We start from the raw sequence: 121,896 nt of genomic DNA, 5'->3' as shown, positions 1-121,896 counted from the left end.
CTTTCCAAAGTACGTCAGCTTCTTCAACGCCAACATCATCTCATCCAGCAAGTACGTCGCAACAATCCACTGATACGATATCCTCAATCCGCACTTCACATCCATCACCTGTAGCACCTTTAGCATCTTCATCAACATCTTTTTCTTCAACAACAACAAGTGCGGTACCTCAAACTATAGATTCAAGTCCAACAACGACTACAAGTACAGCACTTCCATCAACATCAAGTCTCCTTCCTGAATCAACAACTATCCAAACCATATCAACTACACCACCAAGTACATCAACTGCTCTTACAAGTACTACTCCACCTGCTACCACCACAATAATAACTTCAACTACGTCTACAAATCCTCCATCTATGGAGTTTGAAGCATCTCACACCACAACACAAGCTCCAAGTATGAAAACCACTTTCCAAAGTACATCAACTTCTTCAACACCAACAACAGCTCAACCAGCAAGTACTTCTCAACAATCCACTGATAAGATAGCCGCAATCAGCACTTCACATCCATCACCTGTAGCACCTACAGCATCTCCATCAACACCAACTTTTTCTTCAACAAGAACAAGTGCAGAACCTAAAATTACAGATTCAAGTACAAGAAGTACTACAAGTCCAGGTCTTCCATCAACATCAAGTCTCCTTCCTGACTCAACAACTATCAAAACCATATCAACTGCGACACTAAGTAAATCAACTGCTCTTGAAAGCACTTCTCCACCTGCTACCACCACAAGAATAACTTCAACTATGTCTTCAAATGCTCCATCTATGGAATCTGTAGCATCTCCAGCCACAACACTAGCTCCAAGTATAAAAACCACTTTCCAAAGTACATCAGCTTCGTCAACACCAACAACATCTCAACTAGCAAGTACTTCTCAACAATCCACTGATACGATAACCTCAATCAGCACTTCAGATCCGTCACCTGTAGCACCTACAGGATCTCCATCAACACCAACTTTTTCTTCAACAACAACAAGTGCAGAACCTAAAACCACAGATTCAAGTACAAGAAGTACTACAAATACAGCGCTTCCATCAACAACAACTCTCCTTCCTACTTCAACAACTATGAAAACCACATCAAGTGCGCCACCAAGTACAACAACCGCTATTACAAGTACTACTCCACCTGCTACCACCACAAGTATAACTTCAACTACGTCTACAAATGCTCCATCTATGGAATCTGTAGCATCTCCAACCACAACACAAGGTCCAAGTATGAAAACAACTTTCCAAAGTACATCAGCTTCGTCAACACCAACAACAGCTCAACCAGCAAGTACTTCTCAACAATCCACTGATACGATAACCTCAATCAGCACTTCACATCCATCACCTGTAGCACCTACAGCATCTCCATCAACACCTTCTTTTTCTTCAACAACAACAAGTGCAGTATCTCAAACCACAGATTCAAGTACAAAAGGTACTACAGGTAAAGCGCTTCCATCAACAACAACTCTCCTTCCTACTTCAACAACTATGAAAACCACATCAAATGCGCCACCAAGTATAACAACTGCTATTACAAGTACTACTCCACCTGCTACCACCACAAGAATAACTTCAACTACGTCTACAAATCCTCCATCTATGGAATCTGTAGCATATCCAAGCACAACACAAGCTCCAAGTATTAAAACCACTTTCCAAAGCATATCAGGTTCTTCAACACCAATAACATCTCAACCAGCAAGTCCTTCTGCTTCAACCACTATCCAAACCATATTAGCTGTGCTTCCAAGTACAGTGTCTGCTCTGACAAGTACTACTCCACCTGCTACCACATCCAGAATAAATTCAAACATGAGCCCAAATCCACAATCTACTGAAACTACAACATTTCCATCAACAACCAGATCAATGGTTTTAACCACTCTCCAGACCACATCAGCTGCAGCATCAATTTCTCAACCAGATGGTATTACAATGTCTACAACAATCACATCTTCAAGTACAGCCACTTCTTCAACTACAGCATCTCCATCAAGATCATCTGTCTTCTCCTTATCTTCTTCTGTAACCTCATTACTTGCTACAAGGACACCTGCCTCCATGTTCCAAGCAAGTATCCCCTTCGCAACCACTACTGTCCCACCCACGAGAACCAGAGCAGTGTTGTCTGCTGAAATTACAGCTGTCTCCTCCCATACAAGTTTGTCACCCACAACCACAAGTGCCCTGCCCACAATACCCGGAACTGTGCCATATAGTGTTGCTGTAGTTGCCTCTAACACTAGGACGGTCTCCTCCACACCCACAACTGTCTCACATACAATATCTAGTACAGTACAAGCTGCTGCAAATAGATCTTCCTCCTCCACAGTAGCTGTCCTACCCATGGCAACCAGAACTGTGCCAACTAATGCACCTGTAGCTGCATCGTCCACCACTACTGTGTCACCCACGACAGCCAGAATTGTGCAAGCTACTGCTACAGCTGCCTCCTCCACTGCAATTCTCCCACCCTCAGCCTCAACTCTCCCACATATTCTCACCATTAGAAAATCAGCTCAAAGCACTACAATGGTTCCAACCGAATCTTTCTCCACCACCACAACCAGCAAAGCTCCTTCAACCACAGCTGCAACAATTACAACATTCTTCACCTTTACTGCAACAACTACATCAGGCACAATAACTACAGCTACCCAATTATCAAGTGTTCCAGCAACAAATGCTATGTTTACCACAATCCCCCATAGCACTACATCCATTATGGAACCCAATGGCACTGTGGCCCCAATGACAACAACTGCAACAGTGCACACAGCCAGAAGTACTCCCATTAAAATTTCAACAACAATTCCCACTGCAGCTACCTCTTCCTCAATCACAGCAGCAATCTCCACCACTGCAACTGCACCAACCACCACAGCTGCCCTGACAAGGACAACCACATCAGTTCCCATCACAACAGGAACTGCCATCATAAATACAACTTCACCAACAACCACATTCACACATCTCCCTGTCATTACAGTTCCCCCCACCACTGCAACCTCAGCTTCCCCATCAACCACAGCTACAAATGCTGCTACCACCACACGAACACAGACAATCACAAAATTGCCATCTTCTACAATCACAGGTGTCTCAGCTACTACAACCTTAGCTGCCCCAAACATGAAACCTACAAGCTCTTCAAAAACTACAACTGTACCTACAGTTTCAGCAGTTACACAGTTTACTACCATCAGACCAGTAACAACCACTACTTTTGCAAAACATGCCAATACAACAACAACCACCAATACAACCACAGGTGTCCCACCCAGCACCATCAGCATGGCACCAGCTATCAGTAGCACAAATGTAACACTCTCCAGTACTACGAGCACAGCTGCAGCTCTTACAGGAGAATTTCTTTCCATATCCACTACTGTCCCCACCACTACAACAACAAAAGGACCCACCAATGTGTCCCCCATGGTAGTCCCCACTATTTTAACCCCTACGTCTATACCCACCTTTGCAACCACAAGCACTTCTCACGTAATGAAAACCACCCCTTCCACCACACCCATGACAGCAGCACCTGTGCCCATGGTCACAACAGAAACCTCGACAAGACCCTCCACCACAGTTACGCCAGTTGCCCCCACTACTACAGCTTCTTTGTTTAATATCTCCATGAGTGAACCTTCGACATCAACTCTTCCTCCAACATCTCCGGCTACTTCAGCAAAATTGCTCACGTCTCTTGCTTCCGTTACAATGACCAGGGCTGCTGCTGCCCCCATCACAACAGCTTCTTCAGTTCCCATTAAAGTGTAAGTCCAAGATTCTATTCATGCATCTAACTAGTCTCTTGTAAGTCAAGATACATAAGTGTACTGCATAATGATGAACATGGCTTTCAACTAATTTTCCTTATTTTCAAAAGGAAATACAGGAGTAAAAAACAGAAACACTTTTCTGCCACAACTTCAAAAATGGAAAAAAAAGATTATTGTAAAATGTCCTACCTGTTATACCTGTACCTGTATAACACTGTAGCTCTATAACAGTAGCCTTAAATGTCTCAGTAATAGACACTACAATAGAAAGTGTTAGATTCAGCCTTTTGTGGCTTTAATACCAATCACAAACTTAAACAGTTACCACACAAAACTTCTCTCCGTGTCATTCAAAATAAGTCATTTTATCATCCTTAATTCAAATTAGTGATCTTGAGGTGTGACCCCTGGAGAAAATATTAGCTGTATGTTGTAATCATTCCCATGTGCAACCAGTAGAGATCACAGCTGAGAGATGCTCACATTTTAAATGTATAGTATATACTGTATATGCATATGTGTACCATGAAGAAAATATTGAAAACATTTAATCAATGAAGATGCATAGGTCACAGCTTATTTCTATTTTTAGCAGAAATGGATCACTCATTGCTGTGCTAAGACTTGAGTTCATAACCACACAACATACTCCCAGTGAAGCTGAGGTCATCAAAACTCTGTCTACAGTCCTGGCTCCTTACAAATCTCTGGGAATCTATCTAGTCAACATCTTCAAATTCACTTATGAGAGTAAGTTATGGTTTCTCATGTAAATAAATAAAATAAAGTATTTTTACTATTTTAGTTGTGTTTTCTGCTGGGTTCAATAATTATGTTCACTGTTTACAGACAAAACATCAGATGCCTTTGCTGTCAATATCAGCTTCCTCATCAGCAATCTGACCATTCCAGAAGGAGCTGATTTAACCAATGAAACTTACAACAAAACCCAGGAGACCATCAATGATGTGGTGAGTCAGAACATATAGGAGCATCTACATGATCTAAAATAGAACTAAAAATAGGCAATTGGACAAAGCCATTTTCGGTTATATTGTGTATGTTAGATATTAAGAATTTGTGTTAAACTAGTTTTTGTATTCACAGTATTGTGTAATCTCTGCAAATAAGTTTTAAAACAAGAATGTTTGGTCATGCATCTTTCGCAAACAAAGCAGAACTGTGTCAAATAACACTGACATGTCCAGCAAAATAAATTGCATTTTGTGATGACTAAATGCAGCATATCTGTGATTAATATTTCCATCTAAATAATTTCAGTTAGATGAGATGATTTGGCTTTCATTGTGTCTTTGGTTTTACTTTCTTTCCAGTTTAAGGATATACTTAATAAACATTTGGGTGACAACCAGTCAACGTTCCCTCCAGCTAAATTCAGGTAAATCTGTTCAAAGAATTACAAACCTATTTAATGCAGTACCCACTTGAGTTAATACCATAACACTTGTGACACAATCTCTCTGTTGAGCTTCAAACATATTTTATACTAAAATGTAGACATAGACTCCAACATCAACCAAAAATATTATTTTGTTATATTATTTTATAAGTGTAAGAGTACCCAGCAAGAGAAACAAGGACAAGCACCATTACTCTGTCTTTTTACAGAACTGAGAACAATCAGATCCAGGCCGAAATGATATACAGCTTCAACACTGGAGACATCAAGAGCCCAAGCAAACTACTGAAGGAGCTTCTGAACATCACTGGATCAGTCAAGGACATCACAGCCACTCTGACCATCAGTGGTAGGAACAAGAGCAACCAGACTTATGCAGTATTCAGATTCAGGCATTTAGAATTGTTCCGTAACTTAGAATTGTGTTCCTCTGTATTATTTTTTTCAAATTTTTAGGCATAGTTTGGTTCCATGACTTTCCATAGGTAGTAATTAATTCAGCAAATGGCCTAGGTTTTTGCAAGTCACTGAGCACAACTGACTAATTCCCATTGAAGTTATTGTCTTCAGAGACTGGGTGTTGTAGGCTACTCATGAGACAGTGACTCCTTTTTCCTTTATCAGTGTCGTGATCGTCATCCCTCCTCTTAAGGGTGCTCAATCCCTTTTGTATTTTATTTTATGACGTGCACCTGCCCCCTGTTTTGACCTGTTATTATTTAAGCCTGGCACTCCCACTATTCCTGGCTCAGCATTGGAAGATGGACACCCAGAAGCCCACCTACCAGCAGGTCCAAGAGAGACCCGATGGCATAGGCTTCATCACAGCATCCCGACCATCTGAGTCTGGGGCTCGGAGCACCTGGCCTCGTTATCCTGTTTTTATCTCCCTGGTTCCCTGTTCCTGTTCCGGATCCCATTCTGGATTTTAGCCTTGTCTGTCTTGGATGGATCTCACGGCACCTGGAACTTGGACTGTGCTCCAGTTTTCCTTTTTGGACTCTTTGGACTTGTTCGCCATGCTACCACATTCCTGGGTGTCTGGCATTGCATACTTTGCATGATTATTTCCATTTTCACATTAGATTTCTCCTGGTCCTACAGTTTTCTTACATTACTCAAAGACCTATGGTCTGTGTTTGATTAAATGCTCCAAGTCTTACCTTTCTCAGTGGCTTTGCACTCAACTGACATCGATCTGTGCTCTCAGTTCTGCTTCATGTCCCTTCCCTGCGGCAGATCACACCACAAGCCACAAGATTAAGATGGATTTGACTAAAGATCCAAGGTTTTGAGTAATATTTTGGGGCTCATCAGGACCTTGGGATTTTAGCAGCTCTGGATACTGTTTTTTGTAGATGTAATCAATATTTTATTGCTCTCTTCTCTATACCGATTAGCCTTTGTTCAGGGGAATTATAGACAATTAGAGGGTAATTACAGTGAAGTCTAATTAAGTCAGTATATATTTAGTCTCTATTAAGTCATATTATTATTTTACTTTAAGAATACATGACAGTTCCCAAATGAGAGGAGAAGCATGCTCATTTCTGAGACATTTTACTTCATCCTTTGTCAGTTGCAATACAAAAACATTATTTAGTAATAATCACAGTCTGGAAAAATAAGCATGAGAATAATGTCAAGCAACAACCCTGCATTAAATAATTTAATGTGATCATTAAAAATTGCAGTCCCATTGCAATGTTTGAAAGACTATGGCCGTTCCTCCTTAACTCAATTAATGGATCTGTGCATTATATAGGTGGTGAAATAAGTGCCTTTTCTCTATATATATTATACTAGGGGCTCTTGTAATATAACTACTATAGAAACTGAATGAATTATTATAGCTGTTTTTGTTCTTATTATAGACAACCTTCTGTAAGAAAAACTTGTCCAAACAAGTTTTTCATGTGACTTTTCTTTTCCAATTCAGGTCAGCCAGTGACAACGCTTACAGCTCCCACTACAATACCAACAGTATCACCACCCCTTAAAAGGCAAGTCTCAATATTCGTCCAACATCTCATCTTCAGGTTAATCTTAAGGTTTGATCCATTAATCTTACAAATACGACACAGATGCTTGTGGTAACTCAAAGTAATGTTACTTCAGTAATAATCTAATTATTTGGCCTGAAGCCTAATTGCATGTGCCAATGAAAGGAGATCCCTTCCGGTGGACACGTTGATGATTTCAAAATCCCCAGAAACAAAGTCACTTGATGGTGGCGATAAACCTGTTGTGAGAGTTGTCTTGTGACTGAAGCAGCAGAAGGAGAAGAGTGATTAAGGGAATGATTGTCGTCCCTCCTCAGTGTTGTATTGCCTTAGACAACTAAAATATCTCTTTGGTCTTTTCAGAAATGGCAGGGCACTTCTGTTCATCAGACTGGAGTTCAACACCACAAAGCCAGCTCCTCCTGAGGAAGTGGTTCTGAAAATGGCCAATGAATTGTTTCTGATGCCCTTCAAGTCAGAGAGAACCTATCGAGTGTCAGTCAGAAACATCTCTTATGAGAGTAAGTCAGTTATAACAGTAACCATTCCTTCAGAATACTCTTTTTGACCCAACATACAGGTTGATCCATGACATCCCAGCTGCTTCACAACAAACCCTAGATTGCACTTCACATCTGCTCAATGGAGCACAAAGAAGCACAGCAACACAGTCAGTCAGTAACTGCAGACATCCTTCTCCTCTTCCTTATGCACAGTTGGGACTGAAGTAACTAGCGGCAGCTGTGGTCTCCCTGTTAAACCACAGCTGATGTCCTGTCACAGTGATCATGAGATTAAAAAAGGCACTCAGTAATATTCAGTCAGTACTTCTTGACAACCTTAATGGAAAAAATACAGTGACTCAGGATTTATTCAAGTCAATTTGCACACACACACAAAATCAGGCAACCCAACATCCACTATCCCCATGAATCCATTTCTATAACAAAGAGAAAGTGAAACTCATGTGAGAATGTGACTCTCACCTTTCACCAATTATCTAAGTAAATAGCTGTTTCACCCCTTGTGAATCAATGTACAAGTGACCTGAATAACATCTAGTGGCAGGTTGGCTGAAATTAACATGCTCACTGCTGACTGCCTGCTGCAGTCTGTTATGATCCTAAGATGTTTTCTCTAAGACACTGTGGAAATGTTTGTCTCCTGCTGTAACACTCCTGTTGAGAGAATGTCTGCCTGTGTTTTTCCCCTGTTGCAGTAGCTTATTTTTCTCACTTGTGACCATACTTGTCTAAGATGAAATGTCACCTTGTGATACAGTCCTACTTTAGTTTTAATAATTGAATAATAATTCCTTACACTTACTGTATAGAGCGCTTTTCTGGATACTCAACTCAAAACACTTTACAGGTAATGAGGACTCCCCTCCACCACCACCAATGTGCAGCCCCACCTGGATGATGCAATGGCAGCCATAGTGCTCCAGTACGCACACCACACATCAGTTATCAGTGGGGAGGAGAACACAGTGATGAAGCCAATTCACAGATAGGAATTATTAGGAGACCAAATTGGTTTTTATGCTCCCTCTCCTTTTCTTTCTTTTCAGGGATGAGTGAATATTCATTTGCCATTATTCTGGGCTTCAATTTGAGCAGTCTGCCTGTTACAGAAAGCTTTGAATTCACAAATGGAACGTACACTGAAATTGAAAGCGCTGTCAATTCCTTGGTGAGACTCTTACACTTGGGAACTCAAGAACATCACAAGAACTGTGATAAATGCTGTCCAATGGGCATTTTAGTACTAGAGATTTAATAGATATTGACTAACACTAGTGAATATGATTTTAAATTATCACAAAATGTGTGCTTTTGTACATTAAGGAGGGAAATCAGTAGTTTGATAAATATAGATTTTCCCAAAGTTTATGGGTGAATCCCAATGTTACTGCATGGTATACAGTAAGTCTAGGATTACAGTGAGGTTTGGTCTTGGTGGATCGATTTTGTCTAAGGTCAGATTGAGTTTTACTTTCCAGTCACACCTTTGTTAAATGGATAAAAAGCATGAACTTCATCTGACTCTTTTTATTCTGCATTAATATATATGTACACTGTAGATATACAGAAAAAAAACAAAGATGATTTCATTCCACATTCCTAAAAGTATATACTAAAGGAATATAGCTGTCACTTTTTTCTATTATAGGCCATGCAACATCTTACATTGCCTCTTGTACTTTCTGGCTGCATTTATGTTTGCAATAGGTAGTTCCCATGGTCATTTGGCTCTTTGTTCTATTCTTTTTCAGCTGAGTCAAATCCTTGGAAAACCAGATTCTAGCGTGTTCACATTCCCTCCTACAAAATTCACGTGAGTCAATTTAAAATACTCTTCTCTCCTTCCTTATCCAGCTCCAAATCCAAGTGAACATGCAATGACATCTGTGCAAAACCAAGACTTCATAATTGTTAAAATCATCATCAACCATACTGTAACTTTCAGGAAAATCATTTTTATACACATCTAAAGCTTCAGAGAGCCTCTAGAGAGTCACCTGATCAGACTTCCTCTGTTTCCACAGCAATATGAGTAGTGTGATTTATGCCAATGTGGTGTACAGATTTGAAGAAGGAGACATCAAGATTCCCAGTAATTTCCTGGCCGAGATTCTCAAAATCAGTGGTATGGTCAAATTATTTTACTGTTCACAATTTTATTTTATTTATTATTTTTAAAAGATGTACTGGCACTGATGTGTTGTACTTAGTCCAGTCAGTGACAGAGTCCAGTAAGAATGAATGAACAACTGCACTAAGAGCAGTAAGATCCTCAATACGCTGTTCTTTGTTTTCACATGCAGGCGATCTGACTACAACAGGAGCTCCCAGTACTTCTGTCCTCCTAATCTCATTAGCATCCACCACAGCCAGTAAAGGGGGTTTCCCAGGCTGGGCCCTGGCTATCATCATCCCCTGTGGGATTGCAATCCTCCTCTTGCCCCTCTGGATCCTTCTGTGTGTAAGTAAACTGGGATATGTGAGTGATACAGTGTGTGCTGTGTCAGTGAGCAGTGCTTGTCTCTGTTTTACAGTGTGTGATGTGTCAGTGAGCAGTGTTGTCTCTGTTTTACAATATGTGCTGTGTCAGTGAGCTGTGCTGTCTCTGTTTTACAGTGTGTGCTGTGTCAGTGAGCTGTGCTGTCTCTGTTTTACAGTGTGTGATGTGTCAGTGAGCAGTGTTGTCTCTGTTTTACAGTGTGTGATGTGTCAGTGAGCAGTGTTGTCTCTGTTTTACAGTATGTGCTGTGTCAGTGAGCTGTGCTGTCTCTGTTTTACAGTGTGTGCTGTGTCAGTGAGCAGTGCTTGTCTTTGTTTTACAGTGTGTGCTGTGTCAGTAAGCAGTGTTGTCTCTGTTTTACAGTGTCTGATGTGTCAGTGAGCTGTGCTGTCTCTGTTTTACAGTGTGTGCTGTGTCAGTGAGCAGTGCTTGTCTCTGTATTACAGTGTGTGCTGTGTCAGTGAGAAGTGCTTGTCTCTGTATTCTAAGATCACTTTATTGGCCAAATACAATTTTCTTGCATTAGGAATTAGTCTTTTCGCATACCCCAGCTTGCTCTCCATGAGACACAGACACACGTACAGGGAGAGAAGCTTGGGGTCAGAGCGCAGGGTCAGCTATTGTACACTGCCCCTGGAGCAGCTGGGGTTAAGGGCCTTGCTCAGGAGCCCAACGGAGTAGGATTCCTCTGCTAGCCGGAGGATACGAACCAGCAACCTTCCAGCCACAGGCGCAGATCCTGAGCCACAGAGCCACTGCACCTCCCCTAGACTGTGTGCTGTATCAGTGGGCAGTTCTTGTCTCTGTATTACACTGTGTGCTGTGTCAGTGAACAGTATTTGTCTCTATATTACAGTGTCTGCAATGTCGCTGCTGTGCCGCTTGCAGACGGAGATGGCGTCGAAGACAATCTTACCAAGTGCAGTACCAACAGGAAATGTTCCAAGAGGCAACTTCACTTTTCTAAGAGTGACGTTTAAGCAGTACAAAAAAGCATGTCTTCATTTTCTATATAAAATGGAACACAGTAATTTTCAATCCAATTATACTCACCGCCCAGCCTGTCTGTATTAGGAAAAGAGTATTTTATTTTTTTATATATGTATTTACAGTAGATGTTACTTTTTTTGTGAAGTGATTGAATTTCACTTATTTTGGTTCAACTGATTCTTTGTCAACCCCAGGATTCAGAAGCTGTCCTCTTCTCCCTTCTAGCACAATACTGCAAAACTGCAGCTCCCATTTAAAGGAGAGAAATTGCACCACTCAAAAAAAGGTAAAAAATCAAATCCTAACATAGTGTTACAGTACTAGACGACCCACCGACTTCACAGCCTTAAACAGTTCTGCCATCAGAACTACATTTCCCATAATCCTCTGTTGACAGAGGAGGTGTGTGTCCTGAGGGACTTTACTGTACCTCTCAGAGTCCCATAATCGCTAAAAAAGCCTTTTACAGACTCCTAACACTTGATATAGCAAAACAAATCTGTTGTGAAATGTATGAGCATTGTTACTCATTCTATGTACTGAACAGTGAAATTAAAGAGAGAGAATCTGATAATCACCTAAGAAAATGAATGAATTAACAGTTAGATGTATTTATTTCTAGGCCCAAATGGATTGAGATTTTAATTGAGAATTGATCAGTTGTTTATTAGAGTCTCATGTTCGGCTGTGAGTTTCCAGCAACATGGCTAGACAGCTCGACAGTACGGGTTACTTACAGTATCATTATTGTTTTTTTTTTATTATGCACTGTTCACCTACTTGAATCTCTGAATGGAAAGTGGAAGTGTTTCTCTTTCATAGGGGAAAGTCTTTCATAATGGGCACTTTGTATTTCTATGTAATTAACTTATTCAAAAAATAATTATTTCTTTAAAATGCTGAACCTGTGCGGATGCAAGTTTTTACAGCAGATTGTTTTCTGCTCTTCTCAGGATTGTGCCTGATGTGTGTGTGTGAGAGAATGAGAATCAGGCATACAGAGAGGAGAGGAGAGTTATGAGAGATGTAACTTTGGGCTGTCGGGTCTCTTCGGGACAGGACACTGTTCAACAGGGGCTGGTGTCCCTAGCACTTCCTTCCACTTGGAAACAAAGTCATTAAACAGGTTTTCATGAGGAGTAATGAGATCCAAGAATCAGGTGAATTGCAAATGTGTATTGAGTATTTTAAGCACAGGTTTAGGCTTAACTTACTTGGCTGAGTACCTGGCTCCCTGGCTCCCTGGCTACAGGATGAAGAGACTCGAACCCCTGTTCAGAGAGAGGAGTTAAACAAGATGCATCTGCAAAGCTGAGAGTGTGGAGGAAAGATGCACGAGACAATATGCAAAAAAGAGGAGTTTGCATGATTCATATATAGCTTATGCAGAGAATTAATGTGATTTAGAACAGTTGTGTGAAATTTTCTAATTTGCCGATATGCCTCCTGAACTTCAGTTCAAAGCGTCTGTCTCCTGTGTTGACTCTGCTCCTCATTGTGTCCTGTATTGCGATCACATGAGAAATACTATTCATGGACCTGAAGGGTGGAGCCCAGGAATTTCAGAAGGAAACATCATCCTATGTGTCTGAGAGAGTGTGTGAATTAATCTCGCCTTTGTCTCATTTAGTTTATCCAGCATAATTATAATTTATATAAATATTATATTTTCATAAAGGCAAATTATCTTCAATAAAAAAAATAACTAATGCAATACCACCATGTTCTGTCTTTCTTTTTGCTGCTACAGTAAGACTTAAAAGTTAAATGTATTTAAAAAGAAAAGGAATGGGATGCAATCACTACCCAACAATGACTGAGAGGTTTGATTGAGCAGATGTTACATTAAAGTAGCAGGATGACGTACGATAATTTGAAAGGGAAAAGTCAGAATGTTGATATTACCGCTGGTTAACATTTAATTTCAGTTTAATCTTTCTTAGATTAAAAAAATACTGTACCTCTTGGAATGCAGCACTCTTCTAACTTCATGCTGGAATGCTTCACTCATGAAAATCAAACTAATATAGCCTGAGCCCCGTTTGTGACAGCAGGTGCTATAGGCCACAGACACACAACTTCAGTCCTCGAGAGTGTACTGCATTGGACATCTTTATCCCCACACCTCCCTGTTCACTCACTACATTCGGTTGGTTCTAGCCTCCTCAATGTGTTTCTGTTTCCCAGTGGTCTCTGCTTGCTCTCATAAGTTTTAGATGTAACTGTGGTTTGTGTCTGTTTTCTGAATTATGTCTGTTGCTGAGCTTCAGGAGAAGTTGATTTTTATAGAGCTACCCTTGTCCTGTGCAATATTACTAGCTCCCCCGGTGGTTCTATTGAGAGAGATAGGAGAACTGTTTCGTTCAAACTAAGATTGAAACAACATAACAGGTGAAAGAATATCAATATGATCAGGTCAAGTGTATTGTGACTTAAGAACATGAGATGCTTTAGAAAAGCACTTAGCATGAAAACAAATAATCATAGTAATAACCAGTAAAAACAATCTAAAACAAAATTGTGAGGAAAGCCAAAACATAAAAATAACTACAGTACATGAGGACACACAAGTTATTTTACAACACATCCTGACTTACAGTACATTCAAAAACGCTTTCCACAATAATGAAGACAGGATGCTGCATTAAGTGATATTGGTTGACCAGTAGGTGGCACATTTCACTCTTGACAATAATTTCCAAGCCTGTTCGTCTTTATGGTGACCTAAAAGAGTTGTAAGAGTTGTTGAACTTCAGATGAGAACTTCAGAGAGTCCATTACAGATCTTGGGGCACCGTTTTTAATTGTTACCCCAGTGTACTGACTAAATCCCATTCTGGGCTTTGATAATCTGGTATATCTGAATGTTCCCTTTTATTCCACTGAACTATGGTGCAATGGAATTGCTGCACTAAAGTTGGTGATAAAGTAGGTTTCTTCCTATATGTAATGATGTTTGAAAGACTTTGGAAAGAAAAGAGCTACAGTATATAGTAAATGCCAGGAATCACCATTAACAAATATTGTCAATAGTTATCTGTTAAGGTGAGGCTCAATGGTTGTGCAGTTAGTGCTGTTGCTTTAGAGTCCAATCTGGGGCACCTTCTGTGTGGAGTTTGCATGTACTCTGTGTTCTAGGGCAGCTCCAGTTTTCACCCACAGTTCAATGACACAATGCAGATTTTGTCATTTTGTCATTTGTCAAATGTTACCCCTCCACCCTGTGTATGTGTGCGAGTCCTCTTGTGAGTCCCATCCAGGACACCAAAATGAATGCTAAAAATTGGCAAGTGAAAATGGAAGGGTGGCTTCTGCATTTCAATATAGTGTACAACAAAACATATTTTGCTATGCATGTAACTCTCTTAGTTATGTGCACCTATTTAAAAGTATTGCAGGGCGTAGAAGTGCTTGTGGGTAAGTCATGACCACGAGGTGGCAGTAAAACACCATTTATTAGAGTGCAAACAGCAAACAAGACCATAAAAAAACAGATAATTGATGGAGCTCAAATACTGTAACAACAAAGAAGGCAATCAATATTCTAACCTCTACAGTACTGTATATCCATGCAAGACAGGATACACTCCGTACCAGACACCAGTCCATCGCGAAGCACACACAGACACAAACACACACACTCATACCAGGGCCAGTTTTACCAAGAAACCGGTTAAATTGCCAGAATGTTTTAAGTGTGAGGTAACCGCTTCACCTGGGGGAAACCCAAGCAAACATGGGGAGAACATACAGTACTGTGATTCGAACTCAAACCTGTTCAGTGACCCCGTTTGGATGAGAGGACAGCGGCAGAGAATAGCTGGAGGTGTTATGAAGCAGTTGCTATTTGAGTTGAGCGATGATTGTTCAAAGCCCAAGGGCAGTTCTCACAGCACTCCTTAAGATCTTTGCATAGAAGCAGTGAATGCCTAGATTAGTGAATTAAGAGAAAGAGATAAGTGAGGATCCCAGCCGAAACAGAGTGAGATGAGGATGGCAATAACAAAAATGGTAAGAAAATGATCAGGTAGGAAAAATACATTCAGACCAAAGTGGATTACCTCTGGGTCATTGTTTGGAGAAAACATTGAAAACATTAATACTAGGGGCCTTAAATGATGGAACAACAACACAGATCAGGGTGAACTGTCTTAAATAAGGAGCCTTATATTAGACTGGTTGTAATCTAGATTGGGAGCTTGACTGAAAAAGTGTTGATCTGAGTAGAAGGCGTCTGGTTTGAGTGACAGGTTGAGAGCTCGTGGGATTGTTGCTGTTGCCAGGGGGGACAACAGGGCAAGAGTCAGTCCCAGCCTGGGCGTGACAGGCTGCAAGTTTGCGGCTTCATCAAAGCAGAGGATTTTTTTTTAGTTACAGAAGAAGGTGCTGTTCACCAACGGAGAGATAAGGAGAAAGGGACTGCGGGTTTATGCTGTGAAAAGAGAGTGAGCACTAAGGGGACCCCCTCTAATTCAGGGTACAGTTGGGGAGCTGGAAGCTGCAGCTCAAGGTCATGGGGCAACAGCACAGTCCATAATTCCGGGAGGGAGCAGAACGCTACAATAGAAGCTTCACGCTGATAACAGCCCATGAATCGAACCCAGGCCCCAGCCCACCCTCCCACCCTACACAATGGCAAGGGGCAAGGTAGGGATGCAAATATACTACCTGTCCCTTCTTACCAACCTAAGGCCACAAGGTGCTGCAGTATTTTATGAAAAAAAAAAGTAATTTTACAATAAAAACACATCGGTTGGCTATTAATAGATTATAGCACATCCCGTCATTGTCCCTCTGAAGGAATCAATTGTACCAAATCCTAGTTTCTGTAACACATTTACACGCATCTGTGCACCGGCACAAAAGAAACAGAAGAAAACTGAGAGTTCATTTGAAATTTCAGAATTCAGATTGTTTCACTTTGAACTACCCCGACACTTCTAGGTGCGCCGCACCCAATACTGAACCCAGTAGCTAGAGCCTTGACACATTTTTTACATTCTTTAAGCGCAACTAATAATTGGGATCTTGCATAACTCCAATTCCATTCTTATAACTGCTGTCCTACACAAGGCACCTTGCACAGACACACATATCTGACCCCTTCTCAGTACCCCCTGGGGTTCTGTCCCAGCCCTGACTTCGGTAGCGATCAAAAAGTACAAGGTGGCACAAGCAGAAATGCTGTCCACTGCTCTGACATACTGCCCACTCCCATTTCCATTTTTGTGAAATGCACTGTTGCTGACTAAAGGAGTGTTTCTTCTATAATACATGAACAGAAGTTCGGGAGGAAGTCAGGGTTCTAATCACTTAATTCTAATTTCTGTCAAATTGGTCTCCTGGAGTGAGTGTGTGCTTACTTGTGTTTGTGTGTGCCGTGCAATCAAAGCTGACCCTAGCTTTCTGGGGGACCCTCCCAATCACAGTTTTGCACATATGGTACACTTCTTTTATCAGCTCCCAGCCCCAAACATATTTAACTATTAGAGCAACTGAATTTATTAATTATAGAACTAGAAAACTTTTATTAATTAGCTTTGAAGAGCACATAATAAATGACTTACAAACAAGAACACGAACCACACATTTACAAAGACAACATGTATTTTAACATTGAATGAAATAACATGAAACATGTATCTGTTAACGTCTAGTAAAACACCTCCAGTAGTCTATGTGTTTATCCTGAAAATGTAGCTTGATTACCGTTCGCTAGTTACATGGATATGACAGACTCAACACCAAATAAAGTACCGTATAAAAATGCATTATGACAGTGACTTGACTTGGCATTGAGATCAATTATCCTGTTTTGAGATCACTTGCTCTTCTTTTCTGTGCTTCCTTTTCTCAGGACCAGATGGGTTCTATAGGTTATTTCATGCATTTACAAGTTGCAGCTACGTTATTTTAATTTTAAGCCATTACAACATACTGTAGTTTGCAAAGCAGGTAAAAGGTCACTTGTAATGCTTCACTACATGTTAGATGTAATGAAAGATTAATACAATTGATCATCAGAACATTTACTATTTTCCAAAAACAAAAGAACAGCATGTGTAATCGGTGTAAAAAATGCTTTAAAGGAATATGGGAGCAACAATTTCAAAGCATACAGAAAAAGGTTATTTCAAAAGACCAGCTGCCTGTCAATTGCAATACAAACAAAAGCACATTATATACAATAATTGTATAATACTATCAATAAACATATAATAATAATCATATGCATGAGTACCTAATGATTAAATCCAAATGTAAACATTTTTTGCAGGATTTGCAGGAGACAGTTCAGTGTACAGCATATAAACATACAGTACTACACGCATATACTGTATATATATTTAGGATAACAGTGAACATTTTACAGACTTATAATTGCAAGACAACAACAGAATAGTTATTTATACAATTAGACTAATCACATAATGCAGTATTAAGCCTGGAGTTTGTGTTAAAAGGAGTGGCATGTACTGTACAAGGCAGTACAGCATGTCTGGTATTCTCCTACAGCTTGTGCGTATGGTATGTCTCACTATCTGTCATTAGAGCATTCTGCATTGTCATTTATCCTCTGACTAAATGCGAACACACCTGCTAACAGGTGTGTCAAAAGGTGTTATTCTGAATCCTTTGTAAGTATTCTAGGGAAGGGTCAGTTTTCAGCTCTTTCCAGTTTGTCATGTTTTGATTTTGAAGAGACTGACAGGGCTCTTTGCAGGTTATGCTCAAATAATGCCGAAAAGGCTCTGTGTTCAATGTCATAAAAATTGAATTTAAGGCAAAAGATTTCTTGTCAATGAAGAATTGGGAATAACAAACACTTGCTGTCTATTATAAATGAGATAGTCACAACAAAACTCAACAAAATTTATAATTAAAATGCAGATTCTACCCTAATATCTAGAAAAAAAACACATTATAAACACTATAGAGAGGTTGCAAAAAAGACTAAGATATGTGGCTCACTAGGTAAAGTAGAAGCTTAGCAAAACTTACATTTTGCAGTTCTTGAAGGAGCCCAGGGTTTGTGTTATGATCCTATCCTCTGACCTACGGTACTGTATATGATTTCCCATTTGTTACTCTACCTTGTTTCCTAGTTTTGTGATGGAATTTGAAAGTATTCTCTAGGTTGACACCTGAGGATTTTATACAGGCTTGGATCAATTCTCAATTTCCAATTTCCAGATCTCATGTCCATTCGTCCAATTTAGCCTGTTTGGTAGTTTGATCTTGTCCAGCTGTTTCTTGAAAATAGCCAGGATATCAGCATCAAAAACAGGAGTGGGCAGCTCCATTCTCCCACCACCCTTGGTGTAAAGAACTGCCTCGTGTTCTCAGTATTAAATGGCCTGTCCTGTAGATTCTGTGCAAAGAAAATTACACACTCTAAAATCTAACGTTTTTGTGTTATAAAAACCTTATATTCATTATTGTCTCATTGCTGGTTTTGAAAGATGTAAATTGCTGTCACATGTGCAGACTCGTTCCCAAGATTAGTATGGACAGTAGTTATAAATAACACTATGACTGTCAGTCAGTTACAGTCACAGTTTCACAGCAGTTAACACCCAAACTTAAACAGGAATGATAAAATGTTCGCTCCACACGTCTAATCTAAGTATAACCTTTCAAACTGATCAATTGCCAATCCCTCTGTTTTTGCTGGTTGTTTATAGGTGTGTCTCCAGATTGTGCTGGAGTAAAACAAAGGTAAAACATTGAACTCATTCTCATGACGTGAATCAGGTGCTCGACTGACCTTTGTTGTTGACATCTAATGATGACGATAAAGACAACCTTTAGTAGAGTGATCCTTATCTCAGGGGCCTCTGGTTGAGAATGTAATTTTCTTATTTCCTACCAAGTGCTTAGCTCATAAGTTCATCATTGTGATCTTTGTCAAGACAATGATAAGGTTTGGTTACTAACAAAAGACGTTTTCTGAAATTTGGAGGACTTACTGTATGTTCTTAGAGTCATTCACAGTTTTGGAGAGAAATGCAACAGTGTTGTCTCGTGTCCCCTTTTTGACTAGACTGGGGGTCACAGTTTCTTAGTAAACCATTTTGATTTCTTGCGAGACATTTTTGCATTGCAAACTTGCCATCTTGAGGTTGTGTTGACCTTTTATGAAATATCTGTTCTCTGTGCCAATTAAAATTAAATACATATGTAGCTAAAAAGTAAATCTTTTGTCTTGGAAATGATCTATTTCTTTTTCTCCTGCCATTGTTCTTTAACTTACTGAGAACCTAACAGTTTTCAGGTGATGCAGTTAATCTTAGCAGATAAAGAGGTCAAAATATTTTCATTTTTATTTACTCTAGCAGGATATTAAAAAACTAAATTGACCATTTGTCTTCTTGCCTATTATGTTCAAGATGATAGTTCTGTTTTGTGTAACATGCATGTTATAGTCCTAAAATAAAATAACATGGTAACTCTAACAACCACCTGGAAAAACAATAGAATACATCATAATGTTAGAACCAGTATGAAAGTATCAATTAAAATACATTCTTGTTTTTTGGTTATGTAAATTCAACTTTTGTTTTTCCTGTTTATTCTCTATTACATGCAAGTTTTCTTCATTCTGCATAAAAGTTTTTGCATTAACTTTGTGTTAAAAGTAATTGTTCAACAATCTGATAACAATGTAATGCAAATAGGAGGTCACTGCTCTGCATCACTCTAAGGATGGTGGACTTTTGGGATGCAGTTTGTCATGTATCCCAAAAGGGTGCTCTACTTCTCTCCTGTTCCTAGTTCCCTGTGATTATTCATGTCTTTCTGGTGTGTCTTGTTGTGTAGCCTATTTACTTCCTGCTTCTACTCAGCTCCTTGCTCAGCATTGAGGTTCAGATGTCCTGAGACTCGCCCAGCACCAGGTCACTCCTGTCCATGGCCTGAGGGCATAGGTTTCTATACGCCATTTCCTGAACAACTGAGCCCGGGATAACCCCCGTCTTGCCGCTACACATAGGGTCTATTTTTGCTCTCCTGCCATTCCAAGGTTTGTCCTTTCCAACATCCATGACACAGTTGTACACGAAGAGCTCATTTGTGAGGTTGAGTACCTTGAGTCCAGGATTTTTGCATATTGTCAGGTGAGCACCTGCAATCCAGGAACAGTGAACATTGTGAGATGATCACCAGGAGTCCAGGAACCATGAGCGATGTCATGTGGTTGAGCACCAGGATCTGTAGGGGCTGGTTGTTGGTGATTGATTTCCAGGATATGGGCACTGTCAGATACTAGAGCACTTGAAGACCAGGATCTGTGAGCCATTATCAGGTGAGAACCTCGAGTCCACGACCTGTGATCGGTGTTATGTGGTTGAGCACATGGAGTCGAGGATCAGTGCTGAGCAACTGGAATCCAGGATCTGTGAGCACCGTCAGGTGACTGAGCACCTGGTGTCGAGGATCTGTGTGAGCTACCAAGGTAGTTAAGGTTGTGGGGTAAAGAATCTATGAGCGCTGTCAAGAGGTTGAACACCCAGAGGGAAGAATTTGCAAGATGGGTACATGACGTCCAGGATCTGTGAGCACTGTCAGGTGATTGAGCACCTGTAGTCTTGGATCTTTGAGCACTGTCAAGGCTGAGAACCTAAAGTAAAGTATCTGCAAGCACTGTCAGATAAGCCATGGAGCCCAGGACCTGTGAGCATTGTCAGGTGATCAGATGGAGATCAGTATCTCTGAGAACTGTGAGATGAGCACCTGGAGTCCATTAGCAGTGAACAATGTCAGGTTGTTAAGCATTTGGAATTCACAACTTATCAACTTCTTCAGGTGGATGAGCACCTGGAGTCCAAGATCTGAAAGCACGTTCACGTGAGCACCTAGAATCCAGAATCTGTGGGCCTGAGGTCCAACGTGCTTACCTCTATGAGTTAACAACTCTCAAGAACTAAGTGAATTAAAAAGGTTTCTCAAATTATTAATCCCAGTAAAACTGGCTTTACCACCAAGGCTGAGGGCCAGACCTCTGGCTCTAGGATGAGGCAGTTAGTGCACATCTACATAGGGTGGGGTGAACCAAGAGGCCGTGAACAAGTTGATGGGTTGGTGGAGGACAACAGAAAACCAATGAGAATTAGAGAAAGGACTTATATATATGGTTTATAGGAAATGACTTTAGGAAAGTTTAGGATTTGGGATGGCTGAGGGGAATTAAACTTGGATGCTGGTATCTCTCCCCAACTTTCATTGTGATCTCCATTTAGAAGAATTGCAGGGTCTTGTTGATCCCCTATTGGGAGACTGTACGCATGCCATGAGCAGGCATGACAGGAAGTTCCAGACCAGAGAAGGAGAGAGAAATGTGTGACCACAGCTGTAGAAAAGGGCTTGAATTCCATGTCGAGCTGCTTCCTGGTCACACTGTAGATGACTCTGGGTGCTGACAGGCTGGAAGAAGCTTTGAGGACTGATGGGCAACTAGCAGTTCATCTTCCATGGTTAAAGATTGGTAGTGATAATTAATTAATATTGATTTAGGCAATGTTAGTGTGCAATTGTGATAGAAGATGGCACAGGAAAAGGCATGTTGAAGACAAGACAAATTTGAGGATTTAGCTTGTAAATGCAGGGGCTGATTATCTAACCTGCAACACCCTAAGAGCCTGTCCACTAACTCAAGGAGATCTGCAGGTAATGGAGAAATGGGTACAGGGGCCCCATACATTTCTATGATGGTCTTCTGTGGATATTTAATGGTGTCTGAGGAATCATGAGGATTTAACATGTGGCAGAAAGACTGGAGCAGAAAAAATGATTTTAATGGGACACATTGGTCATATGTCAACAAGACATGCTGCTCTTGAAGTCGAGGACCACTCTGGGGTATTTGAGAAGTGTATGTGTAAAGCAGGTGAGTGTCACGCAGCAGCTGTCTCTTTAAGCCTTCTGGATGTGTTTGTGCTGTATGTGTGTGGCATGGAGACAGCTTAGAAAGAAAATAATCCAACAGACAGTGAAAGTGAGATCTGTGGTGTCCAATTTCGATGAGAGTTCCATTTAAGATGGGAAAGAATACAGAATATTCCATCTAATCATCCAGTTACAGAGTCACACACAGGGTTACACCGGGATCAAGGAAACAGGCATTTTCCCTTTTGGCTGATGGGAGATGTACAGTATCATTTGCTCTCCTATAGATTAGACACAAGGGGAATCAAGTTAGCAAAAAGCAAGTTATGGTCCACGTTGTGATGAGGCAATTTAAATTACACTAGCGTTGTCTCAGCCTCAGACCCAGCAATGCAGTTCCCTATAGTTTATTTGTCATTGTTATAGTAAACAGGGAGCCTAGATTCCATAATAAGGGATCAAGAGTAATGGTCCCCCAGTGCCACAAATCAGTTTAGGGATACCTGCCACAGGGAGGGATATTAAAAATAGAACTAGGGGGCAGGGAGTTCCTGGCTGGATCAGGGAAGCCCTGGATAACATGAAGGATAAGCTTAAGACCAGCGGTAACTATCTACTGTCATTCTCTTAGTACCCATAATGCTCTGCTTGACAGTTACATCAGCAGGTGGACAGTTCAGAAATCACTTGACAGTTCTCAGTTTTAGTTTTGTTTTTTAATACTACATCCAGCATGACAGGTTTTAATCCAGGTGTGATTGACAGGTGTTTAAACAGGTTGTAAAATGGACACAAAAACCACAAAGAAAAGATAAGTAAACAAACGTGAGATTAGGGTTGGAAGATGTAGTCTTTGATTGAAGAGCTAGGCAGCGAGTGAATTTGGCGATCAACCAAAGAGAGAGATGCTATCATGGCAGATTTGATCACACTGGTTTGTTTAGTGCTATTCATCTAGAGTCACAAAGAATCATGTTTCTAGATATCCTGTATTCCACCAGTCACTCAAATGAGATTTTAATCAAATGATTCAATATCACCTGATTCATGTGGAACCTTGTCTTGTTTTATTTATGAAACTTTCTCTAAACACCTGTTCTGACTTGTCTCTGAGGTGTCACAGCTCGCATTGACCTCAACAGCATTGAGAGTGTGCTGTCTGTTTGATACCTTTCACACTCTCGACTGAAACTCTCTCAGCACATGGCCCTTCTTTACATAAAGGATTGCGGGAGTGTGGAACAAGCTAGCCAGCCATGCTGTCAAAGTAATAAGGAATAAGGATAAGGATAAGGAATGTTGGTTTCAATAATCATTTCATAGATGGATGATGCTTTTCTTTTTTGGGGGGGTTAAGAAATACAAAGAGCTCTCCTTCATGTAATAACATCACGAAAAAAGATGTAGCCCAGAGTGCCATCATCTGCCATTGGTACACTGGGTGGGAATTGTATTGAGTGAGCTTCAAAATACAGGAATCAAACAGTTTTCTTTCATTAAATACTGTGACTGTTGTAGAGCTCTTGAGTGATGTTTGGTTGGACAGTTCTGATTGTATCCATGCTACAGTATAATGTTGATAAAAGAAGTGGTGAAAAACATGTTTGACTTGTGTTATTAATACGTGCAGAGCAATTAGTGCTTTTGGTGAACTTGAATTAAAAAAGCTTTGTGACCGGAATTCACACATGGCAGAACTGGTGTAGGTGTGGCATGACTGTGTCATATATAATTTAACTAATTACTCTGGCCCAAAGCCAGGAGCTAAAATCACAACTGCAACCAAAAAGCAAAACTATAGTGGTTCTGTGGACTGTGATCTAGCTAAAGCAGCCACAGATCACCAAGGCTTCTGGACATTTTTTTCTGCCTAAAGAAAACACAGCCCCCACTTATGAGCCAGCCCTCTGTTCACAAAACACTAGGGGGTGACTAGGAGCTAACCTGATCCTGGCATCTCCCCCAGATGCTTGTGGAAACTAGCCAGGGTAAGAGCTCGGTTTATTGCACATACAGTACACTCAACCCCACAGCCTCCTATCTGCAGTTTAATGTGCACATCCATGTCATCTCCTCAGAGGATGAGAAACTTCCTGATGTACTCAGTCAGACATTTTCCACAAGCGCCGACATATACTGTATGTCACAAGAGACATCCACCCTGGCGGTGAGACAGGTTTATGAGGCCCTGGAGGACAGTCTCAAATAACTTGAGCTGCACCTACACTAAATAAAGGAGTTTAGATGACAGACACATAGTGAGGGCATGCCTCCTTCATATTTTTTGTGCCTTTTTTTTACCTACAGTACCTTTGCATGTAATGTACAGGTACATACTGTAGTTGCAGGTATGAGGAAGAATAAAATGAAATAATACAAGGTACTTTTTGGAGGGGCATTAAACAATGTTCAAATGTTTAAAACCATCTTTCGTATAGAAGTCATTTTTCATCTAAGTAGAAAAAGTAAGTCTCTTGTTCTGATCGTTCAGTACATTCTGATAACGTGTCCTTAGAGGAATATACTGTATATTGGGATATATCTAATCCTGTTGTGCTTTAAAAGAGTAAGAAATAATGCACAAATACACATGATATACACATTACTTTTAATTTCAGAGGGTCCATTGCGTATCAAAAGGTCTCAAGCTTAATACTGTCTAAACTCTGATGTGATGTTATGCAAGGAAGGCTAAAGGAAGAAGACATATTTAAAAGCAATAGCATAAAGCTCCACAGTGGCTTCACTGATGAATTGTGTAACAATATTCCAAACACTGCTGGTTTCAATAAAGGTTGTCAATACCAACTGTGACCAACTGCTAGGGCCCCTTATAAACCACCTTCCCAGACCCAAAGGATTCTGTGCTAAAAAAATGACATAAAATACCATAAAGAGCTCATAGAAAAAAAAAATAAGAACATACAGAATAAACTGTAGGGTAATTAGTCAAAGTAAAATGTTTAAAGTATAGATTTGAAGAGAGAAAAATAATGTGTCTCGAAGACTCAGAGTAAGGGCATTTCATAAAAATGAAGCAACAACAACACAAATACCGTCAGCAAAACTTTTAAGATTTAGTCCTCTGTACAGTGAGCACAGGACCAGCCTGAACTGACCAGAGCCTATGTGGGGAGTGTAAACATGGAGGTGTTCAGAGATATATGATGGAGCCAGACTGTTTAGAGCCCTGAAAGACAGTAACAAGATCTAAGATCTTGTATTGAATGCATGCCTTTATAGGCAGCCAGTGTAGAGACTTAAGTGTAAGAGCGATATGGTGCCAGGGTCTGGTGTGAGTCAGTAGTCTAGCTGCAGAGTTTTGAACGTATTGCACCTTACCAAGAAGACTGTTTGAGAGCCCATAGTGCAAAGAGTTCCACAAATCAAGCCTTGATATTATAAATGTAAGAATGAGGCCCTCAGCAAAGGACATTGACAGAAAAGGCCTAATGATGGCAACATTTCTAAGGTGAAAAAGAGGTCTTCATGGAATTTTTCATGTGGGACTCAAAAGACAAGAGCGAATCAAGTGTGACACCCAGATTTTGGTGTAGGGCTGATGCGTGCATGGGCACCCATCCAACATTAACCTATCTGTGAACCTATCCAGATTTCCAGCTAACATTTACTTCTGTCAACAGTTGTAGCCTTCTGGATGACAGCATCTGGAACATTCAGAGGGGGCTTGGCAGGGTGCCCAACAGAGCTTTCTGTCACAGGAGGAATTGACACCACCAACATGGAGGCGACAGGAACATACTGCACATCTTCTGTGATGTTTTCCGTATTGAAACACAGTTTCACAGACCATTTTCACAGCCATTCTCATGAAATTGGTCTTTGCATTTCTTACCATCGTTGGAGGTGAATTTAGGCATATTATATATATATATAAATATAAGATGACATTGATAGGTTTCGATCCCTTTTTCTAGAGTGCTGGAAGAATGCCAGAAATGTCCAAAATACATTCTCAGTGAAATCATCTACCACTGATAAAGCATAATCTCCCCATCTAAGATTTATTCTTTCTTGGCCTGCTGCATATTTGCTTTGCATATTTGAGTACACAGTATTTTATTTTGTGTACTGTAAGACAACATATACTCCTTATATCTCCATTGGGTGTTAAACATTTGAGTAAAAAATACATATGGACAAAATATTACTTGCTAGAGAGATTTACATGTATTGCGGATTGGTGCTCAGTGTTAAGCAGCAACACACTGAATTGTTGAATTCACTGAACTCACAACTGAATGCAATTGGGAATGTTCAACTCTCATTCCAGTTTAGACACTGCAAATATGTTGTGGCAGATTCTCCCTGATGTTCATACTGTAGCTTCTGTTGAAACCCTTGAGATTACTTATTCTTATCACTTCTTCTGAAGTCTTCTTCTTGACTTTCAGGACTCTTTGAAAAATGACACCTTTCCTTAATATGATTCTGTCCGAAATGTGGTCACATTCTTTGAGTCAGTCGTGAAAGGCAATGAGGTCATTGGCTTCAACAACATTCCAGCTTGTGATCTGACTAAATCGAACCGGATGATTTCTTCAGGAGGAAGAGTGAAACATGAACCAGGGGGCAGAAGTAGAAACTGTTAGGAAGTGCATTTAAAACCAAGAACAGGAGCCACTTTTTTACGCAAAGAGTGGTGGGAGCAAAGGACTAGCTGTCCAGCCATTGTCTTGGAGCTTACCCTGGTTTCTGTCATTAGATCCCGGGATCAATTAACTATTAACTACCCAATGAGACAGGTGGACCAAATGGCCTCCTTTCATTTGTAATCTTCTTACTTGATCCATACTGCCACAATCTCTTGGGTAAAAAACAGCAAGAACTCTGGTGGGGTTCAAACCCACAACCTTTGAACGCCTTTGCCCTTCTGCTCTAGAAGCTCGTCTTAGCTGGCCTGTGGAAATACGATTCCAGCTACTCATTTTTTGTCCTCTGTCACCCAGCTGAAAAGTTGCAAGTATATTCAGCAGTGTTTCTTATCAGGTCACATCTCAGAAGCTAAGCAAGGCAGGATCATGATGGGAGACCTCAAAGAATAACCAGGCTGGTCCCACAAATGGTGATATGAACAAATTTGAACACCACTGTTCTAAACATTTTGATGCATTTAATTAGTACTGAATGCATGCACTTGCTGCTTACCAGGTTAGGCTCCGGCTCCCCCGCAACCCTGTATTGGATAAAGAAGTAAGAAAATGGATGGATGAATGAGGATGAGCATTGCTGCCTATCAGCTCTGAGGCCCTGGGCTCAATTCCTGGTGAGCTATCTGTGTGGAGTTTGTACTTTTCTTTTTGGGTTTGCATAGGTTGCCTCCAGGTGCTCAGGTTTCCAACCAACAGGTAGGTTATTTGGTGTGTTGGAATATCGGTCTGCTTGTGTTTGTCTGTCGGCACAGCAATGGACTGGGGTCCTTTCCAATCTATCCTGGTATCTCGCCTTTCACGGCATACGGTAGGGTCCAGCTTCCCCTGTTACCCTGGACTGGATAAAGAGGTCAGAAAATGGCCAATGAATGAATGTGATGTGTGGAGTAGCCAGAGATATTCATATTAAAGGGCACCTGTAGCTAAACCTGTAATTCTAACAGAGGGAGAGAATGGCTAATGTACTTGTAAGGCGGATATGTCATTTAAAAGTACACAAACAACAATAACCTGAAAGAACCGTACATTGAATGACGGGTATGTTCTTTGAAGAATTTGACATTGTCTTGGCTGTACAAAACACAAACGCCTTGGGCAAGGCTATATAAAGATACAAGGATATACAAATAGCAGGTGTTTTCAAAAACACATCTAATTATATTATAAAACAAGCAGCATTAAAACGTACCTTTAACAGCAAAACGCTAAACTCCCTCATTTACAGATTTAGAAGTTTAAAGGGCAAGAAAATCCATAAGCCTACCTCTTTTCCAGAAGTGTCACCAGGTGAGGGATGGTGTTTAGGCTTTAATAACATAATCTACTGTATAATAATTATAATAGTTAAAAAGATTAAATAAATAGTAATTAATGTAGTCATTCCGAGATATAATTAAAATGTACAGAATAACCCCCTGATTGCTCATGCGAATACATCTCTTCTGTTCTCCAGTTCTTTTTAAGCACGCCAGAACTTGTGTCTGAAAACAACAAAATAAATAAATATACATGTATACATTTGGAATTTTCAAAGGTTAAACAAAATATATTTCAGCAGAAACAGTAAAACGCCTGTTCGGGTTTTCAATCGTTTGTTTTATTGCCTCATCTACAAACTTTGGTGTGCATCAAAACCTTTTCCTAAAATTCAGGCTTTTCACTATAATATTTAGCAATGTAGACTGTAAGGAATTACAGTATGCAATGACGCCATCAGCTAATGGCAACGTACGTTGTTTGACGTCACCATTCCACTTATAATTGCACCTACTGCCCGACCTTTTCCAGAACAGCTCAGTCCGTTAATCTGTGCGACGTGTAGATATTGATCGAGTTAAGGGATACAAACGAACAGGTATCCAGCGTATTGAAAGACAGTTCACAGCAGCACTTTAGGTGTGCCAAAACAAGACGACAGACAGAACAAGGTAAGAGATGATTTGCTTTTGTGAAGTTGATTTGCTTTTTTTCTGCCGTGATTTTGTACACAATAAATAACTCCACAGAACTTTGTGTTTTGTAGTTGTTGCGTTGACTAACTCGATGATATTTAAAAGTTTTGAGATGGTAGCAGTATGGTATTAATGGATTAGTTAATATTCATGTATTTGGTTAGTTAATCCCCGAGATGTGTGCTTATTTTTTTAAGATTATATTGGAATCAGAAGCATGTACTGTAGATAACGAAACAAGATAATGAGCCAAAGAATAACAGCGCTACAGTCGTGATGCTAACTCGCTTTCAATTTGTAACTAATTGATCGAATTAACTGTTTCTTGAAGTAAACCAGGGTATCTGCTTCAATTTCAGGGCTGTTCCACACTCCCACAACCCTTTGTGTAAAGAAATTCCTCCTGTTGTCAATCTTAAATTCGCTTCCACAAAGTGTCCACTTAAGTCCTCCGATTTGTGTTGCACTGATGATTTTCTAGGAATCAGATGGTTTGACATTGTCAGATTTTAATTACTTGGATCGGGTCCCCTCGCAGTATTCCTGGTTCGACACTAAAGAATATGTATTTGTAACTTGTGTGTTCTAGTCTCATAATTGTCTGTGTATATTCAGTTGAATTCACTTGTGTATCTGTGAGCGTTGTTCTTTATAAAATGTTTGACTCTTATTCTCACGGCTTTGCCGCAGTGCTGAGCTGAAAGGCGCTTTTTCCCTTTTACAGGGGCAGTACAGTTGCAAGTTTCAGACGTTACAGATGGTGCATATAAGAAGGAATTAAAAAGCATTAATGAAATGACTGTGAGAGATTTTTTGTTTCTAGTTCCGAGTTTCTAGTTTAAGGAGAACTCTTTTTAATCGATGGGATTTCAGTCGTGTTACGCTGACAGCCACAATCTAAAAAAGGTGTAAAACACCAAAAGGTATAGAAAATCAGCAAATTTCTGTAAAACATGAAACAACAAGCAAAGCAGTGATACCGGTGATTTGCCTTGGCTGAAAAACGTCTGACAGACTGTGCCGTCGGTACCCCTGTGTTTGTTATTGCTTCTTGGCAGCGCCTTTTGGGCGTTTACTGAGGTTCAGATAATTGTTTTTATTAGTAAATAGCGTTTTTTTTCAGAACATTCTGAACACACTTTTTAAAATCGAATTCAGAAAATTGCAGCCTGACTGTCCTCCACGAAGTGCTTGCTTTTCTGTTCAGACTTGGCAGAAGCCTAACTAGCTTTGATAAAGACGGGCTATTACTACTAGCCAGGGTGCTGTTGCTCAGGGATAGAAACCGTACATTAGCTTGGGATAGTTACAATCCAGTACTTACTGTACATTTACTATGTTCATTACACGGCGACTCCTGCTTCGCCACAGCCAGCAGAAGTTCATTGCTGTATAAAGAGGTGTCACCCCTCATACAGGGGAGATGGGCGCAAGAATTCGCGTTACCTGTTCTTAAGGTATCGATATAAAAGCAACAGGGATAGCCGATAACACTGTGGGCTGTGAGCCCCATAAACATTCATACTGTACGCCGAGTGTCAGCCACTCTGCAAACCGCTAGCAGAGCCAGGAGATCACGGGATATTCGCCGGATGGTGTAATTCGCAAGCTCCCGCCGACTCACACCTTTTAAACGCCTCACCTACAGTATGCTTTGTTGCCTTTTTTCAGCTTTTCATAGAAGGTACTCTTTTTTTTTGGCAACTCGCGGTTGATTCATACAGTAATCTGCCTAGACTTGGCAGCAGCCTAACTAGTTGAACTTGTTAGAGCCCACGTAAGACTTTCAGAAAGCAGACAAGAGAGGACAAACATCACGCACATTAAAAAAAAGTAGTTTCATTCCTTGGATCTTCGCATTTTTCGATAGTTCACGAACGAGATAATACAACAGGAAGACTAAATCGAGAACCCCCAAATCTAAGGAATCTGGTAGCTTTTTCTTACATTTATTTTAACTTCGAAAGCGGAAAGTAAGAATGGAGGACCCTCTGATAGTGGAAAACAAATGCGATTGGAAAGACGCTGTCAATGATAAGGTGCTTGAAGCAGAGCTCATGGCTCCAAGGTCCTGTGTTTGATTCTAGCTCAGGCTGACCGTCCTGTGGGCTTCGCATGTTCTCCCTGTATTTTAGGTCGTTCTCCCGGGAGCTCCTCTGTGCTCCCACACAGTAAACAGTAAGCACATGCAGGGCAGGGTTGATCGGCTGTCCTAAATTGCCCCTCTTCCCTCAGGAGTTTTTAAGATTTCGTTCTGTAAGGTGGTGGTAAAAAGATAAGATATAACTTTATTATCCATCCAAAACGGTGAAAATGTGTTTTTTTTTTTTGGTATCACCATACATACTGTAACTACAAACAAAAAACACTCGACATACAGTACAATACACATGAGTAAAAGCAAACAACGGTCATAGACATGCAACAGAACGCACAGTTTACACAGATCTTTCTGTCCATATCAAGCTACCATTACACTAATCTGATTGTAGCTCCATGCAGTGAAAAGTCACTTTATTGCGTTCAATATTAGGGGACAACATTAGGGGAGAAGGTTTTCTTGTATCTAATTTTCTTGGTCAAAGGCATACTGTACGCCTCTCAGAAGGTAGTGGTTGAAAATGGGAATGAAGAAGGTGGGAAGAGTCGTCAAATGTGAAGTTCAGCTTTCTTTAAAACTGCATTATAATGCAACTGTCCAATATTTTACTAGCAATATCAACAATTCAGGCCAATTTCCCTTTACTCTAATGACAACGCTAATACTATAGCTCTCAGAACAACAAACAACAAAATGAGCACGTTGGACAGAACGGCGTACTCTCATTAGTGTTTTGATGACCAAACGATTTTATTGAGCTGAAAAGGTACAGTATTGTATGTTTCATTAAGGACTACTGTAAGGCACACTGAAATGAGTATACTGTTTGTCAAAGACATGAGCAAAACTTCTATTTTTCACCACAACTGTGACAAGCATACAGTATTTAGCATTCCTAGTATTTCGTTTAACCAATGAAGACAACATTCAGATTTAAAAAAAGATTGATTATATCGCAAGTTTGTTTATTTGCATTCAGATATTCACTTTGTCGGACTCTATGGATGTAATTCCGGCTCAGAATTCAGTCCAGTTTTAATAACTGTGTACCATTACCATTAGACCAGGCGCGCGGTTCTGGCGCAGGGTAACCACGCAGGCGGTAAAAACTTAACGGCTGAACACACAGTTCTCCGTGCACCTTCTGACCCTAAGTCGGGCGTAAAACGTGATACTTTCTTTACTCCGTGTTACCGTCATTACTGTTTCCTACAAATAGGGTAAGGTGACCTATCTCCAAATTTCATCAGCCTTTACTGGCTTGGCCTCGTCTTTTTCCAGCTCAATCCTAAACGCTTCCCGAAATGCGCAGCGGTTTACTGGCGCTGAATAATGTACTGTATAATGAACATACGGTGGAAGTTTTAGATCTACTTAAATGCTTTCTGCGCTATTAAGTTAAACGATTTGCGTTATCGTACTGTATATACAGTAGTTGAACGTTTCTGTGTCCACTGTTTTCTAGGGAACTACTTATCACTGGTATAGCTATTACTTTACCTTAAAAGCTTACAGAGTAAACTGATACGTAACGAGACACTGCAGGAGCTGCACAATATTTTGCTATATCCTTATTAATATTTCAATTAATAGGCGTATTTTATGTTTTCATCATTGTAATATCATAGCAGAGTTATGCATCTTCCTAATTGATGCCTATAATTGTTTATTGATCAGACACAGTTAAGACATAAATTGCGCTTGATTTCCGGTTGAATGGCTCACCGTATGGTAATGTCAGCAATTAAAAATATTTACTGGTGCTAAACCTGAAGCAATTGTAAGAAGCTATTCTGTTCAGTATTGAAGCCTCTTGACTCAAGATTACAGTCACGGTTGTTTTCGAGTTTAATACACTAACAGGCTTATTAATGCTGTATATAAGCTTGACATATTTGTGCAACATGATTAGGACCTCAAGAAAATAAGAAACTCGTTAGAGAAAAATAATCAAGGTTCAATGTCATAAATAATTTTAATGTTACTGCGTTTCTGAAAATGTGTGATACCATACTTTCAGTGTGGGTCTAACACAATTCAATCATAAAACAATAGGCAAAAATACTGGGATTTCCTAAATACTGAACAAATTGTTGTATTTGTGTCTGTTCACAAGCTGTCTGAACAACACACCCTCCTCATTGCATTAATACATTTCAAGAGAGTGGAGTTTATTCAGTTGACAACTATTTAACTTTTTTTCTTCTGTATTGTTTCTATGATATCATAGCTAATGTTTGTATACCTTGTCAGTAGCTTTGTAGCTCTGGTATCTTTATGTCCAAATGCAGCATAATGAGCTTTCATGATTACTTGTACTTTTTTGTATTTATGTAATTCAGTACAGCGGAGATCAATCAATGCCTGAATGCGTATGGGAATTCATTCAAATTATTTCCAACACTAAAGCTTTTTTAGAGTGAGTGTGTCATGTAGTCTCCCTCCAAGATCAAAGATGTGCTTGAGTCTCTCATGGCCTCACGATCCAAAAAGTCTTATTTGAACTCTTTGTTCAGACATTGTCACAATTATTTCCAGCTCAGTGTGTGGAAACATCCAACCCCATCTCCAGTTGTTCATTTCTTAAATGCATTATTTGGCAATTATTTCTTTTCTCATTTCGTTGAACACCTATTTTGTAATATTGTGCAGGTGTAATGTTCCACTTAAATTGTGAGGCTTCCTGACCTGCTCTATACCAGTGACAGATAGATCAAACTCAGGGCTAGGAGTGTTACTGACGAACAAGTGCCTGGTCTGTCAAGTCACTTAGCCAGAAAAACAATGACAGGGAAGAGACATCAACAGGGGGCAGTCAAAACCTAGCTGAATGTTACTGAGAAAATGCATGAGGGGAAATATCACCAGAATAAAATCATCCCGACATGCAAGGAAAAAGAAATGCAAAGCGCCTTTGAAAACAGTATTTTGGGTAATATTCTCAGGGTTTTAGCCTTGCAGGTGTTTTCTTTTCCCCGTGTTTGTAGTCCTTCATCCCCTCAATGAATAAACTCAACTCTACTGCCCACTCTGTTCATACTCAGATGAGCGTATAATGAAGAGCACTTGAGTGAATTTGCTTAACCTCAGGAAAGTGTCCATGTGTGCAATGTCCAGGTAAGTGCATGCTGACCCCACATTCTCTCCTTGTTTCCAATCAGAAGGTGAGCACCTTCTGCAAGAAGTTGGAGAATGAAACCAAGGGAAGCAACAGGCCTGTTTCTCCTAGTTGGTATGTACCCATTTTTTGACTATATGTATATCACTCTCAATATTCTTGGTTTTGAAAGGCACTCCTCTAGTCTTGTAAACACAGAAATGATCCTCATTATGTACAGGAGATATCAACCCTTTGACATCAACAATTATTGTAGGGCTGTAATATTGTTGTAGAAGGTAATGAAACTCTTGCCTGTCAGGTACTCTGTATTTGTCCTTTATCTTCTTTCCTGCAGCCTGTGTCTGCTGGCAGATCACTGGGACTGAGGGTGCAAACACAACGTAAGTCAACAGCTTTGTTCCTGAGATTCCTCTGTGTGGTGTGATTTGGTCAGCATCTATTCTAGTAAGGCACAATGCCTTGGGACAACATTGTGTTTCACATGTCACATCTAAGTTCAAGAGATGAAGAGGGCATAGACAATCCATACTAACGAGACAATGTATAGTGTGCTACAACTTAGAACATTACCTCCTCTCATTTATATCTTATACTGTGAAAATTCACAATTGAAAATACAATTCAAGATCTTTACTACACTGTTCAAAAGTAATCATATGGGGAGTATTTTGTATATACAAAGCAAACAATGTTTGCATATTGATGTATGTTGCTACTTTGTTTTACATTATAGTTTGATTATTGTTAAAAATTCTAGATAATCATGCTCTGTCTCCAGACATTCAAACGGCCACAATGCAATACAATGTAAAAACATGAAAAATCACAGATGATCTGTTTTTCTTCCAATTCAGGACAATATCTCAACAGACAAATGAGTCTGCAACAGAAAGCACAATGGAACCAACTACACCTGAATCCACCACCACAACAGCTACACCACCGACCACAGCCACAACTGCCCCCATTACAACAACACCTTCTCCATCAACTACAACTCTACCAACAACAACCACTCCTGTCTCTACCTCTACAATTCTCCCACCTACCATAACTACAACTGAATCCACCCCTGAATCCACCACTTCATCAACAATGTCCCCAACAACCACTACTACAATACCTACAACAACAACTAACACACCAACTACAACTGAATCAACAACAACCACACCTCTATCCACCACCACTACAACGACCCCACCAACTACAACTACAATTGAACCAACAACAACCACACCTCTACCCACCACAACAACTAATCCACCAACTACAACTGAATCAACAACAACCACATCTCTGTCCACCACAACAACCCCACCACCTACAGCTACAACTGAACCAACAACAACCACACCTCTGACCACCACGACAAACCCACCAACTACAACTACAAGCGCACCAACAACAACCACACCTCTGACTACCACGACTAACCCACCAACTACAACTACAACTGCACCAACAACAACCATGCCTCTATCCACCACCACTACAACAACCCCACCAACTACAACTACACCTGACCCAACAACCACGCTTGAATCCACCACCACTACAACGACCCCACCAACTACAACTACAACTGTGCCAACAACAACCACACCTCTACCCACCACAACATCTAACCCACCAACTACAACTGAACAAACAACCACACCTGAATCCACCACCACTACAAAGACCTCACCAACTACAACTGAGCCAACGACAACCACACCTCTACCCACCACGTCTAACCCACCAACAACAACTACACTAGAAACAACAACCACAACTGAATCCACCACCACTACAACGACCCCACAAACTACAACTACACCTGAACCAACAACCACACCTGAATCAACCACCACTACAACGACACCACCAACTACAACTACAACTGAGCCAACAACAACCACATCTCTACCCACCACGTCTAACCCACCAACTACAACTACAACTGCACCAACAACAACCACACCTCTATCCACCACCACTACAACAACCCCACCAACTACAACTAAACCTGAACTAACAACAAAACCTGAATCCACCACCACTACAACGACCTTAGCAACTACAACTACAACTGAGCCAACAACAACCACACCTCTACCCACCACCACGACTAACCCACCAACTACAACTACAACTGCACCAACAACAACCACACCTCTATCCACCACCACAACAACCCCACCAACTACAACTATACCTGAACCAACAACCACACCTGATTCCACCACCACTACAACGACCCCACCAACTACAACTACAACTGAACCAACAACCACACCTGAATCCACCACCACTACAACGACCCCACCAACTACAACTACAACTGAACCAACAACCACACCTGAATCCACCACCACTACAACGACCCCACCAACTACAACTACAACCGAGCCAACAACAACCACACCTCTACCCACCACAACGTCTACCCCACTAACTACAACTACAACTGAACGAACAACCACACCTGAACCCACCACCACCACAACGACCCCACCAACTACAACTACAACTGAACCAACAACAACCACACCTCTGACCACAACGACTAACCCACCAACTACAACTACAACTAAACCATCAACCACACCTGAATCCACCACCACTACAACGACCCCACCAACTACAACTACAACTGAACCAACAACCACACCTGAATCCACCACCACTACAACAACCCCACCAACTACATCTACAGTTGAGCCAACAACAACACCTCTGAGAACCACAACATCTAACCCACCAACTACAACTACAACTGAACCAACAACCACACCTGAATCCACCACCACTACAACGACCCCACCAACTACAACTACAACTGAACCAACAACCACACCTGAATCCACCACCACTACAACAACCCCACCAACTACATCTACAACTGAGCCAACAACAACCACACCTCTGACAACCACATCTAACCCACCAACTACAACTACAACTGAACCAACAACCACTACAATGACCCCACCAACTACAACTACAACTGAGCCAACAACAACCACATCTCTACCCACCACGTCTAACCCACCAACAACAACTACACTAGAAACAACAACCACAACTGAATCCACCACCACTACAACGACCCCACAAACTACAACTACACCTGAACCAACAACCACACCTGAATCAACCACCACTACAACGACCCCACCAACTACAACTACAACTGAAATAACAACCACACCAGAATCCACCACCACTACAACGACCCCACCAACTACAACTACAACTGAACCAACAACCACTACAACGACCCCACCAGCTACAACTACAACTGAACAAACAACCACACCTGAATCCACCACAACATCTACTCCACCAACTACAACTACAACTGGACCAACAACCACACCTGAATCCACCACCACTACAACGACCCCACCAACTACAACTACAACTGAACCAACAACCACACCTGAATCCACCACCACTACAACGATCCCACCAACTACAACTACAACTGAACAAACAACCACACCTGAATCCACCACCTCTACAACAACCCCACCAACTACATCTACAACTGAGCCAACAACAACCACACTTCTGACAACCACAACGTCTAAACCACCAACTACAACTACAACTGAACCAACAACCACACCTGAATCCACCACCACTACAACGATCCCACCAACTACAACTACAACTGAACCAACAACCACACCTGAATCCACCACCACTACAACGACCCCACCAACTACAACTACAACCGAGCCAACAACAACCACACCTCTACCCACCACAACGTCTACCCCACTAACTACAACTACAACTGAACGAACAACCACACCTGAACCCACCACCACCACAACGACCCCACCAACTACAACTACAACTGAACCAACAACAACCACACCTCTGACCACAACGACTAACCCACCAACTACAACTACAACTAAACCATCAACCACACCTGAATCCACCACCACTTCAACAACCCCACTAACTACATCTACAGCTGAGCCAACAACAACACCTCTGACAACCACAACGTCTAACCCATCAACTACAACTACAACTGAACCAACAACCACACCTGAATCCACCACCACTACAACGACCCCACCAACTACAACTACAACTGAGCCAACAACAACCACGCCTCTGACAACCACGTCTAACCCACCAACTACAACTACAACTGAACCAACAACCACACCAGAATCCACCACCACTACAACGACCCCACCAACTACAACTACAACTGAACCAACAACCACTACAACGACCCCACCAACTACAACTACAACCGGGCCAACAACAACCACACCTCTACCCACCACAACGTCTACCCCACTAACTACAACTACAACTGAACCAACAACCACTACAACGACCCCACCAACTACAACTACAACTGAACCAAAAACCACTACAACGACCCCACCAACTACAACTACAACTGAACCAACAACCACACCAAAATCCACCACCACTACAACGACCCCACCAACTACAACTACAACTGAACCAACAACCACTACAACGACCCCTCCAACTACAACTACAACTGAACCAACAACCACACCAGAATCCACCACCACTACAACGACCCCACCAGCTACAACTACAACTGAACAAACAACCGCACCTGAATCCACCACCTCTACAACAACCCCACCAACTACATCTACAACTGAAATAACAACCACACCTCTACCCACCACAACGTCTACTCCACCAACTACAACTACAACTGGACCAACAACCACACCTGAATCCACCACCACTACAACAACCCCACCAACTACAACTACAACTGAAATAACAACCACACCTCTACCCACCACAACGTCTACTCCACCAACTACAACTACAACTGGACCAACAACCACACCTGAATCCACCACCACTACAACGACCCCACCAACTACAACTACAACTGAACCAACAACCACTACAACGACCCCACCAACTACAACTACAACTGAACCAACAACAACCACACCTCTACCCACCACGTCTACCCCACCATCTACAACTACAACTGAACCAACAACAACCACACCTGAATCCACCACCACAACGACCCCACCAACTACAACTACAACTGAACCAACAACAACCACACCTCTGACCACAACGACTAACCCACCAACTACAACTACAACTGAACCAACAACCACACCTGAATCCACCACCACTACAACGACCCCACCAACTACAACTACAACTGAGCCAACAACAACCACACCTCTGACAACCACGTCTAACCCACCAACTACAACTACAACTGAACCAACAACCACACCTGAATCCACCACCACTACAACGACCCCACCAACTACAACTACAACTGAACCAACAACCACACCTGAATCCACCACCACTACAACGATCCCACCAACTACAACTACAACTGAACAAACAACCACACCTGAATCCACCACCTCTAGAACAACCCCACCAACTACATCTACAACTGAGCCAACAACAACCACACCTCTGACAACCACAACGTCTAAACCACCAACTACAACTACAACTGAACCAACAACCACACCTGAATCCACCACCACTACAACGACCCCACCAACAACAACTACAACCGAGCCAACAACAACCACACCTCTACCCACCACAACGTCTACCCCACTAACTACAACTACAACTGAACGAACAACCACACCTGAACCCACCACCACAACGACCCCACCAACTACAACTACAACTGAACCAACAACCACACCTGAATCCACCACCACTACAACAACCCCACTAACTACATCTACAGCTGAGCCAACAACAACACCTCTGACAACCACAACGTCTAACCCATCAACTACAACTACAACTGAACCAACAACCACACCTGAATCCACCACCACTACAACGACCCCACCAACTACAACTACAACTGAGCCAACAACAACCACACCTCTGACAACCACGTCTAACCCACCAACTACAACTACAACTGAACCAACAACCACACCAGAATCCACCACCACTACAACGACCCCACCAACTACAACTACAACTGAACCAACAACCACTACAACGACCCCACCAACTACAACTACAACCGAGCCAACAACAACCACACCTTTACCCACCACAACGTCTACCCCACTAACTACAACTACAACTGAACGAACAACCACACCTGAACCCACCACCACCACAACGACCCCACCAACTACAACTACAACTGAACCAACAACCACACCTGAATCCACCACCACTACAACAACCCCACTAACTACATCTACAGCTGAGCCAACAACAACACCTCTGACAACCACAACGTCTAACCCATCAACTACAACTACAACTGAACCAACAACCACACCTGAATCCACCACCACTACAACGACCCCACCAACTACAACTACAACTGAGCCAACAACAACCACACCTCTGAAAACCACGTCTAACCCACCAACTACAACTACAACTGAACCAACAACCACACCAGAATCCACCACCACTACAACGACCCCACCAACTACAACTACAACTGAACCAACAACCACTACAACGACCCCACCAACTACAACTACAACTGAACCAACAACCACACCAAAATCCACCACCACTACAACGACCCCACCAACTACAACTACAACTGAACCAACAACCACTACAACGACCCCACCAACTACAACTACAACTGAACCAACAACCACACCAGAATCCACCACCACTACAACGACCCCATCAACTACAACTACAACTGAACCAACAACCACTTCAACGACCCCACCAACTACAACTACAACTGAACCAACAACCACACCAAAATCCACCACCACTACAACGACCCCACCAACTACAACTACAACTGAACCAACAACCACTACAACGACCCCACCAACTACAACTACAACTGAACCAACAACCACACCAGAATCCACCACCACTACAACGACCCCACCAGCTACAACTACAACTGAACAAACAACCGCACCTGAATCCACCACCTCTACAACAACTCCACCAACTACATCTACAACTGAAATAACAACCACACCTCTACCCACCACAACGTCTACTCCACCAACTACAACTACAACTGGACCAACAACCACACCTGAATCCACCACCACTACAAAGACCCCACCAACTACAACTACAACTGAACCAACAACCACTACAACGACCCCACCAACTACAACTTCAACTGAACCAACAACAACCACACCTCTACCCACCACGTCTACCCCACCATCTACAACTACAACTGAACCAACAACAACCACACCTGAATCCACCACCACAACGACCCCACCAACTACAACTACAACTGAACCAACAACAACCACACCTCTGACCACAACGACTAACCCACCAACTACAACTACAACTGAACCAACAACCACACCTGAATCCACCACCACTACAACGACCCCACCAACTACAACTACAACTGAACCAACAACCACACCTGAATCCACCACCACTACAATGATCCCACCAACTACATCTACAACTGAGCCAACAACAACCACACCTCTGACAACCACAACGTCTAAACCACCAACTACAACTACAACTGAACCAACAACCACACCTGAATCCACCACCACTACAACGACCCTACCAATTACAACTACAACCGAGCCAACAACAACCACACCTCTACCCACCACAACGTCTACCCCACTAACTACAACTACAACTGAACGAACAACCACACCTGAACCCACCACGTCTACCCCACCATCTACAACTACAACTGAACCAACAACAACCACACCTGAATCCACCACCACAACGACCCCACCAACTACAACTACAACTGAACCAACAACAACCACACCTCTGACCACAACGACTAACCCACCAACTACAACTACAACTGAACCAACAACCACACCTGAATCCACCACCACTACAACGACCCCACCAACTACAACTACAACTGAACAAACAACCACACCTGAATCCACCACCTCTACAACAACCCCACCAACTACATCTACAACTGAGCCAACAACAACCACACCTCTGACAACCACAACGTCTAAACCACCAACTACAACTACAACTGAACCAACAACCACACCTGAATCCACCACCACTACAACGACCCTACCAACTACAACTACAACCGAGCCAACAACAACCACACCTCTACCCACCACAACGTCTACCCCACTAACTACAACTACAACTGAACGAACAACCACACCTGAACCCACCACCACCACAACGACCCCACCAACTACAACTAAACCATCAACCACACCTGAATCCACCACCACTACAACAACCCCACTAACTACATCTACAGCTGAGCCAACAACAACACCTCTGACAACCACAACGTCTAAACCACCAACTACAACTACAACTGAACCCACAACCACACCTGAATCCACCACCACTACAACGACCCTACCAACTACAACTACAACCGAGCCAACAACAACCACATCTCTACCCACCACAACGTCTACCCCACTAACTACAACTACAACTGAACGAACAACCACACCTGAACCCACCACCACCACAACGACCCCACCAACTACAACTAAACCATCAACCACACCTGAATCCACCACCTCTACAACAACCCCACCAACTACATCTACAACTGAAATAACAACCACACCTCTACCCACCACAACGTCTACTCCACCAACTACAACTACAACTGGACCAACAACCACACCTGAATCCACCACCACTACAACCACCCCACCAACTACAACTACAACTGAACCAACAACCACTACAACGACCCCACCAACTACAACTTCAACTGAACCAACAACAACCACACCTCTACCCACCACGTCTACCCCACCATCTACAACTACAACTGAGCCAACAACAACCACACCTGAATCCACCACCACAACGACCCCACCAACTACAACTACAACTGAACCAACAACAACCACACCTCTGACCACAACGATTAACCCACCAACTACAACTACAACTGAACCAACAACCACACCTGAATCCACCACCACTACAACGACCCCACCAACTACAACTACAACTGAACCAACAACCACACCTGAATCCACCACCACTACAACGATCCCACCAACTACAACTACAACTGAACAAACAACCACACCTGAATCCACCACCTCTACAACAACCCCACCAACTACATCTACAACTGAGCCAACAACAACCACACCTCTGACAACCACAACATCTAAACCACCAACTACAACTACAACTGAACCAACAACCACACCTGAATCCACCACCACTACAACGACCCTACCAACTACAACTACAACCGAGCCAACAACAACCACACCTCTACCCACCACAACGTCTACCCCACTAACTACAACTACAACTGAACGAACAACCACATCTGAACCCACCACCACCACAACGACCCCACCAACTACAACTAAACCATCAACCACACCTGAATCCACCACCACTACAACAACCCCATCAACTACAACTACAACTGAACCAACAACCACACCTGAATCCACCACCACTACAACGACCCCACCAACTACAACTACAACTGAGCCAACAACAACCACACCTCTGAAAACCACGTCTAACCCACCAACTACAACTACAACTGAACCAACAACCACACCAGAATCCACCACCACTACAACGACCCCACCAACTACAACTACAACTGAACCAACAACCACTACAACGACCCCACCAACTACAACTACAACTGAACCAACCACACCAAAATCCACCACCACTACAACGACCCCACCAACTACAACTACAACTGAACCAACAACCACTACAACGACCCCACCAACTACAACTAAACCATCAACCACACCTGAATCCACCACCACTACAACAACCCCATCAACGACAACTACAACTGAACCAACAACCACACCTGAATCCACCACCACTACAACGACCCCACCAACTACAACTACAACTGAACCAACAACCACTACAACGACCCCACCAACTACAACTACAACTGAACCAACAACCACACCAAAATCCACCACCACTACAACGACCCCACCAACTACAACTACAACTGAACCAACAACCACTACAACGACCCCACCAACTACAACTACAACTGAACCAACAACCACACCAAAATCCACCACCACTACAACGACCCCACCAGCTACAACTACAACTGAACAAACAACCACTACAACGACCCCACCAACTACAACTACAACTGAACCAACAACAACCACACCTCTACCCACCACGTCTACCCCACCATCTACAACTACAACTGAACCAACAACAACCACACCTGAATCCACCACCACAACGACCCCACCAACTACAACTACAACTGAACCAACAACAACCACACCTCTGACCACAACGACTAACCCACCAACTACAACTACAACTGAACCAACAACCACACCTGAATCCACCACCACTACAACGACCCCACCAACTACAACTACAACTGAACAAACAACCACACCTGAATCCACCACCTCTACAACAACCCCACCAACTACATCTACAACTGAGCCAACAACAACCACACCTCTGACAACCACAACGTCTAAACCACCAACTACAACTACAACTGAACCAACAACCACACCTGAATCCACCACCACTACAACGACCCTACCAACTACAACTACAACCGAGCCAACAACAACCACACCTCTACCCACCACAACGTCTACCCCACTAACTACAACTACAACTGAACGAACAACCACACCTGAACCCACCACCACCACAACGACCCCACCAACTACAACTAAACCATCAACCACACCTGAATCCACCACCACTACAACAACCCCACTAACTACATCTACAGCTGAGCCAACAACAACACCTCTGACAACCACAACGTCTAAACCACCAACTACAACTACAACTGAACCCACAACCACACCTGAATCCACCACCACTACAACGACCCTACCAACTACAACTACAACCGAGCCAACAACAACCACATCTCTACCCACCACAACGTCTACCCCACTAACTACAACTACAACTGAACGAACAACCACACCTGAACCCACCACCACCACAACGACCCCACCAACTACAACTAAACCATCAACCACACCTGAATCCACCACCTCTACAACAACCCCACCAACTACATCTACAACTGAAATAACAACCACACCTCTACCCACCACAACGTCTACTCCACCAACTACAACTACAACTGGACCAACAACCACACCTGAATCCACCACCACTACAACCACCCCACCAACTACAACTACAACTGAACCAACAACCACTACAACGACCCCACCAACTACAACTTCAACTGAACCAACAACAACCACACCTCTACCCACCACGTCTACCCCACCATCTACAACTACAACTGAGCCAACAACAACCACACCTGAATCCACCACCACAACGACCCCACCAACTACAACTACAACTGAACCAACAACAACCACACCTCTGACCACAACGATTAACCCACCAACTACAACTACAACTGAACCAACAACCACACCTGAATCCACCACCACTACAACGACCCCACCAACTACAACTACAACTGAACCAACAACCACACCTGAATCCACCACCACTACAACGATCCCACCAACTACAACTACAACTGAACAAACAACCACACCTGAATCCACCACCTCTACAACAACCCCACCAACTACATCTACAACTGAGCCAACAACAACCACACCTCTGACAACCACAACATCTAAACCACCAACTACAACTACAACTGAACCAACAACCACACCTGAATCCACCACCACTACAACGACCCTACCAACTACAACTACAACCGAGCCAACAACAACCACACCTCTACCCACCACAACGTCTACCCCACTAACTACAACTACAACTGAACGAACAACCACATCTGAACCCACCACCACCACAACGACCCCACCAACTACAACTAAACCATCAACCACACCTGAATCCACCACCACTACAACAACCCCATCAACTACAACTACAACTGAACCAACAACCACACCTGAATCCACCACCACTACAACGACCCCACCAACTACAACTACAACTGAGCCAACAACAACCACACCTCTGAAAACCACGTCTAACCCACCAACTACAACTACAACTGAACCAACAACCACACCAGAATCCACCACCACTACAACGACCCCACCAACTACAACTACAACTGAACCAACAACCACTACAACGACCCCACCAACTACAACTACAACTGAACCAACCACACCAAAATCCACCACCACTACAACGACCCCACCAACTACAACTACAACTGAACCAACAACCACTACAACGACCCCACCAACTACAACTAAACCATCAACCACACCTGAATCCACCACCACTACAACAACCCCATCAACGACAACTACAACTGAACCAACAACCACACCTGAATCCACCACCACTACAACGACCCCACCAACTACAACTACAACTGAACCAACAACCACTACAACGACCCCACCAACTACAACTACAACTGAACCAACAACCACACCAAAATCCACCACCACTACAACGACCCCACCAACTACAACTACAACTGAACCAACAACCACTACAACGACCCCACCAACTACAACTACAACTGAACCAACAACCACACCAGAATCCACCACCACTACAACGACCCCACCAGCTACAACTACAACTGAACAAACAACCACTACAACGACCCCACCAACTACAACTACAACTGAACCAACAACAACCACACCTCTACCCACCACGTCTACCCCACCATCTACAACTACAACTGAACCAACAACAACCACACCTGAATCCACCACCACAACGACCCCACCAACTACAACTACAACTGAACCAACAACAACCACACCTCTGACCACAACGACTAACCCACCAACTACAACTACAACTGAACCAACAACCACACCTGAATCCACCACCACTACAACGACCCCACCAACTACAATTACAACTGAGCCAACAACAACCACACCTCTGACAACCACGTCTACCCCACTAACTACAACTACAACTGAACGAACAACCACACCTGAACCCACCACCACCACAACGACAACACCAACTACAACTACAACTGAACCAACAACAACCACACCTCTGACCCCAACGACTAACCCACCAACTACAACTAAACCATCAACCACACCTGAATCCACCACCACTACAACAACCCCACTAACTACATCTACAGCTGAGCCAACAACAACACCTCTGACAACCACAACGTCTAACCCATCAACTACAACTACAACTGAACCAACAACCACACCTGAATCCACCACCACTACAACGACCCCACCAACTACAACTACAACTGAGCCAACAACAACCACACCTCTGAAAACCACGTCTAACCCACCAACTACAACTACAACTGAACCAACAACCACACCAGAATCCACCACCACTACAACGACCCCACCAACTACAACTACAACTGAACCAACAACCACTACAACGACCCCACCAACTACAACTACAACTGAACCAACAACCACACCAAAATCCACCACCACTACAACGACCCCACCAACTACAACTACAACTGAACCAACAACCACACCAGAATCCACCACCACTACAACGACCCCACCAGCTACAACTACAACTGAACAAACAACCACTACAACGACCCCACCAACTACAACTACAACTGAACCAACAACAACCACACCTCTACCCACCACGTCTACCCCACCATCTACAACTACAACTAAACCAATAACAACCACACCTGAATCCACCACCACAACGACCCCACCAACTACAACTACAACTGAACCAACAACAACCAGACCTCTGACCACAACGACTAACCCACCAACTACAACTACAACTGAACCAACAACCACACCTGAATCCACCACCACTACAACGACCCCACCAACTACAATTACAACTGAGCCAACAACAACCACACCTCTGACAACCACGTCTAACCCACCAACTACAACTACAACTGAACCAACAACCACACCAGAATCCACCACCACTACAACGACCCCACCAACTACAACTACAACTGAACCAACAACCACTACAACGACCCCACCAACTACAACTACAACTGAACCAACAACCACACCAAAATCCACCACCACTACAATGACCCCACCAACTACAACTACAACCGAACCAACAACCACTACAATGACCCCACCAACTACAACTACAACTGAACCAACAACCACACCAGAATCCACCACCACTACAACGACCCCACCAACTACATCTACAACTGAAATAACAACCACACCTCTACCCACCACAACGTCTACTCCACCAACTACAACTACAACTGGACCAACAACCACACCTGAATCCACCACCACTACAACGACCCCACCAACTACAACTACAACCGAGCCAACAACAACCACACCTCTACCCACCACAACGTCTACTCCACCAACTACAACTACAACTGAACCAACAACCACACCTGAATCCACCACCACTACAACGACCCCACCAACTACAACTACAACCGAACTAACAACAACCACACCTCTGCCCACCACAACGTCTACTCCACCAACTACAACTACAACTGAACCAACAACCACACCAGAATCCACCACCACTACAACGACCCCACCAACTACAACTACAACTGAACCAACAACCACTACAACGACCCCACCAACTACAACTACAACTACAACTACAACTGAACCAACAACCACACCTGAATCCACCACCACCACAACAACCCCAACAACTACATCTACAACTGAGCCAACAACAACCACACCTCTGACCACCACAACGTCTAACCCACCACCTACAACTACAACTGGACAAACAACCACATCTGAATCCACCACCACTACAACGACCCCACCAACTACAACTACAACTGAACCAACAACAACCACACCTCTACCCACCACGTCTAGCCCACCAACTACAACTACAACTGAACCGACAACCACACCTGAATCCACCACCACTACAAGGACCTCACCAACTACATCGACAACTGAACCAACAACCACACCTGAATCCACCACCACTACAACGACCCCACCAACTACAACTACAACTCAACAAACAACCACATCTGAATCCACCACCACTACAACGACCCCACCAACTACAACTACAACTGAACCAACAACAACCACACCTCTACCCACCACGTCTAACCCACCAACTACAACTACAACTGAACCGACAACCACACCTGAATCCACCACCACTACAAGGACCTCACCAACTACATCGACAACTGAACCAACAACCACACCTGAATCCACCACCACTACAACAACCCCACCAACTACATCTACAACTGAGCCAACATCATCCACACCTCTGACAACCACAACATCTAACCCACCAACTACAACTACAATTGAACTAACAACCACTACATCGACCCAACCAACTACAACTACAACTGAACCAACAACCACACCTGAATCCACCACCACTACATCAACCCCACTAACTACATCTACAACTGAGCCAACAACTACCACACCTCTGACAACCACATCTACTCCACCAACTACAACTACAACTGAACCAACAACCACACTTGAATCCACCACCACTACAACGACCCCACCAACTACAACTACAACTGAGCCAACAACAACCACATCTCTACCCACCACGACTAACCCACCAACTACAACTACACCAACAACAACCACACCTCTATCCACCACCACAACAACCCCACCAACTACAACTACAACTGAACCAACAACCACACCTGAATCCACCACCACTACAACGATCCCACCAACTACAACTACAACTGAACAAACAACCACACCTGAATCCACCACCTCTACAACAACCCCACCAACTACATCTACAACTGAGCCAACAACAACCACACCTCTGACAACCACAACGTCTAAACCACCAACTACAACCACAACTGAACCAACAACCACACCTGAATCCACCACCACTACAACAACCCCACCAACTACATCTACAACTGAGCCGACAACTACCACACCTCTGACAACCACAACGTCTAACCCACCAACTACAACTACAACTGAACCAACAACCACACCTCTGACCACCTCAACGACTAACCCACCAACTACAACTACATCTAAACCATCAACCACACCTGAATCCACCACCACTACAACAACCCCACTAAAAACATCTACAACTGAGCCAACAACAACCACACCTCTGACAACCACGTTTAACCCACCAACTACAACTACAACTGAACCAACAACCACACCTGAATCCACCACCACTACAACGACCCCACCATCTACAACTACAACTGAACCAACAACCACACCTGAATCTATCACCACTACAACGACCCCACCAACTACAACAACAGAACCAACAACCACACCTGAATCCACCACCACTACAACAACCCCACCAACTACATCTACAACTGAGCCAACAACTACCACACCTCTGACAACCACAACGTCTAACCCACCAACTACAACTACAACTGAACCAACAACAACACCTGAATCCACCACCACTACAATGACCACACCAACTACAACTACAACTGAGCCAGCAAAGACCACACCTTTGACCGCCACAACATCTAACCCACTAACTACAACTACAACTGAACCAACAACCACACCTCTGACCACCTCAACGACTAACCCACCAACTACAACTACATCTAAACCATCAACCACACCTGAATCCACCACCACTACAACAACCCCACTAAAAACATCTACAACTGAGCCAACAACAACCACACCTCTGACAACCACAACGTCTAACCCACCAACTACAACTACAACTGAACCAACAACCACACCTGAATCCACCACCACTACAACGACCCCACCAACTACAAGTGAACAAACAACCACACCTGAATCCACCACCACTACAACGACCCCACCAACTACATCTACAACTGAGCCAACAACAACCACACCTCTGACAACCACAATGTCTAACCCACCAATTATAACTACAACTGTATCAACAACCACACCTCTACCCACCATGTCTAACCCACCAACTACAACTACAACTGGACCAACAATCACACCTGAATCCACCACCACTACAACGACCCCACCAACTACAACTACAACTGAACCAACAACCACACCTGAATCCACCACCACCACCACAACGACACCGCCAACTACAACTACAACTGAACCAACAACAACCACACCTCTGACCACAACGACTATCCCACCAACTGCAACTACAACTACACCATCAACCACACCTGAATCCACCACCACTACAACGACCTCACCAACTACAACTACTACTGAACCAACAACCACACCTGAATCTACCACCACTACAACGTCCCAACCAACTACAACTACAACTGAACCAACAGCCACACCTGAATCCACCACCACCAGAACGACCCCACCAACTACATCTACAACTGAGCCAACAACAACCACGCCTCTGACAATCACAACGTCTAACCCACCAACTACAACTACAACTGAACCAACAACAACACCTGAATCCACCACCACTACAACCACCCCACCAACTACAACTACAACTGAACGGACAGCCACACCTGAATCCACCACCACTACAACGACCTCACCAACTACAACTACTACTGAACCAACAACCACACCTGAATCTACCACCACTACAACGACCCCACCAACTACAACTACAACTGAACCAACAACCACACCTGAATCCACCACCACTACAACGACCCCACCAACTACAACTACAACTGCACCAACAACAACCACACCTCTGACCACCACAACGACTAACCCACCAACTACAAATACAACTAAACCATCAACCACGCCTGAATCCACCACCACTACAACGACCCCACCAACTACATCTACAACTGAGCCAACAACAACCACACCTCTGACAACCACAATGTCTAACCCACCAATTATAACTTCAACTGTACCAACAACCACACCTCTACCCACCATGTCTAACCCACCAACTACAACTACAACTGGACCAACAACCACACCTGAATCCACCACCACTACAATGACCCCACCAACTACAACTACAACTGGACCAACAACCACTCCTGAATCCACCACCACTACAATGACCCCACCAACTACAACTACAACTGAACCAACAACAACCACACCTCTGACCACCACAACGACTATCCCACCAACTGCAACTACAACTACACCATCAAGCACACCTGAATCCACCACCACTACAACAACCTCACCAACTACATCTACAACTGAGCCAACAACAACCACACCTCTGACAACCAGAACGTTTAACCCTCCAACTACAAATACAACTGAACCAACAACCACACCTGAATCCACCACCACTACAACGACCCCACCAACTACAACAACAGAACCAACAACCACACCTGAATCCACCACCACTACAATGACCCCACCAACTACAACTAGAACTGAACCAACAACCACACCTGAATCCACCACAACAACTAACCCACCATCTACAACTAACCTACCTACTACAACTGAACCAACATCAAACACAGCTTTGTCCACCACCACTACAACAACCCCACCAACTACAACTACAAGTGAACCAACAACCACACCTCTGTCCACCACAACAACCCCACCAACTACATCTACAACTGAACCAACAACAGCCACACCTCTACCCACCACAACATCTAATCCACCAACTACAACTACAACTGAATCAACAACCACCACATCTCTTTTCACCACATCTAACCCACCAACTACAGCTACAACTGAACCAACAACAACCACACCTCTGTCCACCACAACGTCTAACCCAACAACAACCACACCTGTCCCTACAACTACAAGTGCCCCACCATCCACAACTACAGCCGTACCAGCAACAACCACACTTGTATCCATCAACACTACCCAGGCAACCACAAGTACAACTGTACAAACAACCACAACTGTCCCCATCAGAACAAGTTCTTCATCAACAACAATTGTACCATCAACAACCATCCCTGTGTCTACCTCTACAACAACTACCCTACCACCTACAACTACAATTGTTCCAGCAAGAAACACACCTGAGTCCACCACCACAACAACATCTACCCCACGAACCACGACTACAACTGTCCCCACCACTACAACAACTCCACCAACTGCAAGTACCACTGTGCCAACAACAATCACACCTTCCGCCATCACAATATCTCCCTCAACAAATCCAACTATACCAACAACATTCACACTTGTCCTTACAACTACAACTAACCCACCAACCACAAATTCAACTGTACCAACAATAACCACACCTGAATCCACCACCACAAAAACTACCCCACTAATTACTACTACAATTGTACTGACAACAACCACACCTGTATCCACTACATCAGTAACTAGCTCACCAACCACAACTACAACAACAACCACACCTGAATCCACCACCACAGCAACAACTGTACTAACAAAATCCACCCCTGAATCCACCACCATATCAACAACTAGATTACCAACCACAAGTACAACTGTACCAACAGAAGGCACCTCTGAAACCACCACCCCATCAACAACTTCCCCACCAACCAAAACTACCACTTTTCCATTAAAAACCACACCTGTCCCCACAAGTGAAACAACTACCCCACCCACAACAATCACAACTATTCCCATCACTACAACAACCACTCCTTCTACTACCACTGTGCAGACGCAAAAAACAACCCTAGCCTCTTCTGTAATACCTGTTTCAATTCCTGTAAAAGTCACTGACACAGTACCTAATGCTGTCACAACTATTTCACTTGCAACAAATTCTACAAGCATCATCTCCACTCCAGCTTCTTCTCCCACCTCTTCAAATTCATCCACATCAATCTTCACTACTCTTGCCACTGCTACAGTAACCAGTACTGCAGATCTCAACACCACAGTTAATTCCAGCAAAACGTAAGTAAAGGCTTGTGTGACATGATGTGATATATTTTACAGACAACTTTTCATTAAAAAAACACCTAAAATTATTCTTAAAAGCCAAAAGAATATAAGACAATCTACATGCCTTAAAGAACTTAATAACCAATAAACAGATCCAGGAATCTGTTTTAGATCCATTGTTCAATTACTGTAGGTTTTGTTATAGACAGCACATTATTCAAATTTGCAGATCAAGCTACTATATACCAAAAAGCACAGACATTAAAAAGGAAACAAAAACATGTATTAGTCAGATAATTGACAATTGAAGTTCTGCAATTCAACATCAGTGTGTGTGTGAATTTAATCATGACCTTGAGTTTCTATATGAACTTATATCATATTTTCTCATGTTTCCATGGGAGTTTATTCTGTGCCCTGCTTCCACATAGCATTCACAGACATTTAGAAGCCTTTTCAGTGGATGCTTTTGTTGGATGCAATTTGCTCATTCTTGCTGGTTTGTTCTCGGTATGGTAGGGGAGTGGTTTCATTCTCATTACAGCTAATATAAATAAATGAAAAAAGCGTGAAGACTTCCTCTCAAATATAACATTCTTTTATACAAGAAAACAAATGTTAATATTATTAAACAAATTAATTGAATACATTTTTTAATTTTGTGCAGAATTAAAAATGCGAAAAAACAGTTTCAGGTTCATCATTGTAAATATTTTCTGTTGTAATGTCATAATTTTATTCTACATTCCTCTTTGTCATCACAGAGAGAGGTCAGTGATGGCTGGACTAAGACTGGAGTTCAACACCACAAACCAAACTCTCAGTGCAACTGCGATAGTCAAACAATTCACTGCCTTCCTGGCTCCTTATACATCTCTGGGAGTCTACACAATCAACTTGACCAATATCACTTACTACAGTAAGTTTCTGATTCCAATAAGGATTTACTTTAGCATTCTTTTTAATACAAGGTCTCGGGGTATTTTAACTGTATTCTGTACTAAACTCTTTGTTGTCACTCTTTACAGACACAACAGCGAGCTTCTTTGCTGTCAATATCAACTTCGTCTTCAGCAACCTGACCGTTCCAGAAGGAGCTAATTTAACCAATGAGACCTACAGCACAATCCAGAACAGCATCAATAAGCTGGTGAGACTCTCACACATGATCATCCAAGAACTTTTTGAGAACACCACAGTCTCAGCAGTCAATGTGGAAAACTGTGCACTTACTGTTTCATTTGTTGTGAAAGAACATCGTCATATTTTAGATAACACATGAATATATTTCTCGTTTGTTATATTTGGAATCATGAGATTTAATCACAGGGTGAAAAAAAGTGCAGAATGTCTTCATTACATCTGAACATTGCTGTCTCTTTTTCAGCTCCTTGTAATTCTTGGTGAACCAAACTACACCCAGTTCACCTTCCCTCCTGTAACTATCACGTGAGTCAATATATATCCCTTCTATGTCTTCTCATTGGAATCCATTTAGAGATGAAATGTTAAACAGAAATCAACTCTTCCAAACGTGTGACTGCAAGCTTTCTTCCATGATTGCTTAAAGAAACGTACCATCCTGAATTCATACATCTGCCCAGCAACACTGTATGTTTTAAGTACTGTAAAAGAAGATACAATATTTTCCATAGATGTGTTAGTAAATATGATTGACCATGTTTTCTTTGTTTCCACAGCAGTGAGAACAGTGTGATTCATGCTGACACGGTTTACAGATTTACAGAAGGAGACATCAAGACGCGCAGTGGTTTGCTCAATGCAATCTTCATTTCCAGCGGTATGATCAACATACAGTATAGTCCTGCAGTATTCCAAGAGTATTATTAGATGCAATTGGATATTAATTAACAGAAATGAAATCCTGTTTTGTTTTGGGGGAAATTTTTCTGATGTTTTTCTATATTTAAACACATACAGTCCATTCTTTTTTATAATGTGTTTCATATGAAGGCTGAGACAAATGGCTAAACCTTTCCTCGTTAATTCATGGTCTCATTCATTAAGGTTCAGGGCTGGACTGAGTGATTCAGTATTACTCTCTTGGTGTTAGCACTGAAAAGATGAGCAGAATCAGAAAGTCTCTGACTGTCTTCACTCTTGTTTGTGCACAAATGCAGGTCTTCCAGACACAACAACTGCACCTCCTACGACACTCCCACCAACTTCAGCTCCCGCTGCAACGTAAGTCCCACACAGAGGAAATGAAGCTCTTTTTACATCAGTCGCTGATTTTTCTTTCAGCGAGAGTGGTCATATCTCAGCAATTCTGATGAGAAGTGAAAATGATACATCTAATCTCAGTGTTCTGCATCTGTCTTTGTCATCACAGAAAGAGGTCAGTGATGGCTGGACTAAGACTGGAGTTCAACACCACAAACCAAACTCTCAGTGCAACTGCGATAGTCGAACAATTCACTGCCTTCCTGGCTCCTTATACATCTCTGGGAGTCTACACAATCAACATCACCAATATCACTTACTACAGTAAGTTTCTGTTTCCAATAAGGATTGACTTTAGCATTCTTTTTAATACAAGGTCTCGGGGTATTTTAACTGTATTCTGTACTAAACTCTTTGTTGTCACTTTTTACAGACACAACAGCGAGCTTCTTTGCTGTCAATATCAACTTCGTCTTCAGCAACCTGACCGTTCCAGAAGGAGCTAATTTAACCAATGAGACCTACAGCACAATCCAGAACAGCATCAATAAGCTGGTGAGACTCTCACACATGATCATCCAAGAACTTTTTGAGAACACCACAGTCTCAGCAGTCAATGTGGAAAACTGTGCACTTACTGTTTCATTTGTTGTGAAAGAACATCGTCATATTTTAGATAACACATGAATATATTTCTCGTTTGTTATATTTGGAATCATGAGATTTAATCACAGGGTGAAAAAAAGTGCAGAATGTCTTCATTACATCTGAACATTGCTGTCTCTTTTTCAGCTCCTTGTAATTCTTGGTGAACCAAACTACACCCAGTTCACCTTCCCTCCTGTTACTATCACGTGAGTCAATATATATCCCTTCTATGTCTTCTCATTGGAATCCATTTAGAGATGAAATGTTAAACAGAAATCAACTCTTCCAAAAGTGTGACTGCAAGCTTTCTTCCATGATTGCTTAAAGAAACGTACCATCCTGAATTCATACATCTGCCCAGCAACACTGTATGTTTTAAGTACTGTAAAAGAAGATACAATATTTTCCATAGATGTGTTAGTAAATATGATTGACCGTGTTTTCTTTGTTTCCACAGCAGTGAGAACAGTGTGATTCATGCTGACACGGTTTACAGATTTACAGAAGGAGACATCAAGACGCGCAGTGGTTTGCTCAATGCAATCTTCATTACCAGCGGTATGATCAACATACTGTACAGTATAGTCCTGCAGTATTCCAAGAGTATTATTAGATGCAATTGGATATTAATTAACAGAAATGAAATCCTGTTTTGTTTTGGGGGGAGTTTTTCTGATGTTTTTCTATATTTAAACACATACAGTCCATTCTTTTTTATAATGTGTTTCATATGAAGGCTGAGACAAATGGCTAAACCTTTCCTCGTTAATTCATGGTCTCATTCATTAAGGTTCAGGGCTGGACTGAGTGATTCAGTATAACTCTCTTGGTGTTAGCACTGAAAAGATGAGCAGAATCAGAAAGTCTCTGACTGTCTTCACTCTTGTTTGTGCACAAATGCAGGTCTTCCAGACACAACAACTGCACCTCCTACGACACTCCCACCAACTTCAGCTCCCGCTGCAACGTAAGTCCCACACAGAGGAAATGAAGCTCTTTTTACATCAGTCGCTGATTTTTCTTTCAGCGAGAGTGGTCATATCTCAGCACTTCTGATGAGAAGTGAAAATGATACATCTAATCTCAGTGTTCTGCATCTGTCTTTGTCATCACAGAAAGAGGTCAGTGATGGCTGGACTAAGACTGGAGTTCAACACCACAAACCAAACTCTCAGTGCAACTGCGATAGTCGAACAATTCACTGCCTTCCTGGCTCCTTATACATCTCTGGGAGTCTACACAATCAACATCACCAATATCACTTACTACAGTAAGTTTCTGTTTCCAATAAGGATTGACTTTAGCATTCTTTTTAATACAAGGTCTTGGGGTATTTTAACTGTATTCTGTACTAAACTCTTTGTTGTCACTCTTTACAGACACAACAGCGAGCTTCTTTGCTGTCAATATCAACTTCGTCTTCAGCAACCTGACCGTTCCAGAAGGAGCTAATTTAACCAATGAGACCTACGGCACAATCCAGAACAGCATCAATAAGCTGGTGAGACTCTCACACATGATCATCCAAGAACTTTTTGAGAACACCACAGTCTCAGCAGTCAATGTGGAAAACTGTGCACTTACTGTTTCATTTGTTGTGAAAGAACATCGTCATATTTTAGATAACACATGAATATATTTCTCGTTTGTTATATTTGGAATCATGAGATTTAATCACAGGGTGAAAAAAAGTGCAGAATGTCTTCATTACATCTGAACATTGCTGTCTCTTTTTCAGCTCCTTGTAATTCTTGGTGAACCAAACTACACCCAGTTCACCTTCCCTCCTGTTACTATCACGTGAGTCAATATATATCCCTTCTATGTCTTCTCATTGGAATCCATTTAGAGATGAAATGTTAAACAGAAATCAACTCTTCCAAAAGTGTGACTGCAAGCTTTCTTCCATGATTGCTTAAAGAAACGTACCATCCTGAATTCATACATCTGCCCAGCAACACTGTATGTTTTAAGTACTGTAAAAGAAGATACAATATTTTCCATAGATGTGTTAGTAAATATGATTGACCGTGTTTTCTTTGTTTCCACAGCAGTGAGAACAGTGTGATTCATGCTGACACGGTTTACAGATTTACAGAAGGAGACATCAAGACGCGCAGTGGTTTGCTCAATGCAATCTTCATTACCAGCGGTATGATCAACATACTGTACAGTATAGTCCTGCAGTATTCCAAGAGTATTATTAGATGCAATTGGATATTAATTAACAGAAATGAAATCCTGTTTTGTTTTGGGGGGAGTTTTTCTGATGTTTTTCTATATTTAAACACATACAGTCCATTCTTTTTTATAATGTGTTTCATATGAAGGCTGAGACAAATGGCTAAACCTTTCCTCGTTAATTCATGGTCTCATTCATTAAGGTTCAGGGCTGGACTGAGTGATTCAGTATAACTCTCTTGGTGTTAGCACTGAAAAGATGAGCAGAATCAGAAAGTCTCTGACTGTCTTCACTCTTGTTTGTGCACAAATGCAGGTCTTCCAGACACAACAACTGCACCTCCTACGACACTCCCACCAACTTCAGCTCCCGCTGCAACGTAAGTCCCACACAGAGGAAATGAAGCTCTTTTTACATCAGTCGCTGATTTTTCTTTCAGCGAGAGTGGTCATATCTCAGCAATTCTGATGAGAAGTGAAAATGATACATCTAATCTCAGTGTTCTGCATCTGTCTTTGTCATCACAGAAAGAGGTCAGTGATGGCTGGACTAAGACTGGAGTTCAACACCACAAATCAAACTCTCAGTGCAACTGCGATAGTCGAACAATTCACTGCCTTCCTGGCTCCTTATACATCTCTGGGAGTCTACACAATCAACATCACCAATATCACTTACTACAGTAAGTTTCTGTTTCCAATAAGGATTGACTTTAGCATTCTTTTTAATACAAGGTCTTGGGGTATTTTAACTGTATTCTGTACTAAACTCTTTGTTGTCACTCTTTACAGACACAACAGCGAGCTTCTTTGCTGTCAATATCAACTTCGTCTTCAGCAACCTGACCGTTCCAGAAGGAGCTAATTTAACCAATGAGACCTACAGCACAATCCAGAACAGCATCAATAAGCTGGTGAGACTCTCACACATGATCATCCAAGAACTTTTTGAGAACACCACAGTCTCAGCAGTCAATGTGGAAAACTGTGCACTTACTGTTTCATTTGTTGTGAAAGAACATCGTCATATTTTAGATAACACATGAATATATTTCTCGTTTGTTATATTTGGAATCATGAGATTTAATCACAGGGTGAAAAAAAGTGCAGAATGTCTTCATTACATCTGAACATTGCTGTCTCTTTTTCAGCTCCTTGTAATTCTTGGTGAACCAAACTACACCCAGTTCACCTTCCCTCCTGTAACTATCACGTGAGTCAATATATATCCCTTCTATGTCTTCTCATTGGAATCCATTTAGAGATGAAATGTTAAACAGAAATCAACTCTTCCAAAAGTGTGACTGCAAGCTTTCTTCCATGATTGCTTAAAGAAACGTACCATCCTGAATTCATACATCTGCCCAGCAACACTGTATGTTTTAAGTACTGTAAAAGAAGATACAATATTTTCCATAGATGTGTTAGTAAATATGATTGACCGTGTTTTCTTTGTTTCCACAGCAGTGAGAACAGTGTGATTCATGCTGACACGGTTTACAGATTTACAGAAGGAGACATCAAGACGCGCAGTGGTTTGCTCAATGCAATCTTCATTACCAGCGGTATGATCAACATACAGTATAGTCCTGCAGTATTCCAAGAGTATTATTAGATGCAATTGGATATTAATTAACAGAAATGAAATCCTGTTTTGTTTTGGGGGGAGTTTTTCTGATGTTTTTCTATATTTAAACACATACAGTCCATTCTTTTTTATAATGTGTTTCATATGAAGGCTGAGACAAATGGCTAAACCTTTCCTCGTTAATTCATGGTCTCATTCATTAAGGTTCAGGGCTGGACTGAGTGATTCAGTATAACTCTCTTGGTGTTAGCACTGAAAAGATGAGCAGAATCAGAAAGTCTCTGACTGTCTTCACTCTTGTTTGTGCACAAATGCAGGTCTTCCAGACACAACAACTGCACCTCCTACGACACTCCCACCAACTTCAGCTCCCGCTGCAACGTAAGTCCCACACAGAGGAAATGAAGCTCTTTTTACATCAGTCGCTGATTTTTCTTTCAGCGAGAGTGGTCATATCTCAGCAATTCTGATGAGAAGTGAAAATGATACATCTAATCTCAGTGTTCTGCATCTGTCTTTGTCATCACAGAAAGAGGTCAGTGATGGCTGGACTAAGACTGGAGTTCAACACCACAAACCAAACTCTCAGTGCAACTGCGATAGTCGAACAATTCACTGCCTTCCTGGCTCCTTATACATCTCTGGGAGTCTACACAATCAACATCACCAATATCACTTACTACAGTAAGTTTCTGTTTCCAATAAGGATTGACTTTAGAATTCTTTTTAATACAAGGTCTCGGGGTATTTTAACTGTATTCTGTACTAAACTCTTTGTTGTCACTCTTTACAGACACAACAGCGAGCTTCTTTGCTGTCAATATCAACTTTGTCTTCAGCAACCTGACCGTTCCAGAAGGAGCTAATTTAACCAATGAGACCTACGGCACAATCCAGAACAGCATCAATAAGCTGGTGAGACTCTCACACATGATCATCCAAGAACTTTTTGAGAACACCACAGTCTCAGCAGTCAATGTGGAAAACTGTGCACTTACTGTTTCATTTGTTGTGAAAGAACATCGTCATATTTTAGATAACACATGAATATATTTCTCGTCTGTTATATTTGGAATCATGAGATTTAATCACAGGGTGAAAAAAAGTGCAGAATGTCTTCATTACATCTGAACATTGCTGTCTCTTTTTCAGCTCCTTGTAATTCTTGGTGAACCAAACTACACCCAGTTCACCTTCCCTCCTGTTACTATCACGTGAGTCAATATATATCCCTTCTATGTCTTCTCATTGGAATCCATTTAGAGATGAAATGTTAAACAGAAATCAACTCTTCCAAAAGTGTGACTGCAAGCTTTCTTCCATGATTGCTTAAAGAAACGTACCATCCTGAATTCATACATCTGCCCAGCAACACTGTATGTTTTAAGTACTGTAAAAGAAGATACAATATTTTCCATAGATGTGTTAGTAAATATGATTGACCGTGTTTTCTTTGTTTCCACAGCAGTGAGAACAGTGTGATTCATGCTGACACGGTTTACAGATTTACAGAAGGAGACATCAAGACGCGCAGTGGTTTGCTCAATGCAATCTTCATTACCAGCGGTATGATCAACATACTGTACAGTATAGTCCTGCAGTATTCCAAGAGTATTATTAGATGCAATTGGATATTAATTAACAGAAATGAAATCCTGTTTTGTTTTGGGGGGAGTTTTTCTGATGTTTTTCTATATTTAAACACATACAGTCCATTCTTTTTTATAATGTGTTTCATATGAAGGCAGAGACAAATGGCTAAACCTTTCCTCGTTAATTCATGGTCTCATTCATTAAGGTTCAGGGCTGGACTGAGTGATTCAGTATAACTCTCTTGGTGTTAGCACTGAAAAGATGAGCAGAATCAGAAAGTCTCTGACTGTCTTCACTCTTGTTTGTGCACAAATGCAGGTCTTCCAGACACAACAACTGCACCTCCTACGACACTCCCACCAACTTCAGCTCCCGCTGCAACGTAAGTCCCACACAGAGGAAATGAAGCTCTTTTTACATCAGTCGCTGATTTTTCTTTCAGCGAGAGTGGTCATATCTCAGCAATTCTGATGAGAAGTGAAAATGATACATCTAATCTCAGTGTTCTGCATCTGTCTTTGTCATCACAGAAAGAGGTCAGTGATGGCTGGACTAAGACTGGAGTTCAACACCACAAACCAAACTCTCAGTGCAACTGCGATAGTCGAACAATTCACTGCCTTCCTGGCTCCTTATACATCTCTGGGAGTCTACACAATCAACATCACCAATATCACTTACTACAGTAAGTTTCTGTTTCCAATAAGGATTGACTTTAGCATTCTTTTTAATACAAGGTCTCGGGGTATTTTAACTGTATTCTGTACTAAACTCTTTGTTGTCACTCTTTACAGACACAACAGCGAGCTTCTTTGCTGTCAATATCAACTTTGTCTTCAGCAACCTGTCCGTTCCCGAAGGAGCTAATTTAACCAATGAGACCTACAGCACAATCCAGAACAGCATCAATAAGCTGGTGAGACTCTCACACATGATCATCCAAGAACTTTTTGAGAACACCACAGTCTCAGCAGTCAATGTGGAAAACTGTGCACTTACTGTTTCATTTGTTGTGAAAGAACATCGTCATATTTTAGATAACACATGAATATATTTCTCGTTTGTTATATTTGGAATCATGAGATTTAATCACAGGGTGAAAAAAAGTGCAGAATGTCTTCATTACATCTGAACATTGCTGTCTCTTTTTCAGCTCCTTGTAATTCTTGGTGAACCAAACTACACCCAGTTCACCTTCCCTCCTGTTACTATCACGTGAGTCAATATATATCCCTTCTATGTCTTCTCATTGGAATCCATTTAGAGATGAAATGTTAAACAGAAATCAACTCTTCCAAAAGTGTGACTGCAAGCTTTCTTCCATGATTGCTTAAAGAAACGTACCATCCTGAATTCATACATCTGCCCAGCAACACTGTATGTTTTAAGTACTGTAAAAGAAGATACAATATTTTCCATAGATGTGTTAGTAAATATGATTGACCGTGTTTTCTTTGTTTCCATAGCAGTGAGAACAGTGTGATTCATGCTGACACGGTTTACAGATTTACAGAAGGAGACATCAAGACGCGCAGTGGTTTGCTCAATGCAATCTTCATTACCAGCGGTATGATCAACATACTGTACAGTATAGTCCTGCAGTATTCCAAGAGTATTATTAGATGCAATTGGATATTAATTAACAGAAATGAAATCCTGTTTTGTTTTGGGGGGAGTTTTTCTGATGTTTTTCTATATTTAAACACATACAGTCCATTCTTTTTTATAATGTGTTTCATATGAAGGCTGAGACAAATGGCTAAACCTTTCCTCGTTAATTCATGGTCTCATTCATTAAGGTTCAGGGCTGGACTGAGTGATTCAGTATAACTCTCTTGGTGTTAGCACTGAAAAGATGAGCAGAATCAGAAAGTCTCTGACTGTCTTCACTCTTGTTTGTGCACAAATGCAGGTCTTCCAGACACAACAACTGCACCTCCTACGACACTCCCACCAACTTCAGCTCCCGCTGCAACGTAAGTCCCACACAGAGGAAATGAAGCTCTTTTTACATCAGTCGCTGATTTTTCTTTCAGCGAGAGTGGTCATATCTCAGCAATTCTGATGAGAAGTGAAAATGATACATCTAATCTCAGTGTTCTGCATCTGTCTTTGTCATCACAGAAAGAGGTCAGTGATGGCTGGACTAAGACTGGAGTTCAACACCACAAACCAAACTCTCAGTGCAACTGCGATAGTCGAACAATTCACTGCCTTCCTGGCTCCTTATACATCTCTGGGAGTCTACACAATCAACATCACCAATATCACTTACTACAGTAAGTTTCTGTTTCCAATAAGGATTGACTTTAGCATTCTTTTTAATACAAGGTCTTGGGGTATTTTAACTGTATTCTGTACTAAACTCTTTGTTGTCACTCTTTACAGACACAACAGCGAGCTTCTTTGCTGTCAATATCAACTTCGTCTTCAGCAACCTGACCGTTCCAGAAGGAGCTAATTTAACCAATGAGACCTACGGCACAATCCAGAACAGCATCAATAAGCTGGTGAGACTCTCACACATGATCATCCAAGAACTTTTTGAGAACACCACAGTCTCAGCAGTCAATGTGGAAAACTGTGCACTTACTGTTTCATTTGTTGTGAAAGAACATCGTCATATTTTAGATAACACATGAATATATTTCTCGTTTGTTATATTTGGAATCATGAGATTTAATCACAGGGTGAAAAAAAGTGCAGAATGTCTTCATTACATCTGAACATTGCTGTCTCTTTTTCAGCTCCTTGTAATTCTTGGTGAACCAAACTACACCCAGTTCACCTTCCCTCCTGTTACTATCACGTGAGTCAATATATATCCCTTCTATGTCTTCTCATTGGAATCCATTTAGAGATGAAATGTTAAACAGAAATCAACTCTTCCAAAAGTGTGACTGCAAGCTTTCTTCCATGATTGCTTAAAGAAACGTACCATCCTGAATTCATACATCTGCCCAGCAACACTGTATGTTTTAAGTACTGTAAAAGAAGATACAATATTTTCCATAGATGTGTTAGTAAATATGATTGACCGTGTTTTCTTTGTTTCCACAGCAGTGAGAACAGTGTGATTCATGCTGACACGGTTTACAGATTTACAGAAGGAGACATCAAGACGCGCAGTGGTTTGCTCAATGCAATCTTCATTACCAGCGGTATGATCAACATACAGTATAGTCCTGCAGTATTCCAAGAGTATTATTAGATTCAATTGGATATCAATTAACAGAAATGAAATCTTATTTTGTTTCGGGGGGAGTTTTTCTGATGTTTTTCTATATTTAAACACATACAGTCCATTCTTTTTTAAAATGTGTTTCATAAGAAGGGAAAGACAAATGGCTTAATCTTTCCTCGTTAATTCATGGTCTCATTTATTAAGGTTCAGGGCTGGACTGAGTGGTTCAGTATAACTCTCTTGGTGTTAGCACTGAAAAGATGAGCAGAATCAGAAAGTCTCTGACTGTCTTCACTCTTGTTTGTGCACAAATGCAGGCCTTCCAGACACAACAACTGCACCTCCTACGACACTCCCACCAACTTCAGCTCCCGCTGCACCGTAAGTCCCACACAGAGGAAATGAAGCTCTTTTTACATCAGCCGCTGATATTTTCTTTCAGCGAGAGTGGTCATATCTCAGCAATTCTGATGAGAAGTGAAAATGATACATCTAATCTCAGTGTTCTGCATCTGTCTTTGTCATCACAGAAAGAGGTCAGTGATGGCTGGACTAAGACTGGAGTTCAACACCACAAACCAAACTCTCAGTGCAACTGCGATAGTCAAACAATTCACTGCCTTCCTGGCTCCTTATACATCTCTGGGAGTCTACACAATCAACATCACCAATATCACTTACTACAGTAAGTTTCTGTTTCCAATAAGGATTGACTTTAGCATTCTTTTTAATACAAGGTCTTGGGGTAATTTAACTGTATTTTGTACTAAACTCTTTGTTGTCACACTTTACAGACACAACAGCGAGCTTCTTTGCTGTCAATATCAACTTCGTCTTCAGCAACCTGACCGTTCCAGGAGGAGCTAATTTAACCAATGAGACTTACAGCACAATCCAGAACAGCATGAATGAGCTGGTGAGACTTTCATATCCACAGAATTCAAAGTAGAAATATCAGAAAATACTGCATTATTTATTAATGAATCATCTTTATGAAATAGTGAGAATTATGATGGAATTTATTTCATTGTTATTATATTGGCAATCAAGAGATTTAACAACTTTGTTAAATGAAATCCCATATATCTTCAATATATTAGAATACTCTGTTTTTTAAATGGAGTTTCAGACCCTTATGTGATGTTTTGTTCATTTCTTCTTTTATTCTTTCCAGCTTCTTATAATTCTTGGAACGCCAAACTACAAGCAATTCACCTTCCCCCGTGTCAATGTCATGTGAGTGAATTTATACATCTCTGTGCATTACTATTTCGAAGAATTCTGATATGTAAATTTTAATGCCTATACTCTTGCAAAAAAATCTCTCTTTAAATTCTCTTCCATGAATTCTCAACATGTCTGCTTTTGGTTGCATCCTTAATTTATGTATCTGGTCTGTAACACTGCAAGTTTAAGATGGTACTGTATGTCTTATTGACAAACTTCAGAAATAATTCATTAGTATTTCTTTGTTTCCACAGCAGTATGAGCAGTGTAATTCATGCCAATACGGTGTACAGATTTACAGAAGGCGACATTGAAATGCGCAGTAGTCTGCTGAATGACATTTTCATCACCAGTGGTATGCCAAAAAATATTTTCTCTTGTGTTAGTTAATTGCTATCGAAATTGTCTCCATTCATGTGCATAAATGAACTACTATTTTGTGACTGCTTCTCCCTGAAATGATAGTCAACGTTATTTATTGTTTCCAGCTTTATATCTCATTCATAAGTGTTCTGGGATAAACTGACTGTTTCTGTTGATCTCTCTGTTTTGTGTGCTCTGAATGGATGATATGGAAATTCTATTTTTGACTCTTCTCACTCTTGTTATTGTATATCAACATTTGCACCTCATACTACTATCTTAAGATCTACAGCTTCATATGAACATTCTAAGCAATTTGAGTACATGCAGTGTTACTTTAATTGATGTGGTTTTTAATCTACAGCTTATTAATAAACTTGTCCATCTTGCAGACATGCAGATTCATGCAGACTTGAGTCTAATTACAGTGACAATTTCAGTTTTTCAAAATGCTGCACAAGATGTCTTTTACACATTGTAGACTGAATTCTCTCTTCTCTTTCCCAATGTAGCTCAGCCATCTCCAACTACACTGGCTCCCCTTATAAGGCAAGTCCAAGGTTTCAGAACACATTTTGAGGAGGTGGCACAGCGGTGCAGTGGTTAGCTCTCTTTCCTCACGGTGTTGGGACCCTAGGTTCAGCTCTTGGGTGCCATCTGTATAGTGTTTGTATGTTCTCAGGCTTTTCTTTTGGGTTTCCTCCCACAGTCCAGTGATATACAGTACTGGTAGGTTAATTAGCTTTTGAGAACACTGGCGTGGTGTGAATGTCTGTGTATGCCCTGCAATGGATTGGCATCTTGTCCAGGGTTTACCTTGTGGCTGTTGCTTGTTGGTTTAAGCTCTGACTGCCCCCCACAACCATGTATTGGATAAAGGAGTTAGAAAACAGATGGATGGATAAATGTTGGGGTCCCTTTCTTCATTATCAGCTGAGAATATGTGCTAGAGAATGTTATTCATGCCCCTTTGAGCAAAGATAACCTTTAAGCCGAATTGCGTATCAATGAAAGAAACCCCCTTTCATGAGATCATTGAACCTTTGAACCTCACATTTGGAACTTAGTCCTTTTTGAATTTGACATTTGATCCTCACAATCTCCAGAAACATGTTCACTTGAAAAGGCTGAGAGAAAGATAGAGGTGAATCTGCTGTTGGGGTGGTCTGCAGTGAAGCAGTTGAAAGACACCGAAAACCGAAGGACGTCAGTTGCTTTATTTTAAACTGTGCTTGCAGCATGGTGTAAAAGAATGATTAAATAATTAGATGTTTGTCATTTCAGAAATGGGAGGGCACTTCTGTTCATCAGACTGGAGTTCAACACCACAAAGCCAGCTCCTTCTGAGGCGCAGGTGTTGCAAATAGCTAATCAATTCATTGTCAATGCCTTTAAGTCACGGGAAACATACCAAGTGACATTTGGAAATGTGTCCTATGAGAGTAAGTGAATGATAAGATCTTGACATGTGACATAAACCTTTATCTGATGCAACTCTGATAATTTAGGATGAAATATGACATTACAAATTTTACATCAATGACAATTGTTTATGATAGGACAAGAATGTAGCACAAGGAAGTTCATAGTACAGTTAGTCCACGTGAGTGACGGTACTTGAACACAGAATCTCCTCACTGTTATGTGATCCACTGAGTATCATAGGTTGTTCATTTATAATAATGTCTCTGTTCCTGTTGTGATTCCTCTCTAAGAATGCAAAAACTCTTGTGTCCTCAGAAATGTTCGCAATATGTGATATTAGTATTACCCACACAATACACTCGGTATTACTTAAGCTGCCCATCTTTGATCAAAGGACATATTGTAATAGTGCCCATGTTTTAATTCTCCTTTTGCCTTTCCTTTCAGGGATGAGTGCAAATTCATTTGCCATCATTCTGGGATTCAGTATTGCAAACCTGCCTGTTACAGATACCTTTCAATTTAGAAACGAAACGTACACTGAAGTTGAAAGCGCTGTGAACTCCTTGGTGAGAATTTTACTCATCACTGTTCAAGAAGTGCTTGGATGTGATTTTTGACCCAAATAAGCACTTGTAATCAAACAAGCTAAAGCAGTTCAAGTAGATAGCTGCATCAGCATGCGTAAGCTGCAAAGGAACAAGTAAAGGTTTATTCTTTGCTAGAAAGAGAAGAAAAGAAACACAACATTTTGGGTGTGGAGCCTTCTTCAAGTGTGAAGAAGAAGGCTCCACAACTGAAATGTTGTGTTTCCTCTCTTCTCTTTTCAGCAAGGAATAAACCTTTACTTGTTCCTCATCAAGCAAGCTACTGTAGATGGGGCAAATAGACTGCTCTTGTTTGTAACCTTTCTTATGTTCTTATTTTGATATATATAAGAAACAATTAGAGGTTAACTTCATGCTGAAAAGCAGAAAGAAAAAGGATTTGACTGGTAAACCTTCTTCAGGTGTAAAGAACAATTATACTATATACTTATAGAAGGTAATAAGTTGTGGGTTTGAGACAGGCTTGGGGAGTCATCCTTGTGATGGACCAAACTAGGGCAGATGTCAAATGCTCTGCAGTGCACTTAACACTACAGAAACCAAGATGAGCTCTGGCCCAGTGAGCTGCTATGGTTCTGGTGCGGACTTTACCTTTATATATTTAACTTTATATACTGTATATATTGCATAATATAAAAATTATATTTTTATGTTTTCTTATGAATATAACCTTTCTGTCAACTGAAACTGGTATCAGATACCTGGCTTTGTGTTTTACACTGATACCAATACTCATTTCTGGTGTCATCTGGAATTCATAAGGCTCTTGGCTCTGCTTTGTCTTCCAGTTGAGCAACATCCTCGGGCAACCAAATTCCACCCTGTTCAAGTTCCCTTCCATCGATTTCAGGTGAGTCCCTTTTAGCTGGCTTTCCCCATTTAAGCACTTGGTAAAGACGCTGCCAGGTCATACAGATGACTCAAGGACAAATGTGGCCATCATGAGTGACTAGCTGCATGTCTGCTTTGTTTCCCACAGAAATGTGAGCAGTGTGATTCGTGCCAGTGTGGTGTATCAATTCAAAGATGGAGACATCTCAGGGCCCAGTGGTTTCCTGAATAGTATCCTCATTCTCAGTGGTAGGATCATCCAGTCCTTATTCATTACAACTTTATTTTAGGAGATATGATTGTACTGTTTTCCATCCCTGCTTCAGAATGATTTTTCTAACTGGTGAAAATGAGAAATGAATGAGAAATGAATAATCAATCTGAAGCATTATTAGAAAAACTGTTGGGACATAGTTATAAATGCCTGTTAAGTCATTCAAGCATTTTAATCCAAAATGAAATCTGTAATATGCTTAACAACCTTTGCCTTTTTCTAAACAATTTTACTTTCCAAAACAAACTAGAAAGAGTCAAACTATATGGAAGTGTGTTCAACCAGGCCCCCTGTGTACCTAAAAACTAAAATAATAATAGCACAAAAAAGAAAGAAAGGAGAAAATGCACTGCTGTATTCTGCCGAGTATGTTGATGGATATTCTGTATCGATGATTCCCAGAACATTTCTAGTTATCATTTTCCTGTTTATCTGTGAAACAATTAATAGTGAAATTAATTTTATATTTTGAATTGTTTTCTTAAGCAATTAAAATAATCCAATGTCTTTCTTCATGAATATGTACAGTACGATATATGGAAAAACAATATTGATTAATTCCTGCACAGTTTGAACTCAGCTTCTAACTCTACTATATTGCTGTGTAAAAACATGTCCAAAACATTACAGTACTATGATGCATTCAAATCTACCAAATGACTTTGAATTGACATGCAATTTTGATACACCTCAGTATAAATGTAACTTTTTTGCTGGAAATGGAGAAATAAGATAAATCTCCAATAAAACTCCTTAACAGAAACAACTGTAGCTCTTCTTCAAATTCACACAATTGCTTCAACAATATGGTGTTATTTGATAGACAAAACAATACAGACTTTGGACTTTAGACATCAAGCAACTGCACTAAGAGCACCGAGATCTTTAATGAACTGTTCTCTTCTGCGTGCAGGTGACCTAACTACAACAGTAGCTCCCAGTCCCACTGTCCTCCTGACCTCATTAACAGCCACCACAGCCAGTAAAGGGGGTTTCCCAGGCTGGGCCCTGGCTATCATCATCCCCTGTGGGATTGCAATTATCCTGGTTCCCCTTTGGATCCTTTTGTGTGTAAGTAAAACTCTGAGTTAGATATAGACAGAGCTGTGCTTGTCTCTGTATTACAGTGTGTGCTGTGTCAGTGAGCTGTGCTTGTCTCTGTTTTACAAAGTGTGCTGTGTCAGTGAGCAGTGTTTGTCTCTGTATTACAGTGCGTGGTGTGTCAGTGATCAGTGTTTGTCTCTGTATTACAGTGCGTGGTGTGTCAGTGATCAGTGTTTGTCTCTGTATTACAGTGTGTGCTGTGTCAGTGATCAGTGTTTGTCTCTGTATTACAGTGCGTGGTGTGTCAGTGATCAGTGCTTGTCTCTGTAGTACAGTGTGTACTGAGTCAGTGAGGAGTGTTGTCTCTGTATTACAGTGTGTGGTGTGTCAGTGATCAGTGCTTGTCTCTGTATTACAGTGTGTGCTGAGTCAGTGAGGAGTGTTGTCTCTGTATTACAGTGTGTGGTGTGTCAGTGATCAGTGCTTGTCTCTGTATTACAGTATGTGCCGTGTCAGTGAGGAGTGTTGTCTCTATTACACTGTGTGCTGTGTCAGTGAGCTGGGCGTGTCTCTGTTTTACAGTGTGTGCTGTGTCAGTAAGGAGTGTTGTCTCTATTACAGTGTGTGCTGTATCAGTGATCAGTGCTTGTCTCTGTATAACAGTGTGTGCTGTGTCAGTAAGCAATGCTTATCTCTGTAATACAGTGCATCAGTGAGCAGTGCTTGTCTCTGTATTACAGTGTGTGCTGTGTCAGTGAGAAGTGTTGTCTCTGTTACAGTGTGTGCTGTGTCAGTTAGCAGTGCTTGTCTCTGTAATACAGTGTGTCAGTGAGAAGTGCTTGTCTCTATTACAGTGTGTGCTGTGTCAGTGATCAGAGCTTGTCTCTGTATTACAGTGTCTGCTGTGTGGCTGCTGTGCTGCTTGCAGAAGGAGATGGCACAGAAGACGATCATACCATGTGCAATACACAACAAGAAATGGGCTTTTCTGAGGGGTGAGATTGTGATTATATATACACAAATGTTTTATTCCCAGTGAGATGCTGCCTCACAAACTCACATATCTCTTTAGTATTGAACGGGGGAGCATGTTCATTTTTGTTGAGTTGTGTTTTTGTCATCAGTCTAAAACAAAGACACAATAATATTGTGAGGGTGAAGAGGTGGTTTTGGGAGGGGTGTGAGAGTTATGTGCAGTGAGAAGAGAAGTCAGAGGGTGTATATATACAGTAAGTAGGAGAGCAGAATAGTTGAAATTAGGATCTGACCTTCCTCCTGAACTTCACATTCACAGTAGCCAAAACTCTTTTCATTTTGGGAAATGGCACGACTCTACAGGCTTGTACTATGTGTGTTTGGTTAAGTATATTATCTCCAAGTCTGTAAGAATTTCTTATATATGTGTCTCTTACGTGTTTACAGAGTCCCTTCTAATGTAAAATGTGCAAACGTGCTTTTTGTGACATGTTTACATTTTCCTATTTTTCTTCCATTCAGGTGTTCCAAATGTGTCGCACAAATCTGCCACAGTTACAGTACAACCATTTTCATCTCCAGGAAACACTGGTCAGCCTTTTCTTCCTCACTCTTCAAGCATAACAGCTGAGAACGAAAGTCAATCCACTGCAGGACGGAAGCACCACATTGCCTCTTTAAAGCCATGAAAAACTGCTTCTAGTGCTGACAATAAGAATGGCAGCTCCCGTAATCGAAAATACCAATCTGGAAGATGAATTTTTGGCAAAATTAAAAACATGTTTTTTTGCTGCCAGACACGTATTGGTATATGTTTTTCTCTGTGGACTACAGCCACTAACCACAACCAAAAACTCAGCAAGAAAATGCTTTCAGTTTTGTTCATCTTTCTTAATATTCTAAACATAAAGCCTACACATGACTGTTGTTCCTTCTAGGCACAATGTTTCTCTTCTGAAATCCAAGATGCTTTATTATTACCCTTTTTCTCTGCTGAGCAGTCAGGAAAACATCTGAGTGAAATTGAAGGAAATGGAGTTGATCTCTGAACAAAATGACCAGTGAGCTGTACTCCCTTGGATGCTCTCAGGAAGCAGACTGAAGATCTGAGCTGACTGTTACTCAATTCTTCCACTTGAACTGTGCCACTTCTAATGAGACAGGAAGTCTTTTGCAATTTCTTATCTATCTTACTGCACAGCTGGTCAGTGCAGGTTATTTATTATAAGCAGTAAAAGATATCACAGACTTATTAAGTTACATACCTGTATATGCTTTACTTATTGCTAGCAGTATTGTATTTATTTTATAAAGCTCTGCTGATCACTATCATGAAACTGTTTGACACAGAGTAGACCATGTGAAAGAGCAATATTCTCCTAAGGGAAAGAGGGTTATAAATTCTAAATCAAATTTATTTTTATACTATTTATTAAATCAATGTATTTAATGAATGTATAGACAATCTTATACTACTTATTATTTATTGTTTGGTTGATTATTTTCTTGTTAGATGGATGCAGTGTACTTCAGAGTGAGGATCTGTATTTGCCTGAGTATGAGTGATATGAAAATATTTAGATCATTAAATGCATGCAAAATATTATTTTATGAATCAAATAAAAATCTATAAAATCTACACTCTTTTTCTGGTGCTGTTATTATTTTTTATCTGCCTTTTGTACACAAAACGTCAAAGGATTATACAGAAAAATAACTTAATAAAAAAAGCACTTAAAATATAGAACTCCTAACACATTTTAATCATAAAGCACCATACCCAGCATCACCATATCCTGATCCTGGTCTGAAAGTCCATTCTCCTTTTCTAACAGACGCTCAATATACAGTAGATTGCACAAAAAATGTGTGTAACAAGGTCTAGTGGGTGTGAAGAACTGTAATCTTCACGTTTTCTGCTCTCAAATTAACTACTTTTGATAAATGAACGAGTAAAGGTTTATTCCATGCTGAAAAGAGAAGAGACACAATGTTTCGGAAGAAGGCTCCACATCCAAAATATTGTGTTTCTTTTCTCTTTTCAGCTTGGAACAAACCTTTACTTGCTCCTTTGCAGCCTACACATGCTGACGAGCACTACCAAGATTGTTAGAAAGTTTTCAGCAGGACAACAAGTAAGGCCAATGTTCATATCTTTCTGCTATAAACAGTATACCATATATGAAGTAGTTTCTGTTACATTTTCATCAAAATGAATATACTGTATCTAAAGGTCACTGAATCTCTTCACACATCAAGCATTTCACCATTCCCTAGAACAAATTGGCTCTTACTGCTGATATCACTCATAACTTAGGGTTCCCTTCATTCCTTTCCCCCATGTCTCCAATATCCACAGCACTGTCTATGGTTCCAATATATACTGTTTTCTTAGTTCTCTTTGTTACTGTTATTTTGCCTTCACCTTTTACATCAGTTTGTTCCTAACCTGCAAAACCCTAACCTTCCTAAAACCGTTGTAGTCCTTATTCACCAGTTTTGTCCTACCTAATGTGCTTATAGAACCATCTTTTCTCGATCTCAGTTCTACCTTTTCCTCTTTACAGCAGCTTTTGATGAATTCCATGTGTTGTCAGCCCCAGTTCTTTGCAGTCCCTTCATTTTTCTCACCACCTCTTTTCTGCTGGTGTAATACTGTACATGCCCCAATGTGGCTCATCTGATTCCTAATTCACCACCTCAACTTTCTTGCTCTCCTTGCAGTCACACTGACCTCTGCATTAGTAGGTATTCTAGCCTTGCTCTGGCAACAGGTGTACTATCCCTGGTTTAAGTCCCTCTTTCATCAACTGTTGAGTCTCTGCCTTTAAAAAATAAGGTCCTTGAGAACTGCGATTTTTACAGTAGTCTACCTGTATCACAAATAGAGAAGTGCGCTCAAGATGAGGGACTCTGGACAAATAAGATTAGTTTTCCATATATAATAGATTTTATGTGTAAAACATATATACACATGTATTTCATCCATTTACTTAGAAATAAGAGTTATTGCTTTCAACTGGTGAAATATGTAGGGTATCATTCATGTAGACAGCATGCCAGTTATTTCTCAAGTAATCAATAATTACCTCTCCTTGTTTTTTTGGGCAATTAATAATCTGCATTAGCCTTATTCCTACCCAAAACAAAAAAAACATGGCACTCTACTTTCAGATTTCAGTTTCAAATATGTCATTACTCCCCAATAAGCACCTGCCAATACAAGATGTTCGGAGCGAGCAGGTCTCATTCACAATGTAGGGCGTGTGTTTGCTGTTCTCCTTTTGTAGTACTTCATTTAGGAGCACAACAGGAAAAACAGCAACTCTGCTTGACCTTGACAAACACCCGGTCATTTATTCTTCTCTCAGAAGAGTATTCTCTTTGTTCTGACAGGTGGATAATGTGATGCTATAGTAATAGACACCCTCTTTTTTCAAAGAAGAAAACAATGTCAACAGTTGAAAAATCAAACATTTCTAGTGTCTCTAGTGACTTTTAACTTTCCACCCAGAAGGACAAACATGTGCTCTTTATTGCGACGTGTACATCATAGGAGCAAACATCGAACAAAACAGAGGGTAGGTTATACTGAAGGCTGCTGTCTTTGCGCTGGGTAGTTACATCACTTCCAAATATTTGGGTGTGTGAGCTCATCCCTTTAGAAACAGGTAGGGGTGGAGAAGCATTGCTGCATTCCTCATTCTTATGGGTTCATTTTATTCTTCTTTTCTATTCGGGTCAAGCACCAGAGGCACAACAGTCAAGTAATCATCTTCAAAGACTGCACGCTGGGAAACAATTTAAGGTAATATGCTTCACACTTGAGAACCTGGCCAAAATCCCTTAGAACATGCAAACGTCTCACAGGCACCCAAAGTCAGAATAAGAAGGATGTTAAATGCTATGTACTGTACATAACCATGCTGCTTGTAGGCTTATTTAAATCTCTCCTATCAGTGCACTGAAAGAAGTTATTAAAGTTAGTAGGTTATTTATTGAATTAGTGCAGTATGAGTGTTGTACTTCTTCAGGGGCAGAATGTGTGCTAGCACAAGCAAGTTTACAAGCCAGAGGAGGCCACTCGACTTATCTGCCCCACTTAGTAGTTAGTAATTAATTGTTTCGAGGATCTTATCCAACTGTTTCCTGAAAAAAAACAGTCCATCTACTTCAACAACATGAATGGGTAGCTTGTTCCATACTCCCACTACCCCGGGTGTAAGGAAGTGCCTCCGGTTCTGGCTTGTAAATGCACTTCCACATAGTTTTCTTCAGCGTCCATAAGGATTATGAATACTTCCCCTAGACACATCTCTGCCCCTCCTCACCTGTCCTGTGCTGCAACACAGAGGAGCCCAGAGAGACACTGACAGGGAAACAGGTGGCGACTGAACAGGCTGCACAGCCTTGTTCTTCATGCACACGTCAGGAGATGATGAATCAGGGCAAGTACACTAAAGTCAGACAACTGGAGATGCGTTCTCATGCAGTATGTCAGAGCACCAGTAGAGGGTACACCTGTACTGATCCAATACCTTCAAACAATGAACAGAAAATGCTACGCCTAGACATACATTATGCAACTGTTCAGGCAAAAAAAAACAACTAAAATTTCAGGAAAGGAAATTATCAAAGGTGAGAGAGAACTTAAAAGAAGCAGAATGTGATAGCATATAAAATCAGAAGAACATTTTTTATTACCTGTTATCCTCATCCAGAAGAACGTGCTAAAAGCACTATCACTATTGCACTTTAACAAAAGATCTATTCCAAGAGTACAGAAAAAAGCATGGGCCCAAAAGTTCAAATCAATCAAGGAGAATTTAAGCAGAAAGAAAGCACATAATAAAATGCTTAAAAGAGAAGTGCAGCCAGGTAAAGACGAAATGTAGAATAAACTGAAAGCACATGAAAGGTCAAGAGAGAGAACAGAATATAGCAATGAAAAAATAAAAGGTTTGGAGATCAGTCTAACCAGTTTGGTAGTTAGAAGTTAGCTGATTCAAGGAACACATCCAGCCGTTTCTTGACAGAAGTCGGGGCAATGACTTCAACAACATGACTGGGCAGCTTGTTACCACCTCCCACCACCCTGGGATTCTGCTACAGTAGGTTGACTTCCCTTTGTAGCCTTCTGTGCTCAAGACAAAAGCAATCAAGCTATTGTAGCCTGTCCATGTCAGAGTTTTGTAGTGTAGCCCATATGTAAAGTAAAAATGTAAAGACATGACAACACAGTAGTTTGGTTGAATTTTTGGTGCATTCAGAAAGCCAAAGGGTGCACCTGCAAACTTTCAGCAACGATTGTAAACATGGCAAACTCTGAGACAGCAGACAGCATATGATCAAGAGATGGTATAGAGCACTCTCCACCAGGGAGTACAAATTACTTTACTGTGACGAGAAAGTGCTCGTTCCTTTGTCACCTGTAAAATATCAGCTAGCTTTGTGATCAGGCTTATTATATGTGCTATATTACGGTTCCCGTAATACTGTTGTTTGGATTTGTGAACCCATTTCCAACAATCATGTTCTTACCTTGTGGTGCGTTTGGATTGCATTAAGACCTGCAGACCTTATCATAGAGCAAAGAGCGATCTCAGGTTCTTCAAGGTCTTTTGACATCCATCCATCCAATTTCTAACCACTTTATCCAACACAGCCACTGGAGGGGAGAGCCAAAGCATTCTGGCAAGCAACAGGCACAACACGGGATATACCCTGAACCTCAGTCTTTCTAAAGCCACACACAGGCACAGACAGGCACACACTCATGCCATTTTTTTCTTGAAGCCAATTAAAGTATCAGTATAATTTTAGACTGTGGGAGGATACTGGAGAACCCAGAGGAAACCTGTGTGAACTCCATTATGCATTGCTCCTTGAGTGCCTGGCAACAATATTCTCCCCCTTGCAATGATATCCATTTATCAATACATTTTCTAACATTTTTATCCAAAGTTCAAGGCCATGGGGGAGCCAGGGTGTAACCCAGCAAGCAACAGTCACAAGGCAAGGTGTAACGCCCCACGCTCTCCCACGCAAATGGCATTACATTCCCAAACCCACTGTTTCACAATCTCATTCCTAATTGAACCCATCACATTCCCACATGCACTAGATTCCACAAATTCTCACTCCTGAAGAAATTATCCAACCACATCCCTTTCCCTTCAGTATTTAAAGTTCCCTCACACACCAACTCATGCTCACTATTGAGAAGCCTCCAGTAGAATTCTCTTGTGTGTTTCTAAGCCTTCTGACTGATCTCCTGGTACCAAATCTTTGCTCCTGCCTTTTGGATTTTATTTTTGGATTGTTTTTTGGATTTCTCTCATTGCCTTCCTAATTGACCTAGCCCCTGGATTTTGTCTTTTGGATTGTCCCTGTGCTACTCTGCATTCTGTGGGATTCACAATTAAGTATTAGGGTCCTCCTATTCTATCAGTTGGTTTCCTGACAGCAGGCTTATTCAAAAAGATGTGACCAAAAAACAAACACAAATATTATTACAATCAGGGGTGAGTTTTCCGAAAACGATGAATCTTAGAGACTAACGTGCAACTTTACGATGTACGTACGTAACGTACGAGCTACTTTTTCGTGGGTTTCCCAAACCCCCTCTTAATCGATCATTTAACGAGCGAGTATCAAGTACTTCTTTGTTAACCCCGTCCCTGAAGTCGCTTAGCAAAAAGCATCACAAGTCGATTGACAAACAATCGATTGACAATACTTTCATGGTGTCGGTTTTGGTCCTTCAGTGTGATGAAATAAAGTTGTGAAAAGGAATATGAAGTAAACATGACATCATAATTTAACAACCATTTAAGCGAAAGCGTATAGATAGGCACAAAATGGGAACCTTATTGTTTCTAAGAGAAAATAAAATAAATGACTGACATGCCGTAAAAGAAAACAAAGTTTAACTGTGTGGACAGTGTATGCGTCCTGCACGACGTCTTTGATTTAAAGCAATATTTTTTGTCACGCTGCCATCGTTAAGAATCACAGTGTTTCATGAGAAAATACTGTTGTTATTTAAAGTTGTTGGGTGTGTTGGAACTCCATTTTAATTGGTCTTATTAACATGACATCTGGAGAAATTAACTACTAAGCTTGGCACGTGTCACTCAACAAAAACAGGACCTATAATCAAATTTAAAAACAAGTAGGTCTAAGCTTTACCGTCAACAATCAAAACAGAACATAAAACGGCATTCGAACTTAAAATATTGTATCGACCGCGGGTTTCGGTACGGAATGGAGCAGGCGTGGGAATGGGGTTGAACAACACATTTAATAACTCGAATCGGGAAAGGTACACACACAGGGACAGGGGTTTCAGCGCTGCACCTACACTAACATACACACACACACGAAGGGAAGAGACTATCCCAGCCTCCGTCCCACTATATACAGTCCGGTAGTCCCCAGGTGCTGTTCTCAGCCCGCCCTGCGTGGCGCTACATTGTAATACATGTTACCTGTCTCACGTTCTTTATGGAATTTAAATACAATTTAAACCCCACCCCAAAAGTACTAAAAGAGTGAGTATTATTAAAACATTTGACTTATGGGCATGAAATTTACCCAAGATGATTAATAAATTCATAACTGTATAAATAAATGTTCTTTTTTCGAATTTCCTCTTACATACTGTAGTACAACAAAATATCAAAATCCTTAATATAAACTCTTAGTAGTCTAAATTTCCAGAGAATTCCCATGACGTGAATTGAATGTGCTCTGTCTGGCGATCTCTGTCGCTAAGGTTGGCGCAAGAGGTAGCCAGTTTAAGAAGCACTTAGTGATTAACGAGTGGGTCGGGGAGCACGTAGATTACGAAGGATTTAACGTTCTACTTTAGTTACGACAGGTTTTGGGAAACACTCGTAAATTAACGATCGATTTTAAGTTTACGATGCTTTCTGGAAACTCACCCCAGAACATAATAAGTTACAATTTTTACATACACCAATTGTGTGCTTGCCTTGTTATTTTTCATATTTTCAATGGGGTTTACTGTAATATTGCATTTCCACCTTACTAGGTATTAGAAGAGGGAGCAGTATTATCACTTTGTTTTACGAATGCTAATATCTACACATTATGAATAACAGGTTCATTATAAATAAATGTTCTTTATCCACATTATATCTTGCAAAGTATAACATTATATCATATTCCTTATTGAATTTCAGAATTGTTCGTTTAACAGGATAAAACCTCTGAACAATTGTAAATGTTATTTCTTTAATGTTGTTTGTAAGGCAGTTAACCATACTAACTTCCCATTAATATGTTCAAGCATTCAAGAAGGAGAAATGAAGAGCTTTTACACCTTATTATAGCTTTTTATGTTTTATTTCCACATTATCCAAGAATAGATTAACTGTAACATAGGGAAGGTCAAAACAGACAGTTAAGATTACCTTAAATCAAATTCACCACTTTCCCAGGAACAGAATCAAAGACTATACCATATTTCAGAGGGGAAATATGTAAAGAAATTCAGCAAAAGTAAACAGTCTTGGTTTAGCAATTGTCCCACTAACCAGATCTTATTATCATACCATGTTTGCAAAAAATAAACTGTTATTTTTGTAATGTCCTTGTTATTCCACATGTAGGATGTATGTGGCAAGAAACTATGTTTATATATAAAATTGCAAGATGATAAGGCATGCCTGTGAAAGGTCAGGATTCTACTTACACAATATCAAAATTACACTTTAACAGAAAATCCAGATCACCTGTTTTGTGAAAGACCAATTTAAGAATTAGGTTCCATATATACAGTATGCTTAATAATATAATTCCTAATCTAGTTTATTTTAAGGTTAGATTTGAGGTATACAGTAATAATGTAAAACGTTCAAGTCACCTTCGTTTTTGGATTTAACAATGAGATGTTTCCCTGCGTAATGGACGGATTTAGGAAACTTACAAAACTCCTGTGGTGAGCTTCAGCTATTTCTTCCTACTGTACTTCCGCGTCATTCTTCTCTTCCTCGTACTCGGTTTCCTGCAGCAGAGGCCTTGTCGCGTCTCCCGGATTGTATCTGCTTCTCATTCACTTGCACGTCTAAATGGAGTCGTTCAAACAGGCTCAAGTCTCCATCATATGCTCTGTTCATTCAATCTACGCAACACTCACGTTGTGATCGGCTCTCGCAGAACTTCGCGCTGTACGAGGGTACCTCACATCTGCGTGTTTTAAAACTGTGACGGGGGTTTGGGGATACTTTTTGGTGGCTGGGAAAATGGCCCATGTTTTCTAAGCAATATTTAGGCTGATAACTAGGAAGAAGAAGGTGGGACAAATTTGACCACAATTCTCTGCAGTGCATCCTCTCTGGGGATTCTTGTAACCTGAGGATTCCATGATTATTAATTAGCATTGCTTATTCAATTATAAATAATTGTTATTTTATATGTTTCAATTAGTATGATTTTTAAGAAAAGAGGATGATCTCCCCCTTTGGTAGTAAGAGAAAAAAATAACTTTTGTATTTGAGAGTAAAGGTCTTACTGTGCCTTTGTGTGATCTTCCCAAGATCAAAAGTGGGGAGTCCATGTGGCCCTTAACATAACACCTTTATCATGGTGAACAACCATTCCCTGTATGAACTATTAAATATAAATATAAAATCTTGGTCTGAATTTATGTTCCTTTTAAGTGTACACACCCTTAATAAAGTAGCCACATTTCAGATGAATCGCATTTAATATGGGTCAGAAGAAGGCAACAAAATCTCTGCGAGTCTGTGCAGAGATTTCAGTAGTGTTCTCTGTGATTTATTCCGTTACACCATGAAACCCCACAGTGTCGTTCATCAAAAAGCCTTCCCAGAAACGTTTACATGAAGAACGATTTCACCCTGAGGGAGAGACTTGCTTGACACTGTCGTGTCTGTCTGTAGCCAGGCACAGCCAGCCGCATGTAAGCCGATGAGAACAGCCGTGTGTCACAATCGGATGGAAAGGAATCCCAGCTTCGACGCTAGGAATGGCGAGCTTTGCCAGCGCAGTCATGAGAACTTTGAAACTTTACAAACGAGAGGAGGCCATAAAACTGATCTAACCGGCTCAGCTGTTAGTAACTCATCAATCCGATGATGACATCCAGACGTTTTCTGCAACAAAGACAGGGTATGGCCTTCAACAACATGAGTGAACTCCTCAAATCCTTTGGCAAAGATGCTTTGCTTGGTGTTAAATGCACTTCTGAAGGATTCCTCTCGTTGACTTTGTCTTTGACTTTGAGGATTTCAAATGATTGAATCAAAATGCACTGCGACTCTGGAAGGACTCAAACCCACAACCTTTAAATGACTTAATTCTAATGACAACTAGAAGTCAAATGCGCTCTCCATTGTGGTATAGTGCCAAAATATGCACCAAAATATACTTTACCAGTATAAACACCTGCAGAAAGCTGTTGTCCATGAGGTGAGTTTGATAAATATTAGTTAAAAATAAATATTGCCTGGTATAAACAAAAATATACTGCTGAAATTTAAAATAATAATCTTCTGTTTACTAAACAGTTGCTTTATTCAAGTAAACTATAGCACCAACTCAGTGAGCCCCTTTCCACAACCTCATATACTGTATCTGTGTGAAACACGCAACTTTGCAGTGTTGTGCTTGCTGGCTGAGCAGTTCAAAGTTTAAGACAAAAGCAAAAATTTTCTTTGACAATTCAATCAAAAGTTCCACAAAGGCTGAAAGATTGATGTCTTTAATGTAGAATTCAAGCTCTCATTAGCTAAAAAATCAAATTATTTTTTATTGATATCTTCTCAGCCACAATTTTTGCTGAGCCCTGTGTTTGATTGCTTCTTTTTGTATGCTACATGTATATCTGTATCGTTCAATGTCCTTGTTGATTTTCATGTCTTGTTTTTGTAAAATGGGTAGACCAGCTGTTCAAAATGTCACCTTGCTTTCCTTGGAGACACTCTTTCCTATCCAAAGGCACGGAGAGAGATATTTACAACATATAAAAACCTGTGTGAAACATCATGAGCATCTGTAAAATGTCTCTACCTACCCATTCCCCACAGCAACGTGTGTGAGAAGGATTGAAAATAGACATTTTGAACCGCAGTAACATCTTTTGTTCTGTACTTTTCCATGCAGTTTCCCTTAAATTTCATCTGACAATGGAGTTTTGAATATGTCAAAACTAAAGACACATCTGCACATCTGCAGAACATCACATCTGCATTTATTGACAGTGACATCAGAGCTTGGAAGATAGTAAGATTCAGATATCGTTTATTAAAGGTTCAAGCAAAATGAAATACCTTCGTAACAAACATTTCAGAACCCCAGTCAAATCTAGTACGATTACTGTATACAAATGAATTTGGATGAAATAAATTTCAGATCTGCGGTCTATAGTTACAATGTACGTTATACTGTATGAGATGTACTGTATATACCTTTTGGAATGCATCCTCCTGTAAAAAAGTACACTATATCCAAAGATTTGAAGTCTGTTTGAAAGAAGAGCTGCCAAAAAATTAGAAATTTCACAAAGTGAGAGGAAGTGTCTCAGTGGAGGTGTAATCATTTCCATGTGGTATAATATTACTAGGACTGATGTCAAGATCTGAAGCCAGCAATGTGGGAAACAGTACTGTTTCCCAGCCAGTGGCAATATCTCCCTGCAGCTCACAGCTCACACTGAAGCTCAGCAGGTTGGAGCTTGGGCATTTCTCAAAAAGAGTAGGGGTGTAACCCCGATGTGGTGCCCAGATCTCCCATTGGCCTTTACCAATCATTTCCTCCTCATAATCCCCATCTCTGAATTCGCTTCATCACTCAGTTCTCCTCCCCACTGAGACCTGATGTGTGATGAGTGTACTGGTGCACTATGGCTGCCGTCGCATCATCCAGGTGGGGCTGCACACGGGTGGTGGTGAAGGGTATCCCCATTACCTGTAAAGTGCTTTGAGTGGTCTCCAGAAAAAGCACTATATAAGTGTAAGGGATTATTACAAGTGCTTTTACAGAGTTCCAGTCTTTTTGAGGGCATGTGTTTGGATCCCATCGCTGCCAATATCTCCTGGTTAAAAACCCTTTGTTTTTGGCTTCCTTGTGATTGAACCCAATCTGAGAACAACACAGAGAACAATTGAGAACAAATCCACTGTTCTTATAGCAAGGCACCATTTGGCAAGAAATAACATGACACCACATTTAAAACATACACAGCCGGGAGCAGGAGAACTCGTGCCATTCAGTCTCATCTTCTCTGTCTCTCTGCTGCACAGTAATTTCAACAGCATTCTCCGTTTTCTTATGGCCAGTGGATCCACCCATGCTTCACTGAGGCACGTGCCATCTGGCAGGGGGTAGGAGGTCCATCCCAACAGCAAAACAAAAGAAAACAACCAACGTGTGCCCACTGTGTGCTCCACTTTCTGGGTGTGTTAGCGTTCTTACGTGTGTGTGGCCAGGGAGGAGAGCAGCTGATTGTTTCCGTTTCTTCTTTCTGGATGGTTCCATTCTCACTGAGGTGCTGTGAGGTGTTTCATGGCATTAAAATGAAACAACACAGCAGAAAGCTCTTTGCGTTTAAACCTGAATACTTTCAAGTTGTTAGTTGTTAGTAGGTAGCTACAGTACGTCAGCATGCGTAGGCGGCAACGAAGCAAATAAACGTTTATTCCATCTCTTCTCAGCATGGAAAAAACCTTTACTTGTTCCTTTGAATACTTTTAAATTATGTAGTTTTATTCACTGATTTGCTTCATATTTTCTTCCACCAATTATGTTTGTTCAAATGGCATTATAATTACACTGTTTGGAGTATTGGAAGTTGTTTTTTAGGGTGTTAGCTACCCTATTATGATACAGTTTTGGTCATAATATTATAGAAAAGATTTTGCTCAGTCCAGAGAAGAACAAAAACACACTTTCCAGGGCTTAAGAGAATTAACTACAATGACAGGATGGAGGAACCAAACCTTGTGACTGATACAAAAATTCAATTAACTGCTAACTATCAAACTGGCTATATGGACCAAATAGTCTCTTCTCATTTGTAAACTTTTTTAGATTCTTAAAAACTATTTAATCTCAGATTAAGACCTGCTTCCTGAAAAAACAACAACAAAGCTTTCAATGTTTTCCAATGCTCCTACAGACTAAATGTTATTCCACATGTGGTCTAAATAAGAAATTCTGAACACATGATAATAACCTCCTATGAGTTGTATACTGCTCTTTGGAGATGTATACACCCTCGCGTTGTATGAATGAGTTTGATGTCATATCCGTATCACACTTTCGTGATGTCAGTGTTCAAATGATAGGTTGTTGTGTGTACTGTTTACCTGTTTGGTATTCCTTTTCTGCTTCCAACATATCAGGTTCTGTTTTTAACCTAATTGTCCGAATGACATTTTTCAGTTCAGATGAACAACAAAAAAACAATAACATATATAATATATTCTAGCTCATCCTCAGATGTTGAACAACTTTAGAGGCAAACGAATGATATTTGGTATGTTTGGTATGTCTTATTAACATATTAGTAATTAATATTTACTACACATTGATTTTGATTATATTTTTAATAATGCACATTAATATTGAGTTTTAGCAGTAAAATATTTACTGCTCGTACATCACTTTTTGCTGTGAATGTTATTGCCATGATCTTTGTTGCTGCTGAAGAAAAGGAGCCGTTGGCTCATTGGACATGTTCCCATTACAAGATACAGTTTTTCTGATTGAATTAAGACAGATACATATTCTCTTACGTTTTAAAAAGTGAGCAGATAGGATTGATTGACTGACTCATTCATAGCCTTTAGGCTGATGGGCAGGATGGATCATCTGTAAAGCACATAAAGCACATATGCAAATTAACACATAAGTCGAATACTTAAACACTGGAGAAGAAATGGGAAATTTTGTGGTAAATGATGTGCACAATCTGATTCTGTGAGATCCTTCTACAAAATCCATTTATCCATTTTCTAAGTGCTTTATCAATTCCAGGGTCGCAGTGGAGGCAGAGCCTGTCCTAGCAAACAACAGGGCACAGATAGACACAAACACACAGGGGGCACTTTTTCTCATAAGCCAATTAACATACTGTACTAGTATTTAATTAGACTGTGGGAGGAAAGAGGAGCTCCAGGAGGAAACCCACATGACCATGAGGAACATACAGACTCCGTGCAGATAGCATCATAGGTCCAGAATTTAACACAAAGCCCCACTGTTGTGAGGCAGCAATGATAACCACTGAGAGAATATTTACAATAGAGTTCAGGTGATACATTTTTTGAGCCATTTTTTTAAAGATCTATGCAGTGTTGCAAGGCAGATAGTACATGAACTGGCAAAAGGTAAATAGTAAACACTATGCAATAGTAAAATCTCATTGACAGTATACAGTGATTTTGAATGTCGATCAACACAATACAAGAATAGTATACTGTTTAAAGGAAGTACTTTAGGTATGAAGAAGGCTGCAGAGCAGAAAAGTATCCCATGTTTGTTTCTGTATAGTTTAACGCCCCAGGTAATTTCATGTCTTGGTTTTGTAAGACAGGGAGACCAAAACGTCACCTTGCACTCCTTGAAGCGACTCTTTCCTATCCAAAGGCACAGAGAGAGATAATTCAACATATACTGTAATAGCCCGTGTGAAACACCATGATCATCTGTAAAACATCTTCACCTGCCCGTTCCCCACAGCAACTTATGTGAGAAGGGTTGAAATGGACATTCTGAGCCAGAGAAACATTTTATCATTCCGTACTTTTCCATGCAGTTAGTTCCCCTAACATTTCACCCGACAATGTAGTTCATTTGAATGCGACAAGACTGAAGGCGAATTGCACATCTGCAGAACATCATATCTGGTTTAGTGATGGTTACTTCAGAGCTTGCAAGCTCTTTGGGGGCATGTGAAGAAGGCTCGATTGCCAAAACGTTATGTCTCTTTTCTGTTCCTTTCAGCATGGAAAAACCTTTACCTTCCTTTGCAGAGCATGCATGCTGACATAGCTGCCTACTGTACCTTAATATGCAAGTAATAGGTTTAATAGGTAGAGAAGAAAGAAAACACAACGTTTCGGCTGTGGAGCCTTTTTCGGGTGTAAGAAAGATAGGGCAGTCAGCAAAGATAATAAAGCGTGTGAAAACAAAAGCCAGGAGAGAGGAGGAGGTAGGAGTGGCCAATCAAGTGGTGTGAGGTCAAGAGAGGTGAGGAGAGGTGTGAAATGAAACCTACAAATTAATAGAGAGAATTAGAAGAAAAGAACTCTGTCGTTGAGAGAAGGGGGAAGGTGTGAAGCAAGTTTCAGGATGATTTTAGTTTCTGATGACTTTCTGCTATAGGGGTTAAGAAACCCTACTTTGAGAACGCAGACTGAGAGATCAGTGTGATCATGTCCGTCAGAGGCGAAATTAGAAACTTTGGGCTTGGAGAGATCTTTAATCTTCACAGTCCTAACATGTTCTCTGAAGCGGTCTCCGAGTCTCCTTCCTGTTTCCCCAATGTAGATGGCTGGCCATTTACTGCAAGAGATATAGTAAATAAGGTTGCTGGAGGTATAAGATGTCATCTGGGTGATCCGGAATTGTCCTGAGGGGCCCTGAATGAGTGTGGTGTTAGATATGTACTTGTAGGTGATACAGCGAGCTCTGTTGTAGGGGAAATATTAAAGATAGTGTTGTGGGAGAGTGGAACAAGGTACGCTGCCATGCCCTGTTGAAGCCGATACCCTGATGTCCTTCAAAAAGCATCTGGAGGATATCCTTGGATCAATCACCTAACCATCAGCCCAATGCGGAAGAGGCACCCAGTGTTCAATACTCTATCTGCCACAGCCCACAGCCGTTTGTATCACAGAGGGAGTCAAACCACATTCCTTCATCTGCACCGCACCTTCATATCCACCGCAGTTCCCTGCTGAGCTTTCAATGTCTGTGGAAGAGAACAGATAATTGTATGTTCATCCCATTCTGCAACTGCAAACAGGCTCAACCAGTCATGATATTGTTACTGCAGGTTGATTTATATTGAGCCCAGAGGGGAGATTTGCTTAAATTCACCTGATTGACATTTGGATTATCAACCCAATGTTTAGTTGCTTTATTTTTCTGTTGTCTGTATCTAAGGAAACTTGCATTCAGTACAACTCGTGACTAATCCACGCTCCCATGCTGCAGACGTTCAATAATGTAAAGTGGTAAAACAATCCAGCAGTACAAATTCCTTCATGTGACACATCCCTGGAATACCACCTCCTGAATGAAAAAGGTTGCCACTTGGGAGACTTGCCACTCAAAGGGTTCACCCAGCATGTTCTCTACTTCACCAAGACATTTTTACACTGAGACAAGGGACTGAAATCTTACATTTTCAAATGTACATAACTGGAACTCAAGTATGTTCACTGCAGAGCCAGCCAGAACCACTAACAGCACTCTTCTCCTAATAGTTATCACTGAAACCCCTAGAAAATATCAGTACCGAAAAAATCAGCCCCCACATGCCTGAATGACTACTGCCCTTTTGCACTCACCCCCATCATAATGAAGTGCTTTGAAAAACTACTTATTCCACACATTAAAGCCAGCATTCCAAAAACACTGGATCCTCTCCAGTTTGCTTATCGCACAAACCTCTCCACAGAGGATGCTATCTCTATGGCTTTACACACCACACTAACCACCTGGATAAAAGGAACACCTATACAAGAATGCTGTTCATTGACTTTAGCTCAGCATTTAACACCATCATACCCATAAAACTTTCTACCAAACCCAGGGCTCTAGGTTTAGATACAACCCTCTGCAGCTGGATCCTAGACTTCCTCACCAGCAGACCCCAGACTGTCAGGATTGGCAACCTCACCTCCAACACACTCACCCTTAACACCGGTGCCCCTCAAGGCTGTGTGCTCAGCCCACTGCTTTACTCCCTGTTCACCCACGACTGTACTGCCAAGTTCAGCACAAACACCATCATCAAGTATGCTGATGATACCACAGTCGTGGGCCTGATCACTGACAATGATGAGACTGCCTACAGGGAGGAGATAAAACAACTTGCAGGCTGGTGCCGAACCAACAACCTATGCCTCAACATCAGCAAAATCAAAGAGTTGATTGTTGACTTCAGAAGACAAGGAAAAGTTCACTCCCCCATCTACATAGAAGGGTCTGCGGTGGAGATGGTGAATAACTTCAAATTCCTAGGTGTTCACATCTCTAAGGACCTTACATGGACACTGAACACCTCCAGTCTCATCAAGAAGGCACAACAGCTGTACTTCCTGAGAAGGCTGAAGAAAATACACCTACATCCACAGATCCTCACCAACTTCTACAGATGTACGGTAGAGAGCATACTGACCAGCTGCATCACAGTCTGGTACGGCAACTGCACCGCATCCGACCGTAAGGCACTACAGCGGGTGGTCAAAACTGCCCAACACATCATCGGCAGTGCCTTACCATCCATCCAGGAAATATACAACACCAGGAGTCTGAAAAAAGCCACCAAAATTATGTCTGACCCCACTCACCCCCGTCATAACTTGTTTATTCCCCTACCATCTGGCAGAAGGTTCCGGTCACTCCAGTCGCACACAACTAGACTCCAAAATAGCCTCTTCCCCAGAGTTGTCAAGTTGGTGTCACCCCCACTCCCTCCCACCATACTATGATCTCTCCTACTGTCTTCCTGTACCCACAATGACTGTACTCCTACACCACTACACACACATGTAAGCCGAAATTGTACTGTCCCCTCGATAGCCCAGTAAAACTGTACCGGTCGTAATAATATGTAATATTTATTAATTAACCATACTATTTTTAACCATACTATTTTTGCACTGTTCCAAGAATTACCTTGCACTAGTTTTTGTCCTGTTATATTTTCTCTGTTTGCAGAATTTTCCACAGTTTTGATTACTTGATTACATGTTATTTATGTTATGTTATTACATGTTACTGTTATTGCTATTGTGTAACTGTCTATTGTCTTATCTTCTGTCCTATTTATATACTGCACCTGAATGACTAATGAGAAACACTTTTCATTATACTATGCACCTGTGTACGTTTATTGACAATAAAGTTGAATTGAATTGAAAATAAAACAAACTAGAGAGAGGATTAGGTACTGACAATAAAGCACACCCACACACTTCCTGTCACATGTCTGCTCACTAAAAGACAGACTGGTGGTTTTAAAATAACCTGTATTAACCAATCATGTCACACAATAAAACATTAAAATAGTAATTAGATTACACAATACAAACTTACAAACAAAAGCAAAAAATATAAACAAAACAAAGATTTTGAATCCCCACATCCCCACACCCACATTGTCACACCCCACCAAAAAATTTAGAAAAACATCCAACCTGTGAATCGATTTATTAAACAGCTGTCTAAAGAAAGCCTTTAGACAGAAGAAATCAGTACTTTTATTAAAGACTGCGACAACTTCACCAATATTGTCCTGACCCAAATGGAAATTTGCAATTTGCACATTTTCTTTTTTTTTTACAAAGTTTAACACAGTATCACTGAACAACATGCCCAACCCAGAGAAAAAGTCTTTCAGAACAGAACAGACAGGCTGCAGTCTTGGTCACTATAAGAAATAGTAAAAGACAGTCTTTCTACCTTGACAGAAGAGTCACACATCTATCAAACCAGATGTGAATGATGTACACAAAAGAGTACGTTTCCAGGACAGTATGTCCTGATGAATGATGTATGTAACTATGGAGGATGCACAGAGGGGAGTTGACAGACTAATGTAAAACACTTTGCACTGAAAATCATCCACTCTTATCTGCAGTGGTGGCTTCTACCCATTTCTCCATGTGTGTGCAGAACCCAAAAGTTATTTCCGGTGTGTTGGGCAAATCCTTAAGATTATCATAATATTTAATATTTATACAGAAATCTTTTTTTTTTCTGTGTAGCTGAATTGTGGAAATATAGCTATTTACCATCCATAGAAGGTCCAAAAGAGTCTCACCTGCAGCTCCAACACTAGGGATATAGTCTCAGGACTAAAGCCCTGTAAGAAACCTATAAAAAAGCAAAGCTTCTCCAGACCAGGCAGCTCATATTTGCATATGAAACCTACTAATGAACCTGCCCAATCGCATATTATATTGAGAATCCAGGCATGCAGGTGTTCTCCAGTCTCTTTTACTCATGTCTATCAGGGGAATTAATTTAAAAACCCTCTTCAACAAGAAATTGCTTCCAAGACTGTCATACCCTAAGTGTGAACAAGGAGGCCCAGAATTGAACACCAAAGGTAGAACTAACAACCAAAACAAGCCTAAAGAATTAAAATCACAATGGACTAAAACCTCCTGGTAGAACCATTTCGTTTTCTTTTCTTATTAAACGTAGATCCCTGTCACATTGTAGATTTCTGACTCTGACACATGTCCTGTAAGTGCATCTCTGTTTGTACAATGGGTGAACCTGCTAAGATTATTAACTATAGCAGAACATTACATTATACAATACATCATACCAGCTTGTTGATATTTTATACCCGACTCTAGATTATACTAAATTCAGAAGAGCAGAGGTGCAAATAAATACAGTATCCCTGTGATGCGTTACCAACTATATCACTTTGGTTTGAGCATTCACTCCCTGATCTAGAATCTGTTTTCTACAATTTGAGACTCAGTCTTTCATGAGGAAATGTACCAGTGGTCTACATGTACTTGGTAATTGTATTACTATAAGGTAGGCTGATCTCATCAGATATCAGAAAGTTTAGCTGGACACAGTCAATACTGGGATGGGAGATCTCTGCTAAGTTGATTTCAGTAGTATGGCCCAATTCTAATAATGAGGAGGCAAGCCAATAAATATACTTAATGCTTAAGACAAAACATATGCTATACAGCCTCTTGAGACTAAGAAATTCTGTATATTCCTTTATGGCTCAGATGTAATTCAAGACAAAATGCAACACATATTTCAGTAACTCAGTCAAATTCTGTCACAGCCCCCCACCAGGGAGGTGGCTGCAATGTTGGGGTGAAGGGAGAGTAGTTAGAAAAGATAGGCGCAGGGTCCTGGGCAAGCAGGGAGTAATTCTACATAGGAGAGCAGAAAAGCAAGATTGGAATTTGTCCTCCTCTCCGACCTCTGTGTACTAAAAATATTTGTTGATCAAATGGGTGGTACATTGCCCTGTGGACAAGAATTCCCAAACTGTAGGAGCTGCCATCCTCCACATGAGACAGTAAACCAAAACCTTGGCCACTTGGGCATTCCTTGGTCAAGATCTCATGGTGCCATTGAGGTGTTAACTCTAGTGTTATTAGTTAAATTCTTCACCAGAGGAATGGCTTAACATGACTTTCCTACAGCTCCCTTTAATTCAATTAGTAGAACAATTACTCATTGACAGAGCAGACTAGCCACTATACTATACAGAAGTGGATTATGTTACCCTACTCTATTTTTAAAAGCAATTCAAGTACTATATCAATGTAAAGAATTTTTATAGGTCTTATAATGTACCATTTGTATCCATTACTGCTTGTTCAAAGAATACAGACGTAGTTCTACTTAGAACTCAAAGCCTCTTCCACAGCTAACCGATCCTATTGTGAGAAACCAGACTAAAGTAATTTCCACCTCTGAATTCTGAATACTGCTATTTTGTGGAATGTTTAAGGTGCCACTCTTAAGGGAGTATTCAGTAAACACAGAAATGTGACAATAAACTAGAAGTTTGAAAACAACACTAACACCCTAACAAGTTAATAAGGGTGACATGATGGCACAGTGGTTAGTGTTGCTGTTTCACAATGCTGGGGTCCTGGGTTCTACTCCTGGGCTGCTACTGTATCTGTGTGGAGTTTCGGCGTTCTTCCCATGTTCTTGTGGGTTTCCTCTAGGTACTTCGGTATCCTCCCACAGTCCAGAGATATCCTGATAGGTGAATTGGCTTCTGGAAAATCTGACCCTGGTGTGAATGTGTGTTTGTGTCTGTCTGCACTATGGTAGACTGGTATGTATTCTACTGTACCTTGTGCACATTGCTTGCTGAGACAGGCTCCAACTCTGCTGTTTTGTCTAAAGCGGATAGAAAATGGTTGGATGAAATGATTTAAGGAAGACCTCCATTTCAATTCTAAATATATTGTCCTCAGAGTGTGGAATTATCTCGATATACTTCAGTCCATGTGACTTATAGAGATCCAGGCATGCCAGGCATGCCATAGAAGCAATCTAATTATCTAACAGGCAGGATGGGGTGAACAACACACAAACTACTTTGAGGTACTAAATGTTTTTTATGTATTTACAGTGCGAGAAAGATAATTAAAAGTCAAACAACACAAAACAAAAACCGAGGCTCTTCTTTGAGCTCCGAACTCAACTTCCTCGGTGTCCCTGTCTATCAGTAGATGGGCACCTAAGCTGTTTACCTGCTTTCAAAACTTCTCCAGCATTTACTGTAGGTCTCTCACTGAGGCTCTTCAATTCAAAATAATTTCACTTCTCAAAGTCCATCCCTCAGTCATTCTCTCAGGTCCTGCACCCTGCTGCCATGCAGAAGATTGGATCATGGAGGCTCCCTGGTTTTTTAAGTCATCACCTGGTCAATCGTCTTCTTCCAGCTGGTCGGGTAACTGACGATGGCAGCTTGTTCCCCATAGCATTCTGGGGAATGTAATCCTGACATTAAACACTTTTGGTGTAAACCTGCTGCCTTCTGGTGAGGTAGTTGTTATTCTTACACAGGTCCCGGGATTGTCTCTGTCTCCCTATGGAAATTCTCCTAAAAAAGGAGGTGCAAAAAAATTAAACCCTTCCATATCTGCTTCCAATCCATAATAATCAAGCTACCTGATTTGGAGTTTTCTCCAAAAGCTTGGTTTTCCACAAACGTGTGTTTTATACTTAAAGGCACACACATCTCATCAATGCAAATGAATTTCTCATTTCGTCATTAGATGTTTTATTCAAAGTCTGTTTTTCTTGCAAGTATCACAAGTTATAACCTGCCCTACTATATGTTATTTCAGTTTTAAATCATCTAGGATGAATTGAGCAACTCCACGTAATACAATTCCCTGCACCTGCATTTCTGTGGTTTTTCAAAGCCCCGAAAGCCAGCAATGTAGGAGGTTTGTGTATTGTTATGTTTTTCTGGAAATGAAAAATATTGTGAAGAGCAAAAGCTAACATTAAAACATTCATCTTTACACAACGCTGTTGTCCTCACTCAGATTATGCATTGCTATGTCCCAGCATAATGTAGAGCTCTTACTACCAAACACGATATCGCTGATACAACCAATGGATCAATGTGTGATTGCTGACTTTAAATGGATTAACAGTGTGTGGGAAAAAAATCCTTCCTGAAGCAGGGAATGCCTTTGATGGTTTTGAAGAACCCACAATTTGGAAGGAGTTGGTGATGCTGTCTGTTTTTGTGTTTTATTATTTTTTTGGTTTTAGGAACAGTAAACGTACAGTAAATACTGTACCCATTTCTGAACTGTATATTGGGAATGTATCTCAAGCTAATTAAATTATTCTTTATAGATATGAATTTACCGTTCTAAGTCATTTCACTTCAAGTTGCATTATATATGAACACAACCTTGTTATATAACAGAACCTCTTGTACCCCTTTGCTACAGTAGCTACAAATTAAACACACTTGATCTAACTTTCACTCCCTAACCCAATTCTAGTCTATTCATTTTCTTCAGAGAAAATCCTTCTGTTTCAGGCACATTGGCTGTTAAGTCTCATACAGTCCTGTATCCTATATAATTTAGGTGTTCTTATGGGGAAAATGTGTTGATGTATTATTTCCCTATATGTCATGACTTACATGTCCTTGACCCCGACATACTAAAGTGTATCAGAAAGCCCTGTTTTACCAGTTCTGGCCAGTATTGATCCCAATACAAGACCCCTCAGCACCTCAAATAAAAAAATGCATCACTGACTATATTGGAAGATCGCTGTTGACAGCCAGAAAGACAAATCGACAGGTAGATGTATACAGTGGATAGCTGGATATATAAATACATTTGCAACACTTCACCTGCACTACAAAATGTCAAAGCTACAAAACACAGAGAAGGAACAATGAAAAAGAGAGGAGTGAAGATTATGTGATTGGGAAGGGCACTGAAGATAATTACAGAGCATAGAATGGAACAATTAAATTATGGGTGTCTCATAATTATGATAATAAAAGAATGACGATGTCCTTTTCTTTTAGGTTAGGGTGAGGATGTTTTTATACATATTACAACACACCTATAGGAGGTGAAAACGAAGAAGGGACGAGCCATTGATTCGAGTATGATATTATACAAGTACAGTACCTGACACGTTAGAATCTTCTACAAAGTATTTATTCTGCCATTCCATTTGATAAGATGGCCAAGATGGCAGAGAACAGATGACACAGATGACACATATTAGGATAAGCAACTGATTTCACCCCTGGAAAGTAATATTATTCTTACTAAGTGTCTGACATTTATACTTCACTACTACAGTATCAATGATCATTATTGAAAAAGCAGCCATATTCATTTGACCAAGCATTAGTTTAAACAAGTACTGTAAGTACAGGTTTAAACAAATAATTTTGAAAGGGCTGTCTTGACATTTACATTTCTAGTGAATTAATTATTGCATGGTCTGGTCTTTAGTTTTGTTTTAAAGTCTTTCTTAAATACACTTGCTCTTTAGTATTGTTTTAGAACATTTCAGCATATTGCTTGAAAATTCATTGATAACCACATTTTCTGAAAAATTCTGTGATAGGTCTTGGATTCCATATTCACGTTTTTCTGGATTATTCCAGTCGAGAATGATTGTCTGTGTTGAATTCCTACTCCAAAGATTTACCGAATGCAGAATCCTCACAAATTCTCTCTTAGGTTCAGGAGGTTATTTTTCTCACATGATATCTTCGGGCCCCTAACTCATTCTGACATCTTTGGCTCCTTCCTAGTTATTGTTCCTCCATCAGGTTTGGTCCCAGGAGGTAATATTGTCATTGCATTCTCCCAGAGACTCCGAATGTCTGCGAGAGGGAATACACCTGCACAGGACACCTTTACTGTGGGGAAATTGTCACCCACCAGCTTTCACCCACATCAGAACCAAACTGGATTCACCAAGGAGACTGGAAGACAAAAACAGCTGTTGAGCTTTTCCTATGTACAATTCTAGATGTATAATTTTTACAAAAGCCTCTAATATGAGTAAATAAAGTGAATGCAACAACTATTAAACAACCTTTTTATGTTTAATTCTACTATTTTGATACTCATTTCCCTGTGTGTGTAAAGTATATGGTGTATACAGTATTAATGTACTGTGAGTAGAAATCATTAAACATAAAAACACACAGTATTTAATTAAATTTAATGAACACTTTTAATAATGTAGGGAACATTCCAGCTGTGAATTGAAAGGCGCTACCGTAGTCACTGTAGACGTCACCATCGTCAGAATCATTATTTTATGCATTATTCCTTCGAGTTCGAGACCTTCTGCTGCACCTGTTTCGTGCCACCGCCGCCCCTACATTAAAAGCTTCAACGCCTTCGCGCAGCAGCAGAGTACTGTAGCTACCCGTTATTCACCACGGAGGAGCGCGATTGCGGTCTCCGGATACAGACGCCGAGCACCAGGACCACATCATTAGACAAAACCACAACCACGCGCTTTGCATCGGAAGACGATTCACGTGTTCGTGGGATAGAAGAGAGTAGTAAGTAAATGAGGATCCGCTCTTTTACTGGACTTGATAAAAAATCTCTAAAGATTATTATTATTATTATTATTATTATTATTATTATTATTATTATTATTATTATTATTATTGTTGTTGTTGTTGTTATAATATACAAGTTCACTGTCTTCAATTAACTACTTAAAATGTCTTTAAAATACCTGGACAGTACGTAGTAAACTGATTGAATTAAAAAGTAACACTTTTTACATTTTCACTTTAAAGTTTAGGCAGTTTAAGATTTTTTTTACTATTTTTGATTCAATATTGGAATGTATGTTTCGTTCAGAAAACGATGTACAGCGCACAACAGAGGCGCTTTCATCATTTGTTTCCTTGTTTGCTAATATAGTGGCGCTAGTTGTTAAGATAATCTTGTTATGCTGTCAATCACAGCGTGAGGATATTGCAGAACGTTCACTCACGGTTAAAGGAATTTCAGTGACTTAACCAAGCAAAATGTGTGAACCCAGCGCTGCGAGGCGCTTATCTTTTGAGGAAGAAAATTAAAAACAAAAACTTTCTGCAAGAAATGCTTATATACTGCGAACGAAATGTAATCAAACTTGTTATGATGTCGAAGACGGCTTAAGGGAAAAGCTTTATAACTGATGCTGAGCTCCTTCAGATAGATATTCTAATTACCAAATTTATAGGACAGTAAAAAGAAATCAATATGTCATTGCATACTGTAAGTACATCATGGGAATAGATGTTAATCTATTGATAATTGTTAATCATGATACTACTTATATAGTATACAGTATATACTGTAGAGTATGCCAGTGTACTGTCACTTACTGGTGTCCCTGCGTATACACTATATACCTGGTGCACTGTCACTTACTATATACAGTATGTATACATTTTCACCATATACTATATAATGCATATACTATATAGTGGTGTCCATGTGTATATATTACCTGGTCCTCTGTCACTTACTGGTGTCCCTGTTTGTATATATACCGCGTAAACAGTCACTTACTGGTGTCCCTGTGTATACAGTATATACCCGGTGCACTGTCACTTACTGGTGTCTCTGTGTATATATACAAGTTGCACTGTCACTTACTGGTGTCCCTGTGTATATATACCTGGTGCCCTGTCACTTACTGGTGTCTCTGTGTATATATACATTTTTCTGTGTCACTTACCGATGTCCGTGTGTATATATACCACGTGCATTGTCACTTACCGATGTCTCTCTGTTTATATATTCCTGGTCCTCTGTCACTAACTGGTGTCCCTGTGTATACATACCAGGTACACTGTCACTTACTGGTGTCTCTGTGTGTATATATACCAGGTGCATTGTCACTTACTGGTGTCCCTGTGTGTATACAGTATATACAGTGCCTTGCGAAAGTATTCGGCCCCCTTGAACTTTTCAACCTTTTGCCACATTTCAGGCTTCAAACATAAAGATATAATTTTTTTATTTTATGTGAAGAATCACCAACAAGTGGGACACAATTGTGAAGTGGAACGAAATCTATTGGATTTTTGAAACTTTTTTAACTAATAAAAAAATGAAAAGTGGGGCGTGCAAAATTATTCGGCCCCTTTACTTTCAGTGCAGCAAACTCACTCCAGAAGTTCAGCGAGGATCTCTGAATGATCCAATGTTGTCCTAAATGACTGATGGAGATAAATAGAATCCACCTGTGTGTAATCAAGTCTCTGTATAAATGCACCTGCTCTGTGATAGTCTCAAGGTTCTGTTGAAAGCGCAGAGAGCATCATGAAGACCAAGGAACACACCAGGCAGGTCCGTAATACTGTTGTGGAGAAGTTTAAAGCCGGATTTGGATACAAAAAGATTTCCCAAGCTTCAAACATCCCAAGGAGCACTGTGCAAGCGATCATCTTGAAATGGAAGGAGTATCAGACCACTGCAAATCTACCAAGACCTGGCCGTCCCTCTAAACTTTCAGCTCAGACAAGGAGAAGACTGATCAGAGATGCAGCCAAGAGGCCCATGATCACTCTGGATGAACTGCAGAGAACTACAGCTGAGGTGGGAGAGTCTGTCCATAGGACAACAATCAGTCTTACACTGCACAAATCTGGCCTTTATGGAAGAGTGGCAAGAAGAAAGCCATTTCTCAAAGATATCCATAAAAAGTCTCGTCTAAAGTTTGCCACAAGCCACCTGGGAGACACCCCAAACATGTGGAAGAAGGTGCTCTGGTCAGATGAAACCAAAATCGAACTTTTTGGCCACAATGCAAAACGATATGTTTGGCGTAAAAGCAACACAGCTCATCACCCTCAACACACCATCCCCACTGTCAAACATGGTGGTGGCAGCATCATGGTTTGGGCCTGCTTTTCTTCAGCAGGGACAGGGAAGATGGTTAAAATTGAGGGGAAGATGGATGCAGCCAAATACAGGACCATTCTGGATGAAAACCTGTTGGAGTCTGCAAAAGACCTGAAACTGGGACGGAGATTTATCTTCCAACAAGACAATGATCCCAAACATACAGCAAAATCTACAAAGGAATGGTTCACAAATAAACGTATCCAGGTGTTTGAATGGCCAAGTCAAAGTCCAGACCTGAATCCAATCGAGAATCTGTGGAAAGAGCTGAAAACTGCTGTTCACAAACGCTCTCCATCCAACCTCACTGAGCTCGAGCTGTTTTGCAAGGAAGAATGGGCAAGAATTTCAGTCTCTCGATGTGCAAAACTGATAGAGACATACCCCAAGCGACTTGCAGCTGTAATCGCAGCAAAAGGTGGCTCTACAAAGTATTAACGCAAGGGGGCCGAATAATTTTGCACGCCCCACTTTTCATTTTTTTATTAGTTAAAAAAGTTTCAAAAATCCAATAGATTTCGTTCCACTTCACAATTGTGTCCCACTTGTTGGTGATTCTTCACATAAAATAAAAAATTTATATCTTTATGTTTGAAGCCTGAAATGTGGCAAAAGGTTGAAAAGTTCAAGGGGGCCGAATACTTTCGCAAGGCACTGTACCAGGTACACTGTCACTTACTGGTGTCTGTGTATGTATATATGCCAGATGCAATATTGATTTCTTTTTACTGTCCTATAAATTTGGTAATTAGAATATCTATCTGAAGGAGCTCAGCATCAGTTATAAAGCTTTTCCCTTAAGTCGCTTACTGGTGTCCCTATGTGTATATATACCTGGTCCTCTGTCACTTACTGGTGTCTCTGTGGTTGTATACCTGGTCCTCTGTTACTTACCATTGTCCCAGTATGTATATACTGTATACCTGGTGCTCTGTCACTTACTGTTGTGCATGTATAATGTATATAAACAGTATATACTGTATTTGGTGCACCAGTATATTTTTTTGCACACAAATATGAAAAAACCAACATGACTACCACGTGACTTTCCCAAGTATCTATTCTACAGGCTCTTATAAAAGCTTCTGTATTGAAAGATATTCTGAAGGGATCGTAGGCTGTTTTGTCCTATAGAGATTATATGAACTGGCTTTCAAAACTCCTAGGCTTTTGAAACTAAAATCACGTACATTCTAGGGTGGTCATGAGAAGGAGTCATAGACTACATTTTGAGCTTTGATGGTCTTTCAGCATAATCTGTCAGATCTACTGCTCAGAGGAGCAACTGGGACACCAGATCCTTTCTGGTGTCTGGCAGCATACATACTGTAACACTGTAATTTTCAGTGAGATTTATTGTACACTAATCCAATTATGCTGTCTGATAACAAAAACTAATAATAAGGATTGTACAACATGATGAACAGGTCATATGTTCTCGCATGACTATGCATCTTGCACTACAATACCTTAGTGAAATTAAGGAAACTTGCTATACTTAATGCAGAGTGAAAAAATACATGGGCTATATCAAATATCACAGTTAATTGAGCAGCAGGTTTGGGTGTGATTGTGCTGTATTCAAAGGGATGTGTCTACACCCTGTTAATTGCCTTTCAGTTCCCAGAGTTGTGGGGCTCTGCCCCTGTCAATATTCTACTGGAGGACATCTTTCATCTTTCAAGGATATCTCACAACTTCATATTCTGGATTATATTGGACCTTACAAGACTTTGCCACTCAATCCCTAGCCCAAGGAAAAATACCATTGAATTGCTTTTTTTAAAGTCATGGATCAATATGAAAACCATAAATTATGCCAGAACCATCACTTATCTAAAATGTATACCCAATCCTTGCAATCAAGGTACTTCTGCAGAGGACTTCAAGCACAACTGTGTCTTATAGTACCAGTGAAACATAACAAGACCAGTGTTTCAAGAAGACAGCAGAAAGGCAGATGAGGCAGTTTTGAATGATTTTATTATGGACAGTTGAACAGTGCAACTTCATGGACACTCAAAGATGTAAGAAAGATAAGAAATGATAAAAATGAGAGGAGGCCATTTGTCCCATCCATCCTGTTTGGGAATAAGGAGCTAATTGATCCCAGGATTTCATCTAGCTATAGCTTGAAAGAGGCCGGGATATCAGCTTCAAAAACATGGCTGGGCAGCTTGTTCTACACTCCCACAACCTTTTGTGTGAAGAAGTGCCTTGTGTTCTCAGATATAAATACACTTGCACACATGGGTCCTCTAGTCTATGATTCACCGTTCATTCTGAAGAAATCCATTGGGTTGAATCTTTCAGTAACCTTGTGGATTTTGAACACCCGTCTCAGGTTGCCCTGCTATGAGAAACATATTCTCTTTGAGAGGAGTGGTGCTCATGAGGTCAAAACCATCAACAGGGACCAGTGTGTGTTCAGTAGGAGAGCCTTTTACACCCCCTAGTGGTCACCTGTGGTTGTTAGCGTTCAGGTCAGTCAATAAATGAGCAGTGAAGCACAACAGGCTTAATGTAGAGACAGAAAAAAGAACACCTTGGTGATCAAACGCCCATACTGGGAGGCATAGGCCAAGTGTGTTGCTGAGACACGCCTTGCATGCTTCAGTGACGGTTCTGACAGCTCTAGGCGTGTTGCCCCTGGGGCAGGGTTACACAAATTCACTGGTGTTCCTTCAGGCAAAGCTGACAGAGGCTCAATCAGACCCATCAGACAGAAATATTTTCCGATGGAAAAGAAAAATTAGTTATTCTTTGAGATCTGCAATTCACTGGGTTTTCCAGTTCTGAAAGTTTGACAGCTGAAGACATATAGAGCCTGGCCGAAATAAGATTTGACCTAGAAGTTAATTAGCTCTCCTAGATCAGGGGTGTCCAGTCCCCTGGTCCAGCAGGGTCAGTGTGTCTGCAGGGTGTCTAGTCCAGGTCCTGCAAGGTGCCCAGTCCTGGTCCTGGAGGGTCAGTGTGTCTGCAGGGTATCCAGTCTAGGTCCCTCAGCATCAGTGTGTCTGCAGGGTGTCCAGTCCTAGTCCAGATGGGTCAGCGTGTCTGCAGGGTGTCCATTCCTGGTCCAGAAGGGTCAGTGTGACTGCAGGGTGTCCAGTCCTGGTCCTGGAGGGCTGATTTGTCTAACAGTGTCTATAGTGAGTTTTCTAGGTCTATTTAATGCAACAGCAGCAGACTACCTTTGAGATGCTTGCAGTTATGCCAGTAATGTTTATCTTGTTAAGAGCTGAGTTAGTAGGAAAACTCACAGACACACCGGCTCTCCAAGACCAGGATTGGACACCCTTTCCCTAAATCATGACCCTCGAACACTAGAGAACTTCTGTGATTGATATTTCAAACAGAAGCTGCAAGTTTATTTTTATGAGAACCTGGGAACTTTTTTTGGCCTCTATGGTTACAATACCTATAGTATTTATTATATCCTAAAATATAACACACCTATGTTCTGTCCACCTGCTGTGCAATTGTCCATTTATCCAATGTCCTTAGCCTGCATCCTGCCAACACAACACAACCGCACCTAATCTCTGCTGATGCAGTAAAAATTGTCTAAACTTGTCTTGACTGTTTGAGGTGGGGCCTACCTTCTGCTTTTTAGAGACTGGTCTCTGTTTTGGGTGGAGACTGTGAATTAAAAGGATACAACTAAAATACAATTTAAAAAACACTTCACAGAATATAAAGTTCACTGAGTATATGACAACTACTTAAGAAAGCGTATACTTGAATCTCCAGCATGGCTGTGAACCTGGGTGTGAACAGTAAAATACACAGCAGAAAAGCAACTGCATAAGAAACACCAACTATTCAGGAAAATTCAGTTTAGCTGCACCAAGGACCTGGATTACCTTTATTAAAAATAACAAATAATTAGCATATTATGTGTAGAGCAGTCAAACGTGTCTATTGTATGTAAATTCCATATTAGACCAAATAAATGAATTCATCTAATTATTAAACTCATTCTGGTATTCTTATCTTCCACCAGAGTCTTGTCTACAAAGTCTTCAAAATGAAGACAAGGGAAGCCATGTTTCTCCTTGTTGGTATGTAGCCTTTAATCAATTCTAACACTCTGTGTTTCAACACTGCAGCCCTTTACTCCACTCCTACACACTGTATATCAACACTACAGCCCTTTACTCCACTCCTACACACTGTATATCAACACTGCAGCCCTTTACTCTACTCTTACACACTGTGTATCTACACTGCAACCCTTTTCTCTACTGTTACACACTGTATATCAACACTGCAGCCCCTTACTCCACCCTTACACACTGTATATCAACACTGCAGCCCTTTACTCCACCCTTACACACTGTATATCAACACTGCAGCCCTTTAGTCCCCTGCCATACACTGTAGATCAATATTGATGACCTTTACTCTTCTCTTACCCACTGGATAGCAATATTCATGCCCTTTTCTCTTGTCTTACAGATGTTGTCTCAGCACTGCACCTATTTGCGACAGTTTTATTTTGATCAGTGTTATCTGCTTTGATTTGATATATTACATCACCAAGACACTAAATGGACAACTATGAACTCAGAACATTTATGAAACACTAGATTAACTTAATTCTCCAGTTTCCACTAAAAGTCATAAGTCCCAGATTTTCTTAGTTGTGAAAGATCAAATGCAAGAGGGCCTATTAAGAATGTCCACTCTTATTGTTCACATACTGTACATATGAAACTTCAGAAAGTCTGGTTGGCTTGTTTCTAACCTCAGTTTCCTCCTGTATTTCAGCCTTTATTGTCTGGCAGAAACCTGGGCCTGTGGGAGCAAATATCAAGTAAGTCTGAGAGTGCATGGGCACTCGTGACAAAGCCGAGAGAATACTGATAAATCATTACACAAACTGTGAGATGCCAAAGTCACCAGCACAGTCTGAGCACAGAAAGCACATGAGAATACCCCTTGTACGGAGCACAGCGTTTTTTTTAATAGACAGGCTCTTCTGGAGAGCAAAGCCATGCTCTGATTAGAATCATTCTCAATGACCTTTGCAACCATAAATCTCAAGACGCGAACAAAGAGAGAATACTGTATATACTGCATTTAAACATGTAACAGAGCGCATACTGTATAGCACAGGGTATTTTTCAGCACCAATCAGCGAATTGTGATTCCAAAGTAAGTTAATTTAGTCAAGAACAGGACTGCCTGCCTGATTATTACCTGATTATTATGTCCTTACTGTAACAAAATTCTATCAGGGACTTTCTGGGTTTATTTGGTTTGTGTGTTGGGAAAGCGTGGCTTCTTTCAGTTAATCCACAATGAGTTAATAATAGTCATAATCTGTGTTTCATTTGCTTGTTTAAATTCTAATAATGAAATGAGATGATAAATATAAAGCATGCTTAATACTTTGGTTTTGACTCAGCTTCATTTATGAAGGATGAGCCAGGGAGAAAATTCTGCAACGGTGATTTTGGGGTGGAGGGAGGTGTTCAACCATGGTACATATATTTGCACTGAAGCAGAAGTGCAGGATTAGAATTTGACCTCCTCCCAAACTTTGTTAAAAAAAAAACACCAAGTACAGTATCATAGCTAAAAACTTTTGCCACCGTCAGTGAAGAGACATGGCAAACTGCAAGATTCGCTGAGAACTGAAAGGAAACCAGACTGCAGCAATGAGGGAACTGTTGAGTGCTTGCTAAGCTGACATGTCCAAGCAGTCTCGGGAAACTGTGACCTTCAAGTTTTCCTGCGGTTCAGATGTTGCTTAAAAAAACATTTCCTGCTATGAAACCGGTGCAGCTGTCTCTTCAATTCCTTGTTTGTCAAAGATCTGTGTGAATGGACTCATACAGGTCTTCCATGTTGTTCATCAACCTTTAGCAGAGAAGTTTGTACACTAATGCTTCTGTGTTTTTGCATGTTCGTAGTCCTGTCCTGGAGATAGTACTTGGCACTACAAACCGAGCTCCCAGTGACACTGACGTGGAGGACGCCATTAAAAGTGTGGTGTCACCTTTCCAGATAAGTGGAGGAAATGAAGTGCAAATCAAAAACATCAAGTCTATCAGTAAGTGAACAATGCTGAGTTCCACTAGTGATGGCAAGGCACAGACCTTGCTGATCCCTTGAATTCTCCATACAGTCGCTGTCATTGCCTGGAACTAATGAAAGCATCTCCTGTGTAGTGAGGAAAGAAAACACCATTGTGAAAGGGGCAGATTTAGCTACAAGCAGCTCTTGATGGATAATCAATTAAACAGTTTATAAGAGAGTCAGAGTGACAGCCAGTTAGTTTATTGGTTGTCATATGTCACAGTCGGGTAGCCAGTATGTCAGTCAGGCAGATAACCATTATGTTAGCCAATGTGTCAGTCAGTCAGTTTGACAGGGAGTGTATCATTCATTGCAGTCTAGTGTATCGGTTCATTTTCTCATGTTAGCAAGACAAATACTGAATATGCATATAGTGAAAAGAATATAAATCAGTATATTTCTGCTGTTTTTTCTCCTGACAGACAAAGGACTCAATAGCTTCAATCTGACCATGGATCTACAAATCAGTAATTTCGTCATGCCCAGAATCAGCACTTTAACACATCAGCAATACAGTGAACTTGAAGTCAAGATTAAGAACTGGGTGAGTAAAGCCCACATTATTAAATACTGAAGCATTTCATTGGAGCATAAGGGTGCAAATGTGAAGTAATTTAATATATGCATGAATTTTATTTGTTCTCAAACCCAGAGCTTTAACAACTTGATTTTTTCACTATCACCTTCAATATTGAAGTTGTGTAACCCCTAGAATAATATCATTACTGTATGGTAACAACAAGACACTGAACAGGGGCTTACAACAGTATGTTTAACAACTCTACAGCAAACAATAGGTCTTGAAGTATTTCTAACAAAATATACTGAAAAAAATAGTTTGACCAACTTTTCTTGTATTTTAAAGTACATTACTAAGGTGGTTTAAAAAAGCTATTAGGGGCAACAATAAAAGTGGAATATAACTGGGGTGTGTTTGGTCTCCACAATATCCTAATTGTGTTTTGTGAAAATGCTTGTATGAATAGCTTGTTATTTTTTATTAAGAGTTTGTCTTACAGTTCGAATAGAAAGCTTGTGCGGTGACCTGCCAAGGAATACGTTGAGGGCAATTACATGCTGAAACTCAGATAGAAAGAATTTAAAACACAACGTATCCTCTGAGGAGTCTTCTGAAGCAGGTTCTGAAGAAGAATCATACTTGTTGAAACTCTGCTGTTTGAAAACCTCTACTTGTTACTTAACAAGATGTTACCATGAACTGTATATAATTACCATAAATGAGTTAAATTAGTATAGACATTAGTAATAGACATTTGCAGATTGATAATAATTTGATTTTACTGCTGAGAATAATCATATACAGTAATTAAATTGTTATTCTTAACAGATTGAAGAAATTCTCTTGGTTGTGATTGGAAAAACCATTTCAGGCTACCATGAAACTACATTCTTGTAAGTGATTTATCATTTCTGTTTCTTGGCATGTTGCAAAAATGTTTTCAAACAAACAGGCAAACATCTGAATCCAAAAATAGAAAAAAAGTTTGCACAGCTCAGAAGTGATTGTTTTTTTCCAGTATAAAAAGCTACCCCTTGATAGCTCATCTGTATGTAAATGATCTTAAGCTACAAGCAACATTCTGATTTATTAAAATGAAAATTTGCTTAACAAAACAAAACAAATTTAACAATTATCTTGTCTTTCACAAGGCAACATTTACAAAATGGTGCTTCTATTTAATGTAAAGTAAAAAATACCATTGGAATTAGAGTGAAGCAATAAAGCAATCCACTAGTAGGCTATGTTTTGAATGCACCAGGGGGTTCTGATTGTGATCACAGAATATATTTTGAGATGAACTATATTTTTCTGGAGTTTCCTTAATGGATCTATGCCAATTGGTTGGGTTGAGTTCAGAGATTCATACTATAGGACTAGGAACATAAACCAACCAACAGTGTGAAAGAGTCAGGCCAGCTTTTGCCACAACACAAGGAATATCAAACCATAACTGCCTATAGAACCGCACCACACAACTATCAGTACAATACTGCCATCTACTGACACAAACAGGACAGAAACTGGAGCTGAATCTGACTTAGCTTTTGAAAGGCTGTTAAATAGGAAATTCTGACAAGGCAAGCTACTAAATCTGTTTCATAAACATTAAAGTAATTCGTACCAATTGGATTCTTATTATAACATCCCATTTTCTGGTATTGCATACTGCACTTGTGAAATATGGCCTGGTGTCAGTACTGGACTATTACAAATGTTTTAAAGAAATATTTATCATAGAATGTAAGTCCAATTCAAAACAACTTACTTTATAATTTTTGCTATGTCGCTATTACTTTGTGCTTAAACAATACTCTCTCTTCCCACAGTGAAGTGAATGATGATATCCAGGCTGTGGCAGTAAGCCTTTTTGGTGGGATTGATGTGGTGGCTCCCAGTGCTGTATTTAGCAAAATACAGAAACTGGGAGGGACAATAAACTACGCCGTAGTTCTCCTGACTATTCACTGTAAGTTGTTTTTTACATTTTTATTCTGTAAAATGTTAAGGAAATTTCACTCTGAGGACTTGAAATATAATTACAATATAAACTACAGTTTCAAATGTTTTATGCAACACTGAACTACAGTCCCTAAATATTTTTTTTGCACAATTGTAGCTCATTCTGCGCAAACTACAACGGAAGCTCCGACAGCGCTGACGTCCACTACTCTTCCAACACTTCCCTCCACTACAGATTCAACATCACTGACCTCCACTGCTCCTCCAACACACACCCCCACTGCTCCTCCAACACACACCCCTACTATTAGTCCAACACACACCCCAACTGCTCCTCCAACACACACCCCCACTGCTCCTCCAACACACACCCCTACTATTAGTCCAACACACACCCCCACTGCTCCTCCAACACACACCCCCACTGGTCCTCCAACACACACCCCTACTATTAGTCCAACACACACCCCAACTGCTCCTCCAACACACACCTCCACTGCTCCTCCAACACACACCCCAACTGCTCCTCCAACACACACCCCTACTATTAGTCCAACACACACCCCCACTGCTCCTCCAACACACACCCCTACTATTAGTCCAACACACACCCCAACTGCTCCTCCAACACACACCCCCACTGCTCCTCCAACACACACCCCTACTATTAGTCCAACACACACCCCCACTGCTCCTCCAACACACACCCCCACTGGTCCTCCAACACACACCCCTACTATTAGTCCAACACACACCCCAACTGCTCCTCCAACACACACCTCCACTGCTCCTCCAACACACACCCCAACTGCTCCTCCAACACACACCCCTACTATTAGTCCAACACACACCCCCACTGCTCCTCCAACACACACCCCTACTATTAGTCCAACACACACCCCAACTGCTCCTCCAACACACACCCCCACTGCTCCTCCAACACACACCCCTACTATTAGTCCAACACACACCCCCACTGCTCCTCCAACACACACCTCCACTGCTCCTCCAACACACACCCCAACTGCTCCTCCAACACACACCCCTACTATTAGTCCAACACACACCTCCACTGCTCCTCCAACACACACATCCACAGGATCATCAACACACAGTTCCACTGCTCCTCCAACACACACCTCCACTGCTAGTCCAACACACACCTCCACTGCTAGTCCAACATACACCTCCACTGCTCCTCCAACACCCACCTCCACTGCTCCTCCAACACCCACCTCCACTACTCCTCCAACACACACCTCCACTGCTCCTCCAACACACACCTCCACTGCTCCTCCAACACCCACCTCCACTGCTCCTCCAACACCCACCTCCACTGCTAGTCCAACACACACCTCCACTGCTCCTCCAACATCCACCTCCACTGCTCCTCCAACACCCACCTCCACTGCTCCTCCAACACCCACCTCCACTACTCCTCCAACACCCACCTCCACTGCTCCTCCAACACCCACCTCCACTGCTCCTCCAACACCCACCTCCACTACTCCTCCAACACTCACCTCCACTGCTCCTCCAACACCCACCTCCACTGCTCCTCCAACACCCACCTCCACTGCTCCTCCAACACCCACCTCCACTGCTCCTCCAACACACACCTCCACTGCTCCTCCAACACCCACCTCCACTGCTCCTCCAACACACACCTCCACTGCTCCTCCAACACCCACCTCCACTGCTCCTCCAACACCCACCTCCACTGCTCCTCCAACATACACCTCCACTACTCCTCCAACACCCACCTCCACTGCTCCTCCAACACACACCTCCACTGCTCCTCCAACACCCACCTCCACTGCTCCTCCAACACACACCTCCACTGCTCCTCCAACACCCACCTCCACTGCTAGTCCAACACCCACCTCCACTGCTCCTCCAACACACACCTCCACTGCTCCTCCAACACACACCTCCACTGCTCCTCCAACACCCACCTCCACTGCTAGTCCAACACACACCTCCACTACTCCTCCAACACACACCTCCACTGCTCCTCCAACACCCACCTCCACTGCTCCTCCAACACCCACCTCCACTGCTCCTCCAACACCCACCTCCACTGCTCCTCCAACACACACCTCCACTGCTCCTCCAACACCCACCTCCACTGCTAGTCCAACACCCACCTCCACTGCTCCTCCAACACACACCTCCACTGCTCCTCCAACACACACCTCCACTGCTCCTCCAACACCCACCTCCACTGCTCCTCCAACACACACCTCCACTGCTCCTCCAACACCCACCTCCACTGCTCCTCCAACACACACCTCCACTGCTAGTCCAACACACACCTCCACTGCTTCTCCAACATCCACCTCCACTGCTCCTCCAACACCCACCTCCACTGCTCCTCCAACATCCACCTCCACTGCTCCTCCAACACCCACCTCTACTGCTCCTCCAACACCCACCTCCACTGCTCCTCCAACACACACCTCCACTGCTAGTCCAACACCCACCTCCACTGCTAGTCCAACACCCACCTCCACTGCTCCTCCAACACACACCTCCACTGCTAGTCCAACACACACCTCCACTGCTCCTCCAACATCCACCTCCACTGCTCCTCCAACACCCACCTCCACTGCTCCTCCAACATCCACCTCCACTGCTCCTCCAACACCCACCTCCACTGCTCCTCCAACACACACCTCCACTGCTGCTCCAACACCCACCTCCACTGCTCCTCCAACACCCACCTCCACTGCTCCTCCAACACCCACCTCCACTGCTCCTCCAACACCCACCTCCACTGCTCCTCCAACACCCACCTCCACTACTCCTTCAACATCCACCTCCACTGCTCCTCCAACACACACCCCTACTATTAGTCCAACACAACCCCCAACTGCTCCTCCAACACACACCCCCACTGGTCCTCCAACACACACCCCCACTGCTCCTCCAACACACACCCCTACTATTAGTCCAACACAAACCCCAACTGCTCCTCCAACACACACCTCCACTGCTCCTCCAACACACACCTCCACTGCATCTCCAGCACACAAATCCACTGTTCTTCCTATAATAGCCACCACTTTACGTCCAGTAATGACCAACAATGTATCTCCAACACAGTCCTTTACTACACCTACAATACAGTCCTCCACTGCTCCTCCAACACCCACCTCCACTGCTCCTCCAACAGACACCTCCACTGCTCCTCCAACACACACCTCCACTACTCCTCCAACACCCACCTCCACTGCTCCTCCAACACACACCTCCACTGCTCCTCCAACACCAACCTCCACTGCTCCTCCAACACACACCTCCACTGCTCCTCCAACATCCACCTCCACTGCTCCTCCAACACACACCTCCACTGCTCCTCCAACACACACCTCCACTGCTCCTCCAACACTCACCTCCACTGCTCCTCCAACACACACCTCCACTACTCCTCCAACACCCACCTCCACTGCTCCTCCAACACACACCTCCACTGCTCCTCCAACACCAACCTCCACTGCTCCTCCAACACACACCTCCACTGCTCCTCCAACACACACCTCCACTGCTCCTCCAACACCCACCTCCACTGCTCCTCCAACACCCACCTCCACTACTCCTCCAACACCCACCTCCACTGCTCCTCCAACACCCATCTCCACTGCTCCTCCAACACACACCTCCACTGCTCCTCCAACACCCACCTCCACTGCTCCTCCAACACACACCTCCACTGCTCCTCCAACACACACCCCTACTATTAGTCCAACACACACCCCAACTGCTCCTCCAACACCCACCTCCACTGCTCCTCCAACACCCACCTCCACTACTCCTCCAACACCCACCTCCACTGCTCCTCCAACACCCATCTCCACTGCTCCTCCAACACACACCTCCACTGCTCCTCCAACACCCACCTCCACTACTCCTCCAACACCCACCTCCACTGCTCCTCCAACACCCACCTCCACTACTCCTCCAACACACACCTCCACTGCTCCTCCAACACCCACCTCCACTGCTCCTCCAACACCCACCTCCACTACTCCTTCAACATCCACCTCCACTGCTCCTCCAACACCCACCTCCACTACTCCTTCAACACACACCTCCACTGCTCCTCCAACACCCACCTCCACTGCTAGTCCAACACCCACCTCCACTGCTCCTCCAACACACACCTCCACTGCTCCTCCAACACCCACCTCCACTGCTCCTCCAACACACACCTCCACTGCTCCTCCAACACACACCTCCACTACTCCTCCAACACACACCTCCACTGCTCCTCCAACACCCACCTCCACTGCTCCTCCAACACACACCTCCACTGCTCCTCCAACACCCACCTCCACTGCTAGTCCAACACCCACCTCCACTGCTCCTCCAACACACACCTCCACTGCTCCTCCAACACCCACCTCCACTGCTAGTCCAACACACACCTCCACTACTCCTCCAACACACACCTCCACTGCTCCTCCAACACCCACCTCCACTGCTCCTCCAACACCCACCTCCACTACTCCTCCAACACACACCTCCACTGCTCCTCCAACACCCACCTCCACTGCTCCTCCAACACCCACCTCCACTACTCCTCCAACACCCACCTCCACTGCTAGTCCAACACACACCTCCACTACTCCTCCAACACTCACCTCCACTGCTCCTCCAACACACACCTCCACTGCTCCTCCAACACCCACCTCCACTGCTCCTCCAACACACACCTCCACTGCTCCTCCAACACACACCTCCACTGCTCCTCCAACACCCACCTCCACTACTCCTCCAACACCCACCTCCACTGCTCCTCCAACACACACCTCCACTGCTCCTCCAACACCCACCTCCACTGCTCCTCCAACACCCACCTCCACTACTCCTCCAACACCCACCTCCACTGCTAGTCCAACACCCACCTCCACTGCTCCTCCAACACCCACCTCCACTGCTCCTCCAACATCCACCTCCACTACTAGTCCACTGCACACCTCCACTACTCCTCCAACACACACCTTTACAGCACTTCCAATAATAGCCATTACTGTACCTCCAGTTATGGCCAACAGTGTACCTCCAACACAGTCCTTCATGACACCTACAACACAGTCCTCCACTGCTCCTCTCACACACACCTCCACTGCTCTTCCAACACACACCTCCACTACTACTCCAAGACAAACATCCACAGGATCACCAACACACAACTCCACTTCTTCTCCAGCACATACCTCCACAGCTGCTCCAACATACATCTCCACTGTGGGACCAATACAGTCCTCCCCTGCACCTATAACACACACCTTCACTGCATCTCTGGCTGTAACTGTAAGCAATGATGGTCACAAATTAAGGTAATACTCAAATTTTCTAATTGATCTGTGTTTCTCATAGTCACCAATGCTATGTTTTGAGAAACTATTTCTTATGGTTCACTATTCCTGCAAGAGGCATGGGATCACAGGTGTCTTTGGATTTCGCTCTGAAGATTTGGGGAAATATTTGTGAATAAGCTACCCAGCCATTTTGTTTCAGCCCATATTCTGTTTTATTCAAGGAAGGGCTTAAGGAACTGCTGTGATCAAGGGATTACAAATTTCCAAAAGCGTTTTAATGAGCAGATTTGAGTCCTCTCTTCTGTCACCGATCTTATGTGCTTAAATGTTCTTCTCTCCTTGTACCAAAAGGACGATATTGAGAATCTTCATACATTAATGAAGGAAATGGTTTTGATCACTATGGAGAATGACGTTTCTCAAGAGATATGTGCAAAATGAAACTCTCCTATGAGAATTTTCTAATACGTAATGAAATGAATTGGTGAAGCAGAAAATTATCATTAAAATAACATATTGAAGCACTGATCTTAGGAATGCGCTTCCTAAATGGCTTGATAGGCTGATTTCATTCCTCTGTTTTCTTATATGCTCTTAACTTCATGAAACTAAAGTGCACACAGTTTTGGAAATTTTAAATGCATGAATCAAGGAAATGGTTTTGATTTCTATGGAGCATGATATATTTCATGAGAACAAGTTCTATACAGAACTAAAGTGCTTTCTTAGACTGTATTAATATTTAACTGGATCAGGAAAAGCAAGAAATTCTTATCAAACTAAAATGGTAATGCTGTGATCTTAAGAGTGGTGCTGAGCTCTGAACAGATGCAGTGATGCTTTTTCTGTTGGTGTAATTCTCTGATTTCACAGCCTGGACTCCGTGTTGGCTGTCCTCAACCTGGAGTTTAACACCACAAGCCCACCACCCAGTGAGAGCGACATCCTCACAGTCTTCAATCATTTACTGGCTCCCTTCTTGTCCCTGGGTATCTACCCAGTGACCATCACAGATATCACTGTTAAGAGTAGGTCAACCTCCACACTTACTACACTTCTCCAGGCGTGCTTTCTAAGTGAAAGTCTTTTCTTTCATATTAAATTCATTTGCATGCCAGTGCATGTGATTTACTGTGTGGTGTTCATCCCTATCCGTTCATTCTCTTTACAGACACTACTGGAAAAGGATTTGCCGTCACAGTGGACCTCCGCATCAGCAACCTGACCATTCCTGCGGGCTCTCAGCTGACAAATGAAACGTACAGCAAACTCCAAGACACCATCAACAACGTGGTGAGCATCTTACTTCTTATGAACTCCTGGAAATGAATGTATTGCATTGTCTAGAGGTCATTAGAAAACAACCTTTTCCTGCTTCCTTCTTTGTGTGTCCATTGTGATTAGGGAAAAAGTACTGTGGAAGCAATCTTACAGTAAATAACAGCATCTTGTGAAATATTATCTACATCATTCTAACAATCTACATATTTTCCAGGTTCAAGACATTCTCTCCAAAACCCTGGGTGGCCAGCCGTCTCACTACCCCACTTCTAAATTTCTGTAAGTCACTACACAATATTCGCCATATTTTAATACCTCTTCATAATGCCAGTTCATCCCATCTTTTCTTAGAGACACTAAACCAAAAGTGATTTCTTTGTCTGACAATATGTTGAAAAGTGACAGCTCTTTCTCTGATCCACAGCAATGAGAGTGATCACATTCAGGCTGAAGTGGTGTGTAACTTGCAAAGCAGTGAGGTCCAGAGCCCCAGTGGTGTCCTGACTGAGCTTCTGAACATGACTGGACATGTCAACAGCATCACAGCCACTCTGACCATCAACGGTGAGGACAAGGGCTCCCACACAGCCACTTTGCTGAGTGTTTGGAAATTAAGAATAAGGGACAGACATCATCCCAGAAACCTCTTATATTGCCTGATTGTAGAATATCAAATTTCAGTGTTTGAAGGACCCCTTTTCAGCTCTTTTCAGTGTGATGAACTCACTGCAAATATATTAATGCTTAAATTATTCCCTCTTTATCTTATCATGTTTCAGGTCAGCCAACACCAACAACTCCAGCTCCTTTTACAAATAAAAGTCCAGTTCCCTCTTCCAGGTACATTCCGTTTTACTTTCTGAATTCTCTTTCAGTGTCAGTCATGAAACCTTTTCTCATGTTATGCTTAATTGTCACTCACAGTCTTTAGTTAGTCTTTGATTTTCACACTGCACTACACATTCTCAAAATAACCTCATAGACACAAACATTTGACATGTCATTTTACAGCAGAACTGTTGTAGTATATCTGCAATTGTAATGGGACACATCCTATCTGCTGATTTATGTTTTGTACTCAAACCAATTAAAATGAACAGAATGTATCAGTCATGGGAAGGCACAATATTTCTTTCTTGAAGCTAAGATCCCTAACACTCATCCCTAACGTTCAACGTACATGTGTCTTTCTGTTGTTGACCAGAAACAGACTGGTCCTTGCTCTCCTGACTCTGCAGTTCAACACCTCAAACTCTCCCCCCACTGCCACTGAGATCAAGAGAGCTATGATGGAAACATTCCCTGCGCTGAACTTACAGGAAACTTATGCTGTGGACATCACAAACATCACCTCAGAGAGTAAGCTATCCTTTGTGTTTTAGACACACTGTGTTTTCCAATTCTGGGATGCATACCTGTAGCTAAAAGTCACACTAGAGATTGAGTGCAATTGTGGTGAAGGTACAATCAATTTGGAGTGCTTCAGCTCTTTCTGGTTTGATTGTCACAGATGTGTCGGCAACTGCTTTCGCCATAACTCTGGTATTCCAACTGCGTAATATCACCGTTCCTGTTGGGACTGAATTAACAAATGATAAATCCAACCAAATCCAAACCACTATCAACCACTTGGTGAGTATCACTTTAAAAAAAACTCGGATACTTTATGGGTACAACAAGCTTCTAAGTTTTAGAGTTTTGAGGAGCTTCACTAAGATATCATCCACATTATATATGAGTATCAAAACACAAAATTATTTTTAAAATATTGCTTTGAACAATATTCAGGTAGGGGATAAGAAAAAAAGCCGTTTCTTATGGACATGGAAGAAAATCCTGATGCAATAATGATCTGAGAGTGGAAAACGTACAGAATTTATGCCTGAAACATTTAAGTAAATTGTTTAGGTCTGTAGGCATCTACAGGCACAACCTGCACCGCCGTCTTATTGAAGCAAGAGTCAGGCTTCTTTCAAAAAGATTTTAGGTAAGATCCCTGAGTTAGTTACTGAAAGAAATTAACAAAATATGCCAAATCCCACCCTCTGTCTTGCATCTTTTAAATGTTCCTTCTTTGTTTTAAAATGGTGTCAAAATGCAGTGATAGTCCTTGTCATCTCAGAGTCATTTTTAATTCTTTTTTGGATAAATTTCCAGCTTGAAGACATTATTTCCTCCCCAGAAAGCAACCTGCTCCAGGTCCCCAATGCCACATTCAGGCAAGTTTTTCCAGGTCATTTCCACTTCTTCTCAGTAGTGCTTATTTACCAGAAGTAAAGGACCAACTATACAGTACGTGAACCTAAAGACAACTAGTCCAGCTTTTGAAACATTGTCAGACCTGAGTATTTACTGTAGCAGCCAGTTAATATGTCTGTTACAACTTCAAACAAGATGTCACATTGACTTGTTTTCATGTGTTAATTTGTTTTCTGTTTCATGATGCTTCCACAGCACTGACAGTGATCAGATTGAAGCATCTGTGCAGTACAACCTCCAGAGCAGTGACCTTCAGAGTCCCAGTGACTTTGTGATCCAGATTCTGAAGATCAGAGGTCTGTTCACCAGTTCATATCTTCTCATTTGATTAGGAATATTTGGCACAAAGCCGTTAACGTACAGTCTTCACAATAAAAGTGGATTACATCTATTAAATCTATTCCTTTATTTTATTTCATTAGAAATGGTCGGCAGGTTGCATTAAGAGAAAAATGGAAATGAATATAGAATGTTAAATACCTAAGGAGGGCAATGATCCATTTTGTTCCTGAATTCTGCAACTTTCCTGTCCACATGCAGCTCAAGCAACCACAACACCTGAACCATCTGTTCCAACAACAAGAGTGACTCCCAGTATAAGGTAAGACAGAGTTTTCAGTTTTTGCTCTCTGATGGGTCAGTCACAGGGACCATTCCTGCAAGAGATGTGGAATTACAGGTGTTTTTGGAATTTCCACTGGAGATCTTTGGAAATCTGTAAATAAGCCGCCTAGTCTTTTTGTTCAAGCCCATATCTTGGTTTCTTTCCAGGAAGAGCTTGAGGAAGTGTGGGAATTGGTTGATTATGATCTTCATAAAGGGCTTGATGGGCTGATTTGTCTCCTCTCTTTTGTCAGTGATCTTGTTTTTTCTTATATGCTCTTATCTTCTTGAACCTAAAGTGCACGCAGGTTTGGGAATTTTCACTGCATGAATCAAGGAAATGGTTTTGTTTTCTATGGAGCATGATATCTTACGCGAAAAGAATTTATATATACAACTAAAGTGTTTTCCTAGACTTTATTAATACTTAATTAACTGGATCAGGAAAAGCAAGAAATTCTTATCAAAATAAAATGGTAATGCTGTGATCTTAAGAGTGGTGCTGAGCTCTGAACAGATGCAGTGATGCTTTCTCTGTTGGTGTAATTCTCTGATTTCACAGCCTGGACTCCGTGTTGGCTGTCCTCAACCTGGAGTTTAACACCACAAGCCCACCACCCAGTGAGAGCGACATCCTCACAGTCTTCAATCATTTACTGGCTCCCTTCTTGTCCCTGGGTATCTACCCAGTGACCATCACAGATATCACTGTTAAGAGTAGGTCAACCTCCACACTTACTACACTTCTCCAGGCGTGCTTTCTAAGTGAAAGTCTTTTCTTTCATATTAAATTCATTTGCATGCCAGTGCATGTGATTTACTGTGTGGTGTTCATCCCTATCCGTTCATTCTCTTTACAGACACTACTGGAAAAGGATTTGCCGTCACAGTGGACCTCCGCATCAGCAACCTGACCATTCCTGCGGGCTCTCAGCTGACAAATAAAACGTACAGCAAACTCCAAGACACCATCAACAACGTGGTGAGCATCTTGCTTCTTATGAACGCCTAGAAATGAATGTATTGCATTGTCTAGAGGTCGTTAGAAAACAACCTTTTCCTGCTTCCTTCTTTGTGTGTCCATTGTGATTAGCGAAAAAGTACTGTGGAAGCAATCTTACACTAAATAACAGCATCTTGTGAAATATTATCTATATCATTCTAACAATCTACATATCTTCCAGGTTCAAGACATTCTCTCCAAAACCCTGGGTGGCGAGCCGTCTCACTACCCCACTTCTAAATTTCTGTAAGTCACTACACAATATTCGCCATATTTTAATACCTCTTCATAATGCCATTTCATCCCATCTTCTCTCAGAGACACTAAACCAAAAGTGGTTTCTTTTTCTGACAATATGTTGAAAATTGACAGCTCTTTCTCTGATCCACAGCAATGAGAGTGATCACATTCAGGCTGAAGTGGTGTGTAACTTGCAAAGCGGTGATGTCCAGAGCCCCAGTGGTGTCCTGACTGAGCTTCTGAACATGACTGGACATGTCAACAGCATCACAGCCACTCTGACCATCAACGGTGAGAACAAGGGCTCCCACACAGCCACTTTGCTGAGTGTTTGGAAATTAGGAATACGGGACAGACATCATCCCAGAAACCTCTTATATTGCCTGATTGTAGAAAAACAAATTTCAGTGTTTTAAGGACCCCTTTTCAGCTCTTTTCAGTGTGATGAACTCACTGCAACTATATTAATGCTTAAATTATTCCCTCTTCATCTTATCATGTTTCAGGTCAGCCAACACCAACAACTCCAGCTCCTTTTACAAGTAAAAGTCCAGTTCCCTCTTCCAGGTACATTCTGTTTTACTTTCTTAATTCTCTTTCAGTGTCAGTCATGAAACCTTTTCTCATGTTATGCTTAATTGTCACTCACAGTCTTTAGTTAGTCTTTTATTTTCACACTGCACTACACATTCTCAAAATAACCTCATAGACACAAACATTTGACATGTCATTTTACAGCAGAACTGTTGTAGTATATCTGCAATTGTAATGGGACACATCCTGTCTGCTGATTTATGTTTTGTACTCAAACCAATTAAAATGAACAGAATGTATCAGTCATGGGAAGGCACAATATTTATTTCTTGAAGCTAAGATCCCTAACACTCATCCCTAACGTTCAATGTACATGTGTCTTTCTGTTGTTTACCAGAAACAGACTGGTCCTTGCTCTCCTGACTCTGCAGTTCAACACCTCAAACTCTCCCCCCACTGCCACTGAGATCAAGAGAGCTATGATGGAAACTTTCCCTGCGCTGAACTTACAGGAAACTTATGCTGTGGACATCACAAACATCACCTCAGAGAGTAAGCTATCCTTTGTGTTTTAGACACACTGTGTTTTCCAATTCTGGGATGCATACCTGTCGCTAAAAGTCACACTAGAGATTGAGTACAATTGTGGTGAAGGTACAATCAATTTGGAGTGCTTCAGCTCTTTCTGGTTTGATTGTCACAGATGTGTCGGCAACTGCTTTCGCCATAACTCTGGTATTCCAACTGCGAAATATCACCGTTCCTGTTGGGACTGAATTAACAAATGATAAATCCAACCAAATCCAAGCCACTATCAACCACTTGGTGAGTATCACTTTAAAAAAAACTCGGATACTTTATGGGTACAACAAGCTTCTAAGTTTTAGAGTTTTGAGGAGCTTCACTAAGATATCATCCACATTATATATGAGTATCAAAACACAAAATTATTTTTAAAATATTGCTTTGAACAATATTCAGGTAGGGGATAAGAAAGAAAGCCGTTTCTTATGGACATGGAAGAAAATCCTGATGCAATAATGATCTGAGAGTGGAAAACGTACAGAATTTATGCCTGAAACATTTAAGTAAATTGTTTAGGTCTGTAGGCATCTACAGGCACAACCTGCACCGCCGTCTTATTGAAGCAAGAGTCAGGCTTCTTTCAAAAAGATTTTAGGTAAGATCCCTGAGTTAGTTACTGAAAGAAATTAACAAAATATGCCAAATCCCACCCTCTGTCTTGCATCTTTTAAATGTTCCTTCTTTGTTTTAAAATGGTGTCAAAATGCAGTGATAGTCCTTGTCATCTCAGAGTCATTTTTAATTCTTTTTTGGATAAATTTCCAGCTTGAAGACATTATTTCCTCCCCAGAAAGCAACCTGCTCCAGGTCCCCAATGCCACATTCAGGCAAGTTTTTCCAGGTCATTTCCACTTCTTCTCAGTAGTGCTTATTTACCAGAAGTAAAGGACCAACTATACAGTACGTGAACCTAAAGACAACTAGTCCAGCTTTTGAAACATTGTCAGACCTGAGTATTTACTGTAGCAGCCAGTTAATATGTCTGTTACAACTTCAAACAAGATGTCACATTGACTTGTTTTCATGTGTTAATTTGTTTTCTGTTTCATGATGCTTCCACAGCACTGACAGTGATCAGATTGAAGCATCTGTGCAGTACAACCTCCAGAGCAGTGACCTTCAGAGTCCCAGTGACTTTGTGATCCAGATTCTGAAGATCAGAGGTCTGTTCACCAGTTCATATCTTCTCATTTGATTAGGAATATTTGGCACAAAGCCGTTAACGTACAGTCTTCACAATAAAAGTGGATTACATCTATTAAATCTATTCCTTTATTTTATTTCATTAGAAATGGTCGGCAGGTTGCATTAAGAGAAAAATGGAAATGAATATAGAATGTTAAATACCTAAGGAGGGCAATGATCCATTTTGTTCCTGAATTCTGCAACTTTCCTGTCCACATGCAGCTCAAGCAACCACAACACCTGAACCATCTGTTCCAACAACAAGAGTGACTCCCAGTATAAGGTAAGACAGAGTTTTCAGTTTTTGCTCTCTGATGGGTCAGTCACAGGGACCATTCCTGCAAGAGATGTGGAATTACAGGTGTTTTTGGAATTTCCACTGGAGATCTTTGGAAATCTGTAAATAAGCCGCCTAGTCTTTTTGTTCAAGCCCATATCTTGGTTTCTTTCCAGGAAGAGCTTGAGGAAGTGTGGGAATTGGTTGATTATGATCTTCATAAAGGGCTTGATGGGCTGATTTGTCTCCTCTCTTTTGTCAGTGATCTTGTTTTTTCTTATATGCTCTTATCTTCTTGAACCTAAAGTGCACGCAGGTTTGGGAATTTTCACTGCATGAATCAAGGAAATGGTTTTGTTTTCTATGGAGCATGATATCTTACGCGAAAAGAATTTATATATACAACTAAAGTGTTTTCCTAGACTTTATTAATACTTAATTAACTGGATCAGGAAAAGCAAGAAATTCTTATCAAAATAAAATGGTAATGCTGTGATCTTAAGAGTGGTGCTGAGCTCTGAACAGATGCAGTGATGCTTTCTCTGTTGGTGTAATTCTCTGATTTCACAGCCTGGACTCCGTGTTGGCTGTCCTCAACCTGGAGTTTAACACCACAAGCCCACCACCCAGTGAGAGCGACATCCTCACAGTCTTCAATCATTTACTGGCTCCCTTCTTGTCCCTGGGTATCTACCCAGTGACCATCACAGATATCACTGTTAAGAGTAGGTCAACCTCCACACTTACTACACTTCTCCAGGCGTGCTTTCTAAGTGAAAGTCTTTTCTTTCATATTAAATTCATTTGCATGCCAGTGCATGTGATTTACTGTGTGGTGTTCATCCCTATCCGTTCATTCTCTTTACAGACACTACTGGAAAAGGATTTGCCGTCACAGTGGACCTCCGCATCAGCAACCTGACCATTCCTGCGGGCTCTCAGCTGACAAATAAAACGTACAGCAAACTCCAAGACACCATCAACAACGTGGTGAGCATCTTGCTTCTTATGAACGCCTAGAAATGAATG

General features: G+C 41.4%; 4 protein-coding genes and 3 long non-coding RNA genes across 12 annotated transcripts; all 7 read left to right on the top strand.

The window, feature by feature from the left end:
* The first annotated feature begins 996 nt into the window (after positions 1–996).
* LOC107076294 (mucin-2-like) lies at positions 997–12,910 on the top strand. Of its 2 annotated transcripts, none has more exons than XM_069191479.1 (12): positions 997–3,793; positions 4,395–4,549; positions 4,649–4,770; positions 5,134–5,198; positions 5,429–5,568; positions 7,159–7,222; positions 7,586–7,743; positions 8,793–8,914; positions 9,498–9,559; positions 9,771–9,871; positions 10,050–10,207; positions 11,103–12,910. In XM_069191479.1, exons 1-12 carry the CDS (start codon positions 1,086–1,088, stop codon positions 11,211–11,213), a joined length of 3,966 nt encoding a protein of 1,321 aa, XP_069047580.1. In that variant the 5' UTR covers positions 997–1,085; the 3' UTR covers positions 11,214–12,910. The 2 variants fall into 2 exon arrangements, with proteins under 2 accessions (XP_069047580.1, XP_069047579.1); XM_069191478.1 differs by having other exon boundaries at positions 4,392–4,549.
* Positions 12,911–28,608: 15,698 nt separating this feature from the next.
* Positions 28,609–36,881, top strand: LOC107076295 (mucin-2-like). Its single transcript, XM_069191685.1, has 5 exons — positions 28,609–28,721; positions 34,008–34,078; positions 34,302–34,347; positions 34,822–36,672; positions 36,860–36,881. Exons 2-5 carry the CDS (start codon positions 34,039–34,041, stop codon positions 36,879–36,881), a joined length of 1,959 nt encoding a protein of 652 aa, XP_069047786.1. The 5' UTR covers positions 28,609–28,721; positions 34,008–34,038.
* LOC102696942 (mucin-17-like) lies at positions 36,834–73,464 on the top strand. 5 transcript variants are annotated; one of them, XM_069191475.1, is made up of 48 exons: positions 36,834–53,745; positions 54,498–54,652; positions 54,762–54,883; positions 55,121–55,182; positions 55,434–55,534; positions 55,875–55,938; positions 56,087–56,241; positions 56,351–56,472; positions 56,710–56,771; positions 57,026–57,123; positions 57,469–57,532; positions 57,681–57,835; positions 57,945–58,066; positions 58,304–58,365; positions 58,617–58,717; positions 59,063–59,126; positions 59,275–59,429; positions 59,539–59,660; positions 59,898–59,959; positions 60,211–60,311; positions 60,652–60,715; positions 60,864–61,018; positions 61,128–61,249; positions 61,487–61,548; positions 61,800–61,900; positions 62,246–62,309; positions 62,458–62,612; positions 62,722–62,843; positions 63,081–63,142; positions 63,394–63,494; positions 63,840–63,903; positions 64,052–64,206; positions 64,316–64,437; positions 64,675–64,736; positions 64,988–65,088; positions 65,429–65,492; positions 65,642–65,796; positions 65,906–66,027; positions 66,286–66,347; positions 66,593–66,693; positions 67,214–67,250; positions 67,986–68,143; positions 68,574–68,695; positions 69,523–69,584; positions 69,714–69,814; positions 70,753–70,910; positions 71,780–71,878; positions 72,381–73,464. In XM_069191475.1, the coding sequence occupies exons 1-47, from the start codon at positions 36,935–36,937 to the stop codon at positions 71,873–71,875; spliced, it is 21,510 nt and encodes a 7,169-aa protein (XP_069047576.1). In that variant the 5' UTR covers positions 36,834–36,934; the 3' UTR covers positions 71,876–71,878; positions 72,381–73,464. The 5 variants fall into 5 exon arrangements, with proteins under 5 accessions (XP_069047576.1, XP_069047578.1, XP_069047577.1 ...); XM_069191477.1 differs by having other exon boundaries at positions 57,023–57,123; positions 61,803–61,900; XM_069191476.1 differs by having other exon boundaries at positions 57,023–57,123; positions 63,397–63,494.
* Positions 73,465–107,297: 33,833 nt separating this feature from the next.
* LOC138239472 (mucin-2-like) lies at positions 107,298–115,411 on the top strand. Its single transcript, XM_069191683.1, has 11 exons — positions 107,298–107,307; positions 107,734–108,650; positions 109,544–109,710; positions 110,048–110,560; positions 111,251–111,410; positions 112,184–112,470; positions 113,774–113,928; positions 114,072–114,193; positions 114,396–114,460; positions 114,606–114,745; positions 115,386–115,411. Exons 1-11 carry the CDS (start codon positions 107,298–107,300, stop codon positions 115,409–115,411), a joined length of 2,562 nt encoding a protein of 853 aa, XP_069047784.1.
* Positions 115,412–116,642: 1,231 nt separating this feature from the next.
* On the top strand, positions 116,643–117,753 carry LOC138239365 (uncharacterized). The gene is made up of 3 exons (XR_011189821.1): positions 116,643–116,736; positions 116,981–117,041; positions 117,606–117,753. It is a non-coding gene; the product is annotated as an uncharacterized lncRNA (long non-coding RNA).
* Positions 117,754–118,492: 739 nt separating this feature from the next.
* Positions 118,493–119,624, top strand: LOC138239364 (uncharacterized). Its single transcript, XR_011189820.1, has 4 exons — positions 118,493–118,577; positions 118,793–118,853; positions 119,218–119,372; positions 119,524–119,624. It is a non-coding gene; the product is annotated as an uncharacterized lncRNA (long non-coding RNA).
* An 865-nt stretch (positions 119,625–120,489) lies between these two features.
* Positions 120,490–121,585, top strand: LOC138239363 (uncharacterized). Its single transcript, XR_011189819.1, has 3 exons — positions 120,490–120,568; positions 120,813–120,873; positions 121,438–121,585. It is a non-coding gene; the product is annotated as an uncharacterized lncRNA (long non-coding RNA).
* The last annotated feature ends 311 nt before the right edge of the window (positions 121,586–121,896 follow it).

The sequence above is a fragment of the Lepisosteus oculatus genome, chromosome 6 (assembly GCF_040954835.1).
Source record: "Lepisosteus oculatus isolate fLepOcu1 chromosome 6, fLepOcu1.hap2, whole genome shotgun sequence".
In the NCBI taxonomy this organism is placed as follows: Eukaryota; Metazoa; Chordata; class Actinopteri; order Semionotiformes; family Lepisosteidae; genus Lepisosteus; species Lepisosteus oculatus.
Note: the sequence above shows the minus strand (reverse complement) of the source record. Positions and strands in the feature narration are given on the sequence as shown.

What these genes read in the sequence shown, in the direction of transcription:
- LOC107076294 (XM_069191478.1), top strand. Translation starts at nt 1,086, where the DNA reads ATGAAAACCACATCAAGTGCGCCACCAAGTACAACAACCGCTATTACA. An exon ending in CGAGATTCTCAAAATCAGTG is followed by an intron (nt 9,872 to 10,049) that starts GTATGGTCAAAT and finishes TTTCACATGCAG; the next exon opens with GCGATCTGACTACAACAGGA. An exon ending in CCCTCTGGATCCTTCTGTGT is followed by an intron (nt 10,208 to 11,102) that starts GTAAGTAAACTG and finishes TCTATATTACAG; the next exon opens with TGTCTGCAATGTCGCTGCTG.
- LOC102696942 (XM_069191473.1), top strand. Translation starts at nt 36,935, where the DNA reads ATGACCCCACCAACTACAACTACAACTGAGCCAACAACAACCACATCT. An exon ending in AGAACAGCATCAATAAGCTG is followed by an intron (nt 61,250 to 61,486) that starts GTGAGACTCTCA and finishes TCTCTTTTTCAG; the next exon opens with CTCCTTGTAATTCTTGGTGA. An exon ending in CACCAATATCACTTACTACA is followed by an intron (nt 62,613 to 62,721) that starts GTAAGTTTCTGT and finishes CACTCTTTACAG; the next exon opens with ACACAACAGCGAGCTTCTTT.
- LOC138239472 (XM_069191683.1), top strand. An exon ending in AACACCCACCTCCACTGCTA is followed by an intron (nt 109,711 to 110,047) that starts GTCCAACACCCA and finishes CTCCACTGCTAG; the next exon opens with TCCAACACCCACCTCCACTG. An exon ending in CTCCAACACCCACCTCCACT is followed by an intron (nt 111,411 to 112,183) that starts GCTCCTCCAACA and finishes CTCCACTGCTAG; the next exon opens with TCCAACACACACCTCCACTA.
- LOC107076295 (XM_069191685.1), top strand. Translation starts at nt 34,039, where the DNA reads ATGAAACCAAGGGAAGCAACAGGCCTGTTTCTCCTAGTTG. An exon ending in AGGCCTGTTTCTCCTAGTTG is followed by an intron (nt 34,079 to 34,301) that starts GTATGTACCCAT and finishes TCTTTCCTGCAG; the next exon opens with CCTGTGTCTGCTGGCAGATC. An exon ending in ACTGAGGGTGCAAACACAAC is followed by an intron (nt 34,348 to 34,821) that starts GTAAGTCAACAG and finishes CTTCCAATTCAG; the next exon opens with GACAATATCTCAACAGACAA.